Source organism: Acartia tonsa, chromosome 5 (genome assembly GCF_053477335.1).
Source record: "Acartia tonsa isolate MP-2025a chromosome 5, ASM5347733v1, whole genome shotgun sequence".
In the NCBI taxonomy this organism is placed as follows: Eukaryota; Metazoa; Arthropoda; class Copepoda; order Calanoida; family Acartiidae; genus Acartia; species Acartia tonsa.
Window position 1 is genome coordinate 30556204 of NC_137264.1, and position 114953 is coordinate 30671156.

Below are 114953 nucleotides of genomic sequence, written 5' to 3' on the forward strand. Positions count from 1 at the left end.
TTGAGGCAGTTTGATCGTTAATAATGTATTTCATAATTGCAATAACTTCTCTAGTTTAACCCTTAGCTCTCGGGTTTTGGTATTGAAGCTACTCTATTATTCAAGAAATCCATCTGTTTGTCTCTCTGATATATTTTGGGATGAAATACTTATAATTCTATAAGTTTAATTGTATGTTCCTTAAGATCTCACTAATCACAGGTGACAGAGCCACTAAAGTTATCACTTTTAGAAAATCTTCACAGATTTTTTTTATCATTAAATCTTCTTTTTTTACAGTTTTTTGAGCTTCGGTTTTTGGAACGTTGTATAAGGTTCCTTAACCCTTAACGGTCGGGGGGGGGGGGGGCGTTGAACGCCCCCCCATCCGGTTTTTTCTATCTCATTTTCTGTGTGTGTAAGATAAAGAGCCCAAACTGCGTGACTTTTTAAGTATGGGTATGACACATAACTGAGAGTTGGAATTTTTTGAATATCTTCATCCTGGCGGGCACAGGATGCCAGCAAACCTGGCAGGGTCATCCAGGTAAAGAGCAAAAATATTTTTTGGACTAAAACAAAGCATTTTATCATACCAAAATACTAAAAAATCCTCTAGTAGTACATCCTTATATGAAATACAGGTGTTCAAGTCACTTTCAGGTTCCAGGTATGATCCTGCAGGTCCAGATCCTCCAGGTCTCCAGGGGCCCGACTGTAAAGGGTTAAACTTGAAATAATTGTTTTGAAAATAAGGTATTACATATGTTTTTAATTCTGCCAATAAAATTTTTATTACATGAATGACAACACAAAACGAATGATCATTCAAAAAATCATTATGATTTATAATTCTTTGAATTTCATCCAGTCTATTCTACACTTTTTCTGTGTTTACTTGATGCCCGTCAGTTTCTTAAGCTTTAATTTTGTAGTTGTTGATGTAAATTTTATTATGAATATAAAAAGCTAGCCTCTGCAGTATAGAATTAAAAACAGGGAGGAATGGGACACTTAACTGTAACATACACTGGTATCCAAAGTTTTATAACCCAATTATCGCATTCGTCAGCTCAAAAACTTTGGGTAGTTTTATTTAATTTTGACTGATTGGTTCGAAACTAGTAGTTTTCAACCAATCAATTTAATGTAATGAAGGGGTAATTTTGTTTATTATCATTATCAATTAATATTCCAATGTCTTATCCCTTAAGGTCCCTGAGTTTACAAATTATAAGGAAACCAACTAAATTAACTATCAAAAAGACAAAAACACGAATAATAAAAAATTATGTGTATCTTTCTAAGAACTTTTCTGTGTTAATTCCCAGGAAAAAGATATAGCCAACAAGCATAATAAATCTAAAATAATATTTGGGGGGCAGATAAAAAGGTCGTCAATTTTACTATGTGTATCCCCTCAACGACGTTTCGTGATTTTTTTCCCGGACTAATTTCGTTGTTGATATAAGCTGATTAATCCCTTCATACTTACTAAGAGAAAGTACTTTCATAGTTGGTGCTTTTGTGTTTTAGCCAATCTTATAAATAGTCAAAACATTGGTTTTATTACCCTTGCCAAAGAGACAGAAAAATTTATCCAACTGAAACTGTAGGACAAACGGACATTATCTCTAGTAGAGTGTCAGAACTAAATAATCAGATTATAAAGTTCAAACTTAATTGTAAGTAAATTTGTTGAAAACCTGCTAAAATACAGGATAATGTTTAGGGCCATACCTAAATTTTAGGACTTGATTATAGAGATACTTCGCTTTTAACATTATACTTTGTTGTCCTAAGAATCAGTATTCGAAAAATCAGATAAATGGGATTATTATGTCACACAACAATTTTTGTTAAAAAAGTGAAAACGATTATAGAGTTACTACCCTTTCAAAATCGTACCTAACTACTACAGGAATCTCCATGTAAAGTTTTAAATCGATAGGACAATACTAACCAGGGCTGGATCTTTAAATCATTTTAGTGGTGAGCCAGATCGGGGTAAGCCAACTTTCCATTAATGAGAGCACAGCATTTTATGAAATGCCGCGCTGTGATTGGCTGAAATTTGGCTCACCCCAATCTGGCTCACCACTAAAATGATTAAAAGATCCAGCTCTGTTTAAAGAGCTAACCTTTACGGATGGACGTACAGACCCTAATTATAGATAAGCTTTGCTTTTGAATGATATCAAATTCATAACTTTATCATGTACGGATATATTATAGATTTTTTTGTTTGTTCAATCCCAGGAACATATCCTCCGCTAAATCTCATTCTCACCTCCTCCCACATATATTATTTGCTCTTATGTTTCAATTTTAGTGTTTCAACAAAGCAACTAGAATTAACCAGTAAAACTTTATCTAACAAGAGCTGGATCTTTAAATCTTTTTAGTAGTGTGCCAGATTGGGGCGTGCCAGGGGTGGTCCGGAGGTGGGCCGAAGGTGAGCCACAGCCACTGCTAAAAAACAATGATCTTTAAAAGAGTTACAACTTTATAACTTTAGCCGTGTCAGTACGATATTTTAAATAAAAGTTATATATTAAATATCGTACTGACCGGCTAAAGTAATAAATTTATATATTGTGTTATAATAAAACAATATATAATTTATTTTAATAATAGTTATAAAAATGTTTTCATGATAATTTTGCAATGAAATTTTAAAACTAATTGAAAAAAATATTTATTTATTAAATACGGTTCACCCCGATCTGGCGCGTTGGTTACACCAAACGAGTGTAACTGGAGCACCAGAGGTGAACCGCTGGGTGCGCTGGATCGCCTATGCCATTTTGATTTAAAGATTGATATAAGGTGCGCCGATCTGGACCACCTCTGGCGCGCTTGATCTGGCGCACCATTAAATGATTTAAAGATCCAGCTAAGAATGATAACATCCAAAAAAGCGAAGCTCTGAAACAGTATGACAGACTAATATTAACTCTTGTAAAGTGTCAGAACTAAATATAAGTTTTGACAAAATTATACGTAAATTTGTTGCAAAACTTCTTAAATACAGAATACTGAGGTGGATGGATTCTCAAAAAAGAATTAGGCTCGTTAATCGCTTGTAAGGCAAAATTATTTTAGCGTGAAAAATCCTCCAAAATCGCATTAAAATCTACAAAATTTCAAAAATCATAAAGGGTTATTACATAAGACTTTGTTAATTTTTTGTAGATTTTTAATGTGATTTTGGAGGATTTTTCACAAAAATAATTTTGCCTCACTATGCAGAGAGTAGCGAGCCTAATTTTAAAAAAAAGAATTCACCTCTGTTTAAGGACATACCGACATTTTTAGGACTTGATTATAGAGATGCTTCACTTATCATATTGTACCTCAATGTAATAGGAATAAATAAGTACTTCAAAAATCAGTTCAATCGGATGATTATATCACATAAATTTTTTTTATTAAAAAAGTTAAAAATCAACATATTTAAAATGGTAACGATTAAAGTGTTGCTACGCTTTCTAAATCGTACCTAACTATTACAGGAATCATCATGCAAAGTGTGTAATCGATAGGACAATTCTAACGTGCCTAAATGAACGAAAAAGCTATCCGATTGTAGAAAAGCTTCGCTTTTAATAAGTAGCAATTAAGATACATTTTACAGATTTTGTTATTTTGTCGAAATTTAGTTGCTGATATCTCGTATATTTATAACAAAAAAAGATTACTTTTTATATAAATGACAATTACTTTTTGGTAGTCTTACAGAAAATAAAATTTAGATGAGGTTAAATAACAACTTGCCAAATTTTCATATCTTTTTGTTTACCTTTTAAAATTAGATTTAAGCGTTTTACAAATATGGATCTTTAGGGATAAGGCACTGAATGATAAATTAATGTAAACTACAAATTATGATAAACAAAATTACTACTTTGTAAATTAAAATATTTGTGGACTAGTTTAAAAACTATTAGTTTGTACCAACCAATCAAAATTAATTAAGTACTTAAAGTTTCACGCTAACAAACTTGTTTATGAAACTTTTAATTCATAGGCCATTGTCCCCTTCTTCCCTGTGTTAACGTTGTAGTGTGGCTAGTAGGGTGAATCAAAATTAATTACCTACCTACTAAAACTAAAAGAAAGAAACAAAATATTTTTTTTTAAAATTATATTTTTTTACAATCAATGACAAATATAAAAACTTTATCATAAAACTTCTCAGGTCTCCAACCTAAATAATCTAGTAGGATAAAAGGAAGTCTATGTCTCTACCCAACATAGAATAAAGACTATAGAACAAGGGTTGCAAAAATAAATTTAAAAATAAATATTTGGCAAAATTTTAACAGATTTAAAATTCTGCCAAACCAGACCTGAAATCTTTAATTTCAGAATAATGAATTGTCTTATAAACTTTAATTTATTTTTTAAGACATTAAAATTCATAGGTTTAAAATGATTGAAACATGAAAACAACCCCTCCATTTCATAAATTCTTGCAATTATTCCTAAAAGAAAGGGATGGGTGGGCTGGGAAAGCAAAATCTATAGAACCTTATACGTTCGTGGTAAAATTAAAACTAACGTAGTGTAAGTGTACAGCAAACCCGATATGCATCATAGACAAATTAGATCATGTAATTGCTTCTTGAAAATAAAATCAGTAGTATATTTTTTTTCCTTAAATAGCATATTTAATTTATTGAAAATTAATATTATGTAACAAAATAAAAAATCAAATTATTTAATACAAAAATTTATCTATGAAACATAGAATCAGAATCTAGAAACTAAATGGGTACTTTTAGCTTAGTTATAGGAGTAATTTTTTTGACTCACTTAATTTAATCATTTTAAAAAGGCAAGCTTTAAAAAGCCTAAATTTCAATGAATCAAAATTAATTACCTACCTACTAAAACTAAAAGAAAGAAACAAAATATTTTTTTTTAAAATTATATTTTTTTACAATCAATGACAAATATAAAAACTTTATCATAAAACTTCTCAGGTCTCCAACCTAAATAATCTAGTAGGATAAAAGGAAGTCTATGTCTCTACCCAACATAGAATAAAGACTATAGAACAAGGGTTGCAAAAATAAATTTAAAAATAAATATTTGGCAAAATTTTAACAGATTTAAAATTCTGACAAACCAGACCTGAAATCTTTAATTTCAGAATAATGAATTGTCTTATAAACTTTAATTTATTTTTTAAGACATTAAAATTCATAGGTTTAAAATGATTGAAACATGAAAACAACCCCAAAATGGCGAAGCCGAGTCCAAATTATCCCTACTTTCCTAGCAGTTGTAGCTGAGAACATCAGTGTGGTCAGCCAACTCCAGCAATATCTTGTGACCAAGTAAGTCATCCTCGCATGGGTTAGACAGCCAAACTTTAACAGCTTTAGGAACTATAGCCATGTCTACTGGAATATTTGCCTTTTGAGCTTTAGCCAATTGATAAAATTTAAGAAATTGGCCCTTGGATAAGAAATCTGCCATCACTGCATACTCATTTGAACATCTAGTTATCTTCTGAATCTCTATTCTACAATTTATACCAGCAGCCACTGTAGATATTGCTTTGACAATGGTAGAAGACAACCTACATGATGAACTATATCCTTTATTAAAGATACACACAGAAGCACTGTTGTCAACCCACACTCTAACACAACTGTTTCTGCACCATCTATAGCCAGCTGCCACAACCTACAATGGTCCTACAAGTTCCAAAGCTGACATTACCCTATTCAGACGTCTGCCATTGCCAGCATCTCTTCCCAGGTTTATAGCTTTAGACCAAGGAATATAAGACCACCAAAAACTAGTTACAGCACCAACCCCATGCCAGTTGTTTTGAGATGAACCACCAGCCGCATCAGTATAAACATTAAATGTCCAAGGAGGAAGACATCTATCAGGATCTGGAATTGCTACTCTACCAGAGCAGACTGGCAAAATATGATACCAAAAACATAACTGTTTCCTCAAGCATGGTGTTATGTAAACTTTGTCAGTGCCAACTGTTGAGTGTCCCATTGCTCTAATGATATGGTCTACATGAAACTTTCCACCAGGTATCAAGGGCTTCACATTAATTATTTTACCTGCTATTGACCACATGTCTCTCTGCAATACAAACTCAGAATCAAAAGCATCTAAAAGACATTTCTGCAACCTGACCAATTTCTCAGCTGGAAGACCCCATGTCCAGGCCACTGTATCATATTCTACTCCAAGTACAACTCCCTTGGTACATGGTCCAAAAGACTTAGTTGGATCATCTCTGGGAGCTAACTTCACACCAAGCAAGGCAGCAATCTCAAAAAATTTGTCATCAAACTTATGAAGCAGATTTGAATTTTCAGAAGCAGCAGCACAAATGTCATCTAGATGCTGAATACATTGGTCAGGAAAGAAGTTAGCCTTTTTAATGACAATAAAAAGGATGATCTTGGCTACAGCATCAAATATACCAGCACTGCTAACAGCTCCAAAAATTAGACATAGTTCTTTGAATGCTTTCCCTAACCATCGAAACCACTGTAGATCTGTATCATCCTTAGCTACAGAAATATGCTTATAAGCATCAGAAAAATCTGTTTTGCTGATATAACATCTTAAGCCGACTTTATTTAAAACTCTCAGCCAATCTGTAGTAGAAGACATAAACGCTGGATATTCATCATTATCAATGCCATCATTAACAGAGCTACCAGATGGAGCACTAAAGTTTAGAATAATCCTGACAGCACCATTAGGCTTAGGTCTAGTCATGAGACCAGAAAACTTAGCATTATTTGGAACAAGTTGTTGATCTACTGGACCATACACAAATCCTTTTTTAATCCAATCACAAATACTGTCAGTAACTTTTTGTCCTTCTGTAATAGCACTTTTAGCATTACTGGCCAACACCGGGTCCCTAAAAGGACTTTTACAACCAATAACAGCACCATTCTTCAACCAACCGCAAATCTTCTCCAAATTTTCATGGTCTTTATAACCACACTCTATAGCTAAATCATAAAGGACATCAGCATTAATTAATGAACTTTTCCCATCTTTCAAATTGCTTGGAAACTTCTCCCAGAACCAATCGGGTGCTGGCTTAGAATAATCTTGCAATAATGGCAAATCATGTTTAGCCTTAAACTTCTTTGCTTCAGGGAGTTCTGGTGTATCTTTAGATAATTGTTCCAAAAATAAAGCTTCCCATGAATCTCTTACTAGCAAAGTGTAAGCAGAAAACCCTGAAACAAAAGACATTTTCATAATTTCTAATCTACCACTCAATATCAAAGAAAATATATAGTAAAAAAAACCCAATCATTCCGAAAATTTAGCCGCGAACACAATTGGAAATTCACATTCGTGTCAAATATTTTCAACGTACATACGAATATAAACAATGTTGACCTAGCTCTAAATTTATAATTATTATAAATAGCCTTTACCAATAACATGCATATTGAAAAGTAAAATCCGCATTAATAAGCCAAGACATAAACTAAGCCTTAAATATTTATCATTAACTATTAATATTAGTTAAGATTTAGTAGACCAGCAAAGCTTTGCTACCCTAGCAACCTAACATTCTGAATATATTTGTATTAAAATTAGTGAGACCTATAGGGATAAGACAATGGCGAATAAATTGATATATATGCCCTATGATTTTACACCATATCACACATAAAAATCTGTAGAATAAAATTAATTGTACACTTAACTTAATGAACCAACCAAACTAAATTCACCGAAAGTTCACACAGTTGTCAACAAATAAGAAACCTTTTTCATAACTTTATTGACTAGTTTAATAAATAGTCGAATGTTTCTCACTTCATGGTCTGCGCCTCTACAATCAAGCGGTTCCGGATTTGAAAAAGGATAACTTAAAATTGTGAAAACTATACTAAAAACTAAGTTTAAGGAATGAAGTATAACCATCAAGTTAAATAAATCCAAAATAATATTTGGAGGACAAAACAAGGTTGTCTATTATACAATTTGATACAACCCCAACAACAGCTGAAACCCACTAACACTAACATTCTAATTATCCTAATTAAGCTAGATATGCTAAATAAATCAGAAATTCGCCAAACTTAAGTAAAATATAAGCTAGCCAGTAATAGCAATTACATTTAAGAATTCCAAATATATTTCGACTAACTAAATTTTAATGGTTTATAGAGCAGCTTTGTCCAAAAGATGTACAACAAACTACAATAAAAAAATTTATTTAATATTAAATTTAGATATTCCAAAATATTTAAGCTAACTAGACTTTAACGATTTATAGAGTAGCTCCGCCCTAACTAAAAAAATTTACCATAAACTATAATAAAACCGTTTATTTAAGAAAAAAAACAGAACAAATTAAACACATTTAATATTATAACAAATATGTTCTCCATGAACTAGATAATTAAATGAGAGTTTCAGGCACTCATCAAATTTTATAAGTCCCAAAGACTATTTCAGACATGATCTTTCCTTGGGTGCTTTTTGAAGCAATAATCTTTTTTATCAGATAACCACACGTTACAGACATGAGCAAAAGTTTTCTTGCCATCGGTACAACCTACACCAGTCATCGTGTTCTGACAAATCCTTCCTTCTGTATTGTTATAAGAATAACACACAAAATAGTTGTTGTACAATGCAACTTTCTTAGTTGATTTGCCAGTACTCTTACTACCCCTTGCACTTGAGCCACTAGAGGGTGCTGAGTAAGTATTAGATCCACCCGCATTCACATTTTTAGGTATTACTGGAAGAGGTACCTCTGGGCTTATTCCATTCTTCAAAAGAACTTCCCTAAAAAGTTCTAACTGTTGTTGGTAACTTAAGGGTGCTTTGCTGTTGTTAGCTCTTGACGCATTTTGTCTCGATACAGTTTCAAAAAATGTTTGTATTATATTTCTCTTAACTGTGGCATTTTCAGCATGAGCCATCCACCTATATTTTATCAGAATCCTCATCATGCTGAATCCCGTGGTATCATACGGATACAACTGGTGGTTAACAACCACATAATTCAACAAAGCTTCTTGCAAGCTCTGGAGGCTGAACGGCGTTTCCCAATCATAATCAAGTTTTTTAGCATAACCACCTTCTTCTACCACAGTTATTTCTTTCTGTACTTTGCCACTGACACTAAAATTCCCACTATAAAAGTGTTTTAGACTTAAACTCTTTGTTCTATCATGTAAATATTCAATAGTCTTCTCACTTACAGAGTTCTGTGAACCAGAAAATTCAAGATTCAACTGTCTAATTATAGGTTTACTCTTAATCGGAACTTTATCATACCATTTACTTGGCTCAATCATAGGATAAAGGCAAAATCTTGCTGGGTGTAAATTGTCCCGTCCATTATCCGTTTTCTTAGCAAAAGATACAACTGGATGATCACCATCCTTCGCTAAGTTAGCGAACAGACCCGAAGCACCGTCTAACTTATCTTTTTCTGCTTTCATTTTGAATAAAGCAGTCAAGGTGTCCATATCCTTGTTATTCACGGTATGTTTATCTTGTAAAGCTAATGGGCGGTCGGCCACTGGCCAAATTTCTTTAAGCAGGTTCCAGTTTGAAGCTGGGTCTTGGTCATCAGAACTAGAACACTCATCTGAGCTACTTGATACTTCAACTGTATTACGTTTAGGACGACCAGAAAGCCTAAAACAAAAACAATATCATTATTAGAAGTAATTCATTTTACATAATTACCAATATTCAGCCTCAAAACAATACTCCCTTAATAACAGTTATAATGATTTCTTAACAAAACCAGTAGCTCAAAATTAAACTTTAAAGGGTATGCAAATAACAAACCAAACAAAGAAATATCGACAAATAGTATTTTACACTCATACTTAATAAGTAGTAAACAAGTTATGAGCCAAATTGTATTTAGGTCCAGGAATTGTTTATTATAAAGACTCAGATATATTATTTATCCACCCGAACTAAACACAATACGGCAAGTATAGTATTTTATAAATGTACATTTACTCCCTAGCTCTTGCATGTACTATTGCACAAGCCTGTAATAGCAAATATTATCAAGATTTCAAACAAAAAATTGCCTTTCTACTTTAAGTTGTTAACAATATACAACTTTGTCTAAAACAAAAATAGCTAAACCAAAATCTGCCTACCTTTGTTTCTTGGTCGGCTTATGAATCATCGCCGGAGCTTTTGGACGTTTCTTAGTTTTCACCGGTATGAAGTCTTCCTCTAAATTATAAATTTTAATTATTTTATAATTAAAATATATTATGACTTCCGTAAATTCTATAAACAATGACCAGTTCGAGCCATTAATTAGGAAAACAACAAAACCAAACTTAAACATATGTACAACTTAGTAAGTATTTTAATTACTAAATATGAAGTAAATATTTATTAAGAATTAAGTTAAGAATTAACTTTATGCCAACTAATACTCTCAAATATTAGACTTATGTATTTTATTCCTTTTATTCAAAACACTTATTTGTTTGTTCAAAAATAAATTACTAGTTAATAGTCATACTAGTTTCTGGAATTAACGAAATAAATAGTTTGCAAAATAAACTATGTCAAATGTAAATTTACTAGGGTAATTCAAACGAACTTAAGCTAATTAAAATAATTACCATTTGAAGAAACAGCACTGTGGCATTCATTTTCACTTTTATTGGCAGAGCTATCCGCATTATCTACAAATAAACATATTTTAACATAAGAAATAAATCTTAACAAACTTCACCAAGCACCACCATAATTAAAATCATCAAATTCAAATGAATAATTATATAGTACTCTAAAAATTGACCAATAATTTAATATTTTATCAGAGCAGAAATCTATAATAATACTTTACAATTACTTCAAATCACATTTGTGCCCTATTATTCAATTCGTGCTGTCCATACTGTAGCACAGATAAATCTAAAATACGACATTTTGCTTTACGCTCCCCCCCCCCCCTTTTACAACTAACGCATTTTACCTTCAATATCCATGTCTAAACACGCATTTCTCCTCAAAGTGTTGATGCTCTCATCTTCTGACAGCTGTACATCGTCGTGGGATTCAGAATTAGCGTCTGAAATAAATTGTATTTATCAAATTTCATTTGTCAATTCATAAAACAATATGTACAAAATTATTGTTAGGATTCAATAAGATAATAAAAAGCACACAATCCACATAGGCATTTTGTTACAATTACAATAATAGTTGGTGGGCGTCTTTTATAAATATGTTACAATTACAGTAACTTGTTGAAATAAGGATAACAATTTAGACAAATTGAAATATATATAAAATACATAAAAATTACAGTTTAGCATCAATTTTGCTGCAAGCTATGGCTATTTGCTGTCTATTTGTTCTGCCTAATTTAATATAACACTCATAGGCCCTGGATGACCAACGCCCAATCTGTTTAAGCTCTTGAGAGTTATGCCCTAATTTCGCAAACATTGAGATTAACCCAGCTCTAAAGCTGTGTCCTGTCAACTTTCCGCCTTGAATTTGTTTTCCGACAAGTTTATTTAGAAGTTTATTCAGCTGACTTAAAACTAAAGGCTTCCCATCTTTCCCACAAAACATTGGAGCATCAGGCGGGGAGTTTTTAGTGATGACTTGAAGTTTTATGTAAGCTTTAATTGGACACACTGATGTATTTGTTGCATAAACATCAACAATTTCTGGTTTACCAGTTTTATTTGTTTTGGAATTCTTTATTTTAAACTGCAAACATTTTCTATCTGACCCAATAGTGTCCAAAAGTTTAACGTCCTTTTTTAGCAAAGTAAAATCTGGGTTGTAACATGATGTTCGTTTGCTTAACAGTTCAGCCATGCGAAAAGCTCCAAAGAAAGCTATACAACAAACTGACCAAACCAATATTTGCATGCTGTTAGATAGACTAGAGGCTTTGATTTCGGCTTTAAGTAGTTTCAGAATATTTAACGTGCATGGGACTCTTTTTTTATTAGACTTTGAACTTAAAGCAATATTTGCACTCCCAGTTAGCACTTGATGCACTAAGTCAGTATTAAGGTTTAGACCCTTAAGGCATAATGCAATATGAGCTTGCCTTAGCCCTGACAAATATGACTTTATTGTACTAGCGGTGTTTCTTTTTTCTAGGCACCAAGCAATAAAAGTTAAAATTGTTTCCTCTTTCAGAGGGAAATCATAAGAAAACATTAGCTCATCTGAGCATTTTGACAACATTTTAAGACTTGATTTGTATGTATTCCAAGTTCTAACGGCTAGTGAATGGTTTGCATGATCTATTAGTATGCATTTTAACTTTGCAGGTATATTCAAATGCTCTAACGAATTAAGATTGTACAATCCTTTTGGTCCGTATTTTTTCTCTTTGATGCATTTCTTAGGTAAATTCTTCCCTTTTGTGCTGAACTTATCTGTAATAAAATAATGAGATTTATTCTTAAATTTGGATTATAATGTGAAATTAAACATTTTAATTTAAACCCAGCAATAAATCAAATAATAATGTTAGTGCATATTCTTATAAATGCACATTACAGTTATCAACTTTTTTAAAAAACCTTTAATCTTTAAATCTTTTAAATCCACTATTTAGTATTTTCATGGTTAATCAATAAATAATTAAGGTGTTCAAGTCAACACTTGTCACAAACTAATGAAAACAAACAAATCAAGTTTTAAAATAAATGTAACCAACTCTGTTACAGTTTCTATACAATTAATAAAAAGAGAACAATCAGTTTATTGTTTCCTTAAAAAACCATAACAGCAAAAATAGACCTCTACTATTTAAAAAGTTATATTATTCATCTGTAAGTTTTAAAACAAATGTAACCAATTTCGTTACAGTTTCAGAACAAGTAAAAGAAAAACAATCAGTTCATTGTTTTCTCACAATTCATAGCAGCAAAGGAAACTCTAGATTAGATTAGATTAGATTAGATTTATTATTCTTGGGTGTACATACATAGAAAAAAAAACAACAAAATAATAAATGAATTAAATGAATATTATATACATTTATATATACAGTCAAATTTTATTGATATGGTTAATTTATAAAAAAAATTTCTTCCCAAATGGCAGTTTCCTAAAAACTAGGAAGTATGCAGTAATGTGTATTCACACATTGTTTTCATACAGGCCATATAGATAAGACAAATAAATAGAAAAAAGATAATAAGCAATAAATAAAATCATATTGGAGAGGAAAGAATGATATTAGGAAGGATTGATTAGGGCATACAAGTCTCACACCATTATTGCAATAATAGAAATTTTAAAAAAACATTTCAACAAATAGATTTTGATTGATTTATCAGATTTCAAACAATATTGAAAAGAAATACAATTTTATCTACATTCTTGACATAATGGGTTGTTACACACTAAAGTTAAGCTTGATAACAAAGATTCTTTTAGATTTTTTATAAATTTTTTTCTTGATTGATTGTGGGTTAATAAATCATTATTACAATGGTTATTCCATAATTCTTGAAAATGATACTTAGGAAATCTTTCAATAGATTTAAACTTCGGTTTTTTAACATCAAACATATTAGAGTTTCTAAGATTTCTGATATGTAATTGATTACGGCGAAGCCATGTACCTTGAAAGGAACTTGGTAGCTTACTGTTTATAAAATCATACATAAATAATAATTTCAAATAATTAGCTGATTCATGTAAAGGAAGGACATTCATTTTTTTAAATAAAGGCATTGTGTGTGAGATGTGTTTCTTACTAAAAACAATTCTTATTGCCTTTTTTTGCATTTTAATTAATGGTTCCATAGTAGATTTAAGACCACAACTCCAGGCAGGTAAACAGTAAAGTAAATGACTATTTATAAGTGAGTGAAAAAGCATTTTTTTGCTATCTAAATTCAGTATATGTTTAGCTCTATTTATAAGAAATAAGGAACTAGAAATCTTTTTACGTAAATGTTCTACATGATATTTAAAATTTAAAGAAGGATCTATAAATACACCTAGGAATTTAATTGCAGGAATATTGCTACTTGAATTGACATAATTTAAAATTTTTATTTTCTCAGGATCAAACTCATTTTCATTGTTAAAGTTTAGCTTAATATTAAGAGCATTCCAATCAATAGTATTTTCATTTTTATTAAATATCATGATTTTAGTTTTATCAGGATTTAAGCTCATTTGATTACTCCTAAACCAATCGGATATCTTTTTAAGTTCATTGTTTAATTTCAGTTTAATCTCTGTAAAGTTTTTACCAGAAATTAAAAAATTACTGTCATCAGCAAATAATAGGGTAAATAAATCAGTACAGTTTTTAAGATCATTTATGTAGATTAAAAATAGAATTGGTCCTAAAATAGAGCCCTGTGGGACACCTCTATCTATGTTCAGCTTTCTTGAGTCAGTATTGTTTACATGTACAAATTGCTGTCTATTACTTAAATAATTTTTAAACCATTCAAGTTCAACGCCATTAATGCCAATTTTTGACAACTTTTTAATTAAAATAGAGTGTGGAATTGTATCAAAACATTTTGCAAGATCACAGAAGACTCCAATTACAGTTTTATTATCGTTTTTTGCTTCAGCTATATAATTTAAGAGGTGTATCACAGGGTGTATTGTAGACTTTTTTGATTGAAATCCATACTGATGTTCAAAAATGATATTATTTCTAATCAAATAGCACGACAGTTGTTGATAAATGACTTTTTCTAAAACTTTTGAGAAAATAGCTAATAAACTTATTAGCCTATAATTTGATGGATCAGCTTTTTCATTAGAATTATTCCCTTTTAACTTAAAAATAGGTATAACTTTTGCAATTTTTAATTCAGAAGGTATTTTTCCAGTTAAAATAGTTTGGTTAATGACATGAGAGAGAGGAAGGGCAATGACAGAAATTATTTTCTTTAAAAAAGAATTTGACAGGCCAAAAATGTCCATGCTTTGTTTATTTCCCATTTTTTTAACAATATCTGTGACTATATTTGGGTTTATTGTATGCATTTTAAAACTGGAATTATAATTAGGTATATAGCTACACGGATCAATGTTAGAAGGATTTATTTTAGATGATATCTTGCTTGCTACAGAAGTGAAGTGTTCATTCAATTTCTCAGAAATTTCTGCATTATCTAAATATATAGCATCATTAAACTTCAGTTCATTGATACATGTTGCTTTATCTTTTGTTTTTCGGATTGCATCTCTAATAATATCCCAAGTTTTCCTCAAGTCAGATTTACATTTTTTTAGCTCATTACAATAATACAATTTTTTAGCTGTTTTTATTGCACGATTATAGACATTTCTATATCTATTATACATCCTAATATTATCAGCAGTTGGTTCATTAATACTTAACGTTGACAATTCAAATTTTTTATCTCTACATCTCATTAAACCATCAGTCATAAATTTTTCAATTTTATGTATGTTCTTATTAATTCTAATCTTTTGTAAAGGAAAAGAAAGTTCATAAAATTCATTAAAAAGCTCATAAAATTTATTAAAGCAATGTTGAGGTTCTAAACTGTTAGTTACATTTTCCCAATTAACATTTCTTAATAGATTGATAAACCCAGTAATTTTTTCTTCATTAATATTTCTTGTAAAAATACAAGATTCTTTACTTGCTTTATATGAATAAGGTGTTATTGTGAAAATTGGGAAATGATCAGATATATCATTTAATAAAATTCCTGAATGAAAACTATTATCTTTTGCGTTAGTAAAAATTTGGTCAATACATGTTGCTGATGTCCTAGAAATTCTTGTTGGTCTCGTTATCAAAGATAAAAAACCATTTGCAATGCAATTTTCAAGGAAATCATTTGTTTTTTCATGACAATGATATTTTAAAATGTCAAAATTAGAATCTGTGAAAATGTAAGAGGCACATTTAAAAGACATTAATTTACTTTGTAGGTTAGAAAAATTATCAATAAAAAAATCCATTTGTTGAGATTCAGTAAATCCCATTATAGAAGTATTAGGCCGGTAGACATTACTCAAAATAAATTTTTCTTTGTTATATTCAAGTTGAATTGTGAGTGACTCAAATAAGCCTTCTTCAAATGTTGACAATTCATTTAATATTTTGAATTTTAGATTTTTATGAATATAATAGGCTATCCCGCCGCCCCCTTTATTCTTTCTACACTTATAGATAAAGATATAATCTTCTATTTTAAATATATCTTGGTCATAAATAGTCCAGACTTCTTGCAAAGATATTACATCTATTGTAACTTTATTTTCTTTTAAATGATCTATATATTCTTTAAGCTGAATAAATTTACTATTAAGACTCTGAATGTTCCAAGAAAGAAATTTTAATGTTTGAAATTGCTTACATTTTTCAATAAATTGTTTGTTATTAAAATATGAACATGACAGATCAATTTCATAATACGGATTTTCATAATTATTACCATTTAATGTAGAATCTTTATATCTAGATAAGAAATCATATTCAATGTTATTTAAAATCTGACAGATGCTACCCACTCTATCGAAAATTAAAATTACAACACAGTGTGTGACTCATATTAAGAAGGTATAATGAAGGGGAAAATAGGTTATATATAATGAATGAAACAAACGGAAATTGGGTATTATTAGTTAACATAAACATATCTCATAACAAGGGTATAAAATTATATTTACATGAAGCAATTTTTAGTTGCGTAGCTACTCTATAATTTAAATATTATAAAATATAATGTAAGAAGATAAAACTTAGTCAAAAATCAAAGTATTACATATGATAGGATATTTAACATAAAATTCACTTTGTAATATATTTATATCTTAACAATATTTCTCAATTATTTGATTGGGTGTGATTTCAAACATTTTTACTTTAAATACTTTCTCACTCTTTTTAGTAATAAATTTGACAATTTTACCATCTAGATGCCAAACTTTTTCAAATTTCTCAGATTGGATCAATTTTTGCATGACAGCATAGCGGCGTTTGGTTAAATCCGCAGCAATACGATAGCTCTTTGTGCCTTTTTCACTATCATTTTTCCGAACCTTGGCAAAATTTTTGTTGGCAAGAATAAGATTTCGAAGGTTGCGGTTTTTGAAACGCACAAAAATAGGTGGGCACATATAGTTACCACTCTTTGGGATGGGCAATATATGTGCTGTCTCAATGTAATCTGATGGTTGATCAACGCTGAACCCAATGGAATCTTTCTTTTTGATCAACACAGGCTCAAGCACTTCATGCACAGCAGCCATACAAAGCTTAGCATGGTCATATTCAGAGATATTTTTGGCTTGCGCCTCTGGAACAAATAGACCATTTATACGCACACAGTAATTCCTTGATGCCTGCTCTCTAGCATCCACTCCTTCTCTGACAGTCTCAAGTCCTTCCTTTAAAGGAAGTATATGCTTATCATTAATTTCTGCTTTAAATGCAGATAGCTCGCTTTTTAAAGCATCTAAATCTGCCTTTTTAGGCCTGGACTCAAGATCATCATTCAGCTTCTTAATCTCCTCTTTCAAATCAGTATTTGCGTCCTGCAAATCACTCATGGCTTTAGAAAGAGAAACCAATTCTTTTTGAAATAATATGTTGTTCTCCTCTCCGTCTAACCCCTACTATAAAAATGCTCAGAGAAATGAGATTTCCCGACCTATAGTAAAATAAGTGTATAACTATATGTATATTTTATTTCTTACTAGCTTCCTCCCCCTCCCCCCCCCCCCCGCCGCTACTCCCATACGATAAAATTTTATATAACAAACTTATTTATATAATAAAGACCCCGTGCGAATTCCCGACCCTTGTTTAAAATAAAGGCACAGCTGTATGTATCTTTTGTCACTTTCACGTCTCCCCCCTTCCCCCCTACCTCTTTGGGGTCAACATAATTTTAGATAACACAACCAAACCATTTACAGAATTTTGTGAGGTAAAAATTTCTCTAATTAGATTATGTCTGATTTGTAACTTTCCCCATCAGTCCGTCACCGTAGAATCTTCGCGACTTAAGGATGCATTTGACCTTGTTTAAAATTGTTTCCTTTACTCAATATATATTTGTTTTACCCTCAATTTAGGGTAACATCTATTCTATCAACTACTGTAATAAAAGCGAATAAAACATTTAAATCTCAATTAGATAATATTATAGAGATAAACTTTATATAATATTAAATGTGCTCCGCACCCAAAATATAAGTGTGTATAAACAATACAATATCAAAACAATATTAGGATAGTTTCTAGTTTATATAAATTTAATATTAAAATCTTGAGAAAGTTTAAGTACAATGTGTGCTAAATATTATCGAATTGCGTTTATATTAAATAGTAATACAAGCAGAATTTTCTCTTAAATCATGAGTTTACTAGAACCAATAAGGACTTTATTTTTACCTGACTGTGCGTCAACGGCTGAGGCTTCCGGCCACAATATGTCAGGTTGTTTCAGTTTCAAGCTAGCCTTGCCGCCAGTGGTTATTGCCTCCCAGCGTTCGGCTAGACCGTTGTAATTGGATTTACATTCTGGCACTGTCACACATCTCAGCACTGCCGACATTTTCGCGAGGATATCTGCACCCTTTGGTAAGGATTGACCGGTTTTGAGCGGGCTCCCTGGCAGGATAGCGGGCACTATCGGGCTGCCCATTCGTTTATCAAAAATCGCCGCAGCCTTTAAACCCAGGTCTATTTCTTGCCTGTGTATCGCAATCCCTGGAAACCCAGGATCTTTGGCCAGTGGGTGATCGCTAGTTAGCTGCTCAGCAGGTAGGGGAAACAACAGAACTGTTAACTTAGCTTTGCTGACCGAGACAGGTTGAATAAAAACTCGACAACAGAATCCTGTGAAACCCATTGTATTTAGATCCTCGAGGCTTACGGTGCTGCCATTCTGTCTAACTAAGGTGTAGTCAATGAGGCTGTGGTCTAATAGTTCAGAAGTTAAACCATACTTAAATACGAATTTTGAACATTCTATTTTCCCGATTTTCAGCGTTAAACCGTCGCCAAATGGCCACAATTTGGCCGTGCTAAAAGTTTTCGCCTCATTTCTAAAAATGCTACCATCCAAAATTGTTGCGGAATCCGTAATATTGTGATTATCAGCCGACAGCTTTAACCCACATATCACAACTGGGTCGCCATTAAAACTCTCGTGCAAGGCATCGGCAACTCCGCTCCAGTTTTTTACAGATATTCTCTTACAATCGTTCACTGAGAAATCTACACTACAATCAAAACTGTCGTCTTTAATTACACTCTGCCGTTTTTTAGGTGGCATCGTGTTATGATATCTCGCACTTTTAATTTTTAAAGCAAAATCTATAGAACCTTATACGTTCGTGGTAAAATTAAAACTAACGTAGTGTAAGTGTACAGCAAACCCGATATGCATCATAGACAAATTAGATCATGTAATTGCTTCTTGAAAATAAAATCAGTAGTATATTTTTTTTCCTTAAATAGCATATTTAATTTATTGAAAATTAATATTATGTAACAAAATAAAAAATCAAATTATTTAATACAAAAATTTATCTATGAAACATAGAATCAGAATCTAGAAACTAAATGGGTACTTTTAGCTTAGTTATAGGAGTAATTTTTTTGACTCACTTAATTTAATCATTTTAAAAAGGCAAGCTTTAAAAAGCCTAAATTTCAAGTAATAACAACATTTAAAACAGACAACCAACCAATACTTTAATTTTTTTTCGCCTCCAAGCGCCAAGAAACAGTGCATTCACTAAGACCTGCTTTTGTACCAAAACATACTCGCAACCTAACATCGTTTCACCTGTTTACGAGATCTTAAAGGACACGCTAATAACCAAATAAACAAAATACCATTTTCTTTTAATATTGCTAGGATGACAACATCCATAAAAGTAAAACTCTCAAATTGTAGGACAAACGAACATTAATACTTCTAGAGTGTAAGAATTTAAAGCAGAAAGTCTAAACAAAATTGTAAGTAAGTTCGCTTCAAAACTGGATACTGTTTAATGACATACTTACATTTTTAGGACTTGATTAAAGAGATGTTCGATCGCTTATAATGCATTGTACCTTGTGGTAATGAGAATGAGTATTCCAAAAATCAGATGAATATGATAATTATAACATCTGGTAACGATTAATGATATATAATATTCCTATATAATACCTAATTGTTACAGGAATCATCATGCAAACTTTTAAATCGATAGGACAATTCTAACCTGATTAAATCAACGAAAAGAGCTGACTGTCCGTCATGGACGGACGGACGGACCGATGCTAACTATTGATAAGCTTTGCTTTTAACAATCAGTTAAATGAAAGTGTCACAAAAAGTCTTCCAATTTGCAAAGGTATTTCCTAAGGGATTTCCAGAGTATATGTTAAACCTCAATGATGATCAAGTCTAGCAGAGGATCCGTGAAAACAACAAATTTTATGTTTTGAAACAATTACGTCTCCGTCTCTACGTGTAATACTCAAAGTCTGTACTTTTCAAGAAGTAAGCTTCGTTTTCACTTTAATACAGCAGGTTTAATGCTGTTTCTTTAAATAATAAGATAGGTTTAAAAATATTTTACACACAGTGCCTTGTTCGTCATTGAAACCCCACTCCCTCTTTATTAAAAAAAAATAAATTAGTTTTTTTTTTTTTTTGGTTATTACTTTAGGTCAAATTAAGTTATGATATATATATATTTAGTTCTGGGTAGAGCACTAAAGTTTGAGGTTCCGCACGGTTGGGGTTGGGGGGCACTGAACCTGTCACCCCAGGGTCAACAAACCAAAACTTTAGGAGGCCTGGGATGCTGAATTTTCACCCTGCGAAGGTCCCGTGTCATTATCTCTTATACGAAAAAGTTATTCTTTGTGGGCTAAAACGAAAACGTGTTTTTTTGATGGATTTTTTCTCTGAAATGGCACCATTGGCTTTTTTAAGGCCATTTTTTCGCGGTTTTTCCACCGCCACGCCCAAACGGTTTAAGATAATCTCACGGGACCTTTTGCCCAATCTAAGTCTAGATATTGCGGAGGTCCATGAAAAAAATATCTCAAATCGGATGAAGCACGGAAAAAACACTAACATACCCATAATTTTCAATTATTTCAAAAATGAGGGATGTGGGAGGTATCATTGCTAAACAATCTTTATTTTTTTTGGATGAGAGTTGGAGGGGAGAAATTTATATTCAATCTTTGGGAAATCTTGCAATGCTATTTTAAACTTTTAAAGTTTTATTTAGTGAACACTGCAAGATTAGATTGGTTTAAATCTCTTGATTTAGCAATTACAAAAGGCGAAGAGTGCAAAACAAAGTCATTGTGCATTTTGCAGGAGAGGACAGCCGCCCAAGGTTGCTTTCAGCTGATGATTTAAAAATGTGTCGGCTAGTTAACATTGCAGGCGGGTTGATGTGGCTGAAAAATATTTTTTTTGTTAATGAAAACGAGTGTTTATAAAAAAAATAGACTGCAGAGTATATGCATACTTTTTAAAAGATTTATCAAAAGTAATTAAAAATTTGGCGAGTGTTTTCGGCTGCGGATACCGAGCCTTTCCTTCATATACTATTCTTCAGTCATAAAAGGAAAACTAGCAAGCGATATAGAATTACCAAAATTAATTTTTTATTACTTGGGATCTCACACCAGATTTTCATGGTCTTTAATAAAGTGAAATCTGTAGCAGGCTAATATAACGATCCCCATATCCCCCCTTTACAACATCCCTTCCCCTCCTACTGGAGGAACGGCCCGACCATTAAGTGCGAGGAGAAATTGCAACCTAAATTGACGACAATTTCTCTGCTGTCATAATATCCACGTATATTCTTCTTCCATTATTACCAAGCTGTTAATTATAATTAAGCTATTTACAGACCTGGTAACAAAATAAATTAAAGAGTAGTTTCGCGCTTTTTTTTTATCATGAATCTTATATTTAAATTTTCCAAATTTATTTCATAATGGATAGATGTAGGTTTTTTAACAAGAAAGATAAACTGTAAACATTATATTCTAAACTAGATACACAAAACATGTTTTCTTTATGACGTTGATAATTTTTGTTTGACGTAGAATAATACATATTATAAATACTTTTAAGATTTATTTACATATTTCAAATAAATTTGAAATATTTTAGTATTGAACATGTCTGGTAAGCCGAGCGTACTCGGCCCACGGGGTAACGAGTTCGGATTCAACGGGCCCTAGCCTTTAAGTATTCTACCAAACAAACAAGCAGGATTCAATCATACAGAATTATATATTTAAACTGAATAATAATTACAAGTTATGTTTACTATATATATACAACAAAAATATGACAATAGTTAGGTTTGAAGGGGGTGTGGGGCGCTAGGGCTTAGCGCCCGACGGTAGACAGGCTGTGGGGGCAGCGGTGGTAAAAGGGGAGGCAGCGCCTCCCGATTATATAAGTGCATGATGGACTCGTGATAGTTGCATGTTCAAGTCCCCTCCCCACATTTAGGCAGGCTTAGTTTGACCGCCGGGTGCGGGGTTAACAGCGGTCATGAGATGGATAGTGATATAATAGGATTAGTGCGGGGGGTTTGTTATCATAAGTCACAGCGAAGCAACTCTGTATTCGGCCTGTCCGTATGGGTGTCGTATTACCACACATGTACGATATTGTTCAAAGTTCGCTTTTTAATTCTATATGTTGATTTTAAGATACGTTACAAGGTAGCATCTCTATTACCAAGTTTTAAAACGTTACTACAATATAAAATATCCTTAACTTAAGTAAATTTTTATTTTTTAAATTTAACTTTTGCTTGGATTTGAAATAACATTCTTTAACATGCAGTCACTGCTACACAATTACTGTACTGAAATACGACCAGCAGACAGACAAACTTACCAACATACATACATGTTGAAAAGCTTTAGCCAACATTACATATTAAAGCTAAGTTTTACAACAAATATAAATAGTGTAAATTTGATCCTTTCCCTCAAAGTACCTAGTCGAGCTTTGAACCCCACTTCCCTTATTATTTAATTTAGTTGACATTAAATGCGTGGGGTAGTTTTTTCCTTTTCCTATCCCTGCTCTGACCCTATCCTTGTGGATCATAACTGCAGTGCCCGAAACCTATGTGGCTATCCATTACCCAAGAACAAAAGAAAAGTTAGGCCTTACTTTCAATTTACTTAAACTAAAGGCCTGGGGGTTGTACCCGACTATGCACTCTAGGGGAAACCGCCGTAAATTTAAATTTAAACAGGGAAACGGTTGAAGGCAGTGTAGGGCCTCTCCTTGACATTTGTCTTTTTCTCAGTGTCCTGTTCGGACTCGGGGAACCATTCAGTCATCAGCGCTGACGATACATCTACAAACAGACAGGGATAAGATAATTGCAGATAAAGCGATTTTTATCCCTAGATCATTAATTTAATTACTTATTTGCAGATTAAGATTATTTTTTTAGAGTTCTGACATTGCTATTTAATTGAATAATTACTTAATGTATATAAGTCAACGAATAAGAGTGCGTGTAATTTAAAATGTGTACCAATAGAACAGTTGGGATTCACATTAAATGTCAAGAAATCAAAAGGTTATTTAACTGTTAGGTGTTAGAATATTTGAAAACCAGAGGTGTTAGCGTGCTATGTTGCTTTACAAAATGTTTAGCAGAGAAAACGGCCAACATACAATTAAATACATCCTTTATTTATAATGTACATCTACAGCTGCAGTAATTGGACGAGAACTGGTGCGTTTATTTATTTTATTCACAACTAAAATTTAAGTTTACCTGTAAATAGAACATCCCAATTCCAAGGTTCGTCCATTTCCTACAAAACAAATTTATATTTTATTAAACGTTTCAAATTTACCAGAAAAAAAAGTCCGTAAAGAACTGATCGTCCTATTGATTTAAAATTTTGCATTGTGATTCCTTAAATAGTAAAGTACATATGAAAATGCGTAGCAACTCTATAATCTTTACTAGATGGTCCGTATGTCCAATTTAAACTAGCTGATTTCAAAGATATTTAGATTTTTTCTATAAGTGATTTAGTTTTGGCATAATTTCTTAATTACGGTTAAAACAATAAAAATATACTTACTTGGTATTTAAAACGAGCAAAAAAATCAAAGTATATACTTATCTTAAAGTTTTAGATATGTTTGCCAATAAAAAATCAGCATAAAACAAGGCAGACTGACAGACATACAAACATATAGCAATTGGTGAGTAGCAGCACTACATATAATTGTAAATTTATTTACCTTAACAGCTGATTCAGGTGCCATACATCTGGTTAATAATCTATTGGCAGAAAAATCATCAAAATCAATAATTAAACCAAGTACATTAAACCATTGGGGCCGAAGCTCCAAAAATTTACAGGGGGTTTTTTAACGTTTTTTTTTTTTGGGGGGGGGGAGGGGGTAATAAGATATTTTCATCTTGATATTAACAGTTTTATTGATTAAACATTTACCCTCCATGGTTTATTCTTGACGATGATTGATAAACTGGTGTTTTGTACATCCCCATTATAATACACAAAATACCCCTTCTGTTAATAAAAATTAGTGGTTGAAACGATTCAAAACTCAACTTAATAATGCCTCGATCAATCAAAATTCACTTAAGTCCCTAAAGTTGTTTAATCCAACGAATAAGCTAAGTTTATTATATTTTTAAGGACTAGTGCAATAAACATCCCATTGTCCCCTCCCTCTCTGATGAATTTAGATTTATGTTGACGAAAATAAATCTTCCTGAATAACACCATACAAGATACAAGATAAATTTGATATTAGACAAAAGGTGATACTCTCATAAAAGTAACAGGATGTTTTTCTTTTTGTATACAGCTTACGATCTTGCTAACCGAATGGTTCTTCTTTACAGTAAAACTCTGTATATGTCTGGAAAAATTTATAACTATTCTGTGGGAGGATGCCTTAATATTTCTAAGAAAAATCGCCCCTGGAAAAAATTCTTTTTATGCCTTTTCTTTTTAAACAAACAAAAAATGAAAGTTGAGGGTTTCTCCCCCCCCCCCCTCCCCTCTTGAAGCATAGCCACTCGTATAAAAAATACTAGTAAAGTAGACAGGTATTATCAGTAGATCGCATCATTTAATTTAAAGCATTATAAGTTAGCTACCAAAAATTCAAAATTTGTTACAAAAAAACAAAGATATTCTTTGTAACTCTAATGTTTATGCAAGTTTAATACATATTTACAATAAGTGCCTCTCCTTATAAAAGATTTAGAGAGGATTGAGACACTGGGCTGTACCCAAAGATTTATACATGAAAACTTTAGGGTTCTTATGTTAAATCTTATTATGATTGTAAAATCATTCAGAATTTAAACCTTTCAGCCATTAATTATAATCTATAGAAGGGGTAGTTTTGTTTATCATCACAGTAGGAGGGTGCATCAAGATATCATCCATTGTCTTATCCCTTAAGATCCTTGAATAGCGTGGTGTTATATTATTTACGCAAAAATAACATCCTATTATTTAAAGTAGTAAGGTTTTTGTTGGCAGAAGCTTAAGATCTGAACCGATTGGATCCTCTATTTTAGATAAGCTTCACATAGGATTTTTTTCTTGAGATTTTAGAATTGGGATGGTTTTACTACCCCCTCTATACCTCTATGAAAACAGGGCGCCTTCAACTTCGTGAATTTAAATAAACTAAGCCAACATAAAAGTTTTGTGGAAGCGATGGGACAACAAAAGTTTTATTTAACAGATGTACAAATTGTCCCTTTTTCTCAGGGATGCATGGAGGGGACAATGGATTGTAAATTATACTGGTACCCCATATACGTTTTTAATCACTAGCGGCTATGCCCCTAGAGGCCTCTAGGGGGTACTTGAGGAGGAGAGAGTCAAATCTAATAACCCAATTTCTTATTGTAAATTTTAAAAGAAAAAGTAAAAAAAATTTTGGGGGGGCGAATTTTTTTTTTTTTAAGGAGGGTTGCCTCCCCCCTCATTTTTATTTTAATTTTAAAAATTTAAATTTTTTTTTTTTTGGGGGGGGGGGGATTTTTCATTTTTTGGGGGGGTTGGGGGTGTCCCACCCCCCTAAAAAATAGTTATAAACCTTCCCGGGACCTATGAGAAGCTACCCTGTTAAGGAGAACCCGATCGGTTCAGGGGTTAGCGAGATCCTTCGGTTCAGATACACACACAGACAAACAAACATCCTGTTACTTTAGTATAAGGATGGTTTTTCATTCGTTGGCTTCAAATTCACTAATTTACTGTATTGATAATTAAATATAAAGTTATGAATAGCAGAAGCAAATGTTGTATGAATTCTTTTTCCATTTTAATCTTAATTAGCTGTACTTTTCGAGCACTTATAACCACATGTCCCTAATTATTTTAATTATTGAAAAAAGGGGGGGACCCAAGGAACCAAAAATAACCTAACTGGACCAAAAGTAATAAGCAGACATATACACAACTGAGGGATTGGGGGGTAATTTTGCTTAATAAGGCACTTTGAGGGGTAAATCTTAATTATCAAATTATATTCAATTTATTATGCTGTTATAATATTAAATTAGGAGCTAAGTTTTGATGTAATTTAAATCAAGTTTATATGTCTGAACCCCATTACTACTTCAACAAGTGTTTATAAAGAATAAAAATATTTTCTCTATGAAAAGGATAGAAAATATATTTATATTCATCGTGCACTAAAAAGTCTGATATGCTATTAACATACACAAGGACAATTATGTCCACAAGAAGCGCAGTAATAAGTTTTCAATTTATGAAGAAAAAGGAGGTTCAGTAAATAAATTTATAGTATAAATGTATAGCCAGACAACTACCTGGATCCCCCTGTTCAGGAGCTTTTTCGTCTGCTAGCAAATTGCTTTCTGCTCTTTTGTATCGACTTGGCTGGTTAATATTCCCGACGTTATTCGTTGATTTTCAAAGACCCAATTGAAATTGTGTACAGGGTCCTTGGGAATGGGACATACAGATATTTAAACCCTTCCCCCTCTAGTGTTTTACTCTAATGTTCAGTTCATTGGCTAGTACGTTTAATAAAGATTAAAGTCATCAATGAACACAAAAAAATTAGTTATTCAAGCCCAGGATCTCTTTAAAAATATGTACGAACAGACATTCAGACCTACACTTATTATAAAGAAGCTGCGCTACCAAAAACTTGACATTGAAAACAACGTAATATTACTACTATTATTATAATTTTTTTTATTTATTTTTACATCTGTATGTTTGTTAGACATAAACTATTTTCCATCATGTTATTGATAATAAAAATATTCTAAAGCAGGGCAGAAAAAAAATTACAAAGCGAAGAATGACAAATCAGACAAATTTTTTAATTGGAATGCTTTTAAATATTGAAGCTTTAATATAAAGGGTAACTTTACAGATCCTTAAACTAGTGTGTCTAATCGTCCTAGAAATGTCATTATTCAATTTTTTGTAATTTGATGATTTTCCTGAGGTCAATATCGTCCAAAGTAGCGAAGGCTGCGTGCTTGAACAAATCACTGTCCAATTCCTAAAACAAAAGATTAAAAAATGTTCTCGTATTTATTCGAATCCGGTGGATAGGAACCAAACTATGTCTAGCATCGTATTATATCCAGCTTTCTACGAATATAAAAATGTACAATCATAAGATTAAAACCAGATTTTTTTTAGCCGGTGCCTTCGGCTAAAATAACTTGTTTTAATCTTATAATTGTACATTCTATATCCGCGGAAAGCCGTTTATAATACGATGCGAGAAATAACTTTTAAAATATAGAATATCTTTTAGGGCTTGGCAACTACAGCCACCCATGAAGCCCAGCTTACAGATACCTTGATAAGCCGCCCGTGATATAAAGCCACCCAAAGAGCATAAGTTTCAATTCATTCGACAAAGCTTAATTGCATTGCGGATTGGATTAAATTAAGCGGCTAGTAGGAAGAATCCGCTGTAATAACCCTCAGTCCCACCCTAAGCCGCAGCTAACCCTACCCTAAGCCACTCAGCTGCAACAACCTTCAGCCAAAGCCAACCCTTAACAGTTTCAGTAGCGCATATCCTATATAACAAAGTTCGGGTATAGACCTTTTCGTATCATCGCACCTTATGGGGCGATTCTTCGTATTTTTCACAGTAGCTTTTCTCTGTGGGGGGCTCTAGCCCTGCGGGGCCAATTACATAACCCTGTGGGGCAATCACCTGACCCAATATAACCTAACCTAACCTAAAAAAAAACAATAAAAAGCCATTTTAAAAATACGACGAATCGCCCCTTATACTATTCCCCAAAGTTCTGTCAGTCAATGAATGCAGTATTCTGCGTAGTTTTTTTTATATCTCAAGTATGAAGCCAAGATATTTTTGCAAAGTTTTAATTGAAAACAAGAAGCTTTTTTTTCCAAACCTTCCGTAGTTGCTGGACAGCTGTACTAATGAATAAAATACCTTGTAAGTGGCAACCCTGTTGACTGCTACACTCGGGGCTTCGGCAACCTAAAGATAATATAATAATTTCGTTATATGTACGTACACTGCAGTAAAAGTAAAAAAAACTTAATTTACAAATATTCAGAGACAATCAGAAAAAAGTAAATTATGTTTGTTTCCTTAAATATCACTAGAAATGTTTTACTGGTTTATAATAATTCTACTCAAAAAGAACAAAAATAGTACCAAAAATATCTTCAATAATTAAAGTGAAGATTACAAAAGAGCGAGGAAGAAGGACAGACGGACGGAAAGACATAGGCGCTTAGGGAATAGCTTCGCTATAAATATACACTTACTCTTTGAGCCATGTTTTCTTGTTCAACTTCCTGAAATAAACAGAAAGATAGTGTATAGTTATATAAAATAATCACGCAACCTTTAATAAAGTTGTTTGTTATTAGCGCAGCTACACATGTCCGTAAATATATTAATGTTTCAATTATCTATGCAGTATCTACGCACACTACGTAATCATTTGCTTAGAATTTCACCCATCTGTCGTTGTGGCGTGAACAGGGTTTTGCCGAAAGAGGTGCTATGTTATCGTAAGTGCTGTGGGGGCCTTAGGATGCAATACAGATATTCAGGTTTCAATATGATTACTAATTAAGTCAGATTAGAAACGTGTGGGTTGTTAGACCCCTACCTAGAGTGGTGTATCGAAAAGTTTTCCAGGAGAGGGTGGTGATACACACCTATATATCTAACTTCGGCACATTACTACTAGTTCTAAAATTTTTATGATATTTCTATATCCTTTTTTTCCAAATACGCAGCTATTTCTTTTACGTATTATAGTTTTTAAATTAGCTTTATATACTCTTATATGATTGTCCTTGTATATATGTACTATTAATAATACCTAAATAAATTAATGGTGGTTAATGACAAAACACAATATTTAGTTAGATGACAATATACTACACCATTATACTTTTATGTAAATACGTCATTTCTCTTTTACCAGTGCACCATAAGATTATTTTAGTTTTTATTCTAATCCATAATACAAAGTAGCTGGATGTCTGTCCGTCGGAAGCTTAATATCTCGGTAACCGCGGAACTGATTAGGCTCTATTCTTCAAGAAATATGCCTACTGATCCTACGGTGGATTTAGGCTTTTTTCTTTGGGGGTGGGGGTTTCAACACCACCAACCCCCCAAAACAAATTTTCAGGGAATATACTGAGAGGGATATGCTGGTCCTGTGATGGTTTAAAGTTATTTTGTTGGGGGGAGGGGGGAGGGGGAAACTACAGATATATGTATCTTTGTACTTCTCTATTCATACACAATCTTTGTTTATCAATCAAATAGTCCTTGTTTTAAACACTTGTAAAGATCATGCTCCACTTGTCGATTTTAGTAGCTTACCTCTAGATCAGGTATGACAGGAACATCTTCGTCACTGGAATCACCTTTCGAGGATTTAGATGGATATGCTGTCTCGGGTCTTGTAGGTGTTCTAAAACATTTTTTTACACAAAATAAATCACAAATAATTAATCTATATAAAATCTGGTTAAATGTACGAATCTAAGATAAAGTTTGGTGATTTTTTTTTGGGGGGGGGGGAGTTGATTTTTTTCTAGGGGCGATTTATCTTTAGAGGGTGGTATCCCCTCCCAAAATAAACCTTTCCGTGACCTATGAGAAGATATCCTGTAAAGGAGACCCGATCAATCGGGGTTGGTAAAATCCAGGTACAACCAAATAAACAAACAGAGAGACAGACAAACATCGTTCTACTTTGTATTATAGATTATGTTAATGAAAAAATAAAATTTGTAAATTTTTTTTGAGCAAGTTTTGAAACAAAGCTATAGAGCATTACACGATTTAAAATGTTTTTGTTTTCCTTATTTAATGCAATAAACTTAAATCAGAAGTCTTATAAATTTTTAAATTTAAAATTTAAATTGCTTAATAACCAATAGTAATCAGAAAAAATCAATATGAACTTATGAAGTCCTGTTTCTCTGTTGAAAAATAGATCAAATTTATTGCAAATGTCAATTATCATCTCAGAAAACTACTACGTATTTTAAAGTTAAATAAATAAGATGTATTATATCTTAACTAAGAACCAAATATTTAAGATATGTATTTCATAAAGAAAAGACATATACATACGGAAATACATATTATAGTACGAGACTTTTATTTACATCAACATAGCTTAGTAGCTAGAAATTAATCAGAAAAAAAGTACATAATAGTCCTTAATCTAACAAATGTTCTATCATCCCATTAATTATTAAATTAGTAAAATTGCTCAAAAAAATTATAAATGAAAGTTGGATATAAGTGATTAAGTGAAAGAAATATGTAAATAATTAAAATTTTTGTTCAGAGGTTTAAAAAAGGAGAGGTAAGGAAGGATCTTTTCTATATAAAGTAAAAGATAAACAAATACAATACACATTTCCAAAACTCTAAAAGAACCAAATATTTGAAAACTCTTATTGTTGTTTTTTCATATTCCTTCTATTGTCTAATAAAATCGGAAAACACATTTTTAAATTGATTGTAAATATATCAATGTATAAATAATATAAAAAATAATGTGACAAACCTTGAATTTTCATCCGCCCAACCTCCTGCCCTTCTCGGCGGGGCTGATTTTCTACTAAAATATTTAAATAAAAAAATATATATAAAACAAAAAACAATATAGTATTACTTTATAAGTGCAATTATTTGATTATATTTTTATACTTACCAGGGATTTAAGAGGTAAGACTATGAAGAATAAATTGAAATAAATCTCCAATTAGGATAAGCAATATTAACCCTTCTGTCGATTCAAATTATTGATTAAAGATTTAGGAACCAAGCAATCAAAATGCAATGAAAGTATCCAAAGTTTGTAAGCAAACGAATAAGATAACGTGATTATGAAACTTTTTGGATACCACATTAACTTACAGTACAATGTCCCCTCCTTCCCTGGAATTTACAAAGCCTCAAAAATAGTCTTTTGTAGACTGGCGCTCGAAGTTTTGTTGAGGACTAAAATACTGCATAATTCATTTAATTTTGATAAATTTATATTGATTTCTTTCTAAAGTATTATTTTAAAGAATATTTTATTAATTTTAAGTCATGTACAGTTTGTTTTCTTTAAAAAAAGATTAACTAAGCTTATGGGAGAAGAAAAAGTCAATAAAATCAATAAATAAAATGTAATAAACAAATATTACATGACTGAAAACGTTGATTATATACATATTAGTCTATCTGCATGTTGCATACGTTTTATAATAAGCACATGTTAATTAAACTTTCTAAAGTGATACATTAATTAAGGACTAATTTGTAGAATTTTTTGTATGATTTACCTCAAAGGAACACTAGTATCAGAATCTAAGTTGATATCAGCTGAATCCAATCTAAAAAATAATACAAGGATGAAAGCATCCATAAAAGCGAAGCTCTAAAACAGTAGGACAAAGGAACATTAACACTTGCAGAGTGTCAGAACTTAATAATTAGAATATAAATGTATAAAAGTCGAAACAAAATTGTAAGTAAATTTGTTGGAAAACTGCTTTAATAAAGTATAATGTTCCAGGGCATACTCACATTTTTAAGACTTGTTTATAGAGATGATTCGCGTACAACATACTACTTTGATGTCCTATGAATCAGTTATCCAAAATAATTTCCAATTGACTGGACTTTAAATTACAATAGATCGTTCACTGTCTTATCCCTTTAAAATTTCAAACCATTTTGCTACGATTGAACGTCGTAGTCCTTATTTTCATTTTTACCTGCCCTTCAATGGTGAGCCCATTGGCGGCGTGGTGATATCCTGACTGCCCCCTCCGCCCAAGAGAGCCCGCCTTCCCTGGCGAGGCGCTGATTTTCTGACAGGCGACAAGGACAAGTTGATATCTTCGTCATCCAACATTTTAACTTTGGAAAAATATAAATGAAGGTTTTTAACATTTAGAATGTGTGTAAGCACGCGAACGTAACGGATAGTTATAAATTAAGCTTTTATAGTGCCTTTTTAAAATTAGTCATACTGACCTAACATTGGTCAATCAAAATGTATACTGGTCTGTCATTGGTAATTTAGTCTGCGTATTTGCCTATCATTTGTCATTTGTGTTGTATGACGTCATTTTCATGTGCAATATAAACAACTTTATTCTAAACTAAACTTAGGGCTTTCACACAAAGCGCTTGTTGAGCACTATTTAACACCCCTTACTTTTTTATTAATTTGGTAATAATTTGGTAATGCCTAATCCTATAGGAGGTTTGGGGGATGGCTATTTCTGCAGTACCGAAACCCTACGTGACATCCTAGTACCCAATTTAACCTAACCTATCACTACATGACTTAATTTTTTAGTTATTTATAAAAAAAAGGTAGGGAATTTGAGTGAAACCATCCTTAACTTTAAGTATTTTTGAATTATTCTTTCAGTATAAACCTTGTACGTAGATTAAAACACTTATATAAGAGGTTAGTTTACGAGAATTTTATGACGGATACCCTGTATACGGATAATGTACGTAAGGTTGAAAACTAAAAGTTAAAAAAAAACCGCTAAAAACTACATTTAAAAGTTGAATTTGTAATTGGATTTATAGATTTCTTTATTTTTTTTTTGTAAATAGACCTATGTTAAAATGTGTTTGCCTGTCATAAAACATTGAGAGAAAGGGTTAATTAGTTAATTGATATCTAATTACGAGTCTTAATTGAAAAAGTAAATCTATAATTGTCTATTTTATAACTATAAATAATAATTTGCAGAAAGAAAGAACAAACTTTAATTTTTAAACATCAATATACTAAACAGTTTTCACTAAATCATGTTATTTTCAAATTGATGATTTATTTTGAACAAAATATACTTAGTATAGAAATTTTACTAATAAAATGCTAAATTATCACTAAAGTATTGTATTGTAACTTTAAACACAATCCAACTTACGACATACAGTGACTGTTTACGTTCGTATGGTTGGGTGTCCAATCCATGTCGCAAAATAATATGTTGTTTAAATAGTTAATAGACATGTAAGAGTAAGACACATGATTTTACTAAACGCAGTCTACTCTGTGAAAAACAATTGATTCAAATCAGTCATTTTAGAAATTTCTGCGTTAATCAGTAAAATTAATCGAATTATTATGAAAGATTTTGTTTTGGAATGTAATACTTATATGTTGTTATACTAACAGAATCATGAAATTACAATAATGGTATTTTTGCGACTACGATGCACCACCTTACCGCGATGGTTTAGGCAGGAGGGGTAGGAATGCAGGTAGAAGTACAGTCATGCACTAGAGAGTACCACCAAGCTATAGAGCAAGGGAAAGGAAGTAAGGATATCACAAAGTGTGTGTATAGTATAAAGTAGTTTAATATAATAAATCGCACTGGTATAAAAAGTTTGTTTATTTCATCAATATGTGCGGAGCGACTCTACCATCTAGGGAACGGAGAGGCTTAAATCACATAAAGCCTCCTTTAAATAGTTAACTTAAGCTGGATAGTGGTTAGCGAAATCTTAACGAACAATAAAACGTTGTAATCTTCATAATAGCATGATACTAAAAACACAGCTTCTTTTAACTATGTCATGTTCAATTGATTCATCAAACATGTCCATTTTTTGACATTTCAAGATCAATACCTTATTATAAGCGAAGCTTTCCTATTAATAGGATCGGCCCGTCCGTCCGTATGTTCGGAACAAATAGCTTTTTTCCCGGTAATCTAGGCATGTTAGAATTGTTCTATAGATTTCAAACTTTGCAGGTTGATTTGTTTACATTTTTGTTTCGACTTTTATACTTGGTAGGTCTAGTTTCACTAAATCGAAGAAAAAATTGGAAAAGTAATGGCTAACGGCTCAGCCGTTTTGCCATTTTTCGGTTATCTTCAGGGCAAATTAGACACGAAACCTATCTCCACATAATATTCTTTGCCACTCTAAAACTTTATCAAACGGTTCTAGTCGGTAGCTGTTGGTAATAGAAATTTAAAAAATGGTCATTGCTATCATTTAACATGATTTAAACCAAAAATATGTTTTAAAGTTGATTCCTACGTAATTAATGATGAATTTGCCCTGCAAATAGGCAAAACACGGCTAAACGGCTGAGCCGGCAGCCGTTACTTTTCCAACTTTTTGTTCGATTTAGTGAAAATAGACCTACCAAGGATTACTCATGCAAAATTTCAGATCGAAATTCGAATTGTAAGTGCCATTTACTCATTGATTACGAGATGGTTGCATTAACCCTCCCCCCCCTCTTTAATAAAATTAATTATAAATTTAATTTTGTTATATTTTGCAAGTTTCTTTATATTAAATTATCAAACAAAGACGAGGTTTTAAAAAAATAGTGTTAAAATTCACGAAACCTTTTATCTTTATCATTAAAAAAATTTCAATACCAGTTCTGATCTACACTAAAGAATATATGTATTGTATAGTTTTATAGACATTCTAAAAAAGAATAATTAGAGAAAAAAAAAATAATAATCAAATCCTTTAATTTGTTGGCCCGTGGATTTTTTATAATTTTTTTTCATGTTCATTCTGCGGATGTTGTCTATATAACGATATTTTTGATTGAGTTGTAGGGACCTATTCATATCATGGTTTCCTGAAAATTCATAATTTGATTTCATAATCTTACTAAATACAAAACAAACAGTCACACATCATGCTACTTTAGAATGCTTTAGAAAATAAACAGTGCAGATGCAAAGTGTCATTAGAGTTTAAGAAAAATTGTCAACTCAGCTAAAAATGAAAATAATATCCTTCAAAAAATGCGTTTACCTTCTAATGTTCATGCATAGTTGCATACAAAAGCTTCTTGGACGTCCAAAATCTATCTTTGCTGGTGGGGGGGGGGGGGGGGGAGGGTTAACAAAATCGCAAAGTAATTCGAGTTTCGAGGTAAAATATTCCCTCCAAAAAAATGTTTATAAAGTTGATAAAATTTACATAGGTGGTTATGTGGGGGGTTAAATAACCCCATAGCTTTTAAGGGGCTTGGGATAACTCCCCACCCTCAAGTGATGTCCTTGAACACCTGGATGATAACGAACCACAAGATAATACATATGGAGCTTATGTTTGACTTGAAAATCTTGCATTTTCTTCCAGTAAACTATACTAGATTTATTAAATTTTTAAATCTGAATGAAAGGCATAGTTTTGTATGTATCCTGTGGAAGCAACAATTTTAATCACAGTACAACTTAACGAGGTCGATTATTCGTCCAATAGTAGCCAAGCTGTATAGAATTATAAGCAAATAAACTGAAAACATAAAGTTATGCTACTAAACCTTTATTAGATTTTGTATTTTTGTATAAACCCCAAGTTTACATTAGCCTTGGAAAGTACTTAAAACATACTTCAGGTTAATCATGATTTTAACATACGTTTAAATTATCAGCGAGAGGGGTCAATGGGCTGTTTATTATACTAGTCCCCAAGGTTTTATAATAACGTTTTCTTATTCGTTGGCCTAACAACTTTTTGGACTTTGGTAGGTTTATTGTTGAGTGTTTATAGTTTCAACCAATAATTTTAATAACTAGAAGGGGTAATTTTTTGTATCATCATTGGGGATGTACATCGATTTATAGCCATTGTATTATCCTTTAGTTAAAGTTACATGATGGACAATCAACCTTAAGTACTACTTACATTATACATATAATAGGAAATGTAACCCTATTTTTTAGTAATATTTTATTATAAAACTAAAGTTAAATTCTTGTGAAGCATCTAAGAAATAAAGAGCAGCTTTGCTACTAAAAAAAAAATTAAAAAATATATCAAAATAATTTATTATTGCTATACAATATATATAATTAATATATTCAAACAAAATCATTTTTTATACTCAGATATATATAATAAAAGAAATTTAACAATTATTTGTTTATGTTTTAATTATTCAATAAATATATAAACTCGTTATAGATACATTATCACAAAAGTTTCACAATCAAATGATCTCTTTATTTAAAAAAAAATAATTAACAAAATATATTTACAATATAAATTAATTTCATGATTTTAATAATTTCTTAAAAGCCTTACATTTTTTTAAAATATCATATTTAAGATATTAAATCTGAAATATAGAAATGAAAAAATCTTTTTCCGATTTAATTAAAATTGAATATGTAAAATAAGATATCATACATGATTTCAAATGAATTTTTAAATAGTTAACAAGCACAATGTAATCTAAAAACAGAGCACCATGATAAAAAACACTTTTATATCAATAACAATTTTTAGTGTATAATTTGTGTTACAAGCGTGTCTCTGTGCCAATTCTCCAATTTAAAAAGAGAGTTATTAGTATTAAAATATGTTTAAAAAGGTTTAAAAATATTCAAGTTGCATAATCTGTTAATTTTTTTATCCTATTTTGTTATAGAATTTATCGCATATTTTCCTATCTCTTACATTTAAATGATTACCTATAAAAAATATGTAGACCAAATAAGTATTTTCATTTAAGTGTTCATTCAATTCATTCAAGTTGGAGACTTTGTAATTTTCTTATTCATAAGATTTAGCATCCAAAGTCATAGAGGGGACAATGTGCTGTTTATTTACACTAGTCGCCAAAGTTTGATAACAATGTTTTCTTATTCGTTATGTGTACAATTTTTGTTGGTTGTCTCGTTAAGTTAAGTGTTTAAACGTTTCAACCACTAATTTAATTCGACCGAATTGGTAATTTTGTAAATCTTCATTGTGTTGTACATCAATTTATCGGCCATTGTCTCATCCCATTAGATCCCTGATTCAACGTAAGGTTAATAATAACCATAAACATCGCATTAATAATAGGGTAATATAAAGACTTAAACTTATATCAAAGTAACAGGATGTCTATCTCTGTCTCAGGATCTTGCTAACCGCTGAACCGATATAATTATCCCTTACAGTTAAGGTTCTTATAGGCCCATGGAAGGTTTTTAACTATTTTTAAGGAGGTTACGTCCACCCTCTCAAAATAAATTAAATTATGAAAGAAAAATTATACACTAAAACTTTAAAATAATTTGGAGATTTGAGAAAACGCCATTCATTGGGGGGAAATTTGAGAGACAGATATTGCAAAATTTTCCATAAATTTTTGTCCATCAGTCTTAATCAAATAATATTCTCAATTAAAAAGGAAAATTTAAACCTTACATGTCAAAACTATAAGATTGATTTCTTTGCAACGAGACAATTTTTAAATTCTGCCATTTAAATTTTAGACATTTTAACTGGTGGCCTTGTCCATAAATTTTAGAAAAATTTCCATATTTTATTCAAAGCTTCCCTGAAAATTGCAAAAGACCTTACGAGGGGTTTTATCAACCCCCCAGACAATAAAATGACAACCCTGTTGTTGTTTGTATTTTGACCCTCTAAAGTTCACACCCTTCTACAACAACTCTCTGATTTTGGTTTAATTGAGGTGTCAAAATTTTCGGATGCGCTTCGTGCACCGCAACCTACTCAGATATTTAAAGGTATAATTACTTTTCAAGCATGGATTCGAAACCGATTGATATACGCTGGATTAGGATCCAGTTCTCATCTATACTTGTAAATCATGTATTGCATCGTATTACAGACAATTTCCACGAATATCAAAATAAAATCATAAAGATTAAGACTAGTTTTGTAAGCTCAAACATTCGGTCCCACTTGGCTAACGAAATTGGTTTAACTTTTTAAAATTAATATCCGTGGGAAGCTGTCTATAAAACGATGCGATAAATAACTAATACAGGTTATTAGATAATTTACGCTACTGAGATTTAAAAAGATTTTCAAATTATGTAGAAATAAAAGATATTCAAAATGTGATAAAAATGACATTGATAGCCGATTCATCCCCATTAAATAAACAAAATCACTTTGTCCCAATTCAAAACTATATTGTCAATATTTATGAGGAAAGTTATCATATAAAACAGCAAACATTATTTTAATGATTTATGTGAGAGCTATCCAATTTATTAACTTAAAAAAATCTAAACCATCAAGGATTTAAAAATACGCATACTTTATGTCTTTTTTGTCTAATTTTTTTCAAAATTTAGCCAGTTCATACTAATGTCAGGGATCTAAAGGGATAAGACAATGGCCAAAAAAATGATGTACATCCCCAATAATGCACAAATTACCGCCTTTGTAGTATAAAATTAGTGGTTGAAACACTTAACTTAATGAGCCAACCAACCAAAATTCATTAAAGTCCCCAAAGATGCTAAGTTAACGAAAAAGAAAACATTATTATAAAACTTTGGGGACCAGTGTATTAAACAAATCATTGTTTCCTCTCTCTCTCTGTACTTATATAGTGAAAAACTAAAGTATTTGTTTGGTCTAAAATAATTACATTTTTTAACATTATTACAGTTGTGCTATTTCTCAAATATACTTGGTGTAATGGAGCAGCACCTACTAGTTTCACATTATGTGACATGTTTATTGCAACTTTGTCGGTTTGGATGTCTTTCTGTCTATTTAGTTTAAATGTTTGTCTGTTTGTATGTTTAAATAACTGTTTGTCCGTCTGTTTTAATTCCTGTCTGTCTGTTTTGATACCTTTCTTTCTGTCCGTTTATATACTTGTTTAGATGCTTGTCTGTCTGCCTACTTTCCTACCTGTCTGTCTGTTTGTATGTGTCTGTAAAACGTTTCTTTATGTAGCATAAAACTCAGTGTTTCTAAATTAACTTTAAAAAAGGAGAAGACTATTTTTAATTCTTTGTTCATTTTATCTCCTTCTAAAAGTAAAGCTTTTATATAATTATGGTCTCTACGACATAGGCGTCCAAGGGGGGGGGTAATGGGCCATTTGGCACCCCCAAACGATTTTGGGGGTGCCTACGGCACCCCCAAAATTTTGTGAACAATACCCCCCCCAAAAAAAAATTACCCCTACCTTGGGGGTGCCGTAGGCACCCCCAACGATTTTGGGGGGGGTATTTACCCCCCCCAAACCATTTTGGGGGGGTAAATACTCCCCCCAAAATAGAAAATCTTTAACAAAAAAAATTTTTGCGCGCTTCGCGCGCATTTTTAATACTAAATTTTTTATAAAATTTAAATCACCCCCCCCAAAAATTTTACCCCGGGGGTAAATTTTGGGGGGGGTAAACAAATTTTACCCCTGCCAAAAGATTTCAGGGGGGGTAATTACCCCCCCCAAGCAAATTTTACCCCCGGGGTAAAAATTTTGGGGGGGGTAAAAAAAATTTGCGGCGCGCTTCGCGCGCCATTTTACCCCCCCCAAAACCAAATTACCCCCCCCTTAAAAAAATTTTACCCCCCCCAAAATAAAAAGCTTGGACGCCCCTGCTCTACGACAGTGGCATTTAGGTCTATTGAATGTTTTAATGTGTCAACAAATTTTAACCATTATTATTGTATTAAACATAATATGATGAATAAAGAAGAACTTGTGCTGCTTTGGTGGAACATAATTTTAGCTTTACTCAGGGATCTTAAGGGATAAGACAACGAAAGATAAATTGACGTGTTCCCTTATTTAATTTAAAAAAAATTTTCCTTCTGTAGTTTAAAATTAGTGCATAAGAAAATGAACCCTTTCGATTTGTTAACCACTTCAATGATAGTCACCAAAGTTTTTAGGCTAGGATATACGTGAACTTTTTATAAAACTTCTAACCAATATATTTTTAAGTGGAATATCCCCCATCTCCCTGGCGTGACCGCAGTGCTTGTCGCGCGCCGTAAAGGTCATCCGCTACAATGCTAATCTATGATCTCTAACACAAATTTTCAAGATTTAGACTTCATGTACATTTTTACATTTACTTTTTCAAATAGCCTAATAATTATCCTCAAAAATTAGCAAAATAATGTCACACCTGAAATAAACACTATTGAAATGGCTAAAAATATTTATAGTTTTATAATATTTTGCTATTTGTTACTATCTAAAATTTAAAAATCTCTACTTGCTCTTTCCTTCAATTAAATACTTTAAAATAAATTTTAATGATAATTTTAGAAATGTATTAGTATCATGATCCTTTAAGAATAAGTTCACTTTATATGTACAAGTTTGGGTTCCATCTTTTTCTTTTCTTTCTCTTTTTTTGCCAGGTCTCCTGCCATATACATAGAAACACAGGGAAATCCCAGGAGAGTTTCATTATACACATATGTATACATGTATAAAGTTCATATGTGTTGTTATTGGATTTTGAGCGACATTCTGTCTGGCACGGCCTGCCCAGTAAACTCTAAATCCCTAGGCAGAAAAATGACAGGTAAAATTTGGATTGCAAATTTCAAGTAGAACATGCTGCTACTCTATAATTAAGATTTTTTATCTAACGTCCGAATGTCTGTTTGATAAAATTTATTTCATAATTGCAGTTGTTTTCTTTTTCTTTCTCCCTCTACAACTCTATTATACTGTAAGAAACGGTATTACAAAAACTAATGCAAATACATACATATATGTATATGTAGACAACTACAAATTTTGTGAAGATTTTCTATACTGATGAGCATCCAGTATTTAGTATAATTGGTTCGTTGGTCTGTCGGCTTGTCAGTCATGCTACAAAAGACCAATATAAGGTCAGGTTAGATAAGGTTTAGTTTTATTGGGTACTGGAAGCCACGCAGGATTGGGGTTACACAGGTTTTAGGCTTAAAAAAAAAACTAATTCCCCCCATTATTTTCTTCTTTTTAAAAAAGTTGGTGGGGGTACCACTGCTCAACCGGTACTTTGTATGAAAGCACCGAAGTAAGTATCTATTTACCTGATCCTATTCATAACCTGTTCCAATACTCCAGCATTGACCTTCAGGTTTAGATCATCATCGTCAGGCATAATCTTCCAACCTTTAACCAAATTATTCAGTGGTCAATCAGCAAGAATTATTTAGCTCATAAGAAGCGCAGCGACACAAAAATGATAATTTTAGTAGCAACGCTACTCTGTAATTGATTGTGTTTGTCTGTTCTTCTGTCCTCCTGTCTGTTATGCTGTTCTATAATCGGTTCTCTCTCTCTTGTATAAATACCCTGAAAACTCCCCTCTTCCTCTTATCTATCTGTCACTTTACTCTTACTATTAATTATTTTGAGTAAAAAATTATTTTGAGGAAAAAAAACTAGATAATTCAAATTGGTCTAAAGTGGAACAGCGGAAATGTCATGTGTGACATCATAAAAATACGTCAATTCTCCTTTTCTTTTTTAGGGGTTTCCTTTCCAACTTCTCATCTCATCCTTCCTTTTTTGACGTATTTTTATTACGTCACACATGACACTTTTCGCTGACCTGTCTAAAGAAACCTATGAAAACTTACTAATCTTTCAGGTGATAAATACTTTATACAAGTGTGTGTGTGCGTATGTGTGTGTGTGTGTGTGTGTGTGTGTGTGTGTGTGTATGTGTGTGTGTATGTGTGTTTGTGTATGTTTGTTTGTGTATGTTTGTTTGTGTGTGTGTGTGTATATGTGTGTATGAATGTTTGTGTGTTTCGACTGGGGGGGAAACTTATGAGTAATGAAAATAATCTTAAATAATTTTCGCGGTAACAGTCTAAATCAATTAAAATATTTGAATAAATATACAGGTTAACTATTTAAAGCGTAGTTCTTTAAAACTATATTATATGGGGTGGAGGGGAGGAGAGTAGTGTGTACTTCCCTCCTTCCCCCCCCCTCCCCCTAAAATAAAAGTAGAAACCAATTATTTAGTAGTCTATAGTAATTGTGTAATGTATCAAAAGCTTTGCTTATATCAACATTTACTTGGATTAAAATCTTTTCTTTGATAATCTTTATTTAGTTTGCTATTCATATGTTCCATAGTTTATCTAAAGTCAAACAAATATACAGACACAATTTTAGCGAAGCTTCGTATGAGTCCTAGACAGATTAATCATCCTCTTTATCTTTTTTGAAACATAATGATTTTCTGCTATTTTTCTTTTTTATTATGTGATATAATTATCCTATTACAATCCTCTGTATGCAAATGATTTTAAGAAGGATATATACGGAATTTTTGTTAAGTCTTAATATAAAACACCCACCCTGTAGGGTTGTTATAAAGAAAAATTGTTTTTACAAAAAAAAATTTAAAATTTGTGTTAATTAAATAAGAGATACTTTTTCCCTTAATTTTAGGAAAGTCAAAGTACAAACCAACTCAATTCTCAATTATATTATTTTAGGGACGCGATACATTAGTCCTGGGATGGTTTTTAAGATATCTAGTTTTAAAATTTAAATTCTGGTTTTTTCTTTATAATTTTCTGACTTCTCCCTCCCACTTGAAATGCAGGGCCCATAGATGCTAGGAGCGCATTAGCTTAAAACTTCTAAAATTTGCTTAGCTACATAATAGCTATAAGTACTTACAAAGTAAGTTGTTCGTCAGTCAGGAAAACTATGCTGTTTCTAGAAAGTTTAAAAATGGAATCTGCTGCTATGTCAAATGCATGACATTATAGTAAAAGTAGGGGGAGTACTATGACCCAAAAAGGATACTACCCACGCATTACCATACACAGTTAACACTTCCAGACAATGGTCGTGCAAAGACAGAGTCGATTGTCTGTGCTTTACCGAACGCCCCGGATGTTTGGACAGAAAATAAGATATTACTCCACAAGTGATGTAAATTAATTAGTCGACGTAGAGTGTACTTTGAAAAAAATGCATGTTTTGTGAAAGAAAAACCTTTTCCATCAAAAATAATCTTTTCTTATGACATTGAAAGTTTCAACTACTACGAAAACATCGCCTCCTGGCGCATTTTTTGAGACCATGGATGAAGGGATACAAAAATTGAAACAAATTTCAATGTTCAGGTTGTCTCTTTTTGTGGGGGGAGTAGAGAATCTAAAATATTGTTATTTAAATATAAGGTGTGTGACTATTTGTAGATACAGTACTTTTAATCTCTGTTTCCGTGTAATAACATTTAATAACATTTAAACCTTGCCTCATCCCTACATCCATGGAGCTTTAAGATATATAAACATTACGAAGGTCATTTCATATGTTTATTTGCTTGTTTATGCTTGCACAGGTGTAAAACCAACACTAATATTTATGTTGAACATTAGCAAAGAGAACATAAAATGCACTAGATTTTTTTCTAAAAGCGAAGGTACAAAATTGAAAAATGCCTCATGTCGTTAATTTGTTAATGTTAGAGTTGTCCAATCGATATCAAATTTTGCATGATGATTCATGATTCTTGAAAAAGTTAGGTAAAAGTTTCAAAGCTTTGCAACTTTTTACATCAAAAAGTGTCTCAAAAATCAGCCAATGAGGGAGGTGAGATGAGAAGTTAGAAAGGAAAATCATAAAAAAGAGATAGATAATCCCTCATTTTTATGACGTCACAAAGCTTTTTTTTCTAGACACTTTGTCCAGCTACGGATTAATGCTGTTTTCTTTTTTTAAGACTTCTAAACATTGTTCATTACTGAATCTGTTGTACTTTAGATTTTTATCAATGCTCACTTGTTTATGCTAAGCTTTTATGAACGTTGTAATTCTTGTTCAGAAATATTAACTCCTACTGGTATCTGTGACCATGAAGGGATCTCGTAAACCTTACTGAACCTAACCTTGCAAAAAGAACTATCGAAATATTGGATCATGGAAAGAAAACTATGTAAGGGGTTTTGTCGTATTTTCACAGTATCTTTTCTCCTATTTCTAAACACTTCGGGGTCTCTTACACTAAGGGGCAATCATTAACATTTACCAAACCTAACCAAACCTAAAATGATCTATCAAAAGCTAATGTGAAAATACGAAGAAACCCATTACTTCATTTTCCTTCCATGATCTGAAATATTTTTTGAAAAGTAAGAAAAGTTGGACTTAGTGTTACAAACGCCTAACTGGCGTTAAAATAGACATTTTCCACCTATTTAATCACACGTGAATTTACAAATTGACCTAAATTTTAAATATAGTAAAGAGTAAATAGCTATCTTTTCACAAATTAAAATTGACGTTATAGAATTTAGACACGGGGATAAAAACTATAAAAAAATCTAATAATTATTTAGGTTTTAGGTAATTAAGTGTAGATCATTGAATAACTGTTTAACAGATTTATATGAATAAGGTGTCTTGCAAACATAACAATATCTACGCAGTCTACAGTATCTACTCCATTATTGAACACACAAATTCTCACCCCAAAAAACACATCAGCTACCAAGTTTACTGAATATGTAATACATTTTTGGTAAATTCTTGCTGTTTTGTGGTTTACTATTTTTTTAATAGAAGAAAAGCTACTGTGAAAATATGACGAAACCCGCAAATTCTTTTACTTTTCATGATCCAATCGTATTATAAACAGCTTTCCGCGGATACAGAATGTATTATTATAAGATTAAATCCAGCACGAAGGCACGGGCTTAAAAAACTGGTTTTAATCTTATGATTGTACATTTTTATATTCGTAGAAAGCTGGCTATAATACGATGCTAGACATAGTTTTTTCGTATAGATGAGAACCGGTTCCTATCCACCGGATTCGAATAATTACGAGAAAAGTTCTTATTTTTCCAATACATATCTCTATCTATGTGTTGTTAAGAAAGTGTCCAAATTATCATTTTTTTCTCATGAACAAGATGGGTTTATCAAAAATATACAGTGATTTAACTCAAACTGTCTATTGAACATTGACCCTCCCCCCTTTATTTTTTAAAATAAATCGAAAATAAGAAGGAAAGAGGTTTTTTCTTTCATATGACTAACACCTAAGGAGTTCCTAACCCAGCGTGGCTGCCCACTAACCTAACCGACCATCAGGTAAGAAACAATTAAACAAAAACACTACCTCTCCTTATATTCATTTTTATCAATATCAAGGAGGTGGGGTTTAGTTCTTAACAGGTAATTTGAGGGAGTCCTCCAAGTACAAATTCTTTTTGTAGGGTAAATTTAGTAGAGAATATGAAGAGATAGAGAAAGTGGTTAGTCATGCAAGGCACGCAACAAGTGAATGATGCATTGCCTGAGACTTGTTTTGCTTAAGACTTGTAAAGTTGATTTAAAATGTTTTGAAATATCAAGAACCCATTTAAAAAGTTAATACTAACCTAACCTAACTTATATCTATTATAACCCTGTATGGGTAAATTTCTATTTTGTCCTGCATGAAATTTATTTGGAATAAGGAAAGCCAAGGGGGAGGAGTTTCGAAAGGACTGTTTTAACTCTTTTCCCATCGCGTCGCTGACATGTCGAAATGTTTTTAGTAAATGTGTCATAAAACATCTCTTTGTAGTTAATACCATGACGTCAAGACCTGGAGTGCTGCAAACTTTACAAAGCGAAGCTTTTCTACTACTAGGCAGAGTACATTACTTCTAGGGTATATTTCATTAGTTTACTAGATATAATCATTACTAAAACTATATATGTTTAAGAGCAAATCTATTGTAGGGTAAGTTAGCCCTGCAATGTCATTGCCCAGTCAATTAATGAGAATCACTTATTCTTGTAATAAGATATTCTACCCAAAACAAGTAAAACTAAACGTAGAAATTAACCGATTTAATCCGTATTTTTGGATATTGTTATCCCTGTTTCTTAAAAAGCTCAAAATTTACTTTTGAAGGACGTAAACATCATATTTAACGTAGGCATATAGATAAGAAAAAAGAAACAAAATTAAGAAAGAGAAAAAGACTGAAAGAAAGACAGAAAAAGAAAAAGATAAAAAGAAATAGTTTAGGTAAAAAAAGAGAAATCAGAATCTGTAGGTAGTAAATAAATCTTTTTAAAAATATTTTTAGATTAGATAATCTACTTTTTATTTAAGTAGAAAATATAAGTCACGTTCCAAATGTACTGAACACTTTTAAAATGGATAAAACAAGTTACAAAATGTTTTGACTAGACCTCGCATATTTCCATTATCATAACTTAACTAACCAAAAACACGAAAAACAAACATCTCAGTTTTTGGGATACAACTTTACAAGAATAGGCTTAGAGAAAAAATGTTTATACCTTTATATAAAAGTACATAGTTTCATTTTCTTTGACCTAAAACTATCTTGAAAAATTAGGGGAAGATAGTTTATCCTGCACTTGTAGATTATTCAGAATTCTATAAGGGATAAGACAATGGAGTTTATTATTATTTTTATACATCTCAAATTTCAAATGACACAATAATTCCTTCAGTAAAATTTAATGTTGAAATATATATAAACTAGCGGCTACTCCATCTAGGGGCACTTGAGGAGAGGAGAGTCGAATTTTATAACCCAATTCATTATTTTATATAGATTTTTCAAGAAAAAGTAAAAAAATTGTGGGGGGGAAATTTTTTGGGGGGGGTTGGGTCCCCCTCCCCATTTTTTACTTTATTTTTTATAGAAATTAGGGGGGGAAATTTTTTTCTAGGGGCGATTTCTCTTGGGAGGTTGGTGGTACCCTCCCCCAAAATAGTTAAATATAAACCTTCACGAAACCTATGAGAAGTTTGTACAACTCAATCAAGATTTATTAGGTTCCAAAAGTTTTTTTTTACCAAATCTCCTCCCCTTCCACTGAATGAACGAACTACACATTACATGAGTTCAATGTTAGCAAACTAAATTTACGACAATTTTCCCACTGTCATGATATCCAACTATTGAGTTATTCTTAGTAAATCTCAAATTTATTTGCTGTTATATGTATAAAACAACGCAGCATAAATGTCTTTACGGATGGAAAACACACTGGCAAATTATAAAGTATCTGAGCTGTTGAAACATGCCACTGAATATCCTGCCTATTCTGCCATTGAGTGACTTCTTGATGACGAAACTGACCTCCTTGCCTCGCAGATCCTTGGCTTCTTGCTCTAGCAGACCAATCTAAAAATTGATAGATGCAGATGGCTATATCTATAAATAGGTAAATGATTATGGATACATATTGTTAATACTTTAAACATGCTTGTAAACAGTCAAATGCCTTTTACATATCAGAAAATATAAAAACTACTTGTAAACAATATAAAAAGAAAGAAAATTTCACTTTAATGAACTGTGGTATTCGGCAGCCGTGAGCCATGTCTATGGCAACCCTGACCTTGGTTCGGAGAAGGGCCGAGGGCCCTCCCCCGAGTACTGGGGAAGGGGTCAGCCGACCCCCTCCCTATGCCTAAAATTAATGATAGATTTTGACAGCCTTATTATGGTTAAGCTGTATTGTTAATTCCCCCCACCCTTTCCAGGGATGGGGGATCATTATTGCCCAAACTGATTATTGTATATGTATTTATATTGATTCTGTTTATGATTACTTATTCCAATCTGTGTATTTATTGTTTGTTGTATATAACTTTAGTAGACCTTAGACCCTGAATAAAGGAACATCTGAATAGACTCTGTTTGTTACTTAGTGATTGCTAGAGAAGCGTAGCTTCTCTATAATATATGTGTCCACGTCTGTTCGCACTGCCGTAGTCATTTGAACTCGGGTGTCTGCCATTTAACCTAGGCGGATACCACAACTTTTGGTGACAGCTGTGTGAGATTACGGCAAACCACAAGTGTAGAGCAGACGCGCAGCTGAGGCTAAGGTACTCCCAGCAGTGAAACTGGCAAAACTGACACAAGCAACCTGAATTACCCACCCTGGATAGCAAGGTCTAACTCTGTATCCAGCAGTTGTGGAAGCGAAACCTAGCGAAAGACCACTAAGTGTGGCGGAACCCGAGCTGCGGAGAGTAGCGAAATCGGACGAGAGACTGCGGAGAGCAGCGAAACTTGACGGAGAACCGCGAGAAGCGCCGACATCTAATGGAGGATTGAGCGCTCAAGGGCTGAAACAGGCCTGCGGACGGGCTGAAACAGGCCAAATAAGTGCAAACGGCTGAAAATAGGCCAACATTTACTGCAAGAGATAGCAGGATCCGAACCAGCGGCGCTGCAGGAAGGGACATTCCCTGCTGCCACCAGCCGGATTCGGATACACGGCGCTGCAGGACGGGACATTCCCTGCCGCCGACGGGCTGACACAAGCCAAATAGCTGCGAGCTGTGAGCGAAAATACGAGTGTAGTGTACCAAGCAGAAGAAAAACTACGTTAACTCCAAGTATCCTGAGAGGCTACAGCGCAGCCACCCATCTGGAAAAACAGATATTATATCAGATTTTATGGATTACCACCCTGGTGTGAAAGCTGAACAATAGATTTATGGGCAAGGCTTGGTAAACAAATTTGTTGTGTATTGTGATAAAGCCAAAAATAGAACCTAGATGTAATATAACAATGCATTGGTAAACAATCTGACCCCAAGCCTTCAGCACGACAAATACACCCCCTTATCCCAACGGAAGGGGAGGGGCCCACCATAAATTGAAGCAAATACAATTGAGGTGACATAACAATAAGCCCAGGATTAAGGAAGAGGCACAATTACCTCACCACCCAGTCACTTCAAACCTGCAGCACCCCCCTCCCCATAGGGGGGAACGGACGGCTTTACCCCGTCCCCTCACGCACTCCCCCTTCTCCCGACACTTGAATAAGTCCGTCCACGGTGCGGAGATAGCGACCGAGAGAACAGAGCGCAATTCACGGGTTGCGCAGCGGAGCTTGGGACGCAACAAAAATTCAACGGACGAAGGAGATAAAGCGGACCAATGAGAGAGCAGATTGAGGGATAGATGCGCGTTTTACCTGTGTGCGCAATCTGACGGCGCGTAGGTGCGTTGCAAGAAAAGGAGATTCCACGCACACACACACACACACACACACACAGGAGCGGAGCTACTCCATAGCATACAACAGAGATATTTTTAGAAAAAAAGGACTTGCAAGCTCCTCCCTCCTATCTATAGTGTGATAAGGAAAACCAAATCAGTTCCTGACAGCAGTTCAGACCCTCAACAACTATCTACACCTACCAGCCTACCTTAAAGCTCAGAAGCTAGTGACAAGTATTCTAGTGTACACCTATTTTAGATCTTTGTAGTTTAAACTACCAACCTAGTGATAAACAGTGTTGGCTGCTAGGCTAGAAAGCCATAAGTGTAAACCACCTATAGTATTGACTTAAAACTTAGTGTCCCGCCGCTGAACCTTTGACCCGATGGAGCAGCCACAAGCGCAAGGAGGCGACCAGCTCCAAGGATGGCTCCAGGACGATCCCCAGCCGGCTCCAGCCGAGTACCGCAAGCTGATGCTGAGTAACCTGCCGGAGTACCGAGGACCGCCCAAGCAATCCTGGAATTCCCACATCCGGAGACTAGAAATGTCATGGGCGGCTTACCATGTGCCCCCCCATGACACACTGAACCGCCGCAACGCCCTTTTACTATCCCTGGCAGGGCAAGCGGCGGAGATGGCCTCTCATCTGTTTGGAGAGGCAGGCCAAGCCTTGACATACGAACAAGTCAAGGCCGAGTGTGAAATGTTATTTCGTCCAGCCTATGAGTCTCAGACCCTGAAGCAAGCCTTCAGAGACTACAGGCAGCACTCGACAGAGCCTATACAAGCCTACATATCCACAAAGTGTGCGCTGTACCGGGAGGCCTACAGCCACGAAGACCTGGAGTTATTGATAGATGAACTAAATCGCGGCATTCGTAACGCTAATGTGAAACGCGTTATGATGGGTCATGAGATCGCCTCGGTACCTGAGTACACGAGGTGAGCCATGTTTACCGTGACCATGATCACCAAGCAGCTGAAGGAGGGTGTTTGCCTAGTGGACGCCACCGACGGGCTCACGGGATCGGCCAGCATCCAGTTGCCACAATACGATGAGTCGGAGCCAATGGAGATTGGCGCCTTGGCTCCGGGTCTCCACCAGATGGGGAAGGTTGCACCAGACGACAAGATTCCAGGCCGCTGCTATCGCTGCCATGGGAAGGGCCACCGAGTCAGAGATTGTCCTACGCCTATGGAGGTCAGCCTAGAAGAGAGACGCACCCAGCCACGCCGTGACCGTCCTGCCAAATGTGAAGGTTGCCATTACGCAGGCCATACGGCAGCCGAGTGCAAGGCTGACTGGGACCAGGTAGCCGGCCGGAGACGCATAGCTGACAAGGGTGCTCACTCAGGAAAGCCCAGCAGAGTAGCCAACATGGAAGGGAGCGCGCCCCCAGCAACACTCCAGCAAGCAGCCGCCCCCAGCGCAGCGGGCCAATCCGAAGGAATGCCGCAGTTTGGGACCATCCCAGCTAGGATCAACGTGCTGGGAGGAGCGGCTGAACCCAACCGGGTTGGCCTGGGCTTCAGCCTCAACCACTTGGGACCGGAGTTCGTGCAGCCAACCAACATTGCGGAGCCAGAAGTCCTGAGGCCTCAACCCTTCAGCCTCAACATGATGGGGCCTGCCAGACCGAGTCGACCCAGCAAGAGCGGAGGGGCGCTACCCAGCGCCTCCGAGACAGTGTACGGGGAGGCCCTGGCGGCCGCTGAGTGAGAGAGGCGAGAGGCGCTAGCCAGCGCATCGGAGTCGATGTATGGGGCGCCATCCGGCGTCGCCACGTGGGAAGGACGAGAAGTGCGCCCCCGCACCCCCAAGCTGATGTCTGGGGCGGCAACCGCCGCCGCCACCTGCGAGGACTGGGGGGTGCTATCCAGCGCCCCCACACTGGTGCCTGGGGCGACAACCGTCGCCGCCACCGAGATACCTGGACCCTGGAACGAGCCTGCAGCCCCAGAGGGAGGGGTGACATCCGTCACCCCCAGTCAGCCCGCGCCACCAGCCAGCAGGGAGAGTCCAGCTATCCATCATCCAGCGCCACCAGCCAGCAGGGAGAGTCCAGCTATACACCATCCAGCGCCCCCTGCCAGCAGAGAGAGTCCAGCTGTCCACCATCCTCAACTGAGCCAGGATAAGTTAAAATTGACAAATGTATTGTATCCAAAGTATTGTAACCCTCCAGCCTTGCCTGTGCCTCCCGCACCAGAGGCTGGGGAGATTGAGATTTGGGGTTATCAGGACTTGCCTGTGCCACATGCACCTGAGTTCCTAGGGCAGGGGAGGGATGTAATACAGGGCGAGCCTGTGCCACACGCACTCCAGCCCCATGCCACTGGGCATGCCATGGATGAGGGAAGGGACACCTTGGGGCTAGGGGAGCCGACACCCAGACAGGTGCCAGTCACCTGTCAGTCTGTCATTGGGGAGGGTATCGGGACGCCCCGGGCATCCAAAGATAACACTCAATGGAAATTTATATCTAGCCAGGAGCAGCCCAGCAGTGTCCAGCCCCAAGAAGCAGTTGTGGCCCGAGCCGAGGATCCCCAGATGCGTGCGCGAGGTCGATGGCTGTCTGGTAGATTCTCACATTGGTGGATGGTCCTGTGGGGCCTACTGCTAGCAGCTGTGTGGCCTACAACTAGCTATGTCTTGGTAGGGTGGGACTGTGCCAACCCCACCCATGTCACCACCTACAACAAGGAGCAGATGTGTAGCAAGGAGCCGCTACACCAGGAGGTGCCCTTGGGCCATGAGATACATGTCCTGCAGCAAGTTAAGATTCGGGAGACTACGGGATATAGCTGTCAACTCGCAGTGTCCCAGTGGACATTTAGGTGTGGAGTCTGGGGCCACCTAAAGGTGACCTCGGTCCCCACCCTCATGCGGCCAACCAAGATTGACCCAGAAACGTGCCGAGACCTGGCCCGGAACCGAGTCTACACTCTGCCAGGCAAGACCCAGCCATTGACGTTTCAGCTGAACCACCCCCTGTTCTTTACCCTCGATATGGTGGGCGCATTGGTCAACAGCCCCGAGGGGGTGGGTTGTGAAGGGGAGGACGTCCATTTCGAAGGCCAGCTGTACCGAAATGAATTAGTGCTCCAGGAGCGACGGCTGCTGGTCAAGGAAGAGACCTACGTAGTCGAGAATGGACGGGTGGAGTCCCAGTCTGACCACCTGAGCCTAGAGTGTCCCCATTCCGAGCTGTCCTGTATCACTGGAGAGGCCACATACGTGTGGGACCACCTGGGGAGAGATTGCCCCTTGAGGCTGATCCGCAGCCTCCAGCCCAGCCTGGTGATGGATGCGTTCCTGGTTGACCATCAAGCCCAATTCTTCATCAACATGACTACCCCCACCTCAATAGTGAACTGCGACTTTGAGGCCCATGCCACCAACCACCCAGCATTGTTCGTGGCAGCCGACCCGGCCGCGGCAGCGTTGCCCAGAGTATCGGCCAGGGACGTGGATGTCCCCCTCTAGGCCCAGATACATGCAGGTTTCATCGGATTTACCCTGGAAACTTAAATGAGAAGCGCAGCAGCAGAAGAAGTAGCGGCCAATTGCTGGAAGCTCCAGCAGCTAGACCCGGCCCATCCGGTGCGCGTCCAGGGGAGCACGTTCTCTGTTTTGAGGGGAGATGTATTGCTCCAGCTTACCTGCCAACGTAATAAGTACGTGGTCAGGGAGAGCAATGAATGTTGGGACAAGGTGCCGGTGGAGCCCACAGGATTTGTAGATGCCGTGACAAAGGTGTATAGCGGCCACGCCACCAAAATTCCCTGCTCCTCCACCTACCCCCTAACTGTACACGCTGAGGAAGGATGGATAGAGCTAACTCCTGCACCTAAGAAGAGGCCGCCCCCGCTGGATACACCCAAGCAGCTGCTGACCGAGCCCTTGGATGACTTCAGCTCGGGAGGATTGTATTCGCAGGCCGAGCTGAACGACTGGCAGCAGCTACTAGTGTTTCCAGCGTATAAGGCCGCCATGCTGACCGGCCTGTCGTATGGCTCATGCGTCCAGCAAGGCAGCTGTTCAGCCACCGGAGACCATGGGATCGTGTCCTACGATATTGACCGACTGGCGGAAGAAGGAGAAGCAACCCTGGATGTCTGGGCTGGGTTCAGACAGGCTATTCACGAGTGGGGAGATGGCGCAGCCATACTGTGTCTGCTGTTGTTGATCCTCAAGCTGCTGGGAGACTTAACCATCATCTCCCTGGCAGCCCCACAAGGAGGTGTACGAGCCGCCCTGAACGCGATGTCACAAGTATTCCTGTACCACCCAACCTTGTATCACAAGGCCTTGGCCAGAGCCAGGCTCACCCATGCCAAGTCCCGGGACTTTTCAGTGGACTGGGATGCCATTCCTATTGGCCGGGAAGCAGCCGAGGAGATGGTATCCATGCAATCAGCCGATAGTGGAAATGACCGCCCAGGCAGGCCTGGGCCACACTCTGGAAAGCCCCGCGGCCCCTCGGGAGGCCAGGCTGTCGCCCAGACGGTCAACCTGGTAGCCAGTGCCCCAGCCGCTGCCAACAACAACTAGAATGCCCCGTTGCTGACCGGTCCCGCAGCGGCTGCGCCCCATGCCAACCTGACACCCGCTGGCGCCGAGCTACGTGTCCAACAAAAGCCAGCCTCTACCTTCTATCCCACGTTGGGGGCCCATCAGCCCTGAAAATCACCACTAGGATTCCATTGAATCATTATCTCTTGTATATAATAGCCCCTAATGAGCGGGCCGAAGGCCTCAACCACTGTCGGAAGTCTGGCAGGGAAACCCCCTCCCAGCCTTCCGAGGGGAGAGTTGTGGTATTCGGCAGCCGTGAGCCATGTCTATGGCAACCCTGACCTTGGTTCGGAGAAGGGCCGAGGGCCCTCCCCTGAGTACTGGGGAAGGGGTCAGCCGACCCCCTCCCTATGCCTAAAATTAATGATAGATTTTGACAGCCTTATTATGGTTAAGCTGTATTGTTAATTCCCCCCACCCTTTCCAGGGATGGGGGATCATTATTGCCCAAACTGATTATTGTATATGTATTTATATTGATTCTGTTTATGATTACTTATTCCAATCTGTGTATTTATTGTTTGTTGTATATAACTTTAGTAAACCTTAGACCCTGAATAAAGGAACATCTGAATAGACTCTGTTTGTTACTTAGTGATTGCTAGAGAAGCGTAGCTTCTCTATAATATATGTGTCCACGTCTGTTCGCACTGCCGTAGTCATTTGAACTCGGGTGTCTGCCATTTAACCTAGGCGGATACCACAGAACCATATAAAAAGAAAGATATTCAATGGTTAGATATTATAGATAAAAAAGGAAGATTTATATATGAAACTAGATATGAAATGTGTTTTTGACTCCGCTTGAGATTGGGAGTTGCTGGGTCAAAAACCTCTATCTGGCAGATAACTGCCCCGTCTGCGGACAGCGCCGCCGACACTGTGGCAGCCGTGACAGATAATCTGCCAAAAAAGGTCAGTTTTGTGGGTTGCACCCTGCCCTGTCAACATTTCAACATGTATAAGCCACATGTTTTCTGTCATTTGTCTGTCCTGCTAAAAAATAAGTTCTTTAACCTTGAAAAAAATATATGAAAAACGCATGTAGATATTTTTTTCTACAAGACATTTTTGGTAGAGTGGCTTCTTTATATAAGGTATATACAACAGTACTACATAAAAAGATAAAAATGCTAATCCTTCTATTAAAGTAACTAGATGTCTATCTGTACCGAAGAATATAGCTAACCGCTAATGCAAAATGTTTTTTCTTTACAATAAGCTTCTCATTAGTACTGAGAAGATTTTAGCTATTTTGTGGGGTGGTACTACCACCCTCCCGAGAAAAATCGCCCTTAGAAAAAAAATTAACCCTCACACTTACCCCCTAACCTCAAGTGCTCCTGGAGGCCTCTATATATATAGTCATTGTTTATTGACAAACATAAATTGATTAAATTACTTAATCTTTTATATTGTTGATATTTTTTTGTGTGAAATGCACTAGTTATGGATGAAAGTTTTCTAGTTTTTGAGTTCATAAATCTTTTTTTATGCCATCCTAGAATATGCATGATAAAAACATCAATTTAAATTCTCTAGAAACACAAAAATTTTAAGTTCTTTTAATAATAGAAATAAGTAATAATCTACTGTTAATAAGTTTTATAAGAAAACAACTGATTTTTAAAGTTTTATGTAATTTTGAAATATTTTTTTCATCGCTTTACTTTTATATTTACACTGTTTTTAGACTAGCCAAGCTAGGGTCAATATTTGATATTCCATTCATAATCTCAATAACAAACCCCCAAGAAAACATGTCAAAGCTTCAGTATAGTTTTTTGACTAAATAGTATCTAACAAAAGTACTAATGGTTGACATATCATCGATATGTTAATGACCATTTATTTTGCCCCTCTAATGACGGCTTATGAAGATATTAGTACACCACTAAATATTAACGGATATGTTTAAAATCACACACAAAGACATTGAGATCTGTGAACTATGCCTTTTTCACTGAACTCACCTTATCAACAGATTTTTCCCTGGAAGCTCTGAAACTTTTTGCCCGCCTCAGGTTCTTAGTAAAACTACGCAACCTTCTCCTCGCGGGGTCATTAGTCTGAAATATAGAATAGATAGATAGTAAAGTAAAAAAATGAATAAATGAAAAATGAATATAGGTCAATCTTTAATCTTGTCATCGTAATATTCCAGGAACAAGGGCCACTGCCAGGTAAATAAATCTTCCCCCCAATCTCCCCTCCGTTATTTACAAACTACCCCAAGAACTTTTTATGGAAGATGTTAATTTTCTTTTTCATTGTCATATTCCTACATCCCTGAATATTTCTTAGAACAACTGTTGAAATTGTTCTTTTTCTGGAAAAATAAAGTAAAGACATCCCAAAGTTTCAGAAATTGTCTCGCATAAATGATTGTATATAAGATGCAGATATAGAGCTATAAAAATTGAAAGTGTGTCAAAAATGACATTGTCTAATTATCCTCCTTTTTATAGCATTTGCGCTTCTTTGCATCTAGTGAGATGTTCATGTCATTAAGCATATAATCACGGAAAATGAATAGCCAACAAGCGAAATAAATCTGAAATAATTCTAATTGGTGATGCTCCTAACGACAGCTGAAAATCACGTATAGGTTTCGAGATTTTTTTCTCGAATTAATTTCGTTGTTGGTAAAAGCCTATGTAAAACATTAATTAACTATTAACACTTTGGCCTAATGGAAGATTTTGTTATTTTATCATATATTGTTAATCATTCCTTCTATTATATAAAGTAGTAAGTTTTTTTTATTTCGCTAATCACCAAACTCAATTTTAGGGAAGTTCAAACAGATCCATAGATGGTTTTAGGCTCTTTCATCTATAAAAATTTACTCTTGGGGGTGTTAAAGGCTATTTTAATGACCGTCCTCCCTAATATGCAGCTTACTAGTTGTTTATAATTAACTTGTTGTGACATTATTTCAGCTTAAATACTTATTTTATGTTGATTATTCAACAACAAATGCAATATTTAATTGAATAAGTGGAAATGGAATAATAGCAGACCAGTCATAGAGTAGCTATGCTATCAAACAGGTACGATGTCGCAAAACTTGTGGGCTACAGAACTGTTTAGTCTGTTTTGTATTCACATTTCCAATGTATATATATATATATCGGCCTAAATTCTTTGTGTATTTAGCTAATCGTCACTTGGGAAAAAACTGGTAATTTATATTTTCATTAACATAGTTAACATTGGCAGTACAGCTTCTCTATAAGAAGGTTTTGACCCGCGACCGTGACTCAACACGTAGCGCATCCGCTTATCGTTGATGAAGTGATAGGTTCGAATCTTGGCCCGACATATTGTCATAACTAAAGACGTTAAAAATGTTTCTACTGCTGCCAAGTCAGGTGAGCGTCATAAATAGTTAGGGTAGATGTAATTCCTTGGCCCATAAAAAAGGAGCCACTAATTGTGCAAAAAATGCACAGTTATGACTTCTCAGACAAAGGTCTTGCATTCAAAGAGTTGGTTGTCTGTTGGATTTTACTTAACGTTATATCGACCACTAGGCGTTAAAGTATTGAATCATTCCCATTACAAGCAGACGATGTCCTTGAGTTCTCTAGATGATTACCTGAAATCGAAGGAGAATTCCCTCAACTAGGTAATAGGCAATGTATGAAGGGTGTGATGAAAAATGACCAAGATACGCAAAATTTAATTTATTCAGACAAAAAAAGATCCTTCTCTTTTGACAGATAGACATACCATTACTGCATATAACAACTGGAAAATATTTCCTAATGTTTTTAAGTAAGAAAATTATTTCAAAATCGGTTAAGATATGAGAATCACTCACACACAGACAAACTATTGGAGGCAATTGTTTTGGAGGTCCTTGGCGTAAAAATGAATATTTTTAGGTAAAAGTAAGTTTAATTATTTTAGTGTTTGTGGCTTGTTGTAACTTACCCTGGTATGTCTGGCTTGTAGTAAATTAAGTCAAGTGAATTAATTGATAAAACCTTGAATAGTGCGACTAGTAAATTGATGCAATTTGTAACGGTGTAATCTTATATCTTTTGCCCACTTACTACTTTTATAATCAAGGACCACTGCAACCATTAAAGCAAAGCTTAATAATCATACAAACATAAAAAATACATGAACAACGCTATTCTTTTATCAGTTGATTATTCGTCAAGATCAGAAGTAAGACAGTAAAATTGCTCAAAAAGATACTTCACTTGTATTTAGAAAAAAACACCTAAAAGATTAACACAAATCAACATTCAAATTTATATCTAATAATGTCTTTCAAAGAAATTGATACCATGAAAATACGCTTGTTCGTGCGGACACATACTATATAATATATATAGAGTAACTACGCAACTAGAATTTTTTTTTATTCTACTAAAAGGATTAAAGTTTTAGTGGTGCAGTACACTATTTTCTAAAATTTGGACATTAAAACATTAACAAGCAAAAAATTCAAATATCTAACTTAATAGTTGAAGAATAAGATACAATATCATAACTTTCATTTCCCAAAGATTTACATTGCTCTATGGATGGTTTAAGGCTATTTTATTTCTAAATTAATGAGGCAGTGAGGTAATATCATATATACTACCCCCTCCGAATACAAAGCTTCTATAAGCCACTAGTATTAAATTATAGCAAAGTTTTCTAAAAACTCTTTTTAGTGATTTGATGAATGTTAAGCAGCAGAGCTTTGGTTAAAAGTATGTTTTATTATATTAAGAATAAATTTAAAATTTAATGTTACAATAAATGACTCATATGAAGAAAAAACTCTTTTTTTCACTGTATAAACACTATAAAAATTAATTGTTGCTGTAACTAAAAGATTATCTAAAAACTTTTATCCAAAACATTTCACATTTTTAGACTATGCAATCACTACAATTTTAGAGATATTTTAGACTCCTCATTTGGTCAAATTATGAACATTTTATGACATATTCAGTAAATGTTACATTCAAATTATCATAAAACAAAAAGCATTTGAATAAAATATCATATCATAATTTAATTTTTAAAATAAACAACCAATTTTTAAATTTTCAGTAAAAATATGAAGAAAATATGATAATAATATTACGTAAAAACTTAATATAGGGCTACGACTACGACTACGACTACGACTCCGACTACGACTACGACTACGGCCACGGCTACGGCCACGACTACGGCTACGGCTACGGTAAGGGCTACACATTTAAAGATCCAGCTCTGATACAAAAAAAAATCAGTCATTCAAGAAAATTTAGATTGCTGTTTAAAATTAAATATCAATCTTTTATTATTTTCAAAGGTTTCAATTTATGAACATAATTGTCCATGATTAAACAGCAGAGAGAGCCACTGAGCTGTTTGTTACAGTAGTCTCCAAAGTCTTACAATAACCTTTTCTTATCGTTGGCTTACCAACTTTGGGTACTTTATTGAATTTTGATTAGTTGATTCAATAAGTTGAGTGTTCAAGCGTCTAAACCATAGACGTCTAAGGGGGGGGGGGTAAAGTGGGGATTACCCCCCCCCCCCATTTAAAATTTACCCATACCCTGTGGGGTGCCGTAGGCACCCCTAACCATTTATGAGGGGGTATTTAGTATTTACCCCCCCCCTAACAAAAAAAAAAAAAAATCTCTAACAAAAAAAAATTTAATACTAAATATTTAATAAAATTTAAATTAACCCCCCCCCCAAAAAAAAAATTTTAACCAGGGGGTTAATTTTAGGAGAAGGTAAACAAAATTGGGGGGGGTTAATTAGTAATTACCCACCCCCAAGCAAATTTTACCCAAGGGGTAAAAAAATTTGAAGCGAGCTTCGCGCACCATTATACCCCCCCCCCCCAAAAAAAAAAAAAGAATTACTTCCCCCTTAAAAAATTCCCCCCCCAAAAAAAAAAAAAAAAACTTGGACGCCCCTGGTCTAAACCACTAATTTTAGTCTACAGAAGGGATAATTTAGTGTACATTTATAAGGGAAGTACATCAATTTATCTGTCATTGTCTGATCCCTTTATATCCCTGAAATTATGTCCATGATTACTCTAAGTCTGAGTCACTAGATGCAAATAGATTTGTAGAAATTTCTAAATAAAACTTGTGGACATTTTCATAATTAATTACAATAGTAAATTTTTCACATTTTTGTCTATTCACAGTTTTTTGGGTGTTATGTAATTAATTGTATTCAAATTAGAAAAAAATATTTCAATATAGAAAGTTTAGAAGAAAGCTACAATATAAATTTATGCCTTTTTTCAGTTTGTAGCTTAAAAAATGTTTATATTTGTATTTATCATAGATCTTAAGGGATAAGACAGTGGGGAAAAAAACTGACGTGTCGTACATCCCCAATTATCAAAATAACCCCTTTCTATAGGTTAAAATTATTGATTGTCAAGTTTGAAAACTGCTAGTTGTGAACCAACCAATCAAAATTTAACAAAGTAAATGTTTTTAGGCCATTGAAATGTATATAGAATACGTGAATATATTGCAAGGGGAAAATTTTTAGCCGATTTAGATTGCTTTTATTGTCAGTTGGTCAGTTCGTTCATGCAGAGGATGGGATTGGATGGTGTAAAGTTGTTAGGGTATGTATCGTTATTTTCACTTTATTAGAGTACATAACAATCTGGTATAACATCCAAGTAATTAATATTTATACACATATCAATTGTCAGGTATTATCCTCTTAGAAATTTTTTTTCAATATTGAAAATTTGAGTACCCCCCCCCCCCCCCCCCCCCCGATAGCGAACTATGAACTCTGGCCGCAGCGCTCGGCTCCCTAGCCTGCCTAGCCGTAGCGCTCGGCCCCCTTGCCTGCCTAGCCGCAGCGCTCGGCCCCCTTGCCTGCCTAGCCGCAGCGCTCGGCTCCCTAGCCTATAACCTAACCTAACCTAAAGTAGTTGTTCGTCGGTAGTCCGGGGGGGGGGGGGGGGATAACGCCAATTGTCAATGACTAACTTTCAGTAATGATCGAAATATAGGGGACTAAAAGAATTTTACGAAAATTATCCAATGAAAAAATTACTTTTGTAACTGTTTGGAGTCATATATAGTTATATAAATAACCTTTTATATTGAATTAAAAACATAAAAACATTTAATTAAATTAATAAAATATACTGAAGCTCTTAATAGTGTCTAAAATAATTCTAATATATGGTTATACGGAATTTTCGGCTAAATGTTTTTAAGTCTATTAACTTTTTTTATTGACACTATAAAGAGCTTCAATGTACTCAAACGTTCAGACACCTTAAAACCAAAATTTATTCGCAAGACTTGAATTGCAATTAGACTTGCAGACAACGTTTAATTATAAAATTTAGCAGCTAAAATACTGTTTACAGAGCATAACGGATTATCTAGCCTCAATTTCCCCTGGCCTTTACACGTACTTTGTTTTTCCTTAGAGCAATAATTACTCCTCAAGACGTATTTGTTGGTCTGTAAGTCAGTCTTTGTATAAAACACAGTAAAATTCTGCTTACAAAAGTATTATAAGGTCATTATTTCCGTCTGTCTGACTGTAACGAATGATCTCGCTAACTGCTTTTCCGATACGTCATTTACAGCGAAGCTTCTTATAAGTCCTGTACAAATTTTTTTGTATTTGTACCTCTTATTTCAAAAGTAAAATTGCTCCAGAAAATAAAGTGTCCATAAAAACTTTTTTTAATAACATGATATTTTATTATATATATATGTATATGTTGTAATGACTGACACAGGAACGACAATTGACATCATACAATTACCAAAATTACCATTTTTAAAGACTATTTTCTTATATTAAGAATAGCTACCTTAATATTTGTCCCTGGCAAATGTGTTTTTGCCATGATTTTGCAAAAGGTATCTGATCCACGCCAAAATATGATACTTTATCTCTGTACTTTACTTTTAGTTTTCTGTCTTAGTTTAGGTTACATAAAACAATTTGCTTGGTACTTACCTTGTTAAGAAGGGGAGAGTCTGCAGCAATGGGGGTCTTTCTGATGGGGGAGTCAGGGGGAGTAGATCTGACTGAGGAGGAGGGAGAGATGGGGGGCAGGGGGGAGATGGATGTACTGGTACAGGAGGAGATTACATCCAGTCTAAAAATATAAGATGAAAAATAGTATTAGAAAGTTTTAGATAGATAGATTAGCAGATAATAATCAGTTACATAGGGAACTATAAATAGACTGTTAAGTATACTGCTACCTTTAGCTTTATAGTTCCATATTACTATTCTAATACGTGATCAATTAAATGGACCATAGATAGTTTAGGTTACGTCAAGTCTGGTAAACTAGACTTTTTTCTGCTATAGACCTTTTGTAAGTTAAAAAAAGTAAAAAAAATAGATGAGAGGTAAAAAGATTAATTACAGTTTAGCAAAATTTATAGTATAGAGTCAAATGCCTTTTTGATATCAGAAAAGCTAAATCGAAAATACAAAAAATGATGACAAAATGCATAGTTTTTTAATAGAAATAGAACAAATGAATAATATACGGTGAAGAAGTACATATCGAGAGATATTTTATGATAAGAAATTTTTTCAACCCAATTTAAAAGTAAAAAGACTACTAAAAAGCATTCTGAACTTTATTTCAAGTATAAATTATTCATTATCAATCGCATCTCTTGTAGAACTGGATCAATCAATATTAGCTTGGTTTTGTTAGACATTAAAATATATATCAGATTTTAAGACTAACTTCGCTTCTTTAAGCACAAGTCCGTTTCTTGTTTGTTTGTTTCTTGTTTTACCATAATCAGATAACAGCGACAAAATTCCAAAACAAAAAGTTGTAGATCTGTGTCTGTTCTTAAAACTCTGCTAAAGCTCTTTTCATCAAAACTCAAGGACAATTATGTTCATAGGCAGAGCAGCAAGTACAGGCTTTCATAATATAGGAGTACAGCTCACAATTTAATTCTAATACAAAATGTTTGTGAAAATATCCATTATACAACATGCTTGGTCCGTCAGACTGTCGGTCATACAGAAAAACATATGTAAAGGTTCCATGTTTTTCTATTTTTCATCCTCCCTTTCTCTTTTAATTTCACCTGTTTTAATCCACTGAATATCTGCTCTTTAACTTACTTTGACCGTTTGTCTATACATATTTTTTTGTGCTGACCTGCCTTGTTTTCCTCCCCAATTAATTTCATTTGTTTTGTATTAGAATAATACTAGAAGAATGTTATATCAACATTTAATAAATCATGTATTGAATATATTATCCTAGTTAATTCTTACTGGCGGAATAGTTTAAGGACATAAGATACAAAAAAACTACATTTGAATGAATTAAGACTTTTATTTACAAAAAAAAATAGTAAAATAATTCAAGGAATTACCAAAAACATTTAAAATAGCTGGGACAGTTTTTGCTAAAATTTGAAGAATCTTGTTGCAATTTTAAAAGTCTTGCTTTGCTTAATTAGGTAGGCATTCATTTTTAAGCGAACAATTAGAACAATTTTAAAATAATAAAAAGAATTTAAAATATTTTATAGGAAGCTAAGTATTTTATAAAAAATTTCAAGCCTATACTATAATGTTAAAATAAGGTTTACAGACACTTCTCAGAAGAAAATAGAAGAAGAAGGGGCATTCTTTCCTGGGATATGTATTAAGCTTTTCTTACATTAATAGGATGTTTGTAGACATTATATTTTAATATCTTAAGCACCTAGGTTTTGAATTACCATGGTCCATAGCCTGTGAATTTTATTTAAAATGCATTTTCAATTTTTTTAAAAACCGATTTTTAGATTGAAAGTATTTACTGCATCATTAGCTAAGATAATTCAGTTGACACAATTCATAGATAGATAAAAATATTTAAATAAAAATATTTACTGAAATAACAGGTTATTGGTGTCTCTAGGAGCAGAGGCTCTAGCTTCAAAATATTTGATACGGGTCTTATCAACCTTATTTGAGATTTAATTTAATAAAAAAAAGTCTAGAATCTCTAGTGGACCCTAGAGGAGTAGGTAAAGAGTAGTAGTCATTGTTTTGAATAGATTAATATATATACTATCCTATAATCTGGGCTAGAATCTCTAGTGGACCCTAGAGGAGTAGGTAAAGAGTAGTAGTCATTGTTTTAAATAGATTAATATATATACTATCCTATAATCTGGGCTAGAATATTTAGTGGACCATAGAGAAGTAGGTAAAGAGTAGTAGTCATTGTTTTAAATAGATAGATAGATATACTAACCTATAATCTGGGCTAGAATCTCTAGTGGACCATAGAGAAGTAGGTAAAGAGTAGTAACTAGGTTTGGGTAAAGATAGATAGATATACTAACCTATAGTCTGGGCTAGAATCTCTAGTGGACCATAGAGAAGTAGGTAAAGAGTAGTAACTAGGGTTGGGTATAGATAGATGGATATACTAACTAGGGTTGGGCCGGATACTTTTTTGGCCGGATACTGGATACCGGATATCCGGCTGATTTCAAACGCCGGATATCCGGCTAACGCCGGATATCCGGCAAATATCCGGTTATCCGGCCAAATTACCGTATATCCGGCCGGATAACCGGCCAAATTACCGTATATCCGGCCGGATAACCGGCCAAATTACCAGATACTAAAGTAGCAAAAAAAAATTTCTTCAGAAATCTTATATAAATTTACATAAAGTTAAACTTGTTCAGAAAAAATGTTCTTCTAGCTTCAATAATAAGAAAATTATAGCCATTTAAAATTTTAAAAAGCAGAGATTTTTGGTGTAAAGTATAAAAAATTAAAGAGCCGGATATCCGGCCGGATAGTTTCAATATCCGGTATCCGGCCGGATATTGAAAATGGCCTGATATCCGGCCACACCGGATATCCGGCCAAACCCTAATACTAACCTATAATCTGGGCTAGAATCTCTAGTGGACCATAGAGAAGTATGTAAAGATGAGGAATCATGATTAGACTCAAGCTCTGACGCCTCTATGTTGCATTCAAACTAAAATTAGATAAATATTATTAGTAATGCAGCACTTTATGAATAACCTTTCAGTCATTCTACAAGACTTATTTTAATGTTCTGCCTTCTCAGTCACACTCTTTAGATAACTTTGGATATTTTTAATCGTGATTGATTGGTTCGAACTAGCAGTGTCAAAAAATAACATGGGGTAATTTGTTAATTATCATTTGGGATGTACATCAATTTGTCTTATACAGTGGCTAGCGGTAAGGGTGTCGGTTGATGTGAACATCCACCTAACATAAAAATTAGGAAGGTAGGGGCATATTCTTTCTTAACCCCTATTATTTTCATAACCCCCTGGTGAATAGTTGTGCACGCCACTCGTCTTATATTTTAAAACCCCTGGATATCATGAATGCTAAAGTTTAAGTACAAATGTTCAAAGTATATTGGCAAACGTGATTCCAAAGTCAAAACTACATCTTTTGCCGTTGTCATAATTTTCTTGGAAAAAGTTTAAAATTTGTCCCACTCACTTCACTTCATACTTCAAAGGTTTTTCCAACTAAAAAGATTACTTTTTAAGTTTTACAAAATTAGCAAGTTATTGTTAAGAGGTGAAGCTTACTCTGTGCCAATATCTGTCTGTCAGCTTAGTAAAATTGCAAAGCAACTGTATAATATTATATTTTGGTATTTTTGTATGGGAATAATTACCAGTTTTATCTAGAGATAATCAATTATAGACAAATCAATCTTTGCTGAGAATAAATGTGTTAAATTCTGTCTTTGCATAATTTAAAACAATTGAAGGAGACACATATGTATTATGATACAAAGCATACGCTGTTCAACCGTATGTCTCTTAAGATCTTGCAAACTGCTTTACTGATTGGGTTCTCCTCTGGCCCAATCAATGTTTTGATCTACTGTGTGATCAAGGATTAGGGGGGAGGGAAAAAATCCACTAACCCGTCTAGAATTACCCCTCCCCACCAGGTTTTTTATATGTATTTTGTCCATTTATAGCATATTGCAAAAAAGTAAGATAATTTTTTTTTCTGCACAATACAGTTTTGATTATGTTGTGCTTTTCAGAGGTTTTAGGCTATTTTTAATATCCAGGCTAAAGATAATGATTTCTTTTGTAGTTGTACTATTTAATTTTACTTTTTTTTAAATTAAAGGAATGTAAGAGTTGATGGATGAATGCATTATAAGAATCTAAATAATTTGAGGTGCATGCACACGCCTATATGTACAACTAGCGGCTACGCCCTTTCAGGCACTATGAGCATTTTAAGAGGGGGGAGTTGAATTCGATAACTCAATTTTTATTTTATTTAAAAAGAAAAAGAAAAGAAAACTAATTTTTTGGTGAGGATTTTTTTTACGGTGGGGGAGGGGCTAATTTTATTTCTGGGGGCAATTTCTCTTAAGAGTGTGGTGGTACCCTCCCCCAAAATAGTTATGAATCTTCCCAGTACCTCTGAGAACCTACCTTGTAAGGGAAAAACATACCGGTTCATCGGTATAGACAAACAATCGTGTTACTTTATTATAAGACTAGCGGCTACGCCCCTAGAGGCCTCTAGGGGCACTTGAAGAGGAGAGAGTCGAATTTAATAATTCAATTTCTTATTTTAGATTTTAAAAGAAAAAGTAAAAAAAATTTACGTTTGATGTTTGTTTTTCGTTGAACTCTCTTTCTAAAATTGAGAAATTTTTAAAAAATTTAATTTCTCTAGGGAGGGTGGTGGTACCCTCCCCCAAAATAGTTATAAACCTTCCCTGGACATATGAGAATCTACCCTGTTAAGGAGAACCCGATCGGTTCAGCGGTTAGCGAGATCCTTCGCTACAAACAAACAGACAGACACACACACACACAAACAGACAGACATCGTTCTACTTTGTATTATAGTTATTATTATTATTATAAGATTATAAATATGTACAAAATTAACAAGGATGACAACATCCATGAAAGCGAAGCTCTAAAGTCAGATGGAAGGACTAATGAACAATAACTCTTGTAGAGTGTCAAAACTTAAAAATTAGAATGATAATTTTAAGGAATAAACAAATTTGTATAAACTTATAAAAATATAAATTGAAAAATTGCTTAAATTCAGGATTCATTAAGGACTAGATTACAAAGAGGCTTCGCTTATAATGTGTACCTTGTTGTTCTAAGAATACTATTTCAAAAGTCGGATACATAGGATAATTATATCACTAAAATTTCAGCTGTTTATCTTAACAGCCAAGAAACATACAAAGCATGTTTTAGATGAATGTACGGACTTTTTGGTAACGATTATAGAGTTGCTACGCTTCCTAAATGACGTACCTGTGATAGGAATCATCCTGCAAAGTTTTTAATAAATAGGACAAGGAAAAGAGCTAACTGTAACGAAACTGTTAATTATAAAAAAAATTTAATGCTAGTGTCTACGCCCCTAAAAAATCATTTATGGGGGTTTTAATTTTAGATTCCTGTGAAATCATACATTCGAGAAGTTTGCATTTCCATACTGCTGTCATTTGGATTTAATTATAATGTTTCAACTACAGCGCTAGTTATGTATATTATTGTCCTTTTGTAAATTGTTGAAATCAATTTTGGAATGCCCAATTATCCCTTCTCTTGTCAGTCTAGACAATTACAAAAATGTTTCATCAAAAAATAACAATTTATTTACAAAATTGTTAAAATGTTAAAGTAGCAAATAACTTTTTATAACTAAAGGGGACTATCCACAAACAAGAGCACATGATTCTAAGTACCTTCCACCATTGATCCGAAGTATTTTCTTTCAGAATTTAATAGGTCAACATATATCATTAATGTATTGACGAGAAAATTTATGTTTTACCATGATTTTTTAGGTATTTTAATTAATTTTGAAAACATTTATGAAGCTAATTCTTTTAATAAAATGGATATTTGATGATACATATGTGAATACTTGTGTTATATAGATTGTAAATTAATCCATATTAGCATTAATTTAAACATACATATGAGATATAGTAAATGTGCTTTTGACTTTTTAAAATTTTTATCATTTGACAACATAGACAATTAAAGACACCCCGAACTCAACAAAACGTTTAATAGAATTTTGACTAAAAATGCTGGACATTTTTTTTACTTTTCTTCAAATTGAAGTGGTGAAACATAAATTTTCTCGTCAATATATTAATCATTAATAGTGACCTTTTATATTCTGAAAGAAAATACTCAGGATCAATGCTGGAAGGTACTTAGAATCACGTGCTCTTGTTCGTGGATAGTCCCCTTTTAAGTTAATATTTTCTAAAACAGAACTACTCTATAATTAAGATCTCGTACGTATGTCACCATGCATGTCAATGCAAGTAAGAAAATGTCTTATTCTTCTTTGTATAATGGCGGATTTTGAAAATAAAGATATCATAGATTCCTATTTTTTCTGTATTTTCATTTATTTTTTCTAGAACATTATAATTCTTATTTTTTGTGTATATAATTGTCTGTAATGGTAGAGAAAATTTACATTTATTTATCTTTTAAAATATTGTTAGAACACTAATTATCCTTTTTGTCCCTCCTACTTTTACACCTTTAAAAAACTTACTTCCTATATTCATTTCTTTAGGATGCGTAGCATCATTATATGCATTTTCTTCCCGGCTTTTATATCCTATCTATAAAAGTAGAACAATGTATGTCCGTTTGTCCATTATTTCCCAAGATGGTTTTAAGCTATTATTAAAATTTTAAAAAGATAAAAGAGGACATGTCCTAGCATCCTATGTTCACCACATGCTATATTTTCTTCAGTTTGTAGATTTATAACTTTTTGGGGGGAGGATCTATCTCCACACTCCCAAGAAGAATCACCACTAGAAAAATGCTCCCCCCACAAAAAAAATTCTTTCCTTTTCATTTTTAAAAACTTAGATTGAAAGTGAAAAGTCAACTTCCCCCGCCCCCATTACTTCAAATGTCCCTAGAGGCCTCTAGGGGCTTAGCAGCTAAAACATATCTAAAGTTATATTATATTCTACTCTTTTTAAAAAAGTATTTGAATTAATTGCGCATCTAAGAGCAATAACATTCTTGTTACCTAACACTTTTTTTACCATAGGTATGATGCTTGTTTAATGAATGGATTTCTTAGCATTGGGATAGCTAAAGTTTTATTCATTTTGTACTTAATTAAAAGGAGAACCATGTTTCTATACAGATCTTTAATCAAACTAATTATCTTTTAATATCTTATTATATGGAGCATGAATTTTTGTATGTTAAGAACTATATAGATAGAAAAATATTTCTAAGAGGATAACGCCCAAATTTTTTTACCTTGCATGAATATAAAGACTTAGTCTAACCTCATGAATTTTACAGAATTTAGTATAATTTTACAGATATCCCAATACACAATAATTTGTTCATGTATCTGTCTGTATTTCTATCTTGTTATTGTTAGAATATTTTCTAATCTATCACCCAGACCTGCAGTTGAAAAATTTCAAATTCTTTCACCTTTTTTTCTCTCAGATTGTGACGGTTTTTTTTCTTAATGAAGCGTAAAATACCTATTGCGTTTTTATTGTTTAGAGAAAATTAATTTATGCTTTCAGGGGCTTCACCATAAAAGTAAAATTTAACCAATGAAAAAGAAGAAAAAAACTTTTTGGGGGTTGATTTTCTTAGTTCCTTGGGCTATTTCTCTTTAAATGCCTATGAAATATTCCTAGTATTTTGGAATCTAAATCTCATACAGACAGATATTTTACTCTTTCATGTAAGAATCACCACAAGCCTATTTTACGTTGAATGTATAAAATTGTAGGTATTTATGAATAACTCAATTCCGCGTGTATTTTTTCTTTATTTGTTATTTTTAGCTTATCTTGGCTTATCTTTTACATGTCTGTTGTTAGGTCAGAAATATCAATAAAATTAAGTAATTTACATGTGCTTGTCTTAAAACCTTACAACGTTTTGATCATATAAATTAAATTCTAAAAAATAATATAAGTTTACTCGTGCACTTTTATTGCATTTTGATTGGTTGGTTCCAACCTAGCAGTGTATAAACATTAAACCATTAATTTTGATCCACAGAAGGAGAAATTTATATCATTATTGGGATCCATTGTCTTATCCTTTAAAGTCCCTGGTATAGTTTGGTATTAAATTTCATTATTATCCTTAGGAGGGGTAATTTTGTGTATCGTATTTTGGGGTGTAAATCAATTAATTCCACTATTAATTCCACACAAGAACTGAAATAGTCTACACAAAAACAACAGCCTTGAAAATCAAATTTGATAAAGATTTGATAAAAAATATATAATATTGGCCTGGAAAAATGTTTTTTAAGTATTTAATCTAGATGAGCTTATCTAATAAGATAAGACTGAATAAGAAAAGAGCATAAAAGGTGTTCAGTTAAAGAATGAATTCGTGAATTTAAATTTCTAAATAAGCATTGTTTATGACCACTGAATAACTGCTTTTTAAAACAATGATTTTTTTGTACTTTGCTTATTATGAATTTTGTCCTCCTTTTTCTCCTAATTTTGCTGAGCTTTGTTTCTTTTGAAGATTTTCATATTTGTTGGACTACAATCAAAATTTTACCTTTTTAAAGAAACATACAAATATCGCATTTATGCAATATTTTTGTTAATTTGATGTACATAAACACTTTAACAACTTAGGAACAATGGATGATTGATTAATACAAATTTAAATTATAAACCCACCAAATAAACTTAAACTTAACCGGTTTATTGATTATTATCTAAAATTTCTAACAAAATTGTTGACTGAATTTCCTTTTTATCAGAATCCTGGCGGTTTGTTTTGTACTTTTTACCCAATTATTTTAGGGACCCTAAAGGCTTTGTACTCAGTCATTAGTATAATCTAGAGATGTAGTTTAAAGAACCTCTTCACCTTATTCCTGAGCTTAACTGGCCGTGTTATTTTGCACTGCAGGGCTGCAAACTAACAAAATAACTATATGTCAAAATATGCTTGAAAAAATTGTATTTCTTGCAATTTATCTGGAAATATTATACATACATTCTATGCTTATTTGTGGACATATAGAATAATTATACCCAAAAATATTTTTCAATTTTGTATAAAAATTATCATTGATAAGAACCACAGCAAGGACAATCGTAAACAATAATAGCGCTCTACAATAGATTTGATACCCTTGATGATCAATAAGAAACTATAATTCGTCAAACTTAAAAAGCTTTTTTTTTTTGATAACACCTTCCTTAGATATTTAACTTCTTGTTATTTATTGACAATACTAACCTTATTACAGACATTAATTGACTTATTTCTACTAATAAAATGAACTCTGTTAAATATAAAGATTTCGGTTATAGTCCCTTTTGTGACATCGCCTCTTAAGGAGCGTTTTGTCGTATTTTCACAATAGCTTTTCTCCTATTTCTAACGTCTGTTGGAGGCTTTTAACTCTAAGGGGCCAATTGGTTTCTTTATAAATTTCAACGGACAAGAACAGAACTTCCCTAACATACCCCAAGCCAATAAAAGACTTAAATACTGTTTTCACTTATTAACTGCGCAAATAGGTTCGTTCTTTAACCTCTTTTCGCATTTCATTGTTTCAAATAACGTTTATCAACATTATTTGACCACCATTTAAATGAAAATGTGCATAGCACAAATACAGGGCACGTAAAAAAATATTTTTCCCTTCCTTTGAAAAACTTACTTCCTATATTCATTTCTTTAGGATGCGTATCATCATTATATGCATTTTTTTCCTGGCTTTTTTATCCTATCTATAAAAGTAGAACAATGTACGTCCGTTTGTCCATTATTTCTTCTCCGAAGATGGTTTTAAGCTATTATTAAAATTTAAAAAAAATAAAAGAGGACATGTCCTAGCATCCTATGTTCACCACATGCTATATTTTCTTCAGTTTGTAGATTTATAACTTTTTTGGGGGAGGATCTATCTCCACACTCCCAAGAAGAATCACCCCTAGAAAAATGCTCCCCCCACAAAAAAAATTCTTTCCTTTTCATTTTTAAAAACTTAGATTAAAAGTGAAAAGCCAACTTCCCCCGCCCCCATTACTTCAAATGTCCCTAGAGGCCTCTAGGCCCTAGGGGCTTAGCAGCTAAAACATATCTAAAGTTATATTATATTCTACCCTTTTTAAAAAAGTATTTGAATTAATTGCGCATCTAAGAGCAATAACATTCTTGTTACCTAACACTTTTTTTACCATAGGTATGATGCTTGTTTAATGAATGGATTTCTTAGCATTGAGGTAGCAAAAGTTTTATTCGTTTTGTACTTAATTAAAAGGAGAACCCTGTTTCTATACAGATCTTTAATCAAAGTAATTATCTTTTAATATCTTATCATATGAAGCAAAAATTTTTATATGTTAAGAACTAGATAGAAAAATATTTCTAAAAGGATTACGCCCAAATTTTTTTTCCTTGCATGAATATAAAGACTTAGTCTAACCTCATGAATTTTACAGAATTTAGTATAATTTAACAGATATCCCAATACACAATAATCTGTTCATGTATCTGTTTGTATTTCTATCTTGTTATTGTTAGAATATTTTCTAATCTATCACCCAGACCTGCAGTTGAAAAATTTCAAATTCTTTCACCTTTTTTCTCTCAGATTATGACGGTTTTTTGTTAATGAAGCGAAAAATAACTATTGCGTTTTTATTGTTTAGAGAAAATTCATTTATGCTTTCAGGAGATTCACCCTAAAGGTAAAATCTAACCAATGAAAAAGAAGAAATAAACTTTTTGGAGGTTGATTTTCTTAGTTCCTTGGGCTCTTTCTCTTTAAATGCCTATGAAATATTCCTAGTATTTTGGAATCTAAATCTCATACAGACAGATATTTTACTCTTTCATGTAAGAATCACCACAAGCAGGGGCGTCCAAGCTTTTTTTTTTGGGGGGGGTAAAAAATTTTAGGGGGGGGGGTAATTCGTGTTTGGGGGGGTAAAATGGCGCGCGAAGCGCGCCGAAATTTTTTTTTACCCCCCCCAAAATTTTTACCCCGGGGGTAAAATTTGATTGGGGGGGGTAATTACCCCCCCTAAAGTCTGTTGGGGGGGGTAAATACTCCCCCCAAATCTGTTGGGGGGGGTAATTACCCCCCCCAAACTAATTTACCCCGGGGGTAAAATTTTTGGGGGGGGTAATTTAATTATGTAAAAAAAAGCACCTACCTAATCTATTAAGTTAATAAGTACTATCCTATAACATAAAGTAGTAAGTAAGGTTTATTTGACTATAGCTTCAGATTTCATTACTTTTAATACTGAGTTCTCCTTTTTAGGAAAGCTTCACATAGATCCCATGATGGTTCCACACTATTATAGGTCAATCCTTTGAGTGGTTTTAGGCTATTTTTCTCCTCCCTTTTTACCCTTTAGAAAACACGAGTTCTTAGATGCTAAGGGCGCCACTACTAATCAAATATATAGTAGTATCTCATTCTTTAGAACATAAAAATACAATAATTAACTCACTAACCAATGAACCAATATGATTATACTTTAAAGTGAAGCGTCTTATAGGTCCTGGTAAGTTTTATAACTAGTTTTGAGACACCCTGACATCCTCCCAAAAGAAATCGCCTATAGAAGTTCTTTTTCATTATTTAATGAAATATTTAATTTAGTTAGGTATCTATTTTATGGAATCTTCAGTGCTTTACAATTACATCATAGATCCCCGGGATGGTTTTAGCCCTTATAAAGGCCCAAGCAAATAAAACATGATCAAACTATTAAATTTTTTGTTATCATGGTTAAGAACTGTTTTAACTGGTTGGACTATATTGGGGTATAGTCCCTTTTGTGGCAACGCTCTTTAAGGGGCGTTTCTTCGTTTTTTTCACACAAGCTTCTCTCCTATTTCTAGCCCCTGCGGGGGGCCAATTGCTTAACCATGTGGGGCAATCACCTAAACCAATATAACCTATCCTAAAATAAACTATCAGTAAAATTTTTTTTTAAAGAACATTCAATTTTGGGGGGGTAAATACCCCCCCCAAAAAAATTTTTTTAAAGAACATTTATTTTGGGGGGGGTAATTACCCCCCCAAAATGGTTTGGGGGGGGTAAATACCCCCCCCAAAATCGTTGGGGGTGCCTACGGCACCCCCAAGGTAGGGGTAATTTTTTTTTGGGGGGGGGTATTGTTCACAAAATTTTGGGGGTGCCTACGGCACCCCCAAAATCGTTTGGGGGTGCCAAATGGCCCATTACCCCCCCCCTTGGACGCCTATGACCACAAGCCTATTTTACGTTGAATGTATAAAATTGTAGGTATTTATAAATAACTCAATTCCGCGTGTATTTTTTCTTTATTTGTTATTTTTAGCTTATCTTGGCTTATCTTTTACACGTCTGTTGTTAGGTCTACAAATACAGAAAAATCAATAAAATTAAGTAATTTACATGTGCTTGTCTTAAAACCTTACAACGTTTTGATCATATAAATTAAATTCTAAAAAATAATATAAGTTTACTCGTGCACTTTTATTGCATTTTGATTGGTTGGTTCCAACCTAGCAGTGTATAAACATTAAACCATTAATTTTGATCCACAGAAGGCGAAATTTATATCATTATTGGGATCCATTGTCTTATCCTTTAAAGTCCCTGGTATAGTTTGGTATTAAATTTCATTATTATCCTTAGGAGGGGTAATTTTGTGTATCGTATTTTGGGGTGTAAATCAATTAATTCCACTATTAATTCCACACAAGAACTGAAATAGTCTACACAAAAACAACAGCCTTGAAAATCAAATTTGATAAAGATTTGATAAAAAATATATAATATTGGCCTGGAAAAATGTTTTTTAAGTATTTAATCTAGATGAGCTTATCTAATAAGATAAGACTGAATAAGAAAAGAGCATAAAAGGTGTTCAGTTAAAGAATGAATTCGTGAATTTAAATTTCTAAATAAGCATTGTTTATGACCACTGAATAACTGCTTTTTAAAACAATGATTTTTTTGTACTTTGCTTATTATGAATTTTGTCCTCCTTTTTCTCCTAATTTTGCTGAGCTTCGTTTCTTTTGAAGATTTTCATATTTGTTGGACTACAATCAAAATTTTACCTTTTTAAAGAAACATACAAATATCGCATTTATGCAATATTTTTGTTAATTTGATGTACATAAACACTTTAACAACTTAGGAACAATGGATGATTGATTAATACAAATTTAAATTATAAACCCACCAAATAAACTTAAACTTAACCGGTTTATTGATTATTATCTAAAATTTCTAACAAAATTGTTGACTGAATTTCCTTTTTATCAGAATCCTGGCGGTTTGTTTTGTACTTTTTACCCAATTATTTTAGGGACCCTAAAGGCTTTGTACTCAGTCATTAGTATAATCTAGAGATGTAGTTTAGAAGAACCTCTTCACCTTATTCCTGAGCTTAACTGGCCGTGTTATTTTGCACTGCAGGGCTGCAAACTAACAAAATAACTACATGTCAAAATATGCTTGAAAAAATTGTATTTCTTGCAATTTATCTGGAAATATTATACAAACATTCTATGCTTATTTGTGGACATATAGAATAATTATACCCAAAAATATTTTTCAATTTTGTATAAAAATTATCATTGATAAGAACCACAGCAAGGACAATCGTAAACAATAATAGCGCTCTACAATAGATTTGATACCCTTGATGATCAATAAGAAACTATAATTCGTCAAACTTAAAAAGCTTTTTTTTTTGATAACACCTTCCTTAGATATTTAACTTCTTGTTATTTATTGACAATACTAACCTTATTACAGACATTAATTGACTTATTTCTACTAATAAAATGAACTCTGTTAAATATAAAGATTTCGGTTATAGTCCCTTTTGTGACATCGCCTCTTAAGGAGCGTTTTGTCGTATTTTCACAATAGCTTTTCTCCTATTTCTAACGTCTGTTGGAGGCTTTTAACTCTAAGGGGCCAATTGGTTTCTTTATAAATTTCAACGGACAAGAACAGAACTTCCCTAACATACCCCAAGCCAATAAAAGACTTAAATACTGTTTTCACTTATTAACTGCGCAAATAGGTTCGTTCTTTAACCTCTTTTCGCATTTCATTGTTTCAAATAACGTTTATCAACATTATTTGACCACCATTTAAATGAAAATGTGCATAGCACAAATACAGGGCACGTAAAAAAATATTTTTCCCTCAAATTTAAACTTTCCGTTCTATTAAAATAAAAGTGGTTTAAGTTTTTGCTGCTAGACAAAAAAGTTCTTACTTTGCGATATTCTCTGATCATTTTTAAATAAAAACTGTTATAAAAATGTCTCTTGACTGATTTCAACCATTTTATTGCGTTTGTAATTGAAAATTTAAAAATACCGTCTAACTTGTTGGAGTACCTAATAAAGGTAAAAGTCCATTCTAGGTTAAGAATTTTTAAAAGCTGAATTACTCTATAATTCCAAATTTCCATCCGTCCGTCTGCCCGTTCTGGTTGTTTAGTTGTAGATAGGATAGGGACAGATTGCTTTTTTGCAGTATTAAATATGCTTCTGAAATTATTTCAGACGATCCATCTGATTTATTATCCATTTTAAATGTTACTTTATTATTTTAGTTTCCTAGACATCTTTAAATGCTTATTGTGCATCGCTACTCATGGATGTTGTCATCCTTGTTTTATATATCCTTGAATTATAACCTTATGTTAATTGTTATTCAAAAATGATTATTACTAACTTATCAAATTCATTTTGAGTTCAAACAATAAATTTATAGTATGTGTGTATAACCAGACTAACTGGATCCCTTTGTTGAGGACCTTTTTCGTTTGCTAGTAAAGTCCTTTCTGCTATTTTGTAGCGACTTGGCTGTGTTAATATTCCCGCCGCTATTGGTTGAATTTTAAAGACCCAATTAAAAGTCGTCCCAGGGTCCTCGGAAAGGGGATTTACAGTTATTCATCTATGGTTTTATTATAACATTGAAACTTACAGACAATTTAAATAGTGCACCCTGTAATTTCTTTAAATAATACTGGACACAAAAACTAACTATTGTTTTCATGTTATTTTGGCCACTAAATTGATTGTCTAAAAAGAGTTGCGGGTAAAAAGATAGGCCATTGGATAAAAAAATGAGAATTATTTATATTTGCACCAAATGATTATTTAATAAAAGACAAAATATATTTCCTTTCGCATTTTTGTTCTTCAAATGTATTAAATATGATTTTAGATCCCCGTTTGATGCCACCAAATCTTTCTTCTCTTCAAAGAATCTTCATGTGGAACATTTTTTTCAATTTAGAGAGAGAAGGCCAATTTCAAAGCTAAATTGGTCCTATATAAACTTCATTTTAAAATTAAAAAAGTATATTCGAAATATCCAGCATATTAATATTATTAACTATTACTTTTTCAATAGGAAGAAGTCACATTGTATTGTATATGAAATATTATCTTAGTGCATTTTGTATGGCTGTGCTCTATGTCTACAAATTGCTCTAAATAAACATTAAATCAATATAAATCACAAAGACAAAACTAAATTCATGAATCTGTTTTCTTTAACGGGGACTATTATGTCCATAGGTATAAAAAGAGTCACAACATTTATAAAAGCGAAGCTCTAAAATCATAAGAAAGAACAAACGAACAATAACTGTTACAGGAATCATCATGCAAAGTTGGAAATCGGTAGGATAATTCTAACATGTTGTTTTTAATATCCATATCATGCAGAAAATGTTGTCAACAAATTTTAAAATCAGCAGGTTTAAATGGACGTAAGAACTTTCTGGTAACTATTATGTATTTGCTACACTCTCTTATTCGTACCAAACTATTATAGGAATCATCATGCAAAGTTGAATACGATAGGACAATTCAACATGCCTAAGTTAACAAAAAGAGCTAACCGTTACGGACGGACCGTTCCCAATTACAGAAAAGCTTCGCTTTTAAAAGGAATATTAAACTGTATATCTTATCTTTATATGATTAGATTTGTTTTACAATTATTAGATTTGATTCAAAACATCAGCAATTAAGAGAACCACCACCTTTTTAAATTTAGGATTTTTCAATCATATAAATGAACAAATTCCTCTTTCTCATTAGATAATTTCCAAGAAATTGAAATAATTGCATTTAAAAATTTTCTATTTTCAACTTTTATTAACACGATTACAATATTTTTTATCAGCTATACAAAGCGTGGAGAATAGATTATGCAAATACAGGAATCTTAAGGGATAAGTTTGTACCAATAAATCAAGATTTAAGTCCCTAAAAACACAGGCCACTAAATCTAAAATTTTGGGGACTAGTATCATTTACACTACAATGTTTCGACCCTCCATGTGATTGTGCAAATAGTAATAGTTATTATCACTTCGCATTATAAACAGATTTCCGCTGATAAAAAAATGTACAATTTTAGGATTCAACCTTTTTTTAGCCCCGCGATGCCGAAGGCACGGGCAAAAAAGATTGGTTTTAATGTTTTGATTGTATATTTTTTATATTTGCAGAAAACTAGGTAGGTTTAGTATGGCAGAACCACGGTTCTAATCCAACCGGATATTAATAGGTTTCGAAATTTTGTTATTAAAATAGTTGATAATCAAACACTTTGTTGAAGTCTAGCTAACATAAATATCAAACTTTTGCCATAAGTAAATTTAATCATTACAAATCATTATTTGAAATTAATTTACAATCATGTCTAATTACTTTAAGATTTTTAATAATAATTCACCATCGATTGGACAAAACATTTATAGAAGAGCTAAAATATAAAATCTTTTGCTTCGCTCCTAGCCTCTAGTGGAATAGGTAAGAAATAAAACCTAAAGTTACCCAAAAGATATTTATAAAGCTTCTAGAATATTAGCTTGAGACAAAATAAAGCCTTGTATATGAAAAGTGTTGCAGGTTATGCTGATTAAAAATCAACCAACTTATAAACCGTCTTAATTCACAATCAACAGTGTTTGATTCACCACAAGAACGAACAGTCAACCGGAAAAGAACTTGCGTAACTTACTTGGTCTAGATGGTCTGTACCAATTATTTGTGGAACTCTGGCGTCTCCATTTTTTACCATAATTGTTTTCTGTAATTGTATATCCGTTTATAAAAAGAACAAGATGGTTTAGGTGTGTGTGTGTGTGTGTGTCTGCACAGAATTCACCACTGAACTGTTATGATTCTCCTTAACAGTGTAGCTCCTCATAGGTCTTGGAAGGTTATATAATTTTTTTTTTTGGGGGGGGGGAGGTTACTTCCAAGAGAAATTGCCCCTAGAAAATTATTTTTTACTTTTTCTTTTTAAAACTAAAATTTACAAATACATAATATATAATCAGAGGAAACTCAGGGAGGGATGGGACAGTGGACAGTTAATTATACTGGTACCCATTATGATTCACATTCTGGTGATCTCATTCGTTGTATTAGAAACGTACAGTATTTTTTTTTTTGTTTAAAATGAATTGTTTGGTTAAAATTAGTATCTTACAATCGATAGGAGTAATTTATTTAATGTAGCTGGGTATGTACTGTACATCAAATTATCGTCCATTGTATTGTTCCTTAAAAACAAAAAAAGTCTTGTGCATACCATATTAAATTTATAGCCCCTACTTTGAAGTTTCAATGGGTGTTTCTGTTTAACCCCTAGTAAACTTTTTCAAACTAAATTCACAATTAAATAAATTAAGTTTAGCAGCATAGCTATTCGATACCTGGGTTATGTCAGAACGTCGTCAAACTGACAGACTTAACTACTAACCAATGGCCTAAGATATAAAATATTTATAACTTTCTGGCTATAAAAAAGCTTTATATACTTTTTTTAGTCTTTAAAATCATATAAAATATTTTTGACCGAATAAATTTCTACTATTAGTTTTAAATATACATTATGTACTTATATTAACATATTCTCTATGTTATGGAAAATTCTTTCATTTTTCCGTCCTTCATAACTTTGCAAATGCGCGTATGTAACTGGCCTTCAGTTTATACTCGCTGAGTGTTGCTTTGTCCTCTCGTGAACTACGGGTCAAACAAGCTAACCCCTCTCTGTCCGCACTTACACCTTCCCTTTTCTAAATACCTATCTATGTTCTCCATTTATTTCCCCCTCACATGTCTGTAAGGCAAATAAGATAAGACAGTGGTGCAAGAAATTGTCAATGTTAAAACCGTCTTTTCAAAAAAGTTTGTAACAGACAAAAAAAACACTTATTAAAAGTGAATTTCCTTGAATTTTGGACACATCCAAAAATTGGTGAACGTTAGAGAAATAAAATACAAAATGGCTTTGCTAAAGTGAAAACAAGAGACTGCCAAGAATGATGAAGCTTAAAAGGTGTTTATTTTCCATTTTTAGAGATCTTTTGCAAACTCATTAAAAAAAGATTTAAGCAGAAGGACTTCTACAAGAGACTGTTGAAAATGAATTTATCATGTTTTAAATATGTATAATAGATTGATGTAAAGTACTTTTTTATTTGATAAAGCTGAGGATTTTCTAAAACTCTAAAAGAATATAAAAATTGTCATGGCCATACATGCCATTGTTAGAAAAGTAAGCCCATTGTTTTTTCAGTAAGAAATAAATACTACACTTTATTGATCTTTCATAATTTTTAAATGGCCTTTATGTTGAAACGCTTTCTTAAAAGTTCTGGCCACCCAAGATGCGATACTAACATTTTAAACAGCGTTATTTCAAATATTTACCACCAAATTATTAGGAAAATTAATTTCCGAGGATCTTTTTTATAAGTATTTTAAAACCATAATCTAAAAAGTTACTTGTTCTTGTTCCTGTATTACGTTGGGTAAGGCCTTAATAAAAATATGTTAGCATTTAGTTTAGCTTTGTATTATTCAATTTTTGTGGGTCCTATCAAAATCTCCACCTATTATCTCCAAACTACGGCTAATGCCAGCAAAAAAATGTATTTTTATTCAACTTTTTTTGTTTAATATTTATTACTCCACTAAAGACATAATTGTACCCGTTTGATAATATTTGTTGAACTGCATGGACGTCGTATTATTGTTAGGAAATACCCAAAGTTGACCCTAGCGGCGAATTACCTGGAAAATGCCTAATTCTTGGAAACTAAATTTAACGAGGTTTTGTAAGCTGGAGCTTTCTTAGGATTAAGCAAAAAGTTGAATTTGTAATAGCACAATTATGTACTTTAAAACACATATTTTATAAGAATTTTTATAAGAATTATCAAATCAACTACAAATTTTATATTTAATGATCGCATATTAAGTTATACTGTTTCTTTCTAAAATGCCCCTATTTGTATTTATAGGCATTTTAATATATGTTTTGTTTGTAGCAATGATAAAACACCTTTCTGCGCCCAGGTGTTGACAATAGAACTGAGAAAGATTGATCTTTTCTCTGAATTTCATATCTAAAAAAAAAACATTTTTCATATCAGCATATTATGCTTTGTCTATCCTTTTCTTAATACCTAGGCCTCACAAGAACTTTAGTCAAATACACTACAGCTGTCAATAAACTTCTATCTCTGATTATATGCAGGTGCGCAAACCGCAGTTCAAAATTTCAATCAACTATAACCTTGATTTATCTAGATTTTTGTTTAGCTACAAAGCCAGCCAGCTAATTACTTTTACAGTAATCTGCAGTCGCAGCAGGATCATTGCTTAATAATTAAATCTCATTGATAGGCGAACAAAGTATATTTAGAGTTGCTACGCGTTACTATATGTTTGATTTATGGAAAAAAAAAACAAATTAGATGTAAGTATTGCTTATTTTTACAATAATAGTTAATCAATAACATATCATTTTAGCCTTTCCTTTTATCTATGAATTTAAAACTTTTTTAACCCCTTCCTCAAATTCCCAATTGAGTTTTAAGATAAGATAAGAGGTGCTTAATTAGTTATAATTAGGTACTAGTATTATTGTTACTTAAGGTTATATTTTACATCAAGGATTTTAAGGTATAAGACAATTGACAATAAATTAGAATATTCATAATTATGATAAACATAATTACCCCTTTCATAGTTTTAAATTATTGGTTGAAACGTATGGACACAAAAAGTTTGAACAAACCAATCAAGATTTGATAAAAGTATCTAATATTTGAAACCAACGAATGAGTTTATCAAACTTTTGGTACCAAGACCCTCCCTCCCTGAGAATATAATACACTGCACTGAAGTATACATAGGATTGTTTATTTCTGCAATACTTCAAAATCTTAGACTGCTTTGTTTTGCCAACTTAGTCAATCTTTTTAATGGTTCTTTTTACGGTTTTTCTAATGTATTGGAAAGTTATGTGATTAGAAAGAAAATAAGAAATAAAGATTGATATCCTTTTTAGTTGCGCAGCTACTTTTTAACCCTTACAGATCGGGCCCCTATTCCCACCTTAATAGATCGGGGGGGGGGGGGGTCGTATTGACCCCCCCCTCTATCTCGGCTTCTGTTACAGATAAAGACGTAAAAATTTTTTCTGGTGGTTCATGTGTATTTTTAGAGAAAATTACTTTTTCTAGTCATAGCGATCAGGCCGCTCCTTAGCCGCTTTTTAGCGGCCAGCCGCTAAATTTTAAAACAGCTGTAGAGCGGCCAATTTTGCAGCTAGGATGACCAAATTTTAGGACGAACTTTTATTTTTCATAACAAAAAAATTACTTTTTCTGATCATCGCCAAAAAACGGCAAATAACGGAAACCGCCATTTTCGGCGTTTACGGCGGTAAAACGGCGGTTGGCGGCGCCAATTAATATTTTTATCTGTTAATTATTGCTCAAGGATTTACCAAAAAAATTTATAGGTCTCTAGCTGTAATAGAAGCCACGATATTCATGATATATGTCTGTAGTAAAAGCCGGACAAAAATCGGTCATAAAGTTGGTCAGGGTGCGGTCAAACGGTCATAACACCACTTTTCTCATTCACCAAAAAAATTTTAGGTTTCTACCTTATATACAAAGTCATAATGTAGAAATTAAGATTTATTTAGAATTTTTTTTAAATTTTGGTGCTACCCAACCGACTTTGACCGGACACCACGACCGACACAGACCAGATATCCTAATAAAATCAACTCTTGCCGACGTATAATTACTAAACTTAAAAAGTCATGAAGTCACAACTCTCTATCTTACCTGCAAAAAAAATGACATTGAAAAAATAGAGGGGGGGGGGGGGTCAATATGACCCCCCCCCCCCCGATCTGTAAGGGTTAAAAAAAATCCGTCCCTCACTTTGTCCAAATGAAACACTTACAATTTTCATAAAAAATAATTACGCTGTCATTGTTTACAGAGGTTTCCCCAGTAGATAACATACTCCTTCTCTATTTTGAATCAAATTGATGATAATGGTAGAAAGGGAGGGTAGTGTACAGTACATACTGTATTACAGTTTACCATTGTTATTTTACTGTTAATGATTGACATATTACATATTATCAGGTACAGGTAGAATGCAGGGTAGAATGTTCATCACTGACGTCATAATATTTTCCCATGAATATAAGAATAAGTAAGCTTAATAAAGCCACAACCATTTTTTAACCATTTTTTAACATCCATTCTATTATATAAAGTAGTAAGGTTTTTTTGTCTAAAGTTTAAGATCTCAACAACTACTTGATAGGGTTCTGTATTATAGCTAAACTTCACATAGGTCCCGTAATTGTTTTAGTCTATTTCATTTTCAGATTTAAGTCATGGGATGGTTTTAACCTCTTTGAATAAAAGATCCCCGAGATGCTAGAGGCGCAGCTGCTTTTTCAAGTAGGGGAAGCTTTATTTAAGATTGGCCTGGTCGTCTGTACGACCATAATTAACATATCTGATCGTTAATTTAGCTATATTATGTATCGAATTTTCTAAAAAATAATAATAGTTATTTCTCGCATCGTATTATAAACGGCTTTCCGCGGATATAGAATGTTTTAATCTTATGATAGTACATTTTTATATTCGTAGAAAGCTGGATATAATACGATGCTAGACATAGTTTTTTCGTATGGATGAGAACCGGTTTCTATCCACCGGATTCGAAGGAATACGAAAAAACATATTTACAATAGTTTTACATGTCATAATCATCCTATTGCCTTGATTTTATAGATTGATGATTCATAGAACGATTAAATAAGATCACCCAAGAATTACCTTTAAATAGTTGTAAAAGCTATAGAATATTACTGCTATACAAGCGAATTCAAATCCCAATTTGATAAAATATCATTTTAGTCTAGAAATAAGCCCTTATATTCGTGTAGTTATTTTCCAGGAACTGAAAGATTTATCTGAAAATAAAGGTGAGACATTGTTTCTATCTGTATTAGTCAGGGATAAATGGATGAAGACACAAAAATAATCCATGTTCAATTTAGATATTTATATTTTATCAAAAGCAGAATTTTATTCAAAGACTTAAGATAAAGTTTAATATATCGTCTATTGTCCTATTCCAAGGAGAGAGGGGACAGACAATAAACTGTTTAATATTTATTACACTAGTCCCAAAGTTTTATAATAACGGTTTCTTATTCGTTAGCTTAACAACTTTGGTGACATTAGTGATTTTTGATTGGTTCGTTCATAAAGTTGAGTGTTCATACGTTTCAACCACTGTTTTTTTTATTTACAGAAAGGGTGATTTTGTGTATCATCATTGGGGTTGTACATCAATTTATCAGCCATTGTCTTATCCCATTAGATCCCTGGTCCTATTCCCAAATATTTAGTAAAAGTTCGTCACAAAATATCCATATCTGATGGGTACAAGTAACTTTTGACAAAGTAAACAAGTCTGTAAAGCAAAGCTTTTCTACACATACATTTAGGATTTGTCCATACGTTCTTCACTAAAAAATATTCCTTTTTGGAAAAGTCACAATAGCGATGGAATAGTTTAGAGAGCGTAGCAATTACATAATCATCACAAGAAAGTATTGTACGTCCATCTTGACACCAATTCTAACACATTATCCCTCCAAAGACGAACCAGCTTTTTTTTGTGGGGTATGGTGAAATGAGGGTTTTCAAAATTTGAGCGTCCTTGCGCTCTTCGATTGTTAGGCACAGTATCATAGGTATCCCTATAATTAATAAGGGTACATGGCTTTCCTGCAACTGGCAGAAATACAGTTGGATGTTTTTTTGTCAAAATATAAAAACCTCTGCCAAAAATACAGTCATACTTAAAGTAACCGCCATAAATACATCTAACACAGGCATTTATACATCCAAAATTGTCAATTTTACATCTATTTCTTGCCAATTTTACATCTAAACTTTTTTATATGTCATAAATACATCATATACATTTTAATTGATAATAAACAATAGTGAACTGTATAGTAGGTGCAGTCAATATTTTTTATTCCTTGTAATTATATTGCAGAAACTTTATTAAAGATAGTTAAATAATAATTCATAATTTAAAAAATGTTGTATTATATTAAGTTGATATTAATTGCACTTCTCTTTTCATCTTTTCTTCTCCAATTAAGAAAGTCTTATACCAGATATAAAGGAAAACATTACAGCTTTCGTCTGCTAGGTTTTAAATCAATGAAATAAAATATAAATCGCCAGGGATAAATGTATGAAGAAAAAAGGATTAAAATATATTTCTGTAAAATTACATCTTTGAGGAAAGCTAATTGATACTGCAAAATTATTAAAGTAAAAAATTAAAGATTTACCTTTGCCTTTATTCCTGGTTCAAAATTATTAGTTTTAAAATCATGGTTTCTAAGAACGTAATATTTACTTTCTACATAGGTATCTAAAGAAATAAGACAATGGTGGTTAAGCTGATGTACTTTTCCAATGATTATAAACACAATAACACCTTCTGAGATTAAAAATTAGTTGTCGAAACGTTTGAACACTCAACTTAATAAATCAGCCAATAAAAATTCACTAAAGTCCCCAAAGTTGTTAGCCAACGAATAAGAAAACGTTATTATAAAAATTTGGAGACTAGTGTAATAAACATCCCATTGTCCTCTCTCTATCTCTCTCTCTCTCTCTCTCTCTCTCTCTCTCTCTGGTTTCTTCAATATTTTAAGACAATATTAAATCCGAAGTTATTTGAAACAATTGGATGAAATGGGGTGAAACAACCTGTTTTGCCACAAAATCATTTTTCATAAATTTCAGTTGTTAGGCAAATTTTCAGCGATAAAGTGATCAGACAATGGACGATTATACTTCTAAGTATTAAAAGTTTTTAAGCTAACGAATAAGAGAAATTTTTACCAAAAACTTTTTTTAACCAACATAATTTACAGTTGAATGTCACCTCCCTCCCTGACTATCAATTAACAAATTTAGGCATATTACGTTAGGAATAATTTGGTAGAACATTATTTTAATTGTTTTATCCGTTCATCCCTGAAAACTGACACACAGAAAACTGTCCCGAATTTGTATTAATTTTGAGGAACAAGACTCCAGTGACGTCATATTTTTCTTTCCCGAAAAAGGGAAGGGGGGAAGAAAATCTCTTCACAAGAGATGGGGAAAACCCCCTTTTCTCACATCTCTTTTTTCTTCCCCCCTTCCCTTTTTTTCTTTACTCCTTCCCTTTTTCGGGAAAGAAAAATATGACGTAACTGGAGTCTTGTTCCTCAAAATTAATACAAATTCGGGACAGTTTTCTGTGTGTCCTAAAAACTATATATATTTGTAAGAACAAAGTACGACATTGTAAGAAAGTTACTTGGTAATGAGCAGGGAGTAAGGGAGGGGACAATGGGCAATGAATTCAATTAAAGAGTTCTAGCTGAAAAGCAATGAAATCCAGATTTATCAAAAAAAATTGACCAAAATAGGAAAGGGATCATGGTAATATAATTTAGAACAAAATTAGATCTAAGAAAAAAATAATTTACTTGAAAAATAAATTACCAATACATCACAATGTAGTAAACATTCTGTGATTAATTTAGAACTTCGTCAACCCTTCTCATATATTTTTAACTGTCACATAAATTCAAGGGGTTCTTAGATTGTGTAATACATAAATATCACAGTAGAGTTTCTATCCATGAAATGACATTTTCTTGGGAAAAAATATTTGTTAAAACCATCCATTTTATAACAAATTTATGTCTGCTATTTTGAAAACTAACTCAGCTAGTTAGCGGGGTATTGATGCGCTAGTACCCAAAGTCAGTCAGAACCTGCTGAATTCGTGCACATTGCCTTTAAGCCAGTACCCAAAGTCTGAGACTTAAAAATTTAATATTCGATCCATTGTCTCCTCTCTTACTCCCTGGGTAATGAGTCACAATTATAGAAAATAGGTGTATTTGAACTTATGCAATCAATGTAATGTTATATGTAGAAGTCTTCCCAATGTTTCTCATCTGTACAATTCTTCCTTAAAAAGCCTTTAAATTAGTTTAGAAATTAATAAATTTATAAATGGTAAACAGCTTATCATAAGTAAATTTGCTCAGTTTGACAATGATATAACATTAATAAATACTAAATACACATTTTTTCAACCGAAGAAATTTATGTACAAAGCTAATTTGAAATAAATTCTACAAAATTTTTATTCCATACTAGGGTTTCCTAATATATACATCTTACCTCTTTGAAACCTCTTATTTTAAAAAATATTTAATATTTAGAAAATACATTATATTACCACTTGAATGCTTCAAAACGTGTGGATTTAAGATAGCATGTCGCCTTTTAGGAAGAATAAGCCTTATCCTGTCTAAGCAAGGCCTTAGCCATAACAACCCCCAAACTATGCTGCAACCGCAAACTTTCAAAAAGCCAAGCAGCCGTAGATACCTGGTTTCTTTGCAGTTATTCTTAATCAAATATTTGTTTACTGATATTTTAGTTTCGGTTACTAGCAGGGATATTAGAGGATAAGACAATTAATTCCCAATTACGAGAAACTAAATAAACCTTTATGAAGATTAAAATTTTTTACTCAAAAGTTTGAACAAGTTAGTTTTCTCTGGTTTTTTTTATTCAACTTTTACCTAAGTAAAACTTCAACTTAAAATTGGTAAAAAATAGTTAATAAACTAATCTAGTACAGGCTGCAGAATCATTTTCCCTCAAAATATTGTTAAGGGGATATTTTTTAAACCTTAGCTTTAATCCTGTAGGACCTTCCCATGTCGTGGCTTTTCCCTGATGAATACTCGGTTTCAATAATTAATATGAGTAATATTTTTAGTAATTGTATGGTCTTACACTATACTGCGTAAATGTATAACTTTAATTTATTAGTCATTTTGTAAACATATATAACAAAATATCTATTACAAATTATTAAACTATTTTTTTGAGTTTTGGTGTTTAAGGATGAACTTGGGAATAACTTCTTTTCAAAATCTAGTAATAATCAGCTTCCCTCTAATATCATGTTAGTGTTAAAATTTTTAGAAATATATTTTTTAGTAGGCCTTATTTATGTAAGGGTTGTTTCAGTTCCATCACTCAGAAAAATATCTTAAAATAATGATATAACCAGTAGATATCTTCTCTAAAAAACAACAGAGCACAGCAGTTAGTGAGATCTAAAGCAGCAGAGGGATAAATAGAACTGTACAGTCAAGTAAACTTTTCTTTTTTATACCTGGTAGAATAATAAACTAAAGTAAGATTATTAAAATGTCTAACTAAGATTAGATTTCACAGACAAAACATTCCTCATGTGAGGTATCAGAATATATATATATATTTTTTTTCCTTGAGTCTTTTTTGAGTTAACCAATTTTTAAATTTTATGTTTTTAGTAGCGAAGCTACTCTATAGTTTACTTTGTCTGTCAGTCCGTCCGTCAATCAAGTTTCATTAAGATTTGTCTATTAATAGGGGTGCTAAATCGATTTCTAGATTTTTAAGTTTTCGTGATTTGAAAGGTTGCGTGATTTTAAAGGTTTCCTGTTTTACCTATTTCATCATGTTAAATGTTTATTGTATGACACTGCTCTATAGTAAATTTTTTCCCAATATCCATTCATAATTTTTGAGCTTCGCTATTTATGGATGTTGTCATCCTTGTTTTTATGTGTTTGGTTGTTGCTGTAAAAATTTATAAAAGGTTAAAATTCTTAAATTTTAATCCTTACAACTTTAATACTTGTATTCACCATCATTAAAAATGGTTCAAAAAAATTTCAACTGTCAAAATTTCACGATTTTGAAATACATAAAATCAAACTCTTTTATTTGTTAGAATAGTAAAATGTTAAAAGATTTGGGTATAGTCCTTTCCATGACATCGCTCCATATGGGGCGATGATTTTAATTGATCGCCTCTTATGACATGGGGCGATGTAATGGCTCCTTGAAAGGGGCGATTTAATAGCCCCTTATAACAAGAGGCGATGTTATGACTCCTTGAAAGGAGCGATTTAATAGCCCCTTGCCCTAAGAGGCGATTAAATGATCCTTTATCGCTCCTTTATCGCCCCTTCTAAAGAGGAGATGATATGTCCTCTTATCCCAAGGGGCTATTTAATTAAATATCGCCTCTTCATGGCCCCTTCACTATTATATATATCTTAGTCCCTTGATGGCCCCTACATCGCTCCTACATCGCCCCTTCATCGCTCCTCCATCGCTCCTTCTCCAAATTTATATTACATTGTACTTTGATGGCCCCTACATCGCCCCTCCATCGCTCCTACATCACCCCTTCATCGCTCCTTCTTCAAATTTATATTACATTGTACTTTGATGGCCCCTACATCGCCCCTCCATCGCTCCTACATCGCCCCTTCATCGCTCCTTCTTCAAATTTATATTACATTGTACTGTGATGGCCCCTACATCGCTCCTACATCGCTCCTTCATCGCTCCTACATCGCCCCTTCATCGCTCCTTCTCCAAATTTATATTACATTGCAACTTGATGGCCCCTACATCGCTCCTACATCGCTCCTCCATCGCCCCTTCATCGCTCCTTCTCCAAATTTATATAACATTGCAACTTGATGGCCCCTACATCGCTGCTACATCGCTCCTCCATCGCTCCTCCATCGCTCCTACATCGCCCCTTCATCGCTCCTTCCACAAATTTATATTACATTGTACTTTGATGGCCCCTACATCTCTCCTCCATCGCTCCTCCATCGCCCCATCGCCCCTTAATAGCCCCTTACCTTAATTTATATAAAAAAGCCCCTACATAGCCTCTCCATCGCCCCTTAATAGCTCCTTACCTTAATTTTTATAACATAGCCCCTACATAGCCTCTCCATCGCCCCTTAATAGCCCCTTATCTTAATTTATATAACAAAGCCCCTACATAGCCTCTCCATCGCCCCTAATAGCCCCTTACCTTTATTTATATAACAAAGCTCCTACATAGCCTCTCCATTGCCCCTTAATAGTCCCTTACCTTAATTTATATAACATAGCTCTCCTACATAGCCTCTCCATCGCCCCTTAAAAGCCCATTACCTTAATTTATATAACATAGCCCCTACATAGCCTCTCCATCGCCCCTTACCTTAATTTATATAACATAGCCCCTACATAGCCTCTCCATCGCCCCTTAATAGCTCCTTACCTTAATTTATATAACATAGCCCCTACATAGCCTCTCCATCGCCCCTTAATAGCCCCTTACCTTAATTTATATAACATAGCCTCTACATAGCCTCTCCATCGCCCCTTAATAGCCCCTTACCTTAATTTATATAACATAGCCCTACATAGCCTCTCCATCGCCCCTTAATAGCCCCTTACCTTAATTTATATAGCATAGCCCCTACATAGCCTCTCCATCGCCCCTTAATAGCCTCTTACCTTAATTTATATAATCCTTACCTTAATATATATAACATAGCCCCTACATAGCCTCTCCATCGCCCCTAAATAGCCCCTTACCCTAATTTATATAACATAGCCCCTACATAGCCTCTCCATCGCCCCTTAATAGCTCCTTACCTTAATTTATATAACATAGCCCCTACATAGCCTCTCCATCGCCCCTTAATAGCCCCTTACCTTAATTTATATAACATAGCCCTACATAGCCTCTCCATCGCCCCTTAATAGCCCCTTACCTTAATTTATATAGCATAGCCCCTACATAGCCTCTCCATCGCCCCTTAATAGCCTCTTACCTTAATTTATATAATCCTTACCTTAATATATATAACATAGCCCCTACATAGCCTCTCCATCGCCCCTAAATAGCCCCTTACCCTAATTTATATAACATAGCCCCTACATAGCCTCTCCATCGCCCCTTAATAGCCCCTTACCTTAATTTATATAACATAGCCTCTACATAGCCTCTCCATCGCCCCTTAATAGCCCCTTACCTTAATTTATATAACATAGCCCTACATAGCCTCTCCATCGCCCCTTAATAGCCCCTTACCTTAATTTATATAGCATAGCCCCTACATAGCCTCTCCATCGCCCCTTAATAGCCTCTTACCTTAATTTATATAATCCTTACCTTAATATATATAACATAGCCCCTACATAGCCTCTCCATCGCCCCTGAATAGCCCCTTACCCTAATTTATATAACATAGCCCTTACATAGCCTCTCCATCGCCCCTTAATAGCTCCTTACCTTAATTTATATAACATAGCCCCTACATAGCCTCTCCATCGCCCCTTAATAGCCCCTTACCTTAATTTATATAACATAGCCTCTACATAGCCTCTCCATCGCCCCTTAATAGCCCCTTACCTTAATTTATATAACATAGCCCTACATAGCCTCTCCATCGCCCCTTAATAGCCCCTTACCTTAATTTATATAGCATAGCCCCTACATAGCCTCTCCATCGCCCCTTAATAGCCTCTTACCTTAATTTATATAATCCTTACCTTAATATATATAACATAGCCCCTACATAGCCTCTCCATCGCCCCTAAATAGCCCCTTACCCTAATTTATATAACATAGCCCCTACATAGCCTCTCCATCGCCCCTTAATAGCTCCTTACCTTAATTTATATAACATAGCCCCTACATAGCCTCTCCATCGCCCCTTAATAGCCCCTTACCTTAATTTATATAACATAGCCTCTACATAGCCTCTCCATCGCCCCTTAATAGCCCCTTACCTTAATTTATATAACATAGCCCTACATAGCCTCTCCATCGCCCCTTAATAGCCCCTTACCTTAATTTATATAGCATAGCCCCTACATAGCCTCTCCATCGCCCCTTAATAGCCTCTTACCTTAATTTATATAATCCTTACCTTAATATATATAACATAGCCCCTACATAGCCTCTCCATCGCCCCTGAATAGCCCCTTACCCTAATTTATATAACATAGCCCCTACATAGCCTCTCCATCGCCCCTTAATAGCTCCTTACCTTAATTTATATAACATAGCCCCTACATAGCCTCTCCATCGCCCCTTAATAGCCCCTTACCTTAATTTATATAACATAGCCTCTACATAGCCTCTCCATCGCCCCTTAATAGCCCCTTACCTTAATTTATATAACATAGCCCTACATAGCCTCTCCATCGCCCCTTAATAGCCCCTTACCTTAATTTATATAGCATAGCCCCTACATAGCCTCTCCATCGCCCCTTAATAGCCTCTTACCTTAATTTATATAATCCTTACCTTAATATATATAACATAGCCCCTACATAGCCTCTCCATCGCCCCTAAATAGCCCCTTACCCTAATTTATATAACATAGCCCCTACATAGCCTCTCCATCGCCCCTTAATAGCCTCTTACCTTAATTTATATAACATAGGCCCTACAAAGCATCTCCATCGCCCCTTAATAGCCCCTTACCTTAATTATATAACATAGCCCCTACATAGCCTCTCCATCGCCCCTTAATAGCCTCTTACCTTAATTTATATAACATAGCCCCTTCATAGCCTCTTCATCGCCCCTTACCTTAATTTATATAACATAGGCCCTTTATGGCTCCTGTACAGCCTCTGTAATTGTATTGCCCCTTCATTATAGAAGGTAGGGCATTAAGGTAAGGAAGGAATGTGACCCTCTACAGTTTTAAATTTAAGTTTTAAAAGGATGACAAGGATGACAACATTTATAAAAGCAAAGCTCTGAAACGGTAGAAAAAAGTTTAAAGGAAGCCTGCAAGAAATACCACGCTTTAACTGCTGAAAGACTGCCACAAGTAGACCAAATACCCCAAATTTGAAGCCTTCAGCTTCTATAACAAAAAAGTTCTAGGCATTTTAAAATGACATTTTATGTACAATGGAAATTTTGAAAGAATTGCAATGCTCATGTTGAAAACTTTAAAATTAAACTACGTGGCCTAGAAACAAAATTATAAGCTTATTTTTTTTGTCATAAATTTAGGTTTCCAGTAACTAATTATATTTTTACAATAAAAATACCCATTTTTATAGTCAAAATCATTAAAAAAAAATAAGTTTTACTTGCGTTGTACCGAATGTACTGTAGCCAATCAGAAGGCTGAATCAGCTTAACAACCAATCACAGCTAAGCTTGTATTAGTTTACCCCTTTGTTTCCGCTATGATTTTCGTTTAAAAATGCAATTTAAATCGATTTTTTTTCATAGATTTTGACTATGAAATGTGGTGTTTTTATTGTAAAAATGTAATCAGTTACAGGCAATCTAAGTTTCTGACAAAGATAAGGTTATAATTTTATGTCTAGGCAACGTAATTTAATATTGTTTTTTCTTTTATGAGCATTGGAAATCTTTCAAAAATTCCATTGTACATAAAATGCTATTTTGAAATGCCTAGAACTTTTTTGTTATTGAAGCTGAAGGCTTATAATTTGGGGTATTGGGTCTTCTTGTGGCAGTCTTTTAGCAGTTAAAGCGTGTTATTTCTTGCAGGCGTCCTTTAATGAACATTAATAATGTAGAGTGTCAGAACTGAATAGTCAGAACATAAATTTAAAATTCGAAACAAAATTGTAAGTAAATTTATTGAGAAATTGCTTACATGCAGGAAAATGCTTAAGGACGTACTCACATTTTTTGGACTTGATTATAGATATGATTCGCTTATAACATTCTATTTTGTTGTCCTAGGAATCAGTATCCCAGAAATCAGATTAATCGGATAATTTTGATACATAAAAATTTGTTGTAAGTTAATAATTAGTATGCTTAAAATGGACGTATGGATATTCTGATAATGATTATAGACTTTCTAAATCGTACCTTTCTACTACAGGAATCACATGCCTAAATTAACGAAAATAGCTAACCGTTACGGACGTACGGACTGATCCTTAATATAGAAAAGCTTTGCTTTTAAAAAGTTAAAAAGATTTTTTGAGGGGATGGGGTAATATTTTTCTTGGGGTGAATTTTCTGGGAGAGTGGAGATACCCTCCCTCGAAATAATTATAAACCCTCTATGAACTTAAAAGAAGCTTCACTGTAAAGGAGAACCATATAGGTTCAGCGGTTAGCTTTTCTACAGACAAAAAAAAGATTACTACTTTATATAATAGGTTATGAAAAAGGAAAAAAAAGCAAGATAACAAGGATAACAACATTCACAAAAGCAAAGCTCTAAAATCAGGAGGTCAAACATAAATTTTGTTAAAATTAGCGTAAATCTATAATACAAAGTAGAATGATGTCTGTCCATCCGTCTGTCTGTCTGTCCGTCTGTCTGTCCGTCTGTCTGTCCGTCTGTCTGTCCGTCTGTCTGTCCGTCTGTCAGTCCCTTAAGATCTCGGTAACCACTGGACCGATTATATTCTACTATTCAGGGAATATACCTACTGGTCCTGTGGTGGTTTTAGGCTATTTTCTTGGGGGGTGGGATACCCCCAACCCCCCCAAAAACAAAAAAATCCCCCCCCATTTTTTTTTTTGCTGAAGATTTTCTTGGTCCTATTACGAATTTCGCCAAAAAAAAATTTTATCACCTCTTGGGGCAAAGCCCCTGAGGCTAGGGGCGAATCTGCTAGTATAGAATATAGTAAAAGGGCATAATTTTATTTTTAGTATTTGATTATAATACTAAACCTTGTTGTCCTAAGAAACATTACTCCAAAACCCAGATGAATGGGACAATGATATTATACAAAAAAATGGACGTACATACTTTCTAGTAATGAATATAGTATTGTACCCAACTGTTATAGAAATCATTCTGCAAAGTTTGAAATCGATAGGATATTTATAACATGTCTAAATTAAAGAAAATGTCGTCTAACCGTTTGGACGTACGGACAAACCAATCCTTACTATAGAAAAGTTTCGCATTTAAAAAGGAAAATTATAATGAAAATATAATGAATTAATAAAATAAATATAAATAATATAATAACATAATGAAATAAAGAAAAAAAATAAACTAAGAGAATGAAATTTTTTAGTTAAATAGAAATTTGAATAAGGATCATATAATGGACAAACAGACAAAGTAAGTTATAGAGCAGACTTTAAGAGAATATGCTATTACTCAAAGATTATCACGAAACCTAAGTCTTTTGAAGCATAATTGAGAGACAGACAAAATAATTTATAGACTGGATATACATATGTCATGGGAATATTCACTAAAAATCTCAACAGTCTATCTTTAACAATAGCAGAGAAAACCACATGCTTAACTTAATGAGAAGAGCAATGACGAAAGGACTAGCCCTAATTGTAGAAAAGTCTCTCTTTTAACAAAAAAAGTATTTTTTTTGGTCTGAAGCTTAAAAATTTCATAAACTGACTAAATTCTCCATTTAAGGGAAGCTTCACATAGGACATGGGATGGTTTTTTGCTTTTTCATTTTCAGATTTAAGCCCCTAATTGGTTTAGGCTATTTTTCTGCCTCCTTACATTAAAAAGAGCGCAGCTGCAAGTGAATAAGAAAAGAGAAATATAAAAGAAGAATACATATTATCCTATTATATAAAGTAGTAAAACATAAACAAACGTTGGAGTGGACAAACCTAGGAATGGGACAATCGTCGGAGTGGACATTGCTTATGTAAAACGCAGGAGTGTCTTTTATTTTATTTATAAGATAAAAATCTTTCAAAACAAAAAAAAATCTTGAATATCTTTTCTCACAGACTGAAATTTTAAAATCAGTCTAACAGTTTTCCAAAGTAGGTAAGTTCTATCGAAAGGCAAAGGTTTGAAACAGATAGAACATTTCATTAAACTAAAACATATTTTTTTCTCACATTGTTTACAACTGTCAAATATGTTTTTTTATATGCCTAACCCCTGCAGGGGGCTTATTTGTATATTTATATCTTAACCTAACCTAACCTGTGTAGAAATAACTAAACAAATGTTGTTGAAACCTAATTTTTAAGATATTATAGACACTTCTGCGTTTTACTTATATAATGTCCACTCCGACATTTGTCCGAAATATCCTGTGTTTGTCCACGTTAGTAAGGCTTTCTGTTCTAAAACTTAAGATCTCAATAACTACTAAACAGATTGGGCTTTCTATTTCAGGTAAGCTTAATATTTGTCTTGTAATGGCTTTAGGCTATTTTATTTTAAGTCGAGGGATGGTTTTAGGCTATTCTATTTTAAGTCCTGGGAAGGCTTTAGGCTTTTATTCATTCCCCTTTGAATACAGAGCCAATAGATGCTGGGGGCGTAGCCGCTAGTCGATATACAAAGTTTTTTTTTGTCTGTAGCAAAGGATCTCGTTTGCTGCTAAACCGATATGATGTATGTCTGTCTGTCTATACCGTAGGATCTTGCTAACCGCTGAGTACTGAGATGATTTTAAGATAGTTTATTTTTTTTCCTTATAATAAAATAACAGGATATTTGTCCATAAAAAGCGAAGCAATATCTTAATTTTTGTTGTTGGAACTGTTATTCAGTTGATTATACCAAGGATCTAAAGGAATAAGACAATGGCCGATAAATTTTTATCCATCCCTAATAACGATACACAAAATTGCAACACTACAACCAAAATATGACAAAAGTCCCCAAAGTTTTGAGCCAACGAATAAGAAAACTTCATTATAAAACTTTGGAGACTATTGTAAAAATTGCCTAATGTTTCCTTTATCCCTGAGATTATACAGACTATCCTTAAACTAATATTTACATTAAAGTAACAGGATGTTTATCAGTATCAACTGAACCGATATGCTTCTCCTTTACATTGAAGCTTATTTTACTCGCAGGAAAAGTTTTCATTTTGGGGAGGGGACTAACACTTTCAGCCCCCGGAAGGTATCACTTCCCTTAAATTCTTAACCTTCCCCCTCCCCCCCCTCTCCACCACATCTATTCATTAAAGTACTCCTAGGGTCATCTATGGGATTAGCCGTTAGTGACTTAAAAATAATTCAAGTGCAATGATATATTTACCAAATTAATACGATAATTTTGTATACATTTTTTATGAAAAAAAATTATTTTGCCAAAGGCAGCCAAAAAATAAGCAGCAAATATTTCAAAAATGCTCTGATAATCAGAGATCTACAGGGATAAGACGATTGTCGATAAAATGATATATATACATATATACAGTGTGTTTTTTTATGAGAACTTTTTTGAAAGCAATTTTACCTTACTTATAGTTATTAGAATTTAATGATTAATGGCTTATTCTCTTCTTTTTTATAACCTTTAATAGAAAAGCAAAAAATATTTCAGTTTTTATTCAAAAAGTACAGTAAATTAAAAAATTTAAAACTTAGGTGTCAACATCTAAAAATTGTTTTAGTGCATTTTTCTTATAATCTACCTTTGCAAGAATGGCTGCAAAACGCTTCAAAGTTGAGATATTGAGCTAAAAATTTATATAGATACTACTTGTGACATGTACTAGAACATTTTGAAATTTGAAGGCCATATCTCAACCAGGGAGGGAATACTGGCCCCCCAATGTACTCCCTCCATTCTTGGAAAGGGTAGAAGATTTGAGCATAAGAAAAATGCGCTAAAACCATTTCTCGTATTCATTTGAATCCGGTGGATAGGAACCGGTTCTCATCCATACGAAAAAACTATGTCTAGCATCGTATTATATCCAGCTTTCTACGAATATAGATATGTACAATCATAAGATTAAACCCAGTTTTTTTAGCCGGTGCCTTCTGCACCTCGGGGCTAAAAAAACTAGTTTTAATCTCATAATTGTACTTTCTATATCCGCGGAAAGCCGTTTATAATACGATGCGAGAAATAACTATTTTAGATGTTGACACCCATGTTTTGAAATTTTGAATTTACTGTACTTTTTAAATAAAAACTGAAATATTTTTTTGCTTTTCTGTTAATGGTTATAAAAAACGAAGAGAATAAGCCATTAATCATTAAATTCTGATAACTATAAGTAGGGTAAAATTGCTTTCAAAAATGCTCTCATAAAAAAAAACACTGTATATATATGTATGTTTATATATTAATTATTCCCATTGATGATTCACAAAATTACCCCTTCTTTAGTTTAGAATTAGTGGTTGAAACATTTAGACACTTAACTTAATGAACTAAACAATCACAAAACAATAAAAAGTTCCCAAGGTTGTTAATCTAACGAATAAGAAAACGGTATTATAAAACTTTGGAGACTAGACAGCACTCTTGGATAAGCCAACTTATAACACTTTGGGAACTATCCTAATCCTCCCTGGCGAAATGACAATGAGATTTTTTGGTAAATTTGTGGCAAACTTTATTCTTAATAAATTAGCACTTGGCAAAATTATACTGGAGAGATATTTCATTGAAGAATAAATTTTTTTTTTGCCCAAACTTTTCGTCAGCCAATAATAACAGATAAGTTAAACATTGTAAAAATAATATAGTAACTTAACTCGAGTTGTCAACGGCAGAAATTAGGTCCTGAGATGGTTTTAGGCCTGGAAAGGTTTATAACAATTTTATCTGTATTTCTTAAAATAAATTAACAGAATCTTTGTCTGTATGTATGAATGTCTGTCTGTACCGAAGGATCTTGCTAACCGCTGAACCAATATGGTTCTCCTTTACAGTGAAGATTCCTATAGGTCCTGAGATCGTTCTCCTTAATAGGGTAGCTTCTCATAGGTCCTGGGGAGGTTAATAACTATTTTATTTTAATCCTTATAATAAAGTAACAGGATCTTTGTCTGTATGTATGTCTGTCTGTACCTTGCTAACCACTAAACCGACATGGTTCTCCTTTACAGTGAAGCTTCCTATGAAGCTTCCTATGATAGTTCAGTTGATAGTTGACCGTCCTACTGAATGGAACTAATTAACACGCTCCTAATGTGTGACTAATTATAACTGTTGTTATCCGCGCCAATTTGTTTGTTTGTGTTTGTGTGTTAGCAACACAATAATATCATTATACTTGACTTTTTTCTAGTAGCGGAGCTACTTCATAGTTATATATAAGTTATTGTTTATTAACTGTGAAATGTTTCATTCTGAAACTTGGAGTACTGTGGATGGTCAGGCAGGGCGCCGCGGTGGCTATGCACGCGGACGGGGACGTGGTGGGGGTGGACGAGGTGGTGTTGGACGAGGTGGTGGTGGACGTGGTGGTGCTGTTTGCACCAATGAACGTCGTCAGGCTGGTAGTAATAACCAGGAAGCTTGGGGTCATGGCAAGTTTAGCATGCCGTCTATTTCACTGTTTAATAGCAAGGACCCCCAGCTGGAAGCAATTTCCGACATGTTAGAGGAGGAGCCGACTGTCAAGGATGTTACCAGGCCCAAGGAGGACGGGACCCAAGATGTTTTACTTAAAGTTGTTTCAGCCATGGAGACGAAACTTGATGGAATAGCAGAAAATTGTCTGAAACTGGGAGGACAAGTACAGCTTCTGACAGGTGATCTTCAGACTAAAGTTGATCAGCATTCTGATACACTGGACGAGTTAAAGTCTCAGATTGACTATCTCTCTTGTAGAGATAACATTGTGGAGCAGCGGGATCGAGATAAAGCAGTACGCATCTTTAATTATGCGGTGCCTAAATATACAACAGCGACAGAGTTATCTAATAAACTCTATGACGACATTTTTAAAGATATGTTTGTTCAAGCAGCGAAAGATGGACTTCTGCCCTCCCGGCAGGTTGTCCATCTAGATGAACGTGACGAGAATGGGGAGCCAATCATCAGAACGAAGAGTGTGGTTGACCTCCCCCTGCCCAGCGAGACGGTCGAGTATACACATATTCTTCCAGGTGCGAGGCCAGCAAATCTACCCCCAGGTGTGCAGCAGAGGAGAGCGGCCAGGATTCCTGTTGTTATTGTGAAGCTGAAATCAAGAATAATCAAGGAAATTTTTCATAAATATAAAAAGGACAGCCTCGATAAATTTAACTCTGCAAAAAACCTTAGTTATGCAAAAAAAGTATTTATTGTTGATGATTTGACAAAAGTAAATTTGAATTGTCTTAATGATTTAAAGGCAAGTCCAAGAATTGAGGAAGCCTTTGTGCTTGGTGGCAAAATTCGTTTTTGTTACAAGTCTAATCCAGAAAAAAAACTTACAGTCCAAAATCCTTTTGCAAGTGAACTTTCTGAAATTTGTAATTTTCCCAAAAGATTTTAAGCCACTTTTTTTAGCTGATTGATATCTCTTTAGCCTATCGAAAATTAAACCCACTAAAAATGTTTTTAAATCAACCTATGTATTATTATTAACCATTTATTTCTTTATTATCTACTCTAATATTATGTTTTAAATTGATTTACTCTTTAGACCAGTATTTAAATATTTTAATTAATTCATAAAATCTATTTCTAAAAAAATCATAAACATTATAGCTTTTGAAAACCATATTCGCTTTTATTAATGGTTTTGGACATCCTTGTTTTTCTTATTATGTGTATAAATTTGTTGTATGAAAATGTAATAAGTAAAAGGGAAGGGGGGAGAAAGGGTGGTTTTTAGGTTATATTGATTAAACTAGGGGGGGGGGGGGGTGTTGAGGCACAACACGAGCAATAAGCTGGATACAGCCAGTGTCTCTACTACACTTAAAAGGGGGGGGGGGTGGTGTCTAACTTGAATTAATTTAGAAATGTTTGTACTTATGCAAACCACACTAATTGGCGCGGAAAGGACAGGTCAACCAAAGAAACAAAAAGCGACTTTTTGCCTTTACAAGTCACTTGCGATATTTTCTTTTCCAATGGTTATTAACCAGAATGAGCTTGGAGCTTTAGATTTTTTGAATAATGATAGAAAGCTTGATCTTTTTACTAATAATGTTGTTCTCGAGGATTTTACAGAATTTAATGATTGTATGGACTGCAAATATTTTAATGAAACAACTTTTTCAATTAAATATGCCAATACTAATGACTTACTATTTTTAAACTCAAATATACAAAGTCTTGCAGCTAAATTTACTAATTTATGCTCATTTTTTGATCATATGAGCAATGCTAACTGTCTGCCAGATATTTTCTCTCTTCAAGAAATTTGGAAAATACAACCTGATTTTTACCAAATAGAAGGCTATAAATTTTTTAGTAAAACTAGAAATGAAGCACAAGGAGGGGGGGTGGGAATTTATACAAAAAGTAATTATAATGTCTCTATTTTAGAGGAAGTTTCTTACTTTATTGAAAATGTTTTTGAGAGCTTGGTGTTAAAAGTTGAAATTCCAAATATTAAGAAGTTTATTTGCGTTTCCCTTTACAAGCCCCCTGGCTGTAAATTTATGACAACATCTCGTCACATGGAGATTTTCTTTAACTATTTAAATGAAATGCTTCAAAAATTAGAAAAATTTAAGCTACCAGTATATATTTTAACTGATAGTAATATTGATCTTATGAAAATAGGAGAAAATGAACATTCATCAGATTTATTTAATACTATGCTTGGATTTGGATTTTTTCAGATCATTGGTAAAAGTACTAGAGTTACAAATGAAACTCATACTTTAATTGATCAAATTTATACTAGTGATAAGGTTGAATATTTGAACTCTGGCGTTATTATTGATTCTCTCTCTGATCATTATATAACATTTTGTAGTATTAAACAAAACAAAGCAAAAAATTCCAAAGGCCCTAGCTTTGTTTACAAAAGAAATTTTGATGTACATAATAAAGAGGTCTTTAAAAATTACATAAGTACTTTAACATGGAATAATGTCATTGCAAGCAACTGTCCCAACGAAGCCTATGATATTTTTTGGGATGATTTTTATAATATTTTTGAACTTAGCTTTCCTAAGAAAAAAGTAAAGATTAATCGTAATAAACATTGCATAAATAAATTTATGACCAAAGGTTTAATGAAATCTAGGAGAACTAAACTTAATCTTTCAGCCAAAGCTAAAAGGTCAAATGATGACAAACTAAAGTATATTTATTATCGTAATTTATACAACTCTATATTAAAAAAAGCAAAAGCCATTTACTATAGAGAGGCAATTGAAAATGCAAATGGGGACAGCAAGAAAATTTGGAAAACTATTAATGAGGCATGTAATAAAACTAATAAATCAAATAAAACTGATAAATTAAATGTAAATGGTGTAATCATTAATGACGAAACTGAAATAGCTAATGCTTTTAATAATCATTTTTCTCAGATTGGGGAAAAAGTTTCAGCTTTTATACCTAATAAAGATATTGATTTTAGACAATACCTACCTAACCCAACAATTCCCTCACTTTTTTTAGCTCCTGTTAGCCCTGGAGAAATTCTTGAAGTCATTATGAACATGGGGAAAAAAACATCACAAGATGTGAATGATATTCCTTTCCCTTTGTTACAATTTGTAGTGTTAGAATTATTAAAACCTTTAACACATATCTTTAATTTGTCAATTGAAAAAGGCATTTTTCCTGCAAATCTAAAGACCTCAAAAGTTGTGGCAATTTATAAAAATTCTGGCTCTCCACTTGATGTTAACTATCATAGAGGAATAGCAATAGTAAATCAAGTATCAAAAGTTTTTGAAAAATTAATTTGTAGGAGGTTACTAAATTTTTTGTACACTAACGATTTCTTTGATGAGAATCAATTCGGTTTTCTCAAAGATAGGTCAACTAACCATGCAATTCTTAAAATAATTAATTATATTACTGAATCTATTAATCATGGAGACTATGTTGTCGGAGTATTCCTTGATGCAATGAAAGCTTTTGATTCTGTTAATCATGATATACTTTTAAGTAAGCTTGATAATGCTGGTATACGAGGTAATGCTCTTAACTGGTTCAAAAGCTATCTGAGTGGCAGAAACCAGAAAGTAAAAGTTGGAGAATCTTGGTCTGAATTACAAAACATTAACATTTCCGTTCTTCAAGGTAGCATTTTAGGCGTAATCCTGTTTATAATATTCATTAACGATTTACATAGAGCCTCTGATAAAGCCCTAACTGTATTGTTTGCTGATGATGCAACACCACTGTTTTCACATAGCAATTTAAATGAATTGAATGTATTAGTAAATAAAGAACTTAGTAAAATCTGTGACTGGTATAGTGCTAATAAGCTTGCACTGCATCCAGATAAATCTAAATTTATTTTATTTAAATCCAAATATGACAATTTGGAACAATTGTCTATTAACAATGCAAGCCCTTATTTTCCCCTTTACCTTAACATGAATGACTCTAATGAATGTAACATAACTAAAATTAAAATGATAAAGCATGTTCCTAATTCTGATGAAAAAAGTGTACGTGCACTAGGAGTTCTATTGGATCAAGATCTAACTCTAGTAGAACATGTTAAATCCCTACACTCAAAATTATCCAGAAATTTATATTCACTTAGACAAATAAGTAATCTATTTCCTACACCAATATTAAAACTGGTATATAATGCTAATTTCCAATCTCATATCAATTATTGTTCAAATATTCTGTCTATGTGTACTAAAACTACACTTGATCCTATTATTAAAATGCAGAAGAAAGCTATAAGATTAGTCTCAAAAGTAAAATATAATGAAAGCACTACACCTCTATTTAAGGAACATAATATCCTTCCAATAATGCAACAAATAGAATATTCATCTCTTATGATTATGCATGACTATTTAAATGAAACTCTTTCTCCTTCTTTTTATCCCACCTGGATTAGAAATAATCACCTAAATGGTAATTATAATCTTAGAAATGGCAATGATATTCATATAAGGCCTCATAGATATGAATATCTTAAAAAACATCCAATTTTCAACTTTGGCATCCTTTGGAATAATCTAAGTGATGAGATTAAATCTATTGAAGATAGAAACCTTTTTGCTAAATCTATCAAGTCTAAACTAATTAATGCCTTGCAATAGCTATTTTTATCAAATAATCTAAGTCTCCAGCTCTGTAAATTTTGTAATTTTTTATTTATGTTATTTATATTTTGGCGATACTACCTAGGTTCTATAAGTTTAATGGGATCCAGGATACCTTTGTTTAATATATTTTGGGCAAAGTAGACAGATCCTTAGTGATCTATTCATGGCTACCCGGGCAGAACTGATTAGGATTTAGGTTGTTTATTGTTTATTGTTATAGTAATTTGAATTGTGTTTTTATGTTATTTTTTGATTTTATGACTATGTTTAATTTTTATGCCCAAATAAATATGTTTATGTTTATGTTTATGTAATGAGATGGCTTTAGGCCATTTTATTTTTAATCCTTATAAAAAGTAACAGGATCATTGTCTGTATGTATCAAATAAGATCGCTAACTGCAGAACCAATATGGTTCTCCTTTATAGGGTAGCTTCCAATAGATCCTGGGAAGGTGTATAACTGTTTTGAAGGAGGATATAAGGGGCTATTAAGGGGCGATGGAGAGGCTATGTTATATAAATTAAGGTAAGGGGCTTTTAAGTGGCGATGGAGGGCTATTAAGGGGCGATGGAGAGGCTATGTTATATAAATTAAGGTAAGGAGCTATTAAGGGGCGATGGAGAGGCTATGTAGCGGCTATGTTATATAAATTGGCTATTAAGGGGCGATGGAGAGGCTATATAGGGGCTATTTTATATAAATTAAGGTAAAGGACTATTAAGGGGCGATGGAGAGGCTATGTAGGGGCTATGTTATATAAATTAAGGTAAGGGGCTATTAAGGGGCGATGGAGAGGCTATTTAGGGGCTATGTTATATAAAATCGGGTAAGGGGCTATTAAGGGGCGATGGGGAGGCTATGTAGGAGCTATGTTATATAATTAAGGTAAGGGGATATTAAGGGGCGATGGAGAGGCTATGTAGGGGCTATGTTACATAATTAAGGTAAGAGGCTATTATGGGGCGATGGAGAGGCTATGTAGGAGCTTTGTTATATAGATTAAGGTAAGGGGCTATTAAGGGGCGATGGAGAGGCTTTGTAGGGGCTATGTTATATAGATTAGGGTAAGGGGCTATTAAGGGGCGATGGAGAGGCTATATAGGGGCTATGTTATATAAATTAAGGTAAGAGGCTATTAAGGGGCGATTGAGAGGCTATGTAGGGGCTATGTTACATAATTAAGGTAAGGGGCTATTAAGGGGCGATGGAGAGGCTTTGTAGGGGCTATGTTATATAGATTAGGGTAAGGGGCTATTAAGGGGCGATGGAGAGGCTATATAGGGGCTATGTTATATAAATTAAGGTAAGAGGCTATTAAGGGGCGATTGAGAGGCTATGTAGGGGCTATGTTACATAATTAAGGTAAGGGGCTATTAAGGGGCGATGGAGAGGCTATATAGGAGCTTTGTTATATAAATTTAGGTAAGGGGCTATTAAGGGGCGATGGAGAGGCTATGTAGGGGCAATGTTATATAATTAAATTAAGTGGCTATTAAGGGGCGATAGAGAGGCCATATAGGAGCTTTGTTATATAAATTAAGGTAAGGGGCTATTAAGGGGCGATGGAGGAGCGATGTAGGGGCCATCAAGTTGCAATGTAATATAAATTTGGAGAAGGAGCGATGAAGGGGCGATGTAGGAGCGATGAAGGAGCGATGGAGGAGCGATGGAGGAGCTATGTAGGAGCGATGCAGGGGCCATCAAGTTGCAATGTAATATAAATTTGGAGAAGGAGCGATGAAGGGGCGATGTAGGAGCAATGAAGGAGCAATGTAGGAGCGATGTAGGGGCCATCACAGTACAATTTAATATAAATTTGGAGAAGGAGCGATGAAGGAGCGATGTAGGAGCGATGGAGGGGCGATGTAGGGGCCATCAAAGTACAATATAATATAAATTTGGAGAAGGAGCGATGAAGGGGCGATGTAGGAGCGATGAAGGAGCGATGTAGGAGCGATGTAGGAGTGATGTAGGAGCGATGTAGGGGCCATCACAGTACAATTTAATATAAATTTGGAGAAGGAGCGATGTAGGAGCGATGGAGGGGCGATGTAGGAGCGATGGAGGGGCGATGTAGGAGCCATCAAAGTACAATGTAATATAAATTTGGAGAAGGAGCGATGAAGGAGCAATGGAGGGGCGATGTAGGAGCGATGGAGGGGCAATGGAGGGGCGATGTAGGGGCCATCAAAGTACAATGTAATATAAATTTGGAGAAGGAGCGATGAAGGGGCGATGTAGGAGCGATGAAGGAGCGATGTAGGAGCGATGTAGGGGCCATCACAGTACAATTTAATATAAATTTGGAGAAGGAGCGATGTAGGAGCGATGTAGGAGCGATGGAGGGGCGATGTAGGAGCGATGAAGGAGCGATGTAGCAGCGATGTAGGGGCCATCAAGTTGCAATGTGATATAAATTTGGAGAAGGAGTGATGAAGGGGCGATGTAGGAGCGATGAAGGAGCGATGTAGGAGCGATGTAGGGGCCATCACAGTACAATTTAATATAAATTTGGAGAAGGAGCGATGTAGGAGCGATGTAGGGGCCATCACAGTACAATTTAATATAAATTTGGAGAAGGAGCGATGTAGGAGCGATGAAGGGGCGATGTAGGAGCGATGTAGGGGCCATCAAAGTACAATGTAATATAAATTTGGAGAAGGGGCGATGGAGGAGCGATGTAGGGGCCATCAAGTGGGTTGTTATATAAATTAAGGTAAGGGACTACGGAGGGGCGATGGAGAGGCTATGAAGGAGCCATCATGGGGCTATAGTATAGCCTCTTATCATAAGAGGCGATATTAACGCCCCTTCAAAGGAGCTATTAAGAGGCCATGAAGGAGCTATAGCATAGCCTCTTATCATAAGAGGCGATATGAACGCTCCTTAAAAGGGGCTATCACATCGCTCCATATGATAAGAGGCTATGCTATAGCTCCTTGAAGGAGCTATAGAAAATCATCGCCCCATATGGAGCGATGTCATGGAAAGGACTATACCCAAAGATTTTGTGAAAGGTTTGGGTAACCCCTGGTACCTAGCCCTGTGGTGCCCACCTATATCATGGTTCACAATGCCTAGAAACTTCTGGATTAGGAATGTTTGCATTATTCATACCTTTAACCTTTTTTCATTTTTCAAAAAGAAATGCCTTATAAAAATCAGAACATTTCTTAATGTTTCTAAATAATTTGAAAATTATTTTATAACTCTCAACGAAATTTTTTATGTCTTTTTTTAGTTCAACTACATATTTTCTGATTAATATTGAACCCATTAGCAGATTTTATAACAAAAACTTCATATCAGATAATTATCACATGATTATATTTAAATAATTTTCCTTTTATACAAGAAGTTTCTATTACAGTTTTAAATTCAACTTTATAAACTTGAGTTACCCTCTCACAAAATAGTTTTAAACCTTTCCTGCACATCTCCCCTGTATAGGAGAACCATATCGGTTCAGCAGTTAGGAATATCCTAAGCTACAGATAGACGCACAAACACTCAGAAATCCTGTTACTTTTACAGAAAAATTTATACAACAACTCAGATATGAATATATCTATGTTAAAAAAGGTTCCCAGTTTTGCTCCTGGAAGTGTTGGTTGGACTTGGATGTTATGTCTATCTCTGCCTTGAAGACTACATGTCTTTTTTCGATTTAGCCCTAAGCTCTCTCATTGTCCTGAATGCTTTAATATGCCCATACACTAACAGTCAGTTGTTAAAGATATATCCTAACATCATTAGTGTAGGCTTATCAAAACCAAGACATGTTGCAATACTCTTTGTTTGGATGATTTTTAATGGAACTTTTGCAGGATTTATGATTTATTTTAGTATTGAATATTTTTATGAAAATAATTTGTTATTGAAGCTTGCTGGACTCTATAGTGAGTTCTATTTGTCTTTAACTGTTCTCATGACAATCATACAAAATATGATCTTTTATGGTTGTGCAACTCAGAAGTTTATGGATTATTACACTGACCTAAGGTTGTTATTTTGTGTTGAAAATTGTGTTTAAAGAAAAATCTTAATTGTACAGATTAAATCCAGTTAATATTTAAATGATATACTTCATTGATGCCCTTTACGTATTTTTAAAAAAGAAGTTTTTTTCCCCCAATTTATTTTAGCTTTCCCATCAATCTTAGAAACAAGCCATCTGATCAAATCAAAGATTATACTCTACAATACAAGAAGTTCAAGGTTTGTAATGGATTTTAACATTCTAATTTTAACTTAAATTGTTTTTTTTTAAATCTGCAAAATTTTCATACAAAAAAATGTTTTGAAATTTATTTTTAGAATTAAAAATTTCTTCTTGCTAAATTTTTACATGAAGAAGTTAAAGCAATTATTAAAAAAGAAATATTAGAGGTTCATTACTTTTGAGGCTGTTAGTTCATATTGAATGAGTGTGCCTACCTTTTTAGGAAGGGATGGGAGACCAGTTACGTGCACGCCGTCCATCCTGCACCGTGCATCAATGATCCTAGGAGCTACACCAGAAGAGTCCTACTGTGCTGGAAAGGTCCTAGGGTAGATGCCAGACTGAATTCTGGTCACTTCCCCCAGTTCAGGGGGTTTGGGTGGGGCTAACAATCCTTCCCTAGAAAAAACCTGCTCACGTTCAATCTGCACAAAGTAAAGACCAATTTAACTTTGGGCTCGGGAACGAAGTAGAGGTTGGAAACAACAATATGATGTTTGGCTGGGAAACCGCTAAAGGACCAGTCAGGCGGATGATTCTGAATTCCCGCAGACCAGCAAAAATTTGCACCTGGAATGTTCGGACAATGTTTCAGTCAGGCCAGACAGAAAACATTTGCCGAGAAATGCTTAAAGCCAAGGTTGATATCCTGGCTATCACTGAATCAAGGTGGACAAATAATGGAGAGTTTAAACATCATTCTGGCTTGAAAATACTTTACTCAGGCCATATGAATGAGGATCTAGGACATAACCAAGGGGTGGCTCTTATGCTGACCAAGCAAGCAGAGCAGGCCATGATCAGTTGGCAACCCCATGGTCCAAGAATCATGGAGGCTTACTTCAAATCCTCAGATAAAAACATCAATCTGAGAATAATAGTAGCATATGCTCCTACAGAACAAGCAGATACAGAGGTCAAAAACGAATTTTATGACCAGCTTGACTCTGTATTTAAGAATGGTCATAAAGAAAAGGACCTGACCATGCTCCTAGGTGATTTCAATGCTCAAGTGGGGTGTAATAATGAGAATCTAGAAGAAGTCATGGGCAGATATGGCCTAGGCTTAAGTAATGGCAAGGAAAATGACAATGGTGATAGACTTGTAAGTTTTTGTACTGAAAACAAACTTGTCATTGGTGGAACCATCTTTAAACACAAGAAGATTCATACTGCCACCTGGAGATCACCAGATCAAAGAACCTTTAATCAGATAGATCACATCTGTATATCTAGACACTTTAAAGGTTCTCTCCTTGATGTCAGGGTTGAAAGAGGACCTGATGTTAATTCAGACCATTATCTTCTATCTTCTAAAGTTTGGCTTAGATTTAAAAAGCAGGACACAAAGCCTAACCCCAGGAAAAAGTATAATTTAACAACCCTTCAAAACTCTGAAAAGCTACAAGAGTTTAAGCTCACTCTAAAGAACAGATTTGAGTTGTTGACTCTTCAAGAGGATGATGGAGTTGAAGATATTTGGCAAGGTATCAAAAAAGTTTATAATGATACTAGCCAAGAAAAATTAGGTTTTAAAAAGGCTAACCAAAAGCCATGGATCACTCAAAGATCCATTGATCTTCTGGATCAAAGAAGAGAGGTAAGACAAAAGACACTCTCCAGAAACTCTCCAGAAGATAAAGACCTGTATAAGATGCTCAGCAGGGAAATCCAAAGAAGTGTCAGAATTGACAAAAAAGAACACTTGGAAAACCTTTCTATGCAAGCAGAAAATGCTTTTAATCAAAATAGAATGAAAGATGTCTATGAGATTACTAAGAGCATTGCAGGTAAAGTACACAAATCAGGATCACACATCAGGGACAAGGATGGTTCACTCCTTAAAACTGATGAAGATATTCTGAATAGATGGGCAGAGCACTTCACTGAACTGCTGAATCTTCCAGTTCCAGAGGAAGAAACTGAGATTCCACCCTCAGATGCACTTGACATTGACTGTCGAGCGCCAAATCTATTGGAAATCAAGGAGGCCATTAAAAGTTTGAATAATAACAAGGCCGCTGGACCTGATAACATCCCAGCTGAGGTCATAAAAGCAGACCTAGATACATCTGCTGAGGCATTCCTACCTCTGATCACAAAGATATGGAATGATGAGTTATGCCCAGAGGACTGGAAGAATGGACATATCTCAATACTAGCCAAAAAAGGAGACTTAACCCAATGTGGAAACTACAGAGAGATAATGCTCCTTTCAGTACCTGGCCGTATCCTAAGTAAGATTCTTCTTAATAGAATAAAGTAGAAGGTTAATGAAAAGCTAAGACCTAATCAGGCTGGATTTAGACCAAACCGTTCCACTATTGATCAGATAACCTCTCTAAGAATCATCATAGAGCAATCCAAGGAATGGAACTCTGAGCTTTTTGTAAACTTCATTGACTACAAAAAAGCATTTGATTCTTTAGACAGAAGATCTCTCTGGAAAATCTGCCGACACTATGGCATTCCAGAAAAGATAATCAATATCATTAAAGCTATCTATCATAAAGGAGGTGGAAATGTAATGTATAAAGGTAAACTATCAACCTTTTTAGAGATTGTAACAGGCGTCAGACAAGGATGCCTTCTTTCTCCCTTCCTTTTCCTCCTTGCCATTGACTGGATCATGAAGAACTGTGAAAGTAATGATGGCATTCGTTGGGAGCTATTTGGCAATCCCAAATATTTAGGAGATCTGGACTTTGCTGATGATATCGCTTTGTTAACAAGCAATAGAAGTCAAATGCAAAGAAGGACTAACAGGATAGCTGAAACTTCCAAGAAAGTTGGACTAGAAATAAATGTTCCTAAAACCAAAATACTCAGATTAAATGCAAATTCCCAAGAACCAATTACTATTGGAGACCAAATTCTTGAGGATGTAGATTGTTTTGAGTATCTTGGAAGTAAAATTGATGAAGCTGGAGGCACTTTAACAGATGTTAAAGCTAGAATTAACAAATCTAGGACAGCCTTTGCCAGCCTGAACAAAATTTGGAATTCCAACAATATCTCCATAAAGACCAAGTTAAGACTGTTCAAGTCAAATGTTCTCTCTGTTTTGCTGTATGGGACTGAAACTTGGTTCCTAAACACAGCAGTGGTCTCCAAGCTACAGACATATGTCAATAAATGTCTAAGGAGAATCCACAAGATCTTTTGGCCAAATAAGATCACAAATGCTGAGCTTCTAGAGCGCAGTGATATGTCAGACATTAAACTGACAATAAAACAGAGAAAATGGAGATGGCTGGGGCACACTCTAAGGAAAGGGCATGATGATATAACCAATCGAGCCTTGACTTGGAACCCCCATGTAGGAAAGAGGAAACCAGGTAGACCAAAAACAACCTGGAGGAGGGAACTCTTAAGTGAACTGAAAGAAAAAAAAATTCCATCTTTCAGCAATGCCTCAAAACGTGCTCAAAAAAAGGAAGATTGGAGAACCATTGTGCATGGCCTACGTTCTGCCGAGAACTAAAAGGCAATGATGATGACCTTTTTAGGAAGCAGTCAGTGTTGGCATGTTTTTCTTCTTTTCTGTTCAAACTGTTGTAGGTAAAGATAAACTGCTTTTGAACCATTTTTTGTAAGGGGTATCAATATATATAAAAACCTATAATATACTCTGGCACCTCTAGAATGATATTGCATAGTTAAAATAAAAATAGTAAATAATTTTTTTTATTAGGATTTTAAATTTTTATTTATTATATTCATTTGGTACATTTGGCTAAATTTTTATGTGTCTTTCCTTTTGGGCAAAATTCCCAGCTTTTAGAGTGTTTTGCTTCATAAATAGTGTAATCTAGTATAGACGAAAATTAGGTCTTTTAATTATGATGTTGTACATATATTCAGGAATTTTCATTTCATTTAGGAACTTTTTATGCCTATGGAGCAATCTTTTATGCCAAGGAAGAAAAGTGGTTTTGGACGGTATACAATCTTTTACAGTTTGTATGGATAATGCTGATCCTTGCTTACTTGGTGTGTGTCTCAGAAGATTGTAACAGCTCGGTACAAGATCAACAACAGGTTATATTCATTATTTTCTACCACGTAGTTTTTTTACATTTAAAAATTGTTTGGTAATAGCTTTCACAAGAATTTAAAAGTTTCTACAAAATACTCTCCAGTTTTTTTTCGAAACCGATTAATATCCGTTGGATTAGAACCGGTTCCCAGGCATATTTAAAAAATCATGTATAGCACCGTATTACAAAGAAAATTCCACCAATAATAAAATAAGAAAATCATAATTTTGATAAGTTGCTTTAGTTAGCCCAGGCCTTCGGCCACTCGGAGCTTAAGTTTTATGACGTTTTATTTTAATATCCGGGGAAAGGAGGCTATAATACGATTGAAAAGATATTAATGACCTTGTATAATAGGAATTTTGGGAGCTGTACGCCGACGAAAGGGACATTATGGAGAAAGGACGCATACAAGCTGCCATAATGATTCTAAGTCAGGTATGCTTGTTTTGAATTATACACATACATTATAGTAAAACAATTGAGGGGGAAGGCGTTAAATAACTTACCGAGGACCATGTGCCGACTTTAAATTGGCTCTTTCAAAATCAACCAATAAGGTCGGGAATATTAACACAGTCAAGTCGCTACAAATAAGCAGAAAACTACATATTTGCTAGCAGAGGAAAAGTGTCCACAACAGGGGGATCAAGGTAGTTGGCTGGTTATAAACCTATACTAAAGATTTATTACACATGCACATATATAGACATAGTTTTGAATATACTTTCCGATTTTAACACAAGCCGCATAATTTGTTCCGCACTTTTTTTTGTTCACTTTTTAAGATGGTTCGAAGCAAATGGCGTTTTTCGGGACATGACTTACTGAGCGAATGAGGAAAAACCTCAAGCAATTTTGTTTAATTGAACTGTAGAATATATTTGATAGCCGCACTAATGGATATAGAATACGTGGATATAGTGACAGATTCTCGCATACCTAGCTATATAATATAACGATGCCTCTAGCTCTACCACCCACCCACCCACCTAGCTCTAACCCTTTCATTCCCTCCCCTGACCATTAGGAAACGTATTGACCAATATCTGAGGTTCATATTAGCAACCCCTGTCACAATATCCTCCTACTTTCTAAATCCATTGTTGCAAGCTGCCAACATATAATTGTAGGAAGGAGGTATGACTGCTGCTGGGTTCTTTGATATTGACAGAAGTTTACTTATCAGCTTAGTCAGCACTCTCCTCACTTATATCATCATCCTATACACTTCTAATGTCGAATTTAGTAATTTTTAATTTGTGTATTTCTAATTCTTTATGTCGAATTTAGTAATTTGTAATTTGTGTATTTCTATTTCTTAATGTCGAATTTAGTAATTTGTAATTAGTGTATAAAAAAGGAAATATAAGACCATCTATATGCATATAGTTATGACTAGGATATTCATGATACATATAAAAATGAATATAATTAATAGAATAAAATTGGATCATATAACATTAAAAATCAGTGAGTTTTTAAGGTGTTTGATTAATTGAAAATTGAAGCTTAATATAAATTTTCGTTATGAATCTTTTTAAAGAAAAACAATATCGCCAAATTGTCCCTTCGGACATACCTACTAAAAGAGTAGCTTGCTTCAAAAAAAAAACACCAAAAGAAAGCCTGTAATGGAACATTTACACTAGTCCTATATCAATCAAACTTACACAAACATATTTAAAAACATTGAATAATAAAATAATAGAATGCAAGAGACACGTTTTCCTACCTTTTCTTGGGCAAAAAATTACAGACTAGATTTGATTGACTTATTAGTTTAGTAATTATATACAAGTAAGAAATGGAATTTTTCGAAAGTCATTCTGGCGGTCACAGGAACAAGCAAACCTCGCGAGGTCATCCATATAGACAAACAATTTTTATGACTTTACTAGGGTCTTAAAGCATTCATACTTATTAGAATAACCCATAATAATAAAAACTTATGTAAACATAAACTTTAGGTTTCAGGTATTATAATGCGTGTCCTGATCCTCCAGGTATCGAGAAACCTTTTAACTCGACCCAATAATGTTAAAACTTAGCACATGAAAAAATTGTCATGATTTACAGAAAGAATCATTTTTCTATGGCTCGGAAAAGTCTAAAACAAATATTGAATTTACGATTTCATAATTTTGTTTTATGCGTCTAAGTACGTTTAGGAAACCTGTACTTGTGCTGTTTTAGTTTTTTTTATGCGTTGCATTTCTATAAGTATCCTGTTTCCTCACTGAATGAGTTACTCAATCAATCACTAACTCTTTTCAACAGAAAAGTTGGGCCAAGTGCAGTTCACGGTAAAATGTTTCTAGTAACGAATATCTAATAACTTTAGAGGCTGCTAATGGCGAGATGATCGTTACAAGGGAACTATATCAGCAAAGTTGAATACGGTTATTAGAGAGTAAATTAGGTCACTATATAACCCTTTTTCCCTTTTATTTCTGAATATATGTAAATGGTATTTTAATAATGGATGTAGAATACGTGGATAATAATCTGACAGCGGAAATTTGACGTCAATTTAGGTTGCTTCTATGGGCCTCCCATGATTTTATTCCTTTTGTAA

At 33.9% G+C, this 114953-nt stretch overlaps 5 protein-coding genes across 6 annotated transcripts; 1 reads left to right on the top strand and 4 right to left on the bottom strand.

The window, feature by feature from the left end:
• Window positions 1-5262: 5262 nt before the first annotated feature.
• On the bottom strand, window positions 5263-7236 carry LOC145320095 (uncharacterized). The gene is made up of 2 exons (XM_080162536.1): window positions 6075-7236; window positions 5263-5468 (listed from the first exon to the last, which is right to left on the bottom strand). Exons 1-2 carry the CDS (start codon window positions 7234-7236, stop codon window positions 5263-5265), a joined length of 1368 nt encoding a protein of 455 aa, XP_080018662.1.
• A 1073-nt stretch (window positions 7237-8309) lies between these two features.
• Window positions 8310-19337, bottom strand: LOC145319258 (uncharacterized). Its single transcript, XM_080161270.1, has 5 exons — window positions 18383-19337; window positions 10973-11068; window positions 10617-10679; window positions 10137-10215; window positions 8310-9654 (listed from the first exon to the last, which is right to left on the bottom strand). The coding sequence occupies exons 1-5, from the start codon at window positions 19266-19268 to the stop codon at window positions 8454-8456; spliced, it is 2325 nt and encodes a 774-aa protein (XP_080017396.1). The 5' UTR covers window positions 19269-19337; the 3' UTR covers window positions 8310-8453.
• Window positions 19338-22083: 2746 nt separating this feature from the next.
• Window positions 22084-32434, bottom strand: IFT43 (intraflagellar transport 43). Of its 2 annotated transcripts, none has more exons than XM_080161272.1 (10): window positions 32285-32434; window positions 31850-31900; window positions 31084-31134; window positions 29883-29973; window positions 28805-28834; window positions 28464-28511; window positions 27484-27545; window positions 24255-24294; window positions 23776-23815; window positions 22084-23346 (listed from the first exon to the last, which is right to left on the bottom strand). In XM_080161272.1, the coding sequence occupies exons 1-10, from the start codon at window positions 32422-32424 to the stop codon at window positions 23234-23236; spliced, it is 666 nt and encodes a 221-aa protein (XP_080017398.1). In that variant the 5' UTR covers window positions 32425-32434; the 3' UTR covers window positions 22084-23233. The 2 variants fall into 2 exon arrangements, with proteins under 2 accessions (XP_080017398.1, XP_080017397.1); XM_080161271.1 differs by having other exon boundaries at window positions 31084-31137.
• A 7453-nt stretch (window positions 32435-39887) lies between these two features.
• On the bottom strand, window positions 39888-78988 carry LOC145319260 (uncharacterized). Its single transcript, XM_080161273.1, has 7 exons — window positions 78924-78988; window positions 64738-64838; window positions 61823-61964; window positions 55825-55920; window positions 47345-47429; window positions 41328-41409; window positions 39888-40806 (listed from the first exon to the last, which is right to left on the bottom strand). The coding sequence occupies exons 1-7, from the start codon at window positions 78981-78983 to the stop codon at window positions 40749-40751; spliced, it is 624 nt and encodes a 207-aa protein (XP_080017399.1). The 5' UTR covers window positions 78984-78988; the 3' UTR covers window positions 39888-40748.
• Window positions 78989-107699: 28711 nt separating this feature from the next.
• On the top strand, window positions 107700-113764 carry LOC145320306 (uncharacterized). The gene is made up of 6 exons (XM_080162719.1): window positions 107700-108115; window positions 108259-108331; window positions 111845-111896; window positions 112219-112376; window positions 112733-112813; window positions 113509-113764. Exons 1-6 carry the CDS (start codon window positions 107766-107768, stop codon window positions 113632-113634), a joined length of 840 nt encoding a protein of 279 aa, XP_080018845.1. The 5' UTR covers window positions 107700-107765; the 3' UTR covers window positions 113635-113764.
• Window positions 113765-114953: the final 1189 nt, after the last annotated feature.

What these genes read in the sequence shown, in the direction of transcription:
- LOC145320095 (XM_080162536.1), bottom strand. Translation starts at nt 7,236, where the DNA reads ATGTCTTTTGTTTCAGGGTTTTCTGCTTACACTTTGCTAGTAAGAGAT. An exon ending in AGACATGTGGTCAATAGCAG is followed by an intron (nt 5,469 to 6,074) that starts GTAAAATAATTA and finishes ATGAGTATGCAG; the next exon opens with TGATGGCAGATTTCTTATCC.
- LOC145319258 (XM_080161270.1), bottom strand. Translation starts at nt 19,268, where the DNA reads ATGCCACCTAAAAAACGGCAGAGTGTAATTAAAGACGACAGTTTTGAT. An exon ending in TTTAGACATGGATATTGAAG is followed by an intron (nt 10,680 to 10,972) that starts GTAAAATGCGTT and finishes GTTTATTTGTAG; the next exon opens with ATAATGCGGATAGCTCTGCC. An exon ending in AAGCCGACCAAGAAACAAAG is followed by an intron (nt 9,655 to 10,136) that starts GTAGGCAGATTT and finishes TTTTTGTTTTAG; the next exon opens with GCTTTCTGGTCGTCCTAAAC.
- IFT43 (XM_080161271.1), bottom strand. Translation starts at nt 32,424, where the DNA reads ATGTTGGATGACGAAGATATCAACTTGTCCTTGTCGCCTGTCAGAAAA. An exon ending in AAGAAAACATGGCTCAAAGA is followed by an intron (nt 28,512 to 28,804) that starts GTAAGTGTATAT and finishes TATTATCTTTAG; the next exon opens with GTTGCCGAAGCCCCGAGTGT. An exon ending in TTGGGATGTTCTATTTACAG is followed by an intron (nt 23,347 to 23,775) that starts GTAAACTTAAAT and finishes GTCTGTTTGTAG; the next exon opens with ATGTATCGTCAGCGCTGATG.
- LOC145319260 (XM_080161273.1), bottom strand. Translation starts at nt 78,983, where the DNA reads ATGGTAAAAAATGGAGACGCCAGAGTTCCACAAATAATTGGTACAGAC. An exon ending in GATTCTAGCCCAGATTATAG is followed by an intron (nt 61,965 to 64,737) that starts GTTAGTATTAGG and finishes TTATATTTTTAG; the next exon opens with ACTGGATGTAATCTCCTCCT. An exon ending in GTCACTCAATGGCAGAATAG is followed by an intron (nt 41,410 to 47,344) that starts GCAGGATATTCA and finishes ATTTGGTTAAAG; the next exon opens with GTTGGAAGATTATGCCTGAC.
- LOC145320306 (XM_080162719.1), top strand. Translation starts at nt 107,766, where the DNA reads ATGTCTTTTTTCGATTTAGCCCTAAGCTCTCTCATTGTCCTGAATGCT. An exon ending in GATTATTACACTGACCTAAG is followed by an intron (nt 108,116 to 108,258) that starts GTTGTTATTTTG and finishes AATTTATTTTAG; the next exon opens with CTTTCCCATCAATCTTAGAA. An exon ending in TTCTGTTCAAACTGTTGTAG is followed by an intron (nt 111,897 to 112,218) that starts GTAAAGATAAAC and finishes CATTTCATTTAG; the next exon opens with GAACTTTTTATGCCTATGGA.